Source organism: Balaenoptera physalus (genome assembly GCF_965194825.1).
Source record: "Balaenoptera physalus genome assembly, chromosome: Y".
Lineage (NCBI taxonomy): Eukaryota > Metazoa > Chordata > Mammalia > Artiodactyla > Balaenopteridae > Balaenoptera > Balaenoptera physalus.
Genome location: NC_138904.1, coordinates 24,209,516 through 24,353,229, shown reverse-complemented (window position 1 = coordinate 24,353,229; position 143,714 = coordinate 24,209,516).

The following is a 143,714-nucleotide window of genomic DNA, read 5'->3' as shown; positions in this document are numbered from 1 at the left end:
ATGGCCGATACATTATATGCATGCTCTTAAATATCTAGCTTTTAGGTTTACCGATCTTTGCTCTTGTTTTCTCCATTCTTTTTCATTTATTTCTGATCTGAACTTTCTTATTTCTTTCCTTCTGCTAATCCATTTTTGTTTGTTGGGTGTTTGTCCATTTTTCTCTAATGGCTTTAGGTGTAAGGCTAGGTTGTTTATATGGGGGATTTCTTGTTCCTTAATGGAGGATTTTATTGCTATCAACTTCCCTGTTAGAACTGCTTTTGCTGCATACCATAGGTTGGGGTGGTCGTATTTTCATTGTCATTTTTTTCCAGGTATTTTGCGATTTCATCTTTGTTTTCTTCAGTGATTGCTTGATTATTTAACAGCGTTTTGTTTAGCTTCCATGTGTTTCTATTGTTTACAGTTCTTTTTTTCCTTTCATTGATATCTAGTTTCATGGCACTGTGGTAGGAAATTATACCTCATACTATTTCAGTTTTCTTAAATTGACTAAGGCTCTATGTGTGACCCAAGATATGACATATCCTGGAGAATGTTCCATGAGCACTTGAGAAGAAACTGTTTTCTGGTGTTTTGCAAAGGAAAGTCATATACATATCAGTTAAGTCCCTCTTGTTCAAAGTGTCATTTAAAGCCCACGTTTCCTTGTTTATTTTCATTTTGGGTGATCAGTCCATTGGTGAAAGAGGGGTGTTAATGTCCCCTACTATTTTTGTGTTACTCTCAGTTTCCCCTTTTAGGGCTGTTAGGATATATCTTATGTATTGAAGTGCTACTACGTTGGCTTCATAAGGATTTGCATTTGCTGTGTCATCTTCTTTGTTTGATTCCTTGATCAGTATGTAGTGTTCTTCTTGGTTTCCAGTAATAGTCTTTATCTTGAAGTCTATTTCGTCTGATATGAGAATTGGCACTCCAGGTTTCCTTTGATTTCCATGTTCTTGGAATGTCTTTTTCCATCCCCTCACTTTCAGTTTGCATGTGTCCCCGGGTCTAAAGTGGGTCGCTCCTAGACATCATATTTAACGGTCTTGTTTTTGTATCCCTTCATCCACTCTATGTGTGTTGGTTGGAGCCTTGAATCCATTAACATTTAAGGTAATTATTCGTGTGTATGTTCCTGTTAGCATTTACTTAATTGTTTTTGGTTTGGTATTGGAGGTCTTTTATTTCCTTTGTGTTTCCTGCTTAGAGAAGTTCCTTTATCATTGGTGATATAGACGGTTTGGTGGTGCTGAATTCTCCTACCTTTGGTTTCTCTGTGAAGTTTTTACTTCCTCCCTCCAATCTGAATGAGAGTCTTGCTGAGTACAGTCACATTGGTGGTAGGTTTTATTCCTTTAATCACTTGAAATATGTCCTGCCACTCCCTACTGTCTTGCAGAATTTCTGCTGAAAGATCAGCTGCTAACTTGATGGGGATTCCCAAATATGGAATTTCTTGCTTTTCCCTTGCTGCTTTTAATACCTTTTCTTTGTATTTCATTCTTGAGAGTTTGATGAATATGTGTCTTGGAGTGTTTCTCCTTGGATTTCTCCTGTTTGGGACTCTCTGAGCTTCCTGGACTTGATTAACTCTTTCCTTTCCCATATGAGAGAAGTTTTCAACTATAATCTTTCTGAATATTTTCTCAGTCCCTTTCTTTTTCTCTTCTTCTTCTGGGACCCGTCTGATTCGAATGTTGTTACATTTAATGTTGTTCCAGAGGTCTCTGAGACTGTCCTCAATCTTTTCATTCTTATTTCTTCATACTGCTCTGCAGTAGTGAGTTAAACTATGTTATCTTCCAGGTCACTTATCCGTTCTTCTGCCAGAGTGTTTCTGCTATTGATCTCTTCTAGAGAATTTTTAATTTCATTTATTGTTTTCTTCATTATTGTTCGTTTGCCCTTCAGTTCTTCTAGGTCCTTGTGAAAAGTTTCTTGTATTTTCTCCATCCTATTTCCAAGATTTTGGATCATCTTTACTCTCATTATTCTGAATAATTGTTCAGGTAGACTGCCTATTTCCTCTTCATTTGTTAGGTCTGGTGGGGTTTAAGTTGCTCCTTCATCTGCTCTGTGTTTTTCAGTCTCCTCTTTTTGCTTAATTCACTGCTTGGGGGCTCCTTTTCACAGGCTGCAGCTTCATAGTTATCTTTGTTTTTGGTGTGTGTCCCAGGTGGCTAAGTTTGTTCAGTGGGTTGTGTAGGCTTCTTGGTGGAGGGGAGTTGTGCCTGTGTTCTGGTGGATGAAGCTGGATCTTGTCTTTCTGCTGGGCAGTTCCACGTCTGGTGGTGTTTGGTTGGGTGTCTGTGGCCTTACTGCGATTTTGGGCATCCTCTGTGATAATGGATGGGGCTGTGTTCCTGTCTTACTCGTTGTTTGGCATACGGTTTCCAGCACTGTAGCTTGCTGGTCATTGAGTGAAGGTGGATCTTGGCATTGAGATGGAAATCTCTGGGAGATTTTCTCCGTTTGATATTACATGGAGCTCTAAGGTCTCCTGTGGACCAGTGTCCTGAGGTTGGCTCTGCCACCTGAGAGGCGCAGCACTGACTCCTGTTTGGAGCACCAAGAGACTTTCATCCACATGGCTCAGAATAAAAGGGACCAAAAAGAGAAAGAAACAAAGACAGAGGATAAACGAAGACACAATTATGTCAAATAAAATAAAATAAAGTTATTAAAATAAAAAATAATTTTTAAGAAAATATTTTAAACGTAAAAATAAGAAAACAGACGGACAGAACCCTAGCACAAATGGTTAAAGCTAAGCTTTCCAGACAAAATCACAAACAGAAGCATACACATAGACACTCAAAAAAAGAGAAAAAGTGGGAATAAAATATAGCTTTGCTCCCAAAGGCCACTACCTCAATTTTCGGATGATTCATTGTGTACTCAGGTAATCCACAGATGCAGGTTACTTCAGGTTGAAAGTAGGGATTTCACCCGCTCTTCCTGAGGCTGCTGAGACACATTTCCGTTTCTCTTCTTTGTTCGCACAGCTCCCGGGCTTCAGCTTTGGATTTGGATTCGCCTCTTTGTGTAGGTCGCTTGAGGGCCTCTGTTCTTTCCTCAGACAGGACAGGGTTAAAGGAGAAGCTCATTGGCGGCTGTGTCTCACTCAGGCCGGGGGAGTGAGGAGTACGGAATAGGAGTCAGCCTGTAGCGGTATAGCGCATCGTGACTTTGCAGCAGCCTGAGGCGCACGGTGCATCCTCTCAGGGAAGTTGTCCCTGCATCACGGGACACTATCAGTGGCGGGCTGCAGAAGCCCCCTGGAGGGGCACTGTGGATAGTGGCCTGTCTTTGCTAACAGGCTTCTTGGTGGCGGCAGCAGCCGCCTTACGTCTCATGCCAGTCTCTGGGGTCCACGCTGATAGCCGCACCTCACGCCGATTTCTGCAGCTCCATTACGCGGCGCTCTTAATACCCTCTCCTCACGCACCAGGAAAGAAATTGGGAAGAAAAATTCTCTTGTCTCTTACGCAGTTGCAGGACTTTTCCAGGACTCCCTCTGAGCTAGACATGTTGCACTAGCACACTTCAGGCTGTTTATGCCGCCAGCCCCAGTCCTCACCGTGGGATCCGGCTGAAACCGCAGCCTCAGCCTCCAACCCCTGCCTTCCGCGGCAGGTGAACAGTCAAGCCTCTCAGGCTGGTGAGTTCTGGTCGGCATCGCTCCTCTGTGCGGGAATCTGTCCACTTTGCCGTCCGCACCTCAGTTGCTGGGCTGTCCTCCGTGGCTCCGAAGCTTCCCCACTCCCTTGCACACACTGTCCACCTGCGAAGGGGCTTTCTAGTGTGTGGAAACCTTTCCTCTTTCACAGCTGCTTCCCACTGTTGCAAGTCCCATCCCTAGTCTCTTGTCTCCGTTATTTCGTTCCTCTTTTCCCCTACCCAGGTACGTGGGGAGTTTCTTGCCCTTTGGGAGGTGTGAGGATTCGGCCAGTGTTCGGTGGCTGTTCTATAGGAGCGGTTCTTCCTGCAGATTTATTTCTGATCAATCTGTGGGGAGGAAAGTGATCTCCGCATCTTACTCTTCCGTCATCTTCAAGTTCCTCCCCCGTTGTTGTTTTGATCTGCATTTCTCTAATGATTAGTGATGTTGAGCATGGTTTCATGTGTTTTTTGGCAAATAGTATATATGCTTTGGAGAAATATCTTTTTCAGTCTTCGGGCCTATTTTGGATTGGGTTGTTTGTTTTTCTGATGTTGAGTTGCATGAGCTCAATGGAGATTAATCCTTTGTCAGTTGCTTCGTTTACAAATATTTTCTCCCATTCTGAGGGTTGTCTTTTTATCGTGATTTTCATTTCTTTTGCTTTGCAAAAGCTTTTCAGATTCACTAGGTCCCATTTGTTTCTTTCTGTTTTTATTTCCAGTTCTCTATGAGGGGGGTCCCAAAACGTCATTGTGTGATTTATGTCACAGAGTGTTCTGCCTTTATTTTCCTCTAAGAGTTTTAACGTGTCTGGCCTTACATTTAGGTCTGTAATCGATTTGCAGTTTATTTTTGTGTATGGAGTTAAGAAGTGTTGTAATTTCATTGTTTTACATGTAGCTGTGCAGTTTCCCCAGAACCATTATTGAAGAGGCTATCTTTTCTCCATTGTATACTCTTGCCTCCTTTATCAAATAGAAAGGAGTGTGGGTTTATCCGTGGCTTACTGTCCTGTTTCATTGATGTACACTTCTGTTTGTGTGCCAGTAGCATACCATCTTTATTATTATAGATGTTTTTTATAGTCTGAAGTCAGGGAACCTGATTCCTCCAGCTCTGTTTTTCTTTCTCAAGATACCTTTGGCTCTTCAGGCTCTTTTGTGTTTCCACACAAATGGTGAAATATTTTGTTCTAGTTCTGTGACAAATGCCATTGGTAGTTCGATAGGGATTCCAATGAACTGTAGATTGCTTTGTGTAGCATAGTCATTTTTGCAATGTTGTTTCTACCAGTCCAAAAACATGGTATATGTCTCCATCTCTTTGTGTCACCTTTAATTTCTTTCCTCAGTGTGTCATGGTTTTCCTCACACATGTATTTTGTCTCTTTGGTAAGTTTACACTCAAGTATGTTATTCTTTTTGTAGCAATAGTAAATGAGAGTGTTTCCTTAATTTCTCTTTCGGATTTTTCATCATTAGTGCATAGTAATGCAAGAGATTTTTGTGCATTAACTTTGTATCCTGTCACTGTCGCAAATTCATTGATTCGTTCTGGTAGTTTTCTGGTAGCGTCTTTAGAATTCTCTATGTATACTATCTAGTCATCTGAAAAAAGTGACAGTTTGACTTCTTCTCTTCCAACTTGGATGCTTTTAATTTCTTTTTCTTCTCTGAATGCTGTGGGTAAAACTTCCAAAACCTGCTTAAGTAATATTAGTAACAGTTTGCAAACTTGTCTTTTTCCTGATCTTAAAGGAAATGGTTTCAGTATTTCACCTTTGAGAACAAAGTTGGCTGTGGGTCTGTCATATATGGCCTTTATTATGTTGAGGTACATTCAGTCTATGTGTACTTTCTGGAGAGTGTTATCCTAAACTCTTTTTGAATGTTTCCAGAAGATTTTTCTCCATTTATTGAGATAATCGTAGGATTTTTCTCCTTCACTTTGTTAGTATGGTTTATCATCTGGATTGATTTGCATATATCGAAAAATCCTGCCTTCCTTGGATAAAGCCCACTTGATCATGGTGTATTATCCCTTTAATGTGCTGTTGGATTCTACTTTCTAGTATTTTCTTTGAGATTCTGACATTTAAGGTCATCAGTGATATTGGCCTGTAGTGTTCAATTTTAGGTGACAACCTGTCTGATTTTGGTATCAGAGTGATTGTGGCCTCGTTTAATGATTTTGGGAGTGTCCCTCCCTCTGTTATATTTTGGAAGAGTCTGAGAACGATAGGTGTTAGCTCTTGTCAAAAGTTTGGATAGAAATCGCCTGTGAAGCCATCTGATATTGGGCTTTTGCTTGTTGGAAAATTTTAATCACAATTTCAATTTCAGTGCTTACGATTAGTCTGTTTATACTTTCTGTTTATCTTGGTTCAGTCTCAGAAGGTTGTGCTTTTCGAAGAATTTGTCCATTTCTTCCAGGTTGTCCATTTAATTGGCAAAAGAGGTTTGTAGTAATCTCTCATGATCCTTTGTATTTCTGCAGGGTCAGTTGTTACTTCTCCTTTTTCTTTTCTAATTCTGTTGGTTTGGATCTTCTCCACTTCTTTTCTTAATAAATCTGGCTAATGGCCGATACATTATATGCATGCTCTTAAATATCTAGCTTTTAGGTTTACCGATCTTTGCTCTTGTTTTCTCCATTCTTTTTCATTTATTTCCGATCTGAACTTTCTTATTTCTTTCCTTCTGCTAATCCATTTTTGTTTGTTGGGTGTTTGTCCATTTTTCTCTAATGGCTTTAGGTGTAAGGCTAGGTTGTTTATATGGGGGATTTCTTGTTCCTTAATGGAGGATTTTATTGCTATCAATTTCCCTGTTAGAACTGCTTTTGCTGCATACCATAGGTTGGGGTGGTCGTATTTTCATTGTCATTTTTTTCCAGGTATTTTGCGATTTCATCTTTGTTTTCTTCAGTGATTGCTTGATTATTTAACAGCGTTTTGTTTAGCTTCCATGTGTTTCTATTGTTTACAGTTCTTTTTTTCCTTTCATTGATATCTAGTTTCATGGCACTGTGGTAGGAAATTATACCTCATACTATTTCAGTTTTCTTAAATTGACTAAGGCTCTATGTGTGACCCAAGATATGACATATCCTGGAGAATGTTCCATGAGCACTTGAGAAGAAACTGTTTTCTGGTGTTTTGCAAAGGAAAGTCATATACATATCAGTTAAGTCCCTCTTGTTCAAAGTGTCATTTAAAGCCCACGTTTCCTTGTTTATTTTCATTTTGGGTGATCAGTCCATTGGTGAAAGAGGGGTGTTAATGTCCCCTACTATTTTTGTGTTACTCTCAGTTTCCCCTTTTAGGGCTGTTAGGATATATCTTATGTATTGAAGTGCTACTACGTTGGCTTCATAAGGATTTGCATTTGCTGTGTCATCTTCTTTGTTTGATTCCTTGATCAGTATGTAGTGTTCTTCTTGGTTTCCAGTAATAGTCTTTATCTTGAAGTCTATTTCGTCTGATATGAGAATTGGCACTCCAGGTTTCCTTTGATTTCCATGTTCTTGGAATGTCTTTTTCCATCCCCTCACTTTCAGTTTGCATGTGTCCCCGGGTCTAAAGTGGGTCGCTCCTAGACATCATATTTAACGGTCTTGTTTTTGTATCCCTTCATCCACTCTATGTGTGTTGGTTGGAGCCTTGAATCCATTAACATTTAAGGTAATTATTCGTGTGTATGTTCCTGTTAGCATTTACTTAATTGTTTTTGGTTTGGTATTGGAGGTCTTTTATTTCCTTTGTGTTTCCTGCTTAGAGAAGTTCCTTTATCATTGGTGATATAGACGGTTTGGTGGTGCTGAATTCTCCTACCTTTGGTTTGTCTGTGAAGTTTTTACTTCCTCCCTCCAATCTGAATGAGAGTCTTGCTGAGTACAGTCACATTGGTGGTAGGTTTTTTTCCTTTAATCACTTGAAATATGTCCTGCCACTCCCTACTGTCTTGCAGAATTTCTGCTGAAAGATCAGCTGCTAACTTGATGGGGATTCCCAAATATGGAATTTCTTGCTTTTCCCTTGCTGCTTTTAATACCTTTTCTTTGTATTTCATTCTTGAGAGTTTGATGAATATGTGTCTTGGAGTGTTTCTCCTTGGATTTCTCCTGTTTGGGACTCTCTGAGCTTCCTGGACTTGATTAACTCTTTCCTTTCCCATATGAGAGAAGTTTTCAACTATAATCTTTCTGAATATTTTCTCAGTCCCTTTCTTTTTCTCTTCTTCTTCTGGGACCCGTCTGATTCGAATGTTGTTACATTTAATGTTGTTCCAGAGGTCTCTGAGACTGTCCTCAATCTTTTCATTCTTATTTCTTCATACTGCTCTGCAGTAGTGAGTTAAACTATGTTATCATCCAGGTCACTTATCCGTTCTTCTGCCAGAGTGTTTCTGCTATTGATCTCTTCTAGAGAATTTTTAATTTCATTTATTGTTTTCTTCATTATTGTTCGTTTGCCCTTCAGTTCTTCTAGGTCCTTGTGAAAAGTTTCTTGTATTTTCTCCATCCTATTTCCAAGATTTTGGATCATCTTTACTCTCATTATTCTGAATAATTGTTCAGGTAGACTGCCTATTTCCTCTTCATTTGTTAGGTCTGGTGGGGTTTAAGTTGCTCCTTCATCTGCTCTGTGTGTTTCAGTCTCCTCTTTTTGCTTAATTCACTGCTTGGGGGCTCCTTTTCACAGGCTGCAGCTTCATAGTTATCTTTGTTTTTGGTGTGTGTCCCAGGTGGCTAAGTTTGTTCAGTGGGTTGTGTAGGCTTCTTGGTGGAGGGGAGTTGTGCCTGTGTTCTGGTGGATGAAGCTGGATCTTGTCTTTCTGCTGGGCAGTTCCACGTCTGGTGGTGTGTGGTTGGGTGTCTGTGGCCTTACTGCGATTTTGGGCATCCTCTGTGATAATGGATGGGGCTGTGTTCCTGTCTTACTCGTTGTTTGGCATACGGTTTCCAGCACTGTAGCTTGCTGGTCATTGAGTGAAGGTGGATCTTGGCGTTGAGATGGAAATGTCTGGGAGATTTTCTCCGTTTGATATTACATGGAGCTCTAAGGTCTCCTGTGGACCAGTGTCCTGAGGTTGGCTCTGCCACCTGAGAGGCGCAGCACTGACTCCTGTTTGGAGCACCAAGAGACTTTCATCCACATGTCTCAGAATAAAAGGGACCAAAAAGAGAAAGAAACAAAGACAGAGGATAAACGAAGACACAATTATGTCAAATAAAATAAAATAAAGTTATTAAAATAAAAAATAATTTTTAAGAAAATATTTTAAACGTAAAAATAAGAAAACAGACGGACAGAACCCTAGCACAAATGGTTAAAGCTAAGCTTTCCAGACAAAATCACAAACAGAAGCATACACATAGACACTCAAAAAAAGAGAAAAAGTGGGAATAAAATATAGCTTTGCTCCCAAAGGCCACTACCTCAATTTTCGGATGATTCATTGTGTACTCAGGTAATCCACAGATGCAGGTTACTTCAGGTTGAAAGTAGGGATTTCACCCGCTCTTCCTGAGGCTGCTGAGACACATTTCCGTTTCTCTTCTTTGTTCGCACAGCTCCCGGGCTTCAGCTTTGGATTTGGATTCGCCTCTTTGTGTAGGTCGCTTGAGGGCCTCTGTTCTTTCCTCAGACAGGACAGGGTTAAAGGAGAAGCTCATTGGCGGCTGTGTCTCACTCAGGCCGGGGGAGTGAGGAGTACGGAATAGGAGTCAGCCTGTAGCGGTATAGCGCATCGTGACTTTGCAGCAGCCTGAGGCGCACGGTGCATCCTCTCAGGGAAGTTGTCCCTGCATCACGGGACACTATCAGTGGCGGGCTGCAGAAGCCCCCTGGAGGGGCACTGTGGATAGTGGCCTGTCTTTGCTAACAGGCTTCTTGGTGGCGGCAGCAGCCGCCTTACGTCTCATGCCAGTCTCTGGGGTCCACGCTGATAGCCGCACCTCACGCCGATTTCTGCAGCTCCATTACGCGGCGCTCTTAATACCCTCTCCTCACGCACCAGGAAAGAAATTGGGAAGAAAAATTCTCTTGTCTCTTACGCAGTTGCAGGACTTTTCCAGGACTCCCTCTGAGCTAGACATGTTGCACTAGCACACTTCAGGCTGTTTATGCCGCCAGCCCCAGTCCTCACCGTGGGATCCGGCTGAAACCGCAGCCTCAGCCTCCAACCCCTGCCTTCCGCGGCAGGTGAACAGTCAAGCCTCTCAGGCTGGTGAGTTCTGGTCGGCATCGCTCCTCTGTGCGGGAATCTGTCCACTTTGCCGTCCGCACCTCAGTTGCTGGGCTCTCCTCCGTGGCTCCGAAGCTTCCCCGCTCCCTTGCACACACTGTCCACCTGCGAAGGGGCTTTCTAGTGTGTGGAAACCTTTCCTCCTTCACAGCTGCTTCCCACTGTTGCAAGTCCCATCCCTAGTCTCTTGTCTCCGTTATTTCATTCCTCATTTCCCCTACCCAGGTACGTGGGGAGTTTCTTGCCCTTTGGGAGGTGTGAGGTCTTCGGCCAGCATTCAGTGGCTGTTCTATAGGAGCGGTTTTTCCTGCAGATTTATTTCTGATGAATCTGTGGGGAGGAAAGTGATCTCCGCATCTTACTCTTCCGTCATCTTCAAGTTCCTCCCCCGTTGTTGTTTTGATCTGCATTTCTCTAATGATTAGTGATGTTGAGCATTGTTTCATGTGTTTGTTGGCAAATAGTATATATGCTTTGGAGAAATATCTTTTTCGGTCTTCTGGCCTATTTTGGATTGGGTTGTTTGTTTTTCTGATGTTGAGTCGCATGAGCTCAATGGAGATTAATCCTTTGTCAGTTGCTTCATTTACAAATATTTTCTCCCATTCTGAGGGTTGTCTTTTCATCCTGATTTTCATTGCCTTTGCTGTGCAAAAGCTTTTCAGTTTCACTAGGTCCCATTTGTTTCTTTCTGTTTTTATTTCCAGTTCTCTATGAGGGGGGGGGTCCCAAAACGTCTTTGTGTGTTTTATGTCACAGAATGTTCTGCCTTTGTTTTCTTCTAAGAGTTTTAACGTGTCTGTCCTTACATTTAGGTCTGTAATCGATTTGCAGTTTATTTTTGTGTATGGAGTTAAGAAGTGTTGTAATTTCATTCTTTTACATGTAGCTGTGCAGTTTCCCCAGAACCATTATTGAAGAGGCTATCTTTTTTCCATTGTATACTCTTGCCTCCTTTATCAAATAGAAAGGAGTGTGGGTTTATCCGTGGCTTATTGTCCTGTTTCATTGATGTACACTTCTGTTTGTGTGCCAGTAGCATACCATCTTTATTATTATAAATTTTTTTTATAGTCTGAAGTCAGGGAACCTGATTCCTCCAGCTCTGTTTTTCTTTCTCAAGATAACTTTGGCTCTTCAGGCTCTTTTGTGTTTCCACACAAATGGTGAAATATTTTGTTCTAGTTCTGTGACAAATGCCATTGGTAGTTCGATAGGGATTGCAATGAACTGTAGATTGCTTTGTGTAGCATAGTCATTTTTGCAATGTTGGTTTTACCAGTCCAAAAACATGGTATATGTCAACATCTCTTTGAGTCACCTTTAATTTCTTTCCTCAGTGTTTTATGGTTTTCCTCACACATGCATTTTGTCTCTTTGGTAAGTTTACACTCAAGTATGTTATTCTTTTTGTAGCAATGGTAAATGAGAGTGTTTCCTTAATTTCTCTTTCTGACTTTTCATCATTATTGCATAGTAATGCAAGAAATTTTTGTGCATTAACTTTGTATCCTGTCACTGTACCAAATTCATTGATTCGTTCTGGTAGTTTTCTGGTAGCGTCTTTAGAATTCTCTATGTATACTATCTAGTCATCCGAAAACTATGATAGATTGACGTCTTCTCTTCCAACTTGGATGCTTTTAATTTCTTTTTCTTCTCTGTATGCTGTGGGTAAAACTTCCAAAACCTGGTTAAGTAATATTAGTAACAGTTCGCAAACTTGTCTTCTTCCTGATCTTAAAGGAAATGGTTTCAGTATTTCACCTTTGAGAACAAAGTTGGCTGTGGGTCTGTCATATATGGCCTTTATTATGTTGAGGTACATTCACTCTATGTGTACTTTCTGGAGAGTGTTATCCTAAACTCTTTTTGAATGTTTCCAGAAGATTTTTCTCCATTTATTGAGATAATCATAGGATTTTTCTCCTTCAATTTGTTAGTATGGTTTATCATCTGGATTCATTTGCATATATCGAAAAATCCTGCCTTCCTTGGATAAAGCCCACTTTATCATGGTGTATTATCCCTTTAATGTGCTGTTGGATTCTACTTTCTAGTATTTTCTTTGAGATTCTGACATTTAAGGTCATCAGTGATATTGGCCTGTAGTGTTCAATTTTAGGTGACAACTTGTCTGCTTTTGGTATCAGAGTGATTGTGGCCTCGTTTAATGATTTTGGGAGTGTCCCTCACTCTGTTATATTTTGGAAGAGTCTGAGAAGGATAGGTGTTAGCTCTTGTCAAAAGTTTGGATAGAAATCGCCTGTGAAGCCATCTGATCTTGGGCTTTTGCTTGTTGGAAAATTTTAATCACAAATTCAATTTCAGTGCTTACGATTAGTCTGTTTATAGCTTCTGTTTATCTTGGTTCAGTCTCAGAAGGTTGTGCTTTTCGAAGAATTTGTCCATTTCTTCCAGGTTGTCCATTTAATTGGCAAAAGATATTTGTAGTAATCTCTCATGAACCTTTGTATTTCTGCAGGGTCAGTTGTTACTTCTCCTTTTTCATTTCTAATTCTGTTGGTTTGGATCTTCTCCATTTCTTTTCTTAATAAATCTGGCTAATGGTGGATACATTATATGCATGCTCTTAAATATCTAGCTTTTAGGTTTACCAATCTTTGCTCTTGTTTTCTGTATTCTTTTTCATTTATTTCTGATCTGAACTTTTTAATTTATTTCCTTCTGCTAATCCTTTTTTGTGTGTGTTTGGTGTTTGTCCTTTTTTCTGTAATGGCTTTAGGTGTAAGGCTAGGTTGTTTATATGCGGGATTTCTTGTTTCTTGATGGAGGATTTTATTGCTATCAACTTACCTGTTAGAACTGCTTTTGCTGCATCCCATAGGTTGGGTGGTCGTATTTTCATTGTCATTTTTTTCCAGGTACTTTGTGATTTCATCTTTGTTTTCTTCAGTGATTGCTTGATTATTTAACAGCGTTTTGTTTAGCTTCCATGTGTTTCTATTGTTTACAGTTCTTTTTTTCCTTTCATTGATATCTAGTTTCATGGTACTGTGGTGGGAAATTATACCTCATACTATTTCCGTTTTCTTAAATTGACTAAGGCTCTATGTGTGACCCAAGATATGACATATCCTGGAGAATGTTCCATGAGCACTTGAGAAGAAACTGTTTTCTGGTGTTTTGCAAAGGAAAGTCATATACATATCAGTTAAGTCCCTCTTGTTCAATGTGTCATTTAAAGCCCATGTTTCCTTGTTTATTTTCATTTTGGGTGATCAGTGCATTGGTGAAAGAGGGGTGTTAATGTTCCCTACTATTTTTGTGTTACTCTCAGTTTCCCCTTTTAGGGCTGTTAGGATATATCTTATGTATTGAAGTGCTACTACGTTGGCTTCATAAGGATTTGCATTTGCTGTGTCATCTTCTTTGTTTGATTCCTTCATCAGTATGTAGTGTTCTTCTTGGTTTCCTGCAATAGTCTTAATCTTAAAGTCTATTTCGTCTGATATGAGAATTGGCACTCCAGGTTTCCTTTGATTTCCATGTGCTTGGAATGTCTTTTTCCATCCCCTCACTTTCAGTTTGTATGTGTCCCTAGGTCTAAAGTGGGTCTCTCCTAGACAACATATTTAACGGTCTTGTTTTTGTATCCCTTCATCCACTCTATGTGTGTTGGTTGGAGCCTTGAATCCATTTACATTTAAGGTAATTATCCGTGTGTATGTTCCTGTTAGCATTTACTTACTTGTTTTGTTTTGGTATTGGAGGTCTTTTATTTCCTTTGTGTTTCCTGCTTAGAGAAGTTCCTTTATCATTGGTGATATAGACGGTTTGGTGGTGCTGAATTCTCCTACCTTTGGTTTGTCTCTGAAGTTTTTACTTCCTCCGTCCAATCTGAATGAGATTGTTGCTGAGTACAGTCACATTGGTGGTAGGATTTTTTCCTTTAATCACTTGAAATATGTCCTGCCACTCCCTACTGTCTTGCAGAATTTCTGCTGAAAGATCAGCTGTTAACTTGATGGGGATTCCCAAATATGGAATTTCTTGCTTTTCCCTGGCTGCTTTTAATACCTTTTCTTTGTATTTCATTCTTGAGAGTTTGATGAATATGTGTCTTGGAGTGTTTCTCCTTGGATTTCTCCTGTTTGGACTCTCTGAGCTTCCTGGACGTGATTAACTCTTTCCTTTCCCATATTAGAGAAGTTTTCAACTATAATATTTCTGAATATTTTCTCAGTCCCTTTCTTTTTCTCTTCTTCTTCTGGGACCCGTCTGATTCGAATGTTGGTGCATTTAATGTTGTTCCAGAGGTCTCTGAGACTGTCCTCAATCTTTTCATTCTTATTTCTTCATACTGCTCTGCAGTAGTGAGTTAAACTATGTTATCTTCCAGGTCACTGATCCGTTCTTCTGCCAGAGTGTTTCTGCTATTGATCACTTCTAGAGAATTTTTAATTTCATTTATAGTTTTCTTCATTATTGTTCGTTTGCCCTTCAGTTCTTCTACGTCCTTGTGAAAAGTTTCTTGTATTTTCTCTATCCTATTTCCAAGATTTTGGATCATCTTTACTCTCATTATTCCGAATAATTGTTCAGGTAGACTGCCTATTTCGTCTTCATTTGTTAGGTCTGGTGGGGTTTAAGTTGCTCCTTCATCTGCTGTGTGTTTTTCAGTCTCGTCTTTTTGCTTAATTCACTGCTTGGGGGCTCCTTTTCACAGGCTGCAGCTTCATAGTTATCTTTGTTTTTGGTGTCTGTCCCAGGTGGCTAAGTTTGTTCAGTGGGTTGTGTAGGCTTCTTGGTGGAGGGGAGTTGTGCCTGTGTTCTGGTGGATGAAGCTGGATCTTGTCTTTCTGCTGGGCAGTTCCACGTCTGTTGGTGTGTGGTTGGGTGTCTGTGGCTTTACTGTGATTTTAGGCATCCTCTGTGATAATGGATGGGGCTGTGTTCCTGTCTTACTCGTTGTTTGGAATACGGTTTCCAGCACTGTAGCTTGCTGGTCACTGAGTGAAGGTGGATCTTGGCGTTGAGATGGAAATCTCTGGGAGATTTTCTCCGTTTGATATTACATGAAGCTGTAAGGTCTCCTGTGGACCAGTATCCTTAGGTTGGCTCTGCCATCTGAGAAGCACAGCACTGACTCCTGGTTGGAGCACCAAGAGACTTTCATCCACATGGTTCAGAATAAAAGGGACTAAAAAGAGAAAGAAACATAGACAGTGGATAAACAAAGACACAATTATGTCAAATAAAATAAAATAAAGTTATTAAAATAAAAAATAATTTTTAAGAAAATATTTTAAACGTAAAAATAAGAAAACAGACGGACAGAACCCTAGCACAAATGGTTAAAGCTAAGCTTTCCAGACAAAATCACAAACAGAAGCATACACATAGACACTCAAAAAAAGAGACAATGTGGGAATAAAATATAGCTTTACTACCAAAAGCCACCACCTCAATTTTCAGGTGATTCATTGTGTACACAGGTAATCCACAGATGCAGGTTACTTCAGGTTGAAAGTAGGGATTTCACCTGCTCTTCCTGAGGCTGCTGAGACACATTTCCCTTTCTCTTCTTTGTTCACACAGCTCCCGGGCTTCAGCTTTGGATTTGGGTCCGCCTCTTTGTGTAGGTCGCTTGAGGGCCTCTGTTCTTTCCTCAGACAGGACAGGGTTAAAGGAGAAGCTCATTGGTGGCTGTGTGTCACTCAGGCCGGGGGAGTGAGGAGTACGGAATAGGAGTCAGCCTGTAGTGGTATAGCGCATCGTGACGTTGCAGCAGACTGAGGCGCACATTGCATCCTCCCAGGGAAGTTGTCCCTGCATCACGGGACACTATCATTGGCGGGCTGCAGAAGCCCCCTGGAGGGGCACTGTGGATAGTGGCCTGTCTTTGCTAACAGGCTTCTTGGTGGCGGCAGCAGCCGCCTTACGTCTCATGCCAGTCTCTGGGGTCCACGCTGATAGCCGCACCTCACGCCGATTTCTGCAGCTCCAATACGCGGCACTCTTAATACCCTCTCCTCACGCACCAGGAAAGAAATTGGGAAGAAAAATTCTCTTGTCTCTTACGCAGTTGCAGGACTTTTCCAGGACTCCCTCTGAGCTAGACATGTTGCACTAGCACACCTCAGGCTATGTTCATGCCGCCAGCCCCAGTCCTCACCGTGGGATCCGGCTGAAACCGCAGAATCAGCCTCCAACCCCTGCGTTCCGCGGCAGGTGAACAGTCAAGCCTCTCAGGCTGGTGAGTTCTGGTCGGCATCGCTCCTCTGTGCAGGAATCTTTCCACTTTGCCTTCCGCACCTCAGTTGCTGGGCTCTCCTCCATGGCTCCGAAGCTTCCCCGCTCCCTTGCACACACTGTCCACCTGCGAAGGGGCTTTCTAGTGTGTGGAAAACTTTCCTCCTTCACAGCTGCTTCCCAGTGTTGCAAGTCCCATCCCTAGTCTCTTGTCTCCGTTATTTCATTCCTCTTTTCCCCTACCCAGGTACGTGGGGAGTTTCTTGCCCTTTGGGAGGTGTGAGGTCTTCGGCCAGCGTTCAGTGGCTGTTCTATAGGAGCGGTTTTTCCTGCAGATTTATTTCTGATGAATCTGTGGGGAGGAAAGTGATCTCCGCATCTTACTCTTCCGTCATCTTCAAGTTCCTCCCCCGTTGTTGTTTTGATCTGCATTTCTCTAATGATTAGTGATGTTGAGCATTGTTTCATGTGTTTGTTGGCAAATAGTATATATGCTTTGGAGAAATATCTTTTTCGGTCTTCTGGCCTATTTTGGATTGGGTTGTTTGTTTTTCTGATGTTGAGTCGCATGAGCTCAATGGAGATTAATCCTTTGTCAGTTGCTTCGTTTACAAATATTTTCTCCCATTCTGAGGGTTGTCTTTTCATTCTGATTTTCATTGCCTTTGCTGTGCAAAAGCTTTTCAGTTTCACTAGGTCCCATTTGTTTCTTTCTGTTTTTATTTCCAGTTCTCTATGAGGGGGGGGGTCCCAAAACGTCTTTGTGTGTTTTATGTCACAGAGTGTTCTGCCTTTGTTTTCTTCTAAGAGTTTTAACGTGTCTGTCCTTACATTTAGGTCTGTAATCGATTTGCAGTTTATTTTTGTGTATGGAGTTAAGAAGTGTTGTAATTTCATTCTTTTACATGTAGCTGTGCAGTTTCCCCAGAACCATTATTGAAGAGGCTATCTTTTTTCCATTGTATACTCTTGCCTCCTTTATCAAATAGAAAGGAGTGTGGGTTTATCCGTGGCTTATTGTCCTGTTTCATTGATGTACACTTCTGTTTGTGTGCCAGTAGCATACCATCTTTATTATTATAAATTTTTTTTATAGTCTGAAGTCAGGGAACCTGATTCCTCCAGCTCTGTTTTTCTTTCTCAAGATAACTTTGGCTCTTCAGGCTCTTTTGTGTTTCCACACAAATGGTGAAATATTTTGTTCTAGTTCTGTGACAAATGCCATTGGTAGTTCGATAGGGATTGCAATGAACTGTAGATTGCTTTGTGTAGCATAGTCATTTTTGCAATGTTGGTTTTACCAGTCCAAAAACATGGTATATGTCAACATCTCTTTGAGTCACCTTTAATTTCTTTCCTCAGTGTTTTATGGTTTTCCTCACACATGCATTTTGTCTCTTTGGTAAGTTTACACTCAAGTATGTTATTCTTTTTGTAGCAATGGTAAATGAGAGTGTTTCCTTAATTTCTCTTTCTGACTTTTCATCATTATTGCATAGTAATGCAAGAAATTTTTGTGCATTAACTTTGTATCCTGTCACTGTACCAAATTCATTGATTCGTTCTGGTAGTTTTCTGGTAGCGTCTTTAGAATTCTCTATGTATACTATCTAGTCATCCGAAAACTATGATAGATTGACGTCTTCTCTTCCAACTTGGATGCTTTTAATTTCTTTTTCTTCTCTGTATGCTGTGGGTAAAACTTCCAAAACCTGGTTAAGTAATATTAGTAACAGTTCGCAAACTTGTCTTCTTCCTGATCTTAAAGGAAATGGTTTCAGTATTTCACCTTTGAGAACAAAGTTGGCTGTGGGTCTGTCATATATGGCCTTTATTATGTTGAGGTACATTCACTCTATGTGTACTTTCTGGAGAGTGTTATCCTAAACTCTTTTTGAATGTTTCCAGAAGATTTTTCTCCATTTATTGAGATAATCATAGGATTTTTCTCCTTCAATTTGTTAGTATGGTTTATCATCTGGATTCATTTGCATATATCGAAAAATCCTGCCTTCCTTGGATAAAGCCCACTTTATCATGGTGTATTATCCCTTTAATGTGCTGTTGGATTCTACTTTCTAGTATTTTCTTTGAGATTCTGACATTTAAGGTCATCAGTGATATTGGCCTGTAGTGTTCAATTTTAGGTGACAACTTGTCTGCTTTTGGTATCAGAGTGATTGTGGCCTCGTTTAATGATTTTGGGAGTGTCCCTCACTCTGTTATATTTTGGAAGAGTCTGAGAAGGATAGGTGTTAGCTCTTGTCAAAAGTTTGGATAGAAATCGCCTGTGAAGCCATCTGATCTTGGGCTTTTGCTTGTTGGAAAATTTTAATCACAAATTCAATTTCAGTGCTTACGATTAGTCTGTTTATAGCTTCTGTTTATCTTGGTTCAGTCTCAGAAGGTTGTGCTTTTCGAAGAATTTGTCCATTTCTTCCAGGTTGTCCATTTAATTGGCAAAAGATATTTGTAGTAATCTCTCATGAACCTTTGTATTTCTGCAGGGTCAGTTGTTACTTCTCCTTTTTCATTTCTAATTCTGTTGGTTTGGATCTTCTCCATTTCTTTTCTTAATAAATCTGGCTAATGGTGGATACATTATATGCATGCTCTTAAATATCTAGCTTTTAGGTTTACCAATCTTTGCTCTTGTTTTCTGTATTCTTTTTCATTTATTTCTGATCTGAACTTTCTAATTTATTTCCTTCTGCTAATCCTTTTTTGTGTGTGTTTGGTGTTTGTCCTTTTTTCTGTAATGGCTTTAGGTGTAAGGCTAGGTTGTTTATATGCGGGATTTCTTGTTTCTTGATGGAGGATTTTATTGCTATCAACTTACCTGTTAGAACTGCTTTTGCTGCATCCCATAGGTTGGGTGGTCGTATTTTCATTGTCATTTTTTTCCAGGTACTTTGTGATTTCATCTTTGTTTTCTTCAGTGATTGCTTGATTATTTAACAGCGTTTTGTTTAGCTTCCATGTGTTTCTATTGTTTACAGTTCTTTTTTTCCTTTCATTGATATCTAGTTTCATGGTACTGTGGTGGGAAATTATACCTCATACTATTTCCGTTTTCTTAAATTGACTAAGGCTCTATGTGTGACCCAAGATATGACATATCCTGGAGAATGTTCCATGAGCACTTGAGAAGAAACTGTTTTCTGGTGTTTTGCAAAGGAAAGTCATATACATATCAGTTAAGTCCCTCTTGTTCAATGTGTCATTTAAAGCCCATGTTTCCTTGTTTATTTTCATTTTGGGTGATCAGTCCATTGGTGAAAGAGGGGTGTTAATGTTCCCTACTATTTTTGTGTTACTCTCAGTTTCCCCTTTTAGGGCTGTTAGGATATATCTTATGTATTGAAGTGCTACTACGTTGGCTTCATAAGGATTTGCATTTGCTGTGTCATCTTCTTTGTTTGATTCCTTCATCAGTATGTAGTGTTCTTCTTGGTTTCCTGCAATAGTCTTAATCTTAAAGTCTATTTCGTCTGATATGAGAATTGGCACTCCAGGTTTCCTTTGATTTCCATGTGCTTGGAATGTCTTTTTCCATCCCCTCACTTTCAGTTTGTATGTGTCCCTAGGGCTAAAGTGGGTCGCTCGTAGACATCATATTTAATGGTCTTGTTTTTGTATCCCTTCATCCACTCTATGTGTGTTGGTTGGAGCTTTGAATCCATTTACATTTAAGGTAATTATCCGTGTGTATGTTCCTGTTAGCATTTACTTACTTGTTTTGTTTTGGTATTGGAGGTCTTTTATTTCCTTTGTGTTTCCTGCTTAGAGAAGTTCCTTTATCATTGGTGATATAGACGGTTTGGTGGTGCTGAATTCTCCTACCTTTGGTTTGTCTCTGAAGTTTTTACTTCCTCCGTCCAATCTGAATGAGATTGTTGCTGAGTACAGTCACATTGGTGGTAGGATTTTTTCCTTTAATCACTTGAAATATGTCCTGCCACTCCCTACTGTCTTGCAGAATTTCTGCTGAAAGATCAGCTGTTAACTTGATGGGGATTCCCAAATATGGAATTTCTTGCTTTTCCCTGGCTGCTTTTAATACCTTTTCTTTGTATTTCATTCTTGAGAGTTTGATGAATATGTGTCTTGGAGTGTTTCTCCTTGGATTTCTCCTGTTTGGACTCTCTGAGCTTCCTGGACGTGATTAACTCTTTCCTTTCCCATATTAGAGAAGTTTTCAACTATAATATTTCTGAATATTTTCTCAGTCCCTTTCTTTTTCTCTTCTTCTTCTGGGACCCGTCTGATTCGAATGTTGGTGCATTTAATGTTGTTCCAGAGGTCTCTGAGACTGTCCTCAATCTTTTCATTCTTATTTCTTCATACTGCTCTGCAGTAGTGAGTTAAACTATGTTATCTTCCAGGTCACTGATCCGTTCTTCTGCCAGAGTGTTTCTGCTATTGATCACTTCTAGAGAATTTTTAATTTCATTTATAGTTTTCTTCATTATTGTTCGTTTGCCCTTCAGTTCTTCTACGTCCTTGTGAAAAGTTTCTTGTATTTTCTCTATCCTATTTCCAAGATTTTGGATCATCTTTACTCTCATTATTCCGAATAATTGTTCAGGTAGACTGCCTATTTCCTCTTCATTTGTTAGGTCTGGTGGGGTTTAAGTTGCTCCTTCATCTGCTGTGTGTTTTTCAGTCTCGTCTTTTTGCTTAATTCACTGCTTGGGGGCTCCTTTTCACAGGCTGCAGCTTCATAGTTATCTTTGTTTTTGGTGTCTGTCCCAGGTGGCTAAGTTTGTTCAGTGGGTTGTGTAGGCTTCTTGGTGGAGGGGAGTTGTGCCTGTGTTCTGGTGGATGAAGCTGGATCTTGTCTTTCTGCTGGGCAGTTCCACGTCTGTTGGTGTGTGGTTGGGTGTCTGTGGCTTTACTGTGATTTTAGGCATCCTCTGTGATAATGGATGGGGCTGTGTTCCTGTCTTACTCGTTGTTTGGAATACGGTTTCCAGCACTGTAGCTTGCTGGTCACTGAGTGAAGGTGGATCTTGGCGTTGAGATGGAAATCTCTGGGAGATTTTCTCCGTTTGATATTACATGAAGCTGTAAGGTCTCCTGTGGACCAGTATCCTTAGGTTGGCTCTGCCACCTGAGAAGCACAGCACTGACTCCTGGTTGGAGCACCAAGAGACTTTCATCCACATGGTTCCGAATAAAAGGGACTAAAAAGAGAAAGAAACATAGACAGTGGATAAACAAAGACACAATTATGTCAAATAAAATAAAATAAAGTTATTAAAATAAAAAATAATTTTTAAGAAAATATTTTAAACGTAAAAATAAGAAAACAGACGGACAGAACCCTAGCACAAATGGTTAAAGCTAAGCTTTCCAGACAAAATCACAAACAGAAGCATACACATAGACACTCAAAAAAAGAGACAATGTGGGAATAAAATATAGCTTTACTACCAAAAGCCACCACCTCAATTTTCAGGTGATTCATTGTGTACACAGGTAATCCACAGATGCAGGTTACTTCAGGTTGAAAGTAGGGATTTCACCTGCTCTTCCTGAGGCTGCTGAGACACATTTCCCTTTCTCTTCTTTGTTCACACAGCTCCCGGGCTTCAGCTTTGGATTTGGGTCCGCCTCTTTGTGTAGGTCGCTTGAGGGCCTCTGTTCTTTCCTCAGACAGGACAGGGTTAAAGGAGAAGCTCATTGGTGGCTGTGTGTCACTCAGGCCGGGGGAGTGAGGAGTACGGAATAGGAGTCAGCCTGTAGTGGTATAGCGCATCGTGACGTTGCAGCAGACTGAGGCGCACATTGCATCCTCCCAGGGAAGTTGTCCCTGCATCACGGGACACTATCATTGGCGGGCTGCAGAAGCCCCCTGGAGGGGCACTGTGGATAGTGGCCTGTCTTTGCTAACAGGCTTCTTGGTGGCGGCAGCAGCCGCCTTACGTCTCATGCCAGTCTCTGGGGTCCACGCTGATAGCCGCACCTCACGCCGATTTCTGCAGCTCCAATACGCGGCACTCTTAATACCCTCTCCTCACGCACCAGGAAAGAAATTGGGAAGAAAAATTCTCTTGTCTCTTACGCAGTTGCAGGATTTTCCAGGACTCCCTCTGAGCTAGACATGTTGCACTAGCACACCTCAGGCTATGTTCATGCCGCCAGCCCCAGTCCTCACTGTGGGATCCGGCTGAAACCGCAGAATCAGCCTCCAACCCCTGCGTTCCGCGGCAGGTGAACAGTCAAGCCTCTCAGGCTGGTGAGTTCTGGTCGGCATCGCTCCTCTGTGCAGGAATCTTTCCACTTTGCCTTCCGCACCTCAGTTGCTGGGCTCTCCTCCATGGCTCCGAAGCTTCCCCGCTCCCTTGCACACACTGTCCACCTGCGAAGGGGCTTTCTAGTGTGTGGAAAACTTTCCTCCTTCACAGCTGCTTCCCAGTGTTGCAAGTCCCATCCCTAGTCTCTTGTCTCCGTTATTTCATTCCTCTTTTCCCCTACCCAGGTACGTGGGGAGTTTCTTGCCCTTTGGGAGGTGTGAGGTCTTCGGCCAGCGTTCAGTGGCTGTTCTATAGGAGCGGTTTTTCCTGCAGATTTATTTCTGATGAATCTGTGGGGAGGAAAGTGATCTCCGCATCTTACTCTTCCGTCATCTTCAAGTTCCTCCCCCGTTGTTGTTTTGATCTGCATTTCTCTAATGATTAGTGATGTTGAGCATTGTTTCATGTGTTTGTTGGCAAATAGTATATATGCTTTGGAGAAATATCTTTTTCGGTCTTCTGGCCTATTTTGGATTGGGTTGTTTGTTTTTCTGATGTTGAGTCGCATGAGCTCAATGGAGATTAATCCTTTGTCAGTTGCTTCGTTTACAAATATTTTCTCCCATTCTGAGGGTTGTCTTTTCATTCTGATTTTCATTGCCTTTGCTGTGCAAAAGCTTTTCAGTTTCACTAGGTCCCATTTGTTTCTTTCTGTTTTTATTTCCAGTTCTCTATGAGGGGGGGGGTCCCAAAACGTCTTTGTGTGTTTTATGTCACAGAGTGTTCTGCCTTTGTTTTCTTCTAAGAGTTTTAACGTGTCTGTCCTTACATTTAGGTCTGTAATCGATTTGCAGTTTATTTTTGTGTATGGAGTTAAGAAGTGTTGTAATTTCATTCTTTTACATGTAGCTGTGCAGTTTCCCCAGAAGCATTATTGAAGAGGTTATCTTTTTTCCATTGTATACTCTTGCCTCCTTTATCAAATAGAAAGGAGTGTGGGTTTATCCGTGGCTTATTGTCCTGTTTCATTGATGTACACTTCTGTTTGTGTGCCAGTAGCATACCATCTTTATTATTATAAATATTTTTTTATAGTCTGAAGTCAGGGAACCTGATTCCTCCAGCTCTGTTTTTCTTTCTCAAGATAACTTTGGCTCTTCAGGCTCTTTTGTGTTTCCACACAAATGGTGAAATATTTTGTTCTAGTTCTGTGACAAATGCCATTGGTAGTTCGATAGGGATTGCAATGAACTGTAGATTGCTTTGTGTAGCATAGTCATTTTTGCAATGTTGGTTTTACCAGTCCAAAAACATGGTATATGTCTCCATCTCTTTGAGTCACCTTTAATTTCTTTCCTCAGTGTTTTATGGTTTTCCTCACACATGCATTTTGTCTCTTTGGTAAGTTTACACTCAAGTATGTTATTCTTTTTGTAGCAATGGTAAATGAGAGTGTTTCCTTAATTTCTCTTTCTGATTTTTCATCATTATTGCATAGTAATGCAAGAAATTTTTGTGCATTAACTTTGTATCCTGTCACTGTACCAAATTCATTGATTCGTTCTGGTAGTTTTCTGGTAGCGTCTTTAGAATTCTCTTGTATACTATCTAGTCATCCGAAAACTATGATAGATTGACTTCTTCTCTTCCAACTTGGATGCTTTTAATTTCTTTTTCTTCTCTGTATGCTGTGGGTAAAACTTCCAAAACCTGGTTAAGTAATATTAGTAACAGTTCGCAAACTTGTCTTTTTCCTGATCTTAAAGGAAATGGTTTCAGTATTTCACCTTTGAGAACAAAGTTGGCTGTGGGTCTGTCATATATGGCCTTTATTATGTTGAGGTACATTCACTCTATGTGTACTTTCTGGAGAGTGTTATCCTAAACTCTTTTTGAATGTTTCCAGAAGATTTTTCTCCATTTATTGAGATAATCATAGGATTTTTCTCCTTCAATTTGTTAGTATGGTTTATCATCTGGATTCATTTGCATATATCGAAAAATCCTGCCTTCCTTGGATAAAGCCCACTTTATCATGGTGTATTATCCCTTTAATGTGCTGTTGGATTCTACTTTCTAGTATTTTCTTTGAGATTCTGACATTTAAGGTCATCAGTGATATTGGCCTGTAGTGTTCAATTTTAGGTGACAACTTGTCTGCTTTTGGTATCAGAGTGATTGTGGCCTCGTTTAATGATTTTGGGAGTGTCCCTCACTCTGTTATATTTTGGAAGAGTCTGAGAAGGATAGGTGTTAGCTCTTGTCAAAAGTTTGGATAGAAATCGCCTGTGAAGCCATCTGATCTTGGGCTTTTGCTTGTTGGAAAATTTTAATCACAAATTCAATTTCAGTGCTTACGATTAGTCTGTTTATAGCTTCTGTTTATCTTGGTTCAGTCTCAGAAGGTTGTGCTTTTCGAAGAATTTGTCCATTTCTTCCAGGTTGTCCATTTAATTGGCAAAAGATATTTGTAGTAATCTCTCATGAACCTTTGTATTTCTGCAGGGTCAGTTGTTACTTCTCCTTTTTCATTTCTAATTCTGTTGGTTTGGATCTTCTCCATTTATTTTCTTAATAAATCTGGCTAATGGTGGATACATTATATGCATGCTCTTAAATATCTAGCTTTTAGGTTTACCAATCTTTGCTCTTGTTTTCTGTATTCTTTTGCATTTATTTCTGATCTGAACTTTCTAATTTATTTCCTTCTGCTAATCCTTTTTTGTGTGTGTTTGGTGTTTGTCCTTTTTTCTGTAATGGCTTTAGGTGTAAGGCTAGGTTGTTTATATGCGGGATTTCTTGTTTCTTGATGGAGGATTTTATTGCTATCAACTTACCTGTTAGAACTGCTTTTGCTGCATCCCATAGGTTGGGTGGTCGTATTTTCATTGTCATTTTTTTCCAGGTACTTTATGATTTCATCTTTGTTTTCTTGAGTGATTGCTTGATTATTTAACAGCGTTTTGTTTAGCTTCCATGTGTTTCTATTGTTTACAGTTCTTTTTTTCCTTTCATTGATATCTAGTTTCATGGTACTGTGGTGGGAAATTATACCTCATACTATTTCCGTTTTCTTAAATTGACTAAGGCTCTATGTGTGACCCAAGATATGACATATCCTGGAGAATGTTCCATGAGCACTGGAGAAGAAACTGTTTTCTGGTGTTTTGCAAAGGAAAGTCATATACATATCAGTTAAGTCCCTCTTGTTCAATGTGTCATTTAAAGCCCATGTTTCCTTGTTTATTTTCATTTTGGGTGATCAGTGCATTGGTGAAAGAGGGGTGTTAATGTTCCCTACTATTTTTGTGTTACTCTCAGTTTCCCCTTTTAGGACTGTTAGGATATATCTTATGTATTGAAGTGCTACTACGTTGGCTTCATAAGGATTTGCATTTGCTGTGTCATCTTCTTTGTTTGATTCCTTCATCAGTATGTAGTGTTCTTCTTGGTTTCCTGCAATAGTCTTAATCTTAAAGTCTATTTCGTCTGATATGAGAATTGGCACTCCAGGTTTCCTTTGATTTCCATGTGCTTGGAATGTCTTTTTCCATCCCCTCACTTTCAGTTTGTATGTGTCCCTAGGGCTAAAGTGGGTCGCTCGTAGACATCATATTTAATGGTCTTGTTTTTGTATCCCTTCATCCACTCTATGTGTGTTGGTTGGAGCTTTGAATCCATTTACATTTAAGGTAATTATCCGTGTGTATGCTCCTGTTAGCATTTACTTACTTGTTTTGTTTTGGTATTGGAGGTCTTTTATTTCCTTTGTGTTTCCTGCTTAGAGAAGTTCCTTTATCATTGGTGATATAGACGGTTTGGTGGTGCTGAATTCTCCTACCTTTGGTTTGTCTCTGAAGTTTTTACTTCCTCCGTCCAATCTGAATGAGATTGTTGCTGAGTACAGTCACATTGGTGGTAGGATTTTTTCCTTTAATCACTTGAAATATGTCCTGCCACTCCCTACTGTCTTGCAGAATTTCTGCTGAAAGATCAGCTGTTAACTTGATGGGGATTCCCAAATATGGAATTTCTTGCTTTTCCCTGGCTGCTTTTAATACCTTTTCTTTGTATTTCATTCTTGAGAGTTTGATGAATATGTGTCTTGGAGTGTTTCTCCTTGGATTTCTCCTGTTTGGGACTCTCTGAGCTTCCTGGACGTGATTAACTCTTTCCTTTCCCATATTAGAGAAGTTTTCAACTATAATATTTCTGAATATTTTCTCAGTCCCTTTCTTTTTCTCTTCTTCTTCTGGGACCCGTCTGATTCGAATGTTGGTGCATTTAATGTTGTTCCAGAGGTCTCTGAGACTGTCCTCAATCTTTTCATTCTTATTTCTTCATACTGCTCTGCAGTAGTGAGTTAAACTATGTTATCTTCCAGGTCACTGATCCGTTCTTCTGCCAGAGTGTTTCTGCTATTGATCACTTCTAGAGAATTTTTAATTTCATTTATAGTTTTCTTCATTATTGTTCGTTTGCCCTTCAGTTCTTCTAGGTCCTTGTGAAAAGTTTCTTGTATTTTCTCTATCCTATTTCCAAGATTTTGGATCATCTTTACTCTCATTATTCCGAATAATTGTTCAGGTAGACTGCCTATTTCGTCTTCATTTGTTAGGTCTGGTGGGGTTTAAGTTGCTCCTTCATCTGCTGTGTGTTTTTCAGTCTCGTCTTTTTGTTTAATTCACTGCTTGGGGGCTCCTTTTCACAGGCTGCAGCTTCATAGTTATCTTTGTTTTTGGTGTCTGTCCCAGGTGGCTAAGTTTGTTCAGTGGGTTGTGTAGGCTTCTTGGTGGAGGGGAGTTGTGCCTGTGTTCTGGTGGATGAAGCTGGATCTTGTCTTTCTGCTGGGCAGTTCCACGTCTGTTGGTGTGTGGTTGGGTGTCTGTGGCTTTACTGTGATTTTAGGCATCCTCTATGATAATGGATGGGGCTGTGTTCCTGTCTTACTCGTTGTTTGGAATACGGTTTCCAGCACTGTAGCTTGCTGGTCACTGAGTGAAGGTGGATCTTGGCGTTGAGATGGAAATCTCTGGGAGATTTTCTCCTTTGATATTACATGAAGCTGTAAGGTCTCCTGTGGACCAGTATCCTTAGGTTGGCTCTGCCACCTGAGAAGCACAGCACTGACTCCTGGTTGGAGCACCAAGAGACTTTCATCCACATGGTTCAGAATAAAAGGGACTAAAAAGAGAAAGAAACATAGACAGTGGATAAACAAAGACACAATTATGTCAAATAAAATAAAATAAAGTTATTAAAATAAAAAATAATTTTTAAGAAAATATTTTAAACGTAAAAATAAGAAAACAGACGGACAGAACCCTAGCACAAATGGTTAAAGCTAAGCTTTCCAGACAAAATCACAAACAGAAGCATACACATAGACACTCAAAAAAAGAGACAATGTGGGAATAAAATATAGCTTTACTACCAAAAGCCACCACCTCAATTTTCAGGTGATTCATTGTGTACTCAGGTAATCCACAGATGCAGGTTACTTCAGGTTGAAAGTAGGGATTTCACCTGCTCTTCCTGAGGCTGCTGAGACACATTTCCCTTTCTCTTCTTTGTTCACACAGCTCCCGGGCTTCAGCTTTGGATTTGGGTCCGCCTCTTTGTGTAGGTCGCTTGAGGGCCTCTGTTCTTTCCTCAGACAGGACAGGGTTAAAGGAGAAGCTCATTGGTGGCTGTGTGTCACTCAGGCCGGGGGAGTGAGGAGTACGGAATAGGAGTCAGCCTGTAGTGGTATAGCGCATCGTGACGTTGCAGCAGACTGAGGCGCACATTGCATCCTCCCAGGGAAGTTGTCCCTGCATCACGGGACACTATCATTGGCGGGCTGCAGAAGCCCCCTGGAGGGGCACTGTGGATAGTGGCCTGTCTTTGCTAACAGGCTTCTTGGTGGCGGCAGCAGCCGCCTTACGTCTCATGCCAGTCTCTGGGGTCCACGCTGATAGCCGCACCTCACGCCGATTTCTGCAGCTCCAATACGCGGCACTCTTAATACCCTCTCCTCACGCACCAGGAAAGAAATTGGGAAGAAAAATTCTCTTGTCTCTTACGCAGTTGCAGGACTTTTCCAGGACTCCCTCTGAGCTAGACATGTTGCACTAGCACACTGCAGGCTATGTTCATGCCGCCAGCCCCAGTCCTCACCGTGGGATCCGGCTGAAACCGCAGCCTCAGCCTCCAACCCCTGCGTTCCGCGGCAGGTGAACAGTCAAGCCTCTCAGGCTGGTGAGTTCTGGTCGGCATCGCTCCTCTGTGCAGGAATCTTTCCACTTTGCGTTCCGCACCTCAGTTGCTGGGCTCTCCTCCATGGCTCCGAAGCTTCCCCGCTCCCTTGCACACACTGTCCACCTGCGAAGGGGCTTTCTAGTGTGTGGAAAACTTTCCTCCTTCACAGCTGCTTCCCAGTGTTGCAAGTCCCATCCCTAGTCTCTTGTCTCCGTTATTTCATTCCTCTTTTCCCCTACCCAGGTACGTGGGGAGTTTCTTGCCCTTTGGGAGGTGTGAGGTCTTCGGCCAGCGTTCAGTGGCTGTTCTATAGGAGCGGTTTTTCCTGCAGATTTATTTCTGATGAATCTGTGGGGAGGAAAGTGATCTCCGCATCTTACTCTTCCGTCATCTTCAAGTTCCTCCCCCGTTGTTGTTTTGATCTGCATTTCTCTAATGATTAGTGATGTTGAGCATTGTTTCATGTGTTTGTTGGCAAATAGTATATATGCTTTGGAGAAATATCTTTTTCGGTCTTCTGGCCTTTTTTGGATTGGGTTGTTTGTTTTTCTGATGTTGAGTCGCATGAGCTCAATGGAGATTAATCCTTTGTCAGTTGCTTCGTTTACAAATATTTTCTCCCATTCTGAGGGTTGTCTTTTCATCCTGATTTTCATTGCCTTTGCTGTGCAAAAGCTTTTCAGTTTAACTAGGTCCCATTTGTTTCTTTCTGTTTTTATTTCCAGTTCTCTATGAGGGGGGGGGTCCCAAAACGTCTTTGTGTGTTTTATGTCACAGAGTGTTCTGCCTTTGTTTTCTTCTAAGAGTTTTAACGTGTCTGTCCTTACATTTATGTCTGTAATCGATTTGCAGTTTATTTTTGTGTATGGAGTTAAGAAGTGTTGTAATTTCATTCTTTTACATGTAGCTGTGCAATTTCCCCAGAACATTTATTGAAGAGGCTATCTTTTCTCCATTGTATACTCTTGCCTCCTTTATCAAATAGAAAGGAGTGTGGGTTTATCCGTGGCTTACTGTCCTGTTTCATTGATGTACACTTCTGTTTGTGTGCCAGTAGCATACCATCTTTATTATTATAGATGTTTTTTATAGTCTGAAGTCAGGGAACCTGATTCCTCCAGCTCTGTTTTTCTTTCTCAAGATACCTTTGGCTCTTCAGGCTCTTTTGTGTTTCCAAACAAATGGTGAAATATTTTGTTCTAGTTCTGTGACAAATGCCATTGGTAGTTCGATAGGGATTGCAATGAACTGTAGATTGCTTTGTGTAGCACAGTCATTTTTGCAATGTTGTTTCTACCAGTCCAAAAACATGGTATATGTCTCCATCTCTTTGTGTCACCTTTAATTTCTTTCCTCAGTGTGTCATGGTTTTCCTCACACATGTATTTTGTCTCTTTGGTAAGTTTACACTCAAGTATGTTATTCTTTTTGTAGCAATGGTAAATGAGAGTGTTTCCTTAATTTCTCTTTCTGATTTTTCATCATTAGTGCATAGTAATGCAAGAGATTTTTGTGCATTAACTTTGTATCCTGTCACTGTACCAAATTCATTGATTCGTTCTGGTAGTTTTCTGGTAGCGTCTTTAGAATTCTCTATGTATACTATCTAGTCATCTGAAAACTGTGACAGATTGACTTCTTCTCTTCCAACTTGGATGCTTTTAATTTCTTTTTCTTCTCTGTATGCTGTGGGAAAAACTTCCAAAACCTGGTTGAGTAATATTAGTAACAGTTCGCAAACTTGTCTTTCTCCTGATCTTAAAGGAAATGGTTTCAGTATTTCACCTTTGAGAACAAAGTTGGCTGTGGGTCTGTCATATATGGCCTTTATTATGTTGAGGTAGATTCACTCTATGTGTACTTTCTGGAGAGTGTTATCCTAAACTCTTTTTGAATGTTTCCAGAAGATTTTTCTCCATTTATTGGGATAATCATAGGATTTTTCTCCTTCAATTTGTTAGTATGGTTTATCATCTGGATTCATTTGCATATATCGAAAAATCCTGCCTTCCTTGGATAAAGCCCACTTGATCATGGTGTATTATCCCTTTAATGTGCTGTTGGATTCTACTTTCTAGTATTTTCTTTGAGATTCTGACATTTAAGGTCATCAGTGATATTGGCCTGTAGTGTTCAATTTTAGGTGACAACTTGTCTGCTTTTGGTATCAGAGTGATTGTGGCCTCGTTTAATGATTTTGGGAGTGTCCCTCACTCTGTTATATTTTGGAAGAGTCTGAGAAGGATAGGTGTTAGCTCTTGTCAAAAGTTTGGATAGAAATCGCCTGTGAAGCCATCTGACCTTGGGCTTTTGCTTGTTGGAAAATTTTAATCACAAATTCAATTTCAGTGCTTACGATTAGGCTGTTTATAGCTTCTGTTTATCTTGGTTCAGTCTCAGAAGGTTGTGCTTTTCGAAGAATTTGTCCATTTCTTCCAGGTTGTCCATTTAATTGGCAAAAGATGTTTGTAGTAATCTCTTATGAACCTTTGTATTTCTGCAGGGTCAGTTGTTACTTCTCCTTTTTCATTTCTAATTCTGTTGGTTTGGATCTTCTCCATTTCTTTTCTTAATAAATCTGCCTAATGGTGGATACATTATATGCATGCTCTTAAATATCTAGCTTTTAGCTTTACCGATCTTTGCTCTTGTTTTCTCCATTCTTTTTCATTTATTTCTGATCTGAACTTTCTTATTTCTTTCCTTCTGCTAATCCTTTTTTGTTTGTTTGGTGTTTGTCCTTTTTTCTGTAATGGCTTTAGGTGTAAGGCTAGGTTGTTTATATGGGGGATTTTTTGTTTCTTGATGGAGGATTTTATTGCTATCAACTTCCCTGTTAGAACTGCTTTTGCTGCATCCCATAGGTTGGGGTGGTCGTATTTTCATTGTCATTTTTTTCCAGGTATTTTGTGATTTCATCTTTGTTATCTTCAGTGATTGCTTGAGTATTTAACAGCGTTTTGTTTAGCTTCCAAGTGTTTCTATAGTTTACAGTTCTTTTTTTCCTTTCATTGATATCTAGTTTCATGGCACTGTGGTAGGAAATTATACCTCATACTATTTCAGTTTTCTTAAATTGACTAAGGCTCTATGTGTGACTCAAGATATGACATATCCTGGAGAATGTTCCATGAGCACTTGAGAAGAAACTGTTTTCTGGTGTTTTGCAAAGGAAAGTCATATACATATCAGTTAAGTCCCTCTTGTTCAATGTGTCATTTAAAGCCCATGTTTCCTTGTTTATTTTCATTTTGGGTGATCAGTCCATTGGTGAAAGAGGGGTGTTAATGTTCCCTACTATTTTGGTGTTACTCTCAGTTTCCCCTTTTAGGGCTGTTAGGATATATCTTATGTATTGAAGTGCTACTACGTTGGCTTCATAAGGATTTGCATTTGCTGTGTCATCTTCTTTGTTGGATTCCTTCATCAGTATGTAGTGTTCTTCTTGGTTTCCTGCAATAGTCTTAATCTTAAAGTCTATTTCGTCTGATATGAGAATTGGCACTCCAGGTTTCCTTTGATTTCCATGTGCTTGGAATGTCTTTTTCCATCCCCTCACTTTCAGTTTGTATGTGTCCCTAGGTCTAAAGTGGGTCTCTCCTAGACAACATATTTAAAGGTCTTGTTTTTGTATCCCTTCATCCACTCTATGTGTGTTGGTTGGAGCCTTGAATCCATTTACATTTAAGGTAATTATCCGTGTGTATGTTCCTGTTAGCATTTACTTAATTGTTATTGGTTTGTTATTGGAGGTCTTTTATTTCCTTTGTGTTTCCTGCTTAGAGAAGTTCCTTTATCATTGGTGATATAGACGGTGTGGTGGTGCTGAATTCTCCTACCTTTGGTTTGTCTGTGAAGTTTTTACTTCCTCCGTCCAATCTGAATGAGATTCTTGCTGAGTACAGTCACATTGGTGGTAGGTTTTTTTCCTTTAATCACTTGAAATATGTCCTGCCACTCCCTACTGTCTTGCAGAATTTCTGCTGAAAGATCAGCTGTTAACTTGATGGGGATTCCCAAATATGGAATTTCTTGCTTTTCCCTTGCTGCTTTTAATACCTTTTCTTTCTTGAGAGTTTGATGAATATGTGTCTTGGAGTGTTTCTCCTTGGATTTCTCCTGTTTGGGACTCTCTGAGCTTCCTGGACTTGATTAACTCTTTCCTTTCCCATATTAGAGAAGTTTTCAACTATAATCTTTCTGAATATTTTCTCAGTCCCTTTCTTTTTCTCTTCTTCTTCTGGGACCCGTCTGATTCGAACGTTGGTACATTTAATGTTGTTCCAGAGGTCTCTGAGACTGTCCTCAATCTTTTCATTCTTATTTCTTGATACTGCTCTGCAGTAGTGAGCTAAACTATGTTATCTTCCAGGTAACTTATGCGTTCTTCTGCCAGAGTGTTTCTGCTATTGATCACTTCTAGAGAATTTTTAATTTCATTTATTGTTTTCTTCATTATTGTTCGTTTGCCCTTCAGTTCTTCTAGGTCCTTGTGAAAAGTTTCTTGTATTTTCTCTATCCTATTTCCAAGATTTTGGATCACCTTTACTCTCATTATTCTGAATAATTGTTCAGGTAGACTGCCTATTTCCTCTTCATTTGTTAGGTCTGGTGGGGTTTAAGTTGCTCCTTCATCTGCTGTGTGTTTTTCAGTCTCCTCTTTTTGCTTAATTCACTGCTTGGGGGCTCCTTTTCACAGGCTGCAGCTTCATAGTTACCTTTGTTTTAGGTGTCTGTCCCAGGTGGCTAAGTTTGTTCAGTGGGTTGTGTAGGCTTCTTGGTGGAGGGGAGTTGTGCCTGTGTTCTGGTGAATGAAGCTGGATCTTGTCTTTCTGCTGGGCAGTTCCACGTCTGGTGGAGTGTGGTTGGGTGTCTGTGGCCTTACTGTGATTTTAGGCTTCCTCTGTGATAATGGATGGGGCTGTGTTCCTGTCTTACTCGTTGTTTGGCATACGGTTTCCAGCACTGTAGCTTGCTGGTCATTGAGTGAAGGTGGATCTTGGTGTTGAGATGGAAATCTCTGGGAGATTTTCTCCGTTTGATATTACATGGAGCTGTAAGGTCTCATGTGGACCAGTGTCCTGAGGTTGGCTCTGCCACCTGAGAAGCGCAGCACTGACTCCTGGTTGGAGCACCAAGACACTTTCATCCACATGGCTCAGAATAAAAGGGACCAAAAAGAGTAAGAAACAAAGACAGAGGATAAACGAAGACACAATTATGTCAAATAAAATAAAATAAAGTTATTAAAATAAAAAATAATTTTTAAGAAAATATTTTAAACGTAAAAATAAGAAAACAGACGGACAGAACCCTAGCACAAATGGTTAAAGCTAACCTTTCCAGACAAAATTACAAACAGAAGCATACACATAGACACTCCAAAAAAGAGAAAAAGTGGGAATAAAATATAGCTTTGCTCCCAAAGGCCACCACCTCAATTTTCGGATGATTCATTGTGTACTCAGGTAATCCACAGATGCAGGTTACTTCAGGTTGAAAGTAGGGATTTCACCAGCTCTTCCTGAGGCTGCTGAGACACATTTCCCTTTTTCTTCTTTGTTCACACAGCTCCCGGGCTTCAGCTTTGTATTTGGATCCGCCTCTTTGTGTAGGTCGCTTGAGGGCCTCTGTTCTTTCCTCAGACAGGACAGGGTTAAAGGAGAAGCTCATTGGGGGCTGTGTCTCACTCAGGCCGGGGGAGTGAGGAGTACGGAATAGGAGTCAGCCTGTAGCGGTATAGCACATCGTGACTTTGCAGCAGCCTGAGGCGCACCGTGCATCCTTCCAGGGAAGTTGTCCCTGCATCACGGGACACTATCAGTGGCGGGCTGCAGAAGCCCCGTGGAGGGGCACTGTGGATAGTGGCCTGTCTTTGCTAACAGGCTTCTTGGTGGCGGCAGCAGCCGCCTTACGTCTCATGCCAGTCTCTGGGGTCCACGCTGATAGCCGCACCTCACGCCGATTTCTGCAGCTCCATTACGCGGCGCTCTTAATACCCTCTCCTCACGTACCAGGAAGGAAATTGGGAAAAAAAATTCTCTTGTCTCTTACGCAGTTGCAGGACTTTTCCAGGACTCCCTCTGAGCTAGACATGTTGCACTATCACACTTCAGGCTGTGTTCATGCCGCCAGACCCAGTCTTCACCGTGGGATCCGGCTGAAACCGCAGCCTCAGCCTCCAACCCCTGCCTTCCGCGGCAGGTGAACAGACAATCCTCTCAGTTTGGTGAGTTCTGGTCGGCATCGCTCCTCTGTTCGGGAATCTGTCCAGTTTGCCTTCCGCACCTCAGTTGCTGGGCTCTCCTCCGTGGCTCCGAAGCTTCCCCACTCCCTTGCACACACTGTCCACCTGCGAAGGGGCTTTCTAGTGTGTGGAAACCTTTCCTCTTTCACAGCTGCTTCCCACTGTTGCAAGTCCCATCCCTAGTCTCTTGTCTCCTTTATTTCGTTCCTCTTTTCCCCTACCCAGGTACGTGGGGAGTTTCTTGCCCTTTGGGAGGTGTGAGGATTCGGCCAGTGTTCAGTGGCTGTTCTATAGGGGCGGTTCTTCCTGCAGATTTATTTCTGATCAATCTGTGGGGAGGAAAGTGATCTCCGCATCTTACTCTTCCGTCATCTTCAAGTTCCTCCCCCGTTGTTGTTTTGATCTGCATTTCTCTAATGATTAGTGATGTTGAGCATGGTTTCATGTGTTTTTTGGCAAATAGTATATATGCTTTGGAGAAATATCTTTTTCGGTCTTCTGGCCTATTTTGGATTGGGTTGTTTGTTTTTCTGATGTTGAGTTGCATGAGCTCAATGGAGATTAATCCTTTGTCAGTTGCTTCGTTTACAAATATTTTCTCCCATTCTGAGGGTTGTCTTTTCATCCTGATTTTCATTTCTTTTGCTTTGCAAAAGCTTTTCAGATTCACTAGGTCCCATTTGTTTGTTTCTGTTTTTATTTCCAGTTCTCTATGAGGGGGGTCCCAAAACGTCATTGTGTGATTTATGTCACAGAGTGTTCTGCCTTTATTTTCCTCTAAGAGTTTTAACGTGTCTGGCCTTACATTTAGGTCTGTAATCGATTTGCAGTTTATTTTTGTGTATGGAGTTAAGAAGTGTTGTAATTTCATTGTTTTACATGTAGCTGTGCAGTTTCCCCAGAACCATTATTGAAGAGGCCATCTTTTCTCCATTGTATACTCTTGCCTCCTTTATCAAATAGAAAGGAGTGTGGGTTTATCCGTGGCTTACTGTCCTGTTTCATTGATGTACACTTCTGTTTGTGTGCCAGTAGCATACCATCTTTATTATTATAGATTTTTTTTATAGTCTGAAGTCAGGGAACCTGATTCCTCCAGCTCTGTTTTTCTTTCTCAAGATACCTTTGGCTCTTCAGGCTCTTTTGTGTTTCCACACAAATGGTGAAATATTTTGTTCTAGTTCTGTGACAAATGCCATTGGTAGTTCGATAGGGATTGCAATGAACTGTAGATTGCTTTGTGTAGCACAGTCATTTTTGCAATGTTGTTTCTACCAGTCCAAAAACATGGTATATGTCTCCATCTCTTTGTGTCACCTTTAATTTCTTTCCTCAGTGTGTCATGGTTTTCCTCACACATGTATTTTGTCTCTTTGGTAAGTTTACACTCAAGTATGTTATTCTTTTTGTAGCAATGGTAAATGAGAGTGTTTCCTTAATTTCTCTTTCTGATTTTTCATCATTAGTGCATAGTAATGCAAGAGATTTTTGTGCATTAACTTTGTATCCTGTCACTGTACCAAATTCATTGATTCGTTCTGGTAGTTTTCTGGTAGCGTCTTTAGAATTCTCTATGTATACTATCTAGTCATCTGAAAACTGTGACAGATTGAATTCTTCTCTTCCAACTTGGATGCTTTTAATTTCTTTTTCTTCTCTGTATGCTGTGGGAAAAACTTCCAAAACCTGGTTGAGTAATATTAGTAACAGTTCGCAAACTTGTCTTTCTCCTGATCTTAAAGGAAATGGTTTCAGTATTTCACCTTTGAGAACAAAGTTGGCTGTGGGTCTGTCATATATGGCCTTTATTATGTTGAGGTAGATTCACTCTATGTGTACTTTCTGGAGAGTGTTATCCTAAACTCTTTTTGAATGTTTCCAGAAGATTTTTCTCCATTTTTTGGGATAATCATAGGATTTTTCTCCTTCAATTTGTTAGTATGGTTTATCATCTGGATTCATTTGCATATATCGAAAAATCCTGCCTTCCTTGGATAAAGCCCACTTGATCATGGTGTATTATCCCTTTAATGTGCTGTTGGATTCTACTTTCTAGTATTTTCTTTGAGATTCTGACATTTAAGGTCATCAGTGATATTGGCCTGTAGTGTTCAATTTTAGGTGACAACTTGTCTGCTTTTGGTATCAGAGTGATTGTGGCCTCGTTTAATGATTTTGGGAGTGTCGCTCACTCTGTTATATTTTGGAAGAGTCTGAGAAGGATAGGTGTTAGCTCTTGTCAAAAGTTTGGATAGAAATCGCCTGTGAAGCCATCTGACCTTGGGCTTTTGCTTGTTGGAAAATTTTAATCACAAATTCAATTTCAGTGCTTACGATTAGGCTGTTTATAGCTTCTGTTTATCTTGGTTCAGTCTCAGAAGGTTGTGCTTTTCGAAGAATTTGTCCATTTCTTCCAGGTTGTCCATTTAATTGGCAAAAGATGTTTGTAGTAATCTCTTATGAACCTTTGTATTTCTGCAGGGTCAGTTGTTACTTCTCCTTTTTCATTTCTAATTCTGTTGGTTTGGATCTTCTCCATTTCTTTTCTTAATAAATCTGCCTAATGGTGGATACATTATATGCATGCTCTTAAATATCTAGCTTTTAGCTTTACCGATCTTTGCTCTTGTTTTCTCCATTCTTTTTCATTTATTTCTGATCTGAACTTTCTTATTTCTTTCCTTCTGCTAATCCTTTTTTGTTTGTTTGGTGTTTGTCCTTTTTTCTGTAATGGCTTTAGGTGTAAGGCTAGGTTGTTTATATGGGGGATTTTTTGTTTCTTGATGGAGGATTTTATTGCTATCAACTTCCCTGTTAGAACTGCTTTTGCTGCATCCCATAGGTTGGGGTGGTCGTATTTTCATTGTCATTTTTTTCCAGGTATTTTGTGATTTCATCTTTGTTATCTTCAGTGATTGCTTGAGTATTTAACAGCGTTTTGTTTAGCTTCCAAGTGTTTCTATAGTTTACAGTTCTTTTTTTCCTTTCATTGATATCTAGTTTCATGGCACTGTGGTAGGAAATTATACCTCATACTATTTCAGTTTTCTTAAATTGACTAAGGCTCTATGTGTGACCCAAGATATGACATATCCTGGAGAATGTTCCATGAGCACTTGAGAAGAAACTGTTTTCTGGTGTTTTGCAAAGGAAAGTCATATACATATCAGTTAAGTCCCTCTTGTTCAATGTGTCATTTAAAGCCCATGTTTCCTTGTTTATTTTCATTTTGGGTGATCAGTCCATTGGTGAAAGAGGGGTGTTAATGTTCCCTACTATTTTGGTGTTACTCTCAGTTTCCCCTTTTAGGGCTGTTAGGATATATCTTATGTATTGAAGTGCTACTACGTTGGCTTCATAAGGATTTGCATTTGCTGTGTCATCTTCTTTGTTGGATTCCTTCATCAGTATGTAGTGTTCTTCTTGGTTTCCTGCAATAGTCTTAATCTTAAAGTCTATTTCGTCTGATATGAGAATTGGCACTCCAGGTTTCCTTTGATTTCCATGTGCTTGGAATGTCTTTTTCCATCCCCTCACTTTCAGTTTGTATGTGTCCCTAGGTCTAAAGTGGGTCTCTCCTAGACAACATATTTAAAGGTCTTGTTTTTGTATCCCTTCATCCACTCTATGTGTGTTGGTTGGAGCCTTGACTCCATTTACATTTAAGGTAATTATCCGTGTGTATGTTCCTGTTAGCATTTACTTAATTGTTATTGGTTTGTTATTGGAGGTCTTTTATTTCCTTTGTGTTTCCTGCTTAGAGAAGTTCCTTTATCATTGGTGATATAGACGGTGTGGTGGTGCTGAATTCTCCTACCTTTGGTTTGTCTGTGAAGTTTTTACTTCCTCCGTCCAATCTGAATGAGATTCTTGCTGAGTACAGTCACATTGGTGGTAGGTTTTTTTCCTTTAATCACTTGAAATATGTCCTGCCACTCCCTACTGTCTTGCAGAATTTCTGCTGAAAGATCAGCTGTTAACTTGATGGGGATTCCCAAATATGGAATTTCTTGCTTTTCCCTTGCTGCTTTTAATACCTTTTCTTTCTTGAGAGTTTGATGAATATGTGTCTTGGAGTGTTTCTCCTTGGATTTCTCCTGTTTGGGACTCTCTGAGCTTCCTGGACTTGATTAACTCTTTCCTTTCCCATATTAGAGAAGTTTTCAACTATAATCTTTCTGAATATTTTCTCAGTCCCTTTCTTTTTCTCTTCTTCTTCTGGGACCCGTCTGATTCGAACGTTGGTACATTTAATGTTGTTCCAGAGGTCTCTGAGACTGTCCTCAATCTTTTCATTCTTATTTCTTGATACTGCTCTGCAGTAGTGAGCTAAACTATGTTATCTTCCAGGTAACTTATGCGTTCTTCTGCCAGAGTGTTTCTGCTATTGATCACTTCTAGAGAATTTTTAATTTCATTTATTGTTTTCTTCATTATTGTTCGTTTGCCCTTCAGTTCTTCTAGGTCCTTGTGAAAAGTTTCTTGTATTTTCTCTATCCTATTTCCAAGATTTTGGATCACCTTTACTCTCATTATTCTGAATAATTGTTCAGGTAGACTGCCTATTTCCTCTTCATTTGTTAGGTCTGGTGGGGTTTAAGTTGCTCCTTCATCTGCTGTGTGTTTTTCAGTCTCCTCTTTTTGCTTAATTCACTGCTTGGGGGCTCCTTTTCACAGGCTGCAGCTTCATAGTTACCTTTGTTTTAGGTGTCTGTCCCAGGTGGCTAAGTTTGTTCAGTGGGTTGTGTAGGCTTCTTGGTGGAGGGGAGTTGTGCCTGTGTTCTGGTGAATGAAGCTGGATCTTGTCTTTCTGCTGGGCAGTTCCACGTCTGGTGGAGTGTGGTTGGGTGTCTGTGGCCTTACTGTGATTTTAGGCTTCCTCTGTGATAATGGATGGGGCTGTGTTCCTGTCTTACTCGTTGTTTGGCATACGGTTTCCAGCACTGTAGCTTGCTGGTCATTGAGTGAAGGTGGATCTTGGCGTTGAGATGGAAATCTCTGGGAGATTTTCTCCGTTTGATATTACATGGAGCTGTAAGGTCTCATGTGGACCAGTGTCCTGAGGTTGGCTCTGCCACCTGAGAAGCGCAGCACTGACTCCTGGTTGGAGCACCAAGACACTTTCATCCACATGGCTCAGAATAAAAGGGACCAAAAAGAGTAAGAAACAAAGACAGAGGATAAACGAAGACACAATTATGTCAAATAAAATAAAATAAAGTTATTAAAATAAAAAATAATTTTTAAGAAAATATTTTAAACGTAAAAATAAGAAAACAGACGGACAGAACCCTAGCACAAATGGTTAAAGCTAACCTTTCCAGACAAAATTACAAACAGAAGCATACACATAGACACTCCAAAAAAGAGAAAAAGTGGGAATAAAATATAGCTTTGCTCCCAAAGGCCACCACCTCAATTTTCGGATGATTCATTGTGTACTCAGGTAATCCACAGATGCAGGTTACTTCAGGTTGAAAGTAGGGATTTCACCAGCTCTTCCTGAGGCTGCTGAGACACATTTCCCTTTTTCTTCTTTGTTCACACAGCTCCCGGGCTTCAGCTTTGTATTTGGATCCGCCTCTTTGTGTAGGTCGCTTGAGGGCCTCTGTTCTTTCCTCAGACAGGACAGGGTTAAAGGAGAAGCTCATTGGGGGCTGTGTCTCACTCAGGCCGGGGGAGTGAGGAGTACGGAATAGGAGTCAGCCTGTAGCGGTATAGCACATCGTGACTTTGCAGCAGCCTGAGGCGCACCGTGCATCCTTCCAGGGAAGTTGTCCCTGCATCACGGGACACTATCAGTGGCGGGCTGCAGAAGCCCCGTGGAGGGGCACTGTGGATAGTGGCCTGTCTTTGCTAACAGGCTTCTTGGTGGCGGCAGCAGCCGCCTTACGTCTCATGCCAGTCTCTGGGGTCCACGCTGATAGCCGCACCTCACGCCGATTTCTGCAGCTCCATTACGCGGCGCTCTTAATACCCTCTCCTCACGTACCAGGAAGGAAATTGGGAAAAAAAATTCTCTTGTCTCTTACGCAGTTGCAGGACTTTTCCAGGACTCCCTCTGAGCTAGACATGTTGCACTATCACACTTCAGGCTGTGTTCATGCCGCCAGACCCAGTCTTCACCGTGGGATCCGGCTGAAACCGCAGCCTCAGCCTCCAACCCCTGCCTTCCGCGGCAGGTGAACAGACAATCCTCTCAGTTTGGTGAGTTCTGGTCGGCATCGCTCCTCTGTTCGGGAATCTGTCCAGTTTGCCTTCCGCACCTCAGTTGCTGGGCTCTCCTCCGTGGCTCCGAAGCTTCCCCACTCCCTTGCACACACTGTCCACCTGCGAAGGGGCTTTCTAGTGTGTGGAAACCTTTCCTCTTTCACAGCTGCTTCCCACTGTTGCAAGTCCCATCCCTAGTCTCTTGTCTCCGTTATTTCGTTCCTCTTTTCCCCTACCCAGGTACGTGGGGAGTTTCTTGCCCTTTGGGAGGTGTGAGGATTCGGCCAGTGTTCGGTGGCTGTTCTATAGGGGCGGTTCTTCCTGCAGATTTATTTCTGATCAATCTGTGGGGAGGAAAGTGATCTCCGCATCTTACTCTTCCGTCATCTTCAAGTTCCTCCCCCGTTGTTGTTTTGATCTGCATTTCTCTAATGATTAGTGATGTTGAGCATGGTTTCATGTGTTTTTTGGCAAATAGTATATATGCTTTGGAGAAATATCTTTTTCGGTCTTCTGGCCTATTTTGGATTGGGTTGTTTGTTTTTCTGATGTTGAGTTGCATGAGCTCAATGGAGATTAATCCTTTGTCAGTTGCTTCGTTTACAAATATTTTCTCCCATTCTGAGGGTTGTCTTTTCATCCTGATTTTCATTTCTTTTGCTTTGCAAAAGCTTTTCAGATTCACTAGGTCCCATTTGTTTCTTTCTGTTTTTATTTCCAGTTCTCTATGAGGGGGGTCCCAAAACGTCATTGTGTGATTTATGTCACAGAGTGTTCTGCCTTTATTTTCCTCTAAGAGTTTTAACGTGTCTGGCCTTACATTTAGGTCTGTAATCGATTTGCAGTTTATTTTTGTGTATGGAGTTAAGAAGTGTTGTAATTTCATTGTTTTACATGTAGCTGTGCAGTTTCCCCAGAACCATTATTGAAGAGGCCATCTTTTCTCCATTGTATACTCTTGCCTCCTTTATCAAATAGAAAGGAGTGTGGGTTTATCCGTGGCTTACTGTCCTGTTTCATTGATGTACACTTCTGTTTGTGTGCCAGTAGCATACCATCTTTATTATTATAGATTTTTTTTATAGTCTGAAGTCAGGGAACCTGATTCCTCCAGCTCTGTTTTTCTTTCTCAAGATACCTTTGGCTCTTCAGGCTCTTTTGTGTTTCCACACAAATGGTGAAATATTTTGTTCTAGTTCTGTGACAAATGCCATTGGTAGTTCGATAGGGATTGCAATGAACTGTAGATTGCTTTGTGTAGCACAGTCATTTTTGCAATGTTGTTTCTACCAGTCCAAAAACATGGTATATGTCTCCATCTCTTTGTGTCACCTTTAATTTCTTTCCTCAGTGTGTCATGGTTTTCCTCACACATGTATTTTGTCTCTTTGGTAAGTTTACACTCAAGTATGTTATTCTTTTTGTAGCAATGGTAAATGAGAGTGTTTCCTTAATTTCTCTTTCGGATTTTTCATCATTAGTGCATAGTAATGCAAGAGATTTTTGTGCATTAACTTTGTATCCTGTCACTGTACCAAATTCATTGATTCGTTCTGGTAGTTTTCTGGTAGCGTCTTTAGAATTCTCTATGTATACTATCTAGTCATCTGAAAACTGTGACAGATTGACTTCTTCTCTTCCAACTTGGATGCTTTTAATTTCTTTTTCTTCTCTGTATGCCCTGGGAAAAACTTCCAAAACCTGGTTGAGTAATATTAGTAACAGTTCGCAAACTTGTCTTTCTCCTGATCTTAAAGGAAATGGTTTCAGTATTTCACCTTTGAGAACAAAGTTGGCTGTGGGTCTGTCATATATGGCCTTTATTATGTTGAGGTAGATTCACTCTATGTGTACTTTCTGGAGAGTGTTATCCTAAACTCTTTTTGAATGTTTCCAGAAGATTTTTCTCCATTTTTTGGGATAATCATAGGATTTTTCTCCTTCAATTTGTTAGTATGGTTTATCATCTGGATTCATTTGCATATATCGAAAAATCCTGCCTTCCTTGGATAAAGCCCACTTGATCATGGTGTATTATCCCTTTAATGTGCTGTTGGATTCTACTTTCTAGTATTTTCTTTGAGATTCTGACATTTAAGGTCATCAGTGATATTGGCCTGTAGTGTTCAATTTTAGGTGACAACTTGTCTGCTTTTGGTATCAGAGTGATTGTGGCCTCGTTTAATGATTTTGGGAGTGTCCCTCACTCTGTTATATTTTGGAAGAGTCTGAGAAGGATAGGTGTTAGCTCTTGTCAAAAGTTTGGATAGAAATCGCCTGTGAAGCCATCTGACCTTGGGCTTTTGCTTGTTGGAAAATTTTAATCACAAATTCAATTTCAGTGCTTACAATTAGGCTGTTTATAGCTTCTGTTTATCTTGGTTCAGTCTCAGAAGGTTGTGCTTTTCGAAGAATTTGTCCATTTCTTCCAGGTTGTCCATTTAATTGGCAAAAGATGTTTGTAGTAATCTCTAATGAACCTTTGTATTTCTGCAGGGTCAGTTGTTACTTCTCCTTTTTCATTTCTAATTCTGTTGGTTTGGATCTTCTCCATTTATTTTCTTAATAAATCTGCCTAATGGTGGATACATTATATGCATGCTCTTAAATATCTAGCTTTTAGCTTTACCGATCTTTGCTCTTGTTTTCTCCATTCTTTTTCATTTATTTCTGATCTGAACTTTCTTATTTCTTTCCTTCTGCTAATCCTTTTTTGTTTGTTTGGTGTTTGTCCTTTTTTCTGTAATGGCTTTAGGTGTAAGGCTAGGTTGTTTATATGGGGGATTTTTTGTTTCTTGATGGAGGATTTTATTGCTATCAACTTCCCTGTTAGAACTGCTTTTGCTGCATCCCATAGGTTGGGGTGGTCGTATTTTCATTGTCATTTTTTTCCAGGTATTTTGTGATTTCATCTTTGTTATCTTCAGTGATTGCTTGAGTATTTAACAGCGTTTTGTTTAGCTTCCAAGTGTTTCTATAGTTTACAGTTCTTTTTTTCCTTTCATTGATATCTAGTTTCATGGCACTGTGGTAGGAAATTATACCTCATACTATTTCAGTTTTCTTAAATTGACTAAGGCTCTATGTGTGACCCAAGATATGACATATCCTGGAGAATGTTCCATGAGCACTTGAGAAGAAACTGTTTTCTGGTGTTTTGCAAAGGAAAGTCATATACATATCAGTTAAGTCCCTCTTGTTCAATGTGTCATTTAAAGCCCATGTTTCCTTGTTTATTTTCATTTTGGGTGATCAGTCCATTGGTGAAAGAGGGGTGTTAATGTTCCCTACTATTTTGGTGTTACTCTCAGTTTCCCCTTTTAGGGCTGTTAGGATATATCTTATGTATTGAAGTGCTACTACGTTGGCTTCATAAGGATTTGCATTTGCTGTGTCATCTTCTTTGTTGGATTCCTTCATCAGTATGTAGTGTTCTTCTTGGTTTCCTGCAATAGTCTTAATCTTAAAGTCTATTTCGTCTGATATGAGAATTGGCACTCCAGGTTTCCTTTGATTTCCATGTGCTTGGAATGTCTTTTTCCATCCCCTCACTTTCAGTTTGTATGTGTCCCTAGGTCTAAAGTGGGTCTCTCCTAGACAACATATTTAAAGGTCTTGTTTTTGTATCCCTTCATCCACTCTATGTGTGTTGGTTGGAGCCTTGAATCCATTTACATTTAAGGTAATTATCCGTGTGTATGTTCCTGTTAGCATTTACTTAATTGTTATTGGTTTGTTATTGGAGGTCTTTTATTTCCTTTGTGTTTCCTGCTTAGAGAAGTTCCTTTATCATTGGTGATATAGACGGTGTGGTGGTGCTGAATTCTCCTACCTTTGGTTTGTCTGTGAAGTTTTTACTTCCTCCGTCCAATCTGAATGAGATTCTTGCTGAGTACAGTCACATTGGTGGTAGGTTTTTTTCCTTTAATCACTTGAAATATGTCCTGCCACTCCCTACTGTCTTGCAGAATTTCTGCTGAAAGATCAGCTGTTAACTTGATGGGGATTCCCAAATATGGAATTTCTTGCTTTTCCCTTGCTGCTTTTAATACCTTTTCTTTCTTGAGAGTTTGATGAATATGTGTCTTGGAGTGTTTCTCCTTGGATTTCTCCTGTTTGGGACTCTCTGAGCTTCCTGGACTTGATTAACTCTTTCCTTTCCCATATTAGAGAAGTTTTCAACTATAATCTTTCTGAATATTTTCTCAGTCCCTTTCTTTTTCTCTTCTTCTTCTGGGACCCGTCTGATTCGAACGTTGGTACATTTAATGTTGTTCCAGAGGTCTCTGAGACTGTCCTCAATCTTTTCATTCTTATTTCTTGATACTGCTCTGCAGTAGTGAGCTAAACTATGTTATCTTCCAGGTAACTTATGCGTTCTTCTGCCAGAGTGTTTCTGCTATTGATCACTTCTAGAGAATTTTTAATTTCATTTATTGTTTTCTTCATTATTGTTCGTTTGCCCTTCAGTTCTTCTAGGTCCTTGTGAAAAGTTTCTTGTATTTTCTCTATCCTATTTCCAAGATTTTGGATCACCTTTACTCTCATTATTCTGAATAATTGTTCAGGTAGACTGCCTATTTCCTCTTCATTTGTTAGGTCTGGTGGGGTTTAAGTTGCTCCTTCATCTGCTGTGTGTTTTTCAGTCTCCTCTTTTTGCTTAATTCACTGCTTGGGGGCTCCTTTTCACAGGCTGCAGCTTCATAGTTACCTTTGTTTTAGGTGTCTGTCCCAGGTGGCTAAGTTTGTTCAGTGGGTTGTGTAGGCTTCTTGGTGGAGGGGAGTTGTGCCTGTGTTCTGGTGAATGAAGCTGGATCTTGTCTTTCGGCTGGGCAGTTCCACGTCTGGTGGAGTGTGGTTGGGTGTCTGTGGCCTTACTGTGATTTTAGGCTTCCTCTGTGATAATGGATGGGGCTGTGTTCCTGTCTTACTCGTTGTTTGGCATACGGTTTCCAGCACTGTAGCTTGCTGGTCATTGAGTGAAGGTGGATCTTGGCGTTGAGATGGAAATCTCTGGGAGATTTTCTCCGTTTGATATTACATGGACCTGTAAGGTCTCATGTGGACCAGTGTCCTGAGGTTGGCTCTGCCACCTGAGAAGCGCAGCACTGACTCCTGGTTGGAGCACCAAGACACTTTCATCCACATGGCTCAGAATAAAAGGGACCAAAAAGAGTAAGAAACAAAGACAGAGGATAAACGAAGACACAATTATGTCAAATAAAATAAAATAAAGTTATTAAAATAAAAAATAATTTTTAAGAAAATATTTTAAACGTAAAAATAAGAAAACAGACGGACAGAACCCTAGCACAAATGGTTAAAGCTAACCTTTCCAGACAAAATTACAAACAGAAGCATACACATAGACACTCCAAAAAAGAGAAAAAGTGGGAATAAAATATAGCTTTGCTCCCAAAGGCCACCACCTCAATTTTCGGATGATTCATTGTGTACTCAGGTAATCCACAGATGCAGGTTACTTCAGGTTGAAAGTAGGGATTTCACCAGCTCTTCCTGAGGCTGCTGAGACACATTTCCCTTTTTCTTCTTTGTTCACACAGCTCCCGGGCTTCAGCTTTGTATTTGGATCCGCCTCTTTGTGTAGGTCGCTTGAGGGCCTCTGTTCTTTCCTCAGACAGGACAGGGTTAAAGGAGAAGCTCATTGGGGGCTGTGTCTCACTCAGGCCGGGGGAGTGAGGAGTACGGAATAGGAGTCAGCCTGTAGCGGTATAGCACATCGTGACTTTGCAGCAGCCTGAGGCGCACCGTGCATCCTTCCAGGGAAGTTGTCCCTGCATCACGGGACACTATCAGTGGCGGGCTGCAGAAGCCCCGTGGAGGGGCACTGTGGATAGTGGCCTGTCTTTGCTAACAGGCTTCTTGGTGGCGGCAGCAGCCGCCTTACGTCTCATGCCAGTCTCTGGGGTCCACGCTGATAGCCGCACCTCACGCCGATTTCTGCAGCTCCATTACGCGGCGCTCTTAATACCCTCTCCTCACGCACCAGGAAAGAAATTGGGAAGAAAAATTCTCTTGTCTCTTACGCAGTTGCAGGACTTTTCCAGGACTCCCTCTGAGCTAGACATGTTGCACTAGCACACTTCAGGCTGTTTATGCCGCCAGCCCCAGTCTTCACCGTGGGATCCGGCTGAAACCGCAGCCTCAGCCTCCAACCCCTGCCTTCCGCGGCAGGTGAACAGTCAAGCCTCTCAGGCTGGTGAGTTCTGGTCGGCATCGCTCCTCTGTGCGGGAATCTGTCCACTTTGCCGTCCGCACCTCAGTTGCTGGGCTGTCCTCCGTGGCTCCGAAGCTTCCCCACTCCCTTGCACACACTGTCCACCTGCGAAGGGGCTTTCTAGTGTGTGGAAACCTTTCCTCTTTCACAGCTGCTTCCCACTGTTGCAAGTCCCATCCCTAGTCTCTTGTCTCCGTTATTTCGTTCCTCTTTTCCCCTACCCAGGTACGTGGGGAGTTTCTTGCCCTTTGGGAGGTGTGAGGATTCGGCCAGTGTTCGGTGGCTGTTCTATAGGAGCGGTTCTTCCTGCAGATTTATTTCTGATCAATCTGTGGGGAGGAAAGTGATCTCCGCATCTTACTCTTCCGTCATCTTCAAGTTCCTCCCCCGTTGTTGTTTTGATCTGCATTTCTCTAATGATTAGTGATGTTGAGCATGGTTTCATGTGTTTTTTGGCAAATAGTATATATGCTTTGGAGAAATATCTTTTTCGGTCTTCGGGCCTATTTTGGATTGGGTTGTTTGTTTTTCTGATGTTGAGTTGCATGAGCTCAATGGAGATTAATCCTTTGTCAGTTGCTTCGTTTACAAATATTTTCTCCCATTCTGAGGGTTGTCTTTTCATCCTGATTTTCATTTCTTTTGCTTTGCAAAAGCTTTTCAGATTCACTAGGTCCCATTTGTTTCTTTCTGTTTTTATTTCCAGTTCTCTATGAGGGGGGTCCCAAAACGTCATTGTGTGATTTATGTCACAGAGTGTTCTGCCTTTATTTTCCTCTAAGAGTTTTAACGTGTCTGGCCTTACATTTAGGTCTGTAATCGATTTGCAGTTTATTTTTGTGTATGGAGTTAAGAAGTGTTGTAATTTCATTGTTTTACATGTAGCTGTGCAGTTTCCCCAGAACCATTATTGAAGAGGCTATCTTTTCTCCATTGTATACTCTTGCCTCCTTTATCAAATAGAAAGGAGTGTGGGTTTATCCGTGGCTTACTGTCCTGTTTCATTGATGTACACTTCTGTTTGTGTGCCAGTAGCATACCATCTTTATTATTATAGATGTTTTTTATAGTCTGAAGTCAGGGAACCTGATTCCTCCAGCTCTGTTTTTCTTTCTCAAGATACCTTTGGCTCTTCAGGCTCTTTTGTGTTTCCACACAAATGGTGAAATATTTTGTTCTAGTTCTGTGACAAATGCCATTGGTAGTTCGATAGGGATTCCAATGAACTGTAGATTGCTTTGTGTAGCATAGTCATTTTTGCAATGTTGTTTCTACCAGTCCAAAAACATGGTATATGTCTCCATCTCTTTGTGTCACCTTTAATTTCTTTCCTCAGTGTGTCATGGTTTTCCTCACACATGTATTTTGTCTCTTTGGTAAGTTTACACTCAAGTATGTTATTCTTTTTGTAGCAATGGTAAATGAGAGTGTTTCCTTAATTTCTCTTTCGGATTTTTCATCATTAGTGCATAGTAATGCAAGAGATTTTTGTGCATTAACTTTGTATCCTGTCACTGTCCCAAATTCATTGATTCGTTCTGGTAGTTTTCTGGTAGCGTCTTTAGAATTCTCTATGTATACTATCTAGTCATCTGAAAAAAGTGACAGTTTGACTTCTTCTCTTCCAACTTGGATGCTTTTAATTTCTTTTTCTTCTCTGAATGCTGTGGGTAAAACTTCCAAAACCTGCTTAAGTAATATTAGTAACAGTTTGCAAACTTGTCTTTTTCCTGATCTTAAAGGAAATGGTTTCAGTATTTCACCTTTGAGAACAAAGTTGGCTGTGGGTCTGTCATATATGGCCTTTATTATGTTGAGGTACATTCACTCTATGTGTACTTTCTGGAGAGTGTTATCCTAAACTCTTTTTGAATGTTTCCAGAAGATTTTTCTCCATTTATTGAGATAATCGTAGGATTTTTCTCCTTCACTTTGTTAGTATGGTTTATCATCTGGATTGATTTGCATATATCGAAAAATCCTACCTTCCTTGGATAAAGCCCCCTTGATCATGGTGTATTATCCCTTTAATGTGCTGTTGGATTCTACTTTCTAGTATTTTCTTTGAGATTCTGACATTTAAGGTCATCAGTGATATTGGCCTGTAGTGTTCAATTTTAGGTGACAACCTGTCTGATTTTGGTATCAGAGTGATTGTGGCCTCGTTTAATGATTTTGGGAGTGTCCCTCCCTCTGTTATATTTTGGAAGAGTCTGAGAACGATAGGTGTTAGCTCTTGTCAAAAGTTTGGATAGAAATCGCCTGTGAAGCCATCTGATATTGGGCTTTTGCTTGTTGGAAAATTTTAATCACAATTTCAATTTCAGTGCTTACGATTAGTCTGTTTATACTTTCTGTTTATCTTGGTTCAGTCTCAGAAGGTTGTGCTTTTCGAAGAATTTGTCCATTTCTTCCAGGTTGTCCATTTAATTGGCAAAAGAGGTTTGTAGTAATCTCTCATGATCCTTTGTATTTCTGCAGGGTCAGTTGTTACTTCTCCTTTTTCTTTTCTAATTCTGTTGGTTTGGATCTTCTCCACTTCTTTTCTTAATAAATCTGGCTAATGGCCGATACATTATATGCATGCTCTTAAATATCTAGCTTTTAGGTTTACCGATCTTTGCTCTTGTTTTCTACATTCTTTTTCATTTATTTCTGATCTGAACTTTCTTATTTCTTTCCTTCTGCTAATCCATTTTTGTTTGTTGGGTGTTTGTCCATTTTTCTCTAATGGCTTTAGGTGTAAGGCTAGGTTGTTTATATGGGGGATTTCTTGTTCCTTAATGGAGGATTTTATTGCTATCAACTTCCCTGTTAGAACTGCTTTTGCTGCATACCATAGGTTGGGGTGGTCGTATTTTCATTGTCATTTTTTTCCAGGTATTTTGCGATTTCATCTTTGTTTTCTTCAGTGATTGCTTGATTATTTAACAGCGTTTTGTTTAGCTTCCATGTGTTTCTATTGTTTACAGTTCTTTTTTTCCTTTCATTGATATCTAGTTTCATGGCACTCTGGTAGGAAATTATACCTCATACTATTTCAGTTTTCTTAAATTGACTAAGGCTCTATGTGTGACCCAAGATATGACATATCCTGGAGAATGTTCCATGAGCACTTGAGAAGAAACTGTTTTCTGGTGTTTTGCAAAGGAAAGTCATATACATATCAGTTAAGTCCCTCTTGTTCAAAGTGTCATTTAAAGCCCACGTTTCCTTGTTTATTTTCATTTTGGGTGATCAGTCCATTGGTGAAAGAGGGGTGTTAATGTCCCCTACTATTTTTGTGTTACTCTCAGTTTCCCCTTTTAGGGCTGTTAGGATATATCTTATGTATTGAAGTGCTACTACGTTGGCTTCATAAGGATTTGCATTTGCTGTGTCATCTTCTTTGTTTGATTCCTTGATCAGTATGTAGTGTTCTTCTTGGTTTCCAGTAATAGTCTTTATCTTGAAGTCTATTTCGTCTGATATGAGAATTGGCACTCCAGGTTTCCTTTGATTTCCATGTTCTTGGAATGTCTTTTTCCATCCCCTCACTTTCAGTTTGCATGTGTCCCCGGGTCTAAAGTGGGTCGCTCCTAGACATCATATTTAACGGTCTTGTTTTTGTATCCCTTCATCCACTCTATGTGTGTTGGTTGGAGCCTTGAATCCATTAACATTTAAGGTAATTATTCGTGTGTATGTTCCTGTTAGCATTTACTTAATTGTTTTTGGTTTGGTATTGGAGGTCTTTTATTTCCTTTGTGTTTCCTGCTTAGAGAAGTTCCTTTATCATTGGTGATATAGACGGTTTGGTGGTGCTGAATTCTCCTACCTTTGGTTTGTCTGTGAAGTTTTTACTTCCTCCCTCCAATCTGAATGAGAGTCTTGCTGAGTACAGTCACATTGGTGGTAGGTTTTTTTCCTTTAATCACTTGAAATATGTCCTGCCACTCCCTACTGTCTTGCAGAATTTCTGCTGAAAGATCAGCTGCTAACTTGATGGGGATTCCCAAATATGGAATTTCTTGCTTTTCCCTTGCTGCTTTTAATACCTTTTCTTTGTATTTCATTCTTGAGAGTTTGATGAATATGTGTCTTGGAGTGTTTCTCCTTGGATTTCTCCTGTTTGGGACTCTCTGAGCTTCCTGGACTTGATTAACTCTTTCCTTTCCCATATGAGAGAAGTTTTCAACTATAATCTTTCTGAATATTTTCTCAGTCCCTTTCTTTTTCTCTTCTTCTTCTGGGACCCGTCTGATTCGAATGTTGTTACATTTAATGTTGTTCCAGAGGTCTCTGAGACTGTCCTCAATCTTTTCATTCTTATTTCTTCATACTGCTCTGCAGTAGTGAGTTAAACTATGTTATCATCCAGGTCACTTATCCGTTCTTCTGCCAGAGTGTTTCTGCTATTGATCTCTTCTAGAGAATTTTTAATTTCATTTATTGTTTTCTTCATTATTGTTCGTTTGCCCTTCAGTTCTTCTAGGTCCTTGTGAAAAGTTTCTTGTATTTTCTCCATCCTATTTCCAAGATTTTGGATCATCTTTACTCTCATTATTCTGAATAATTGTTCAGGTAGACTGCCTATTTCCTCTTCATTTGTTAGGTCTGGTGGGGTTTAAGTTGCTCTTTCATCTGCTCTGTGTTTTTCAGTCTCCTCTTTTTGCTTAATTCACTGCTTGGGGGCTCCTTTTCACAGGCTGCAGCTTCATAGTTATCTTTGTTTTTGGTGTGTGTCCCAGGTGGCTAAGTTTGTTCAGTGGGTTGTGTAGGCTTCTTGGTGGAGGGGAGTTGTGCCTGTGTTCTGGTGGATGAAGCTGGATCTTGTCTTTCTGCTGGGCAGTTCCACGTCTGGTGGTGTGTGGTTGGGTGTCTGTGGCCTTACTGCGATTTTGGGCATCCTCTGTGATAATGGATGGGGCTGTGTTCCTGTCTTACTCGTTGTTTGGCATACGGTTTCCAGCACTGTAGCTTGCTGGTCATTGAGTGAAGGTGGATCTTGGCGTTGAGATGGAAATCTCTGGGAGATTTTCTCCGTTTGATATTACATGGAGCTCTAAGGTCTCCTGTGGACCAGTGTCCTGAGGTTGGCTCTGCCACCTGAGAGGCGCAGCACTGACTCCTGTTTGGAGCACCAAGAGACTTTCATCCACATGGCTCAGAATAAAAGGGACCAAAAAGAGAAAGAAACAAAGACAGAGGATAAACGAAGACACAATTATGTCAAATAAAATAAAATAAAGTTATTAAAATAAAAAATAATTTTTAAGAAAATATTTTAAACGTAAAAATAAGAAAACAGACGGACAGAACCCTAGCACAAATGGTTAAAGCTAAGCTTTCCAGACAAAATCACAAACAGAAGCATACACATAGACACTCAAAAAAAGAGAAAAAGTGGGAATAAAATATAGCTTTGCTCCCAAAGGCCACTACCTCAATTTTCGGATGATTCATTGTGTACTCAGGTAATCCACAGATGCAGGTTACTTCAGGTTGAAAGTAGGGATTTCACCCGCTCTTCCTGAGGCTGCTGAGACACATTTCCGTTTCTCTTCTTTGTTCGCACAGCTCCCGGGTTTCAGCTTTGGATTTGGATTCGCCTCTTTGTGTAGGTCGCTTGAGGGCCTCTGTTCTTTCCTCAGACAGGACAGGGTTAAAGGAGAAGCTCATTGGCGGCTGTGTCTCACTCAGGCCGGGGGAGTGAGGAGTACGGAATAGGAGTCAGCCTGTAGCGGTATAGCGCATCGTGACTTTGCAGCAGCCTGAGGCGCACGGTGCATCCTCTCAGGGAAGTTGTCCCTGCATCACGGGACACTATCAGTGGCGGGCTGCAGAAGCCCCCTGGAGGGGCACTGTGGATAGTGGCCTGTCTTTGCTAACAGGCTTCTTGGTGGCGGCAGCAGCCGCCTTACGTCTCATGCCAGTCTCTGGGGTCCACGCTGATAGCCGCACCTCACGCCGATTTCTGCAGCTCCATTACGCGGCGCTCTTAATACCCTCTCCTCACGCACCAGGAAAGAAATTGGGAAGAAAAATTCTCTTGTCTCTTACGCAGTTGCAGGACTTTTCCAGGACTCCCTCTGAGCTAGACATGTTGCACTAGCACACTTCAGGCTGTTTATGCCGCCAGCCCCAGTCCTCACCGTGGGATCCGGCTGAAACCGCAGCCTCAGCCTCCAACCCCTGCCTTCCGCGGCAGGTGAACAGTCAAGCCTCTCAGGCTGGTGAGTTCTGGTCGGCATCGCTCCTCTGTGCGGGAATCTGTCCACTTTGCCGTCCGCACCTCAGTTGCTGGGCTGTCCTCCGTGGCTCCGAAGCTTCCCCACTCCCTTGCACACACTGTCCACCTGCGAAGGGGCTTTCTAGTGTGTGGAAACCTTTCCTCTTTCACAGCTGCTTCCCACTGTTGCAAGTCCCATCCCTAGTCTCTTGTCTCCGTTATTTCGTTCCTCTTTTCCCCTACCCAGGTACGTGGGGAGTTTCTTGCCCTTTGGGAGGTGTGAGGATTCGGCCAGTGTTCGGTGGCTGTTCTATAGGAGCGGTTCTTCCTGCAGATTTATTTCTGATCAATCTGTGGGGAGGAAAGTGATCTCCGCATCTTACTCTTCCGTCATCTTCAAGTTCCTCCCCCGTTGTTGTTTTGATCTGCATTTCTCTAATGATTAGTGATGTTGAGCATGGTTTCATGTGTTTTTTGGCAAATAGTATATATGCTTTGGAGAAATATCTTTTTCAGTCTTCGGGCCTATTTTGGATTGGGTTGTTTGTTTTTCTGATGTTGAGTTGCATGAGCTCAATGGAGATTAATCCTTTGTCAGTTGCTTCGTTTACAAATATTTTCTCCCATTCTGAGGGTTGTCTTTTCATCCTGATTTTCATTTCTTTTGCTTTGCAAAAGCTTTTCAGATTCACTAGGTCCCATTTGTTTCTTTCTGTTTTTATTTCCAGTTCTCTATGAGGGGGGTCCCAAAACGTCATTGTGTGATTTATGTCACAGAGTGTTCTGCCTTTATCTTCCTCTAAGAGTTTTAACGTGTCTGGCCTTACATTTAGGTCTGTAATCGATTTGCAGTTTATTTTTGTGTATGGAGTTAAGAAGTGTTGTAATTTCATTGTTTTACATGTAGCTGTGCAGTTTCCCCAGAACCATTATTGAAGAGGCTATCTTTTCTCCATTGTATACTCTTGCCTCCTTTATCAAATAGAAAGGAGTGTGGGTTTATCCGTGGCTTACTGTCCTGTTTCATTGATGTACACTTCTGTTTGTGTGCCAGTAGCATACCATCTTTATTATTATAGATGTTTTTTATAGTCTGAAGTCAGGGAACCTGATTCCTCCAGCTCTGTTTTTCTTTCTCAAGATACCTTTGGCTCTTCAGGCTCTTTTGTGTTTCCACACAAATGGTGAAATATTTTGTTCTAGTTCTGTGACAAATGCCATTGGTAGTTCGATAGGGATTCCAATGAACTGTAGATTGCTTTGTGTAGCATAGTCATTTTTGCAATGTTGTTTCTACCAGTCCAAAAACATGGTATATGTCTCCATCTCTTTGTGTCACCTTTAATTTCTTTCCTCAGTGTGTCATGGTTTTCCTCACACATGTATTTTGTCTCTTTGGTAAGTTTACACTCAAGTATGTTATTCTTTTTGTAGCAATGGTAAATGAGAGTGTTTCCTTAATTTCTCTTTCGGATTTTTCATCATTAGTGCATAGTAATGCAAGAGATTTTTGTGCATTAACTTTGTATCCTGTCACTGTCCCAAATTCATTGATTCGTTCTGGTAGTTTTCTGGTAGCGTCTTTAGAATTCTCTATGTATACTATCTAGTCATCTGAAAAAAGTGACAGTTTGACTTCTTCTCTTCCAACTTGGATGCTTTTAATTTCTTTTTCTTCTCTGAATGCTGTGGGTAAAACTTCCAAAACCTGCTTAAGTAATATTAGTAACAGTTTGCAAACTTGTCTTTTTCCTGATCTTAAAGGAAATGGTTTCAGTATTTCACCTTTGAGAACAAAGTTGGCTGTGGGTCTGTCATATATGGCCTTTATTATGTTGAGGTACATTCACTCTATGTGTACTTTCTGGAGAGTGTTATCCTAAACTCTTTTTGAATGTTTCCAGAAGATTTTTCTCCATTTATTGAGATAATCGTAGGATTTTTCTCCTTCACTTTGTTAGTATGGTTTATCATCTGGATTGATTTGCATATATCGAAAAATCCTACCTTCCTTGGATAAAGCCCACTTGATCATGGTGTATTATCCCTTTAATGTGCTGTTGGATTCTACTTTCTAGTATTTTCTTTGAGATTCTGACATTTAAGGTCATCAGTGATATTGGCCTGTAGTGTTCAATTTTAGGTGACAACCTGTCTGATTTTGGTATCAGAGTGATTGTGGCCTCGTTTAATGATTTTGGGAGTGTCCCTCCCTCTGTTATATTTTGGCAGAGTCTGAGAACGATAGGTGTTAGCTCTTGTCAAAAGTTTGGATAGAAATCGCCTGTGAAGCCATCTGATATTGGGCTTTTGCTTGTTGGAAAATTTTAATCACAATTTCAATTTCAGTGCTTACGATTAGTCTGTTTATACTTTCTGTTTATCTTGGTTCAGTCTCAGAAGGTTGTGCTTTTCGAAGAATTTGTCCATTTCTTCCAGGTTGTCCATTTAATTGGCAAAAGATGTTTGTAGTAATCTCTCATGATCCTTTGTATTTCTGCAGGGTCAGTTGTTACTTCTCCTTTTTCTTTTCTAATTCTGTTGGTTTGGATCTTCTCCACTTCTTTTCTTAATAAATCTGGCTAATGGCCGATACATTATATGCATGCTCTTAAATATCTAGCTTTTAGGTTTACCGATCTTTGCTCTTGTTTTCTCCATTCTGTTTCATTTATTTCTGATCTGAACTTTCTTATTTCTTTCCTTCTGCTAATCCATTTTTGTTTGTTGGGTGTTTGTCCATTTTTCTCTAATGGCTTTAGGTGTAAGGCTAGGTTGTTTATATGGGGGATTTCTTGTTCCTTAATGGAGGATTTTATTGCTATCAACTTCCCTGTTAGAACTGCTTTTGCTGCATACCATAGGTTGGGGTGGTCGTATTTTCATTGTCATTTTTTTCCAGGTATTTTGCGATTTCATCTTTGTTTTCTTCAGTGATTGCTTGATTATTTAACAGCGTTTTGTTTAGCTTCCATGTGTTTCTATTGTTTACAGTTCTTTTTTTCCTTTCATTGATATCTAGTTTCATGGCACTGTGGTAGGAAATTATACCTCATACTATTTCAGTTTTCTTAAATTGACTAAGGCTCTATGTGTGACCCAAGATATGACATATCCTGGAGAATGTTCCATGAGCACTTGAGAAGAAACTGTTTTCTGGTGTTTTGCAAAGGAAAGTCATATACATATCAGTTAAGTCCCTCTTGTTCAAAGTGTCATTTAAAGCCCACGTTTCCTTGTTTATTTTCATTTTGGGTGATCAGTCCATTGGTGAAAGAGGGGTGTTAATGTCCCCTACTATTTTTGTGTTACTCTCAGTTTCCCCTTTTAGGGCTGTTAGGATATATCTTATGTATTGAAGTGCTACTACGTTGGCTTCATAAGGATTTGCATTTGCTGTGTCATCTTCTTTGTTTGATTCCTTGATCAGTATGTAGTGTTCTTCTTGGTTTCCAGCAATAGTCTTTATCTTGAAGTCTATTTCGTCTGATATGAGAATTGGCACTCCAGGTTTCCTTTGATTTCCATGTTCTTGGAATGTCTTTTTCCATCCCCTCACTTTCAGTTTGCATGTGTCCCCGGGTCTAAAGTGGGTCGCTCCTAGACATCATATTTAACGGTCTTGTTTTTGTATCCCTTCATCCACTCTATGTGTGTTGGTTGGAGCCTTGAATCCATTAACATTTAAGGTAATTATTCGTGTGTATGTTCCTGTTAGCATTTACTTAATTGTTTTTGGTTTGGTATTGGAGGTCTTTTATTTCCTTTGTGTTTCCTGCTTAGAGAAGTCCCTTTATCATTGGTGATATAGACGGTTTGGTGGTGCTGAATTCTCCTACCTTTGGTTTGTCTGTGAAGTTTTTACTTCCTCCCTCCAATCTGAATGAGAGTCTTGCTGAGTACAGTCACATTGGTGGTAGGTTTTTTTCCTTTAATCACTTGAAATATGTCCTGCCACTCCCTACTGTCTTGCAGAATTTCTGCTGAAAGATCAGCTGCTAACTTGATGGGGATTCCCAAATATGGAATTTCTTGCTTTTCCCTTGCTGCTTTTAATACCTTTTCTTTGTATTTCATTCTTGAGAGTTTGATGAATATGTGTCTTGGAGTGTTTCTCCTTGGATTTCTCCTGTTTGGGACTCTCTGAGCTTCCTGGACTTGATTAACTCTTTCCTTTCCCATATGAGAGAAGTTTTCAACTATAATCTTTCTGAATATTTTCTCAGTCCCTTTCTTTTTCTCTTCTTCTTCTGGGACCCGTCTGATTCGAATGTTGTTACATTTAATGTTGTTCCAGAGGTCTCTGAGACTGTCCTCAATCTTTTCATTCTTATTTCTTCATACTGCTCTGCAGTAGTGAGTTAAACTATGTTATCTTCCAGGTCACTTATCCGTTCTTCTGCCAGAGTGTTTCTGCTATTGATCTCTTCTAGAGAATTTTTAATTTCATTTATTGTTTTCTTCATTATTGTTCGTTTGCCCTTCAGTTCTTCTAGGTCCTTGTGAAAAGTTTCTTGTATTTTCTCCATCCTATTTCCAAGATTTTGGATCATCTTTACTCTCATTATTCTGAATAATTGTTCAGGTAGACTGCCTATTTCCTCTTCATTTGTTAGGTCTGGTGGGGTTTAAGTTGCTCCTTCATCTGGTCTGTGTTTTTCAGTCTCCTCTTTTTGCTTAATTCACTGCTTGGGGGCTCCTTTTCACAGGCTGCAGCTTCATAGTTATCTTTGTTTTTGGTGTGTGTCCCAGGTGGCTAAGTTTGTTCAGTGGGTTGTGTAGGCTTCTTGGTGGAGGGGAGTTGTGCCTGTGTTCTGGTGGATGAAGCTGGATCTTGTCTTTCTGCTGGGCAGTTCCACGTCTGGTGGTGTGTGGTTGGGTGTCTGTGGCCTTACTGCGATTTTGGGCATCCTCTGTGATAATGGATGGGGCTGTGTTCCTGTCTTACTCGTTGTTTGGCATACGGTTTCCAGCACTGTAGCTTGCTGGTCATTGAGTGAAGGTGGATCTTGGCGTTGAGATGGAAATCTCTGGGAGATTTTCTCCGTTTGATATTACATGGAGCTCTAAGGTCTCCTGTGGACAAGTGTCCTGAGGTTGGCTCTGCCACCTGAGAGGCGCAGCACTGACTCCTGTTTGGAGCACCAAGAGACTTTCATCCACATGGCTCAGAATAAAAGGGACCAAAAAGAGAAAGAAACAAAGACAGAGGATAAACGAAGACACAATTATGTCAAATAAAATAAAACAAAGTTATTAAAATAAAAAATAATTTTTAAGAAAATATTTTAAACGTAAAAATAAGAAAACAGACGGACAGAACCCTAGCACAAATGGTTAAAGCTAAGCTTTCCAGACAAAATCACAAACAGAAGCATACACATAGACACTCAAAAAAAGAGAAAAAGTGGGAATAAAATATAGCTTTGCTCCCAAAGGCCACTACCTCAATTTTCGGATGATTCATTGTGTACTCAGGTAATCCACAGATGCAGGTTACTTCAGGTTGAAAGTAGGGATTTCACCCGCTCTTCCTGAGGCTGCTGAGACACATTTCCGTTTCTCTTCTTTGTTCGCACAGCTCCCGGGCTTCAGCTTTGGATTTGGATTCGCCTCTTTGTGTAGGTCGCTTGAGGGCCTCTGTTCTTTCCTCAGACAGGACAGGGTTAAAGGAGAAGCTCATTGGCGGCTGTGTCTCACTCAGGCCGGGGGAGTGAGGAGTACGGAATAGGAGTCAGCCTGTAGCGGTATAGCGCATCGTGACTTTGCAGCAGCCTGAGGCGCACGGTGCATCCTCTCAGGGAAGTTGTCCCTGCATCACGGGACACTATCAGTGGCGGGCTGCAGAAGCCCCCTGGAGGGGCACTGTGGATAGTGGCCTGTCTTTGCTAACAGGCTTCTTGGTGGCGGCAGCAGCCGCCTTACGTCTCATGCCAGTCTCTGGGGTCCACGCTGATAGCCGCACCTCACGCCGATTTCTGCAGCTCCATTACGCGGCGCTCTTAATACCCTCTCCTCACGCACCAGGAAAGAAATTGGGAAGAAAAATTCTCTTGTCTCTTACGCAGTTGCAGGACTTTTCCAGGACTCCCTCTGAGCTAGACATGTTGCACTAGCACACTTCAGGCTATGTTTATGCCGCCAGCCCCAGTCCTCACCGTGGGATCCGGCTGAAACCGCAGCCTCAGCCTCCAACCCCTGCCTTCCGCGGCAGGTGAACAGTCAAGCCTCTCAGGCTGTTGAGTTCTGGTCGGCATCGCTCCTCTGTGCGGGAATCTGTCCACTTTGCCTTCCGCACCTCAGTTGTTGGGCTCTCCTCCGTGGCTCCGAAGCTTCCCCAGTCCCTTGCACACACTGTCCACCTGCGAAGGGGCTTTCTAGTGTGTGGAAACCTTTCCTCTTTCACAGCTGCTTCCCACTGTTGCAAGTCCCATCCCTAGTCTCTTGTCTCCGTTATTTCGTTCCTCTTTTCCCCTACCCAGGTACGTGAGGAGTTTCTTGCCCTTTGGGAGGTGTGAGGATTCGGCCAGTGTTCGGTGGCTGTTCTATAGGAGCGGTTCTTCCTGCAGATTTATTTCTGATCAATCTGTGGGGAGGAAAGTGATCTCCGCATCTTACTCTTCCGTCATCTTCAAGTTCCTCCCCCGTTGTTGTTTTGATCTGCATTTCTCTAATGATTAGTGATGTTGAGCATGGTTTCATGTGTTTTTTGGCAAATAGTATATATGCTTTGGAGAAATATCTTTTTCAGTCTTCGGGCCTATTTTGGATTGGGTTGTTTGTTTTTCTGATGTTGAGTTGCATGAGCTCAATGGAGATTAATCCTTTGTCAGTTGCTTCGTTTACAAATATTTTCTCCCATTCTGAGGGTTGTCTTTTCATCCTGATTTTCATTTCTTTTGCTTTGCAAAAGCTTTTCAGATTCACTAGGTCCCATTTGTTTCTTTCTGTTTTTATTTCCAGTTCTCTATGAGGGGGGTCCCAAAACGTCATTGTGTGATTTATGTCACAGAGTGTTCTGCCTTTATTTTCCTCTAAGAGTTTTAACGTGTCTGGCCTTACATTTAGGTCTGTAATCGATTTGCAGTTTATTTTTGTGTATGGAGTTAAGAAGTGTTGTAATTTCATTGTTTTACATGTAGCTGTGCAGTTTCCCCAGAACCATTATTGAAGAGGCTATCTTTTCTCCATTGTATACTCTTGCCTCCTTTATCAAATAGAAAGGAGTGTGGGTTTATCCGTGGCTTACTGTCCTGTTTCATTGATGTACACTTCTGTTTGTGTGCCAGTAGCATACCATCTTTATTATTATAGATGTTTTTTATAGTCTGAAGTCAGGGAACCTGATTCCTCCAGCTCTGTTTTTCTTTCTCAAGATACCTTTGGCTCTTCAGGCTCTTTTGTGTTTCCACACAAATGGTGAAATATTTTGTTCTAGTTCTGTGACAAATGCCATTGGTAGTTCGATAGGGATTCCAATGAACTGTAGATTGCTTTGTGTAGCATAGTCATTTTTGCAATGTTGTTTCTACCAGTCCAAAAACATGGTATATGTCTCCATCTCTTTGTGTCACCTTTAATTTCTTTCCTCAGTGTGTCATGGTTTTCCTCACACATGTATTTTGTCTCTTTGGTAAGTTTACACTCAAGTATGTTATTCTTTTTGTAGCAATGGTAAATGAGAGTGTTTCCTTAATTTCTCTTTCGGATTTTTCATCATTAGTGCATAGTAATGCAAGAGATTTTTGTGCATTAACTTTGTATCCTGTCACTGTCCCAAATTCATTGATTCGTTCTGGTAGTTTTCTGGTAGCGTCTTTAGAATTCTCTATGTATACTATCTAGTCATCTGAAAAAAGTGACAGTTTGACTTCTTCTCTTCCAACTTGGATGCTTTTAATTTCTTTTTCTTCTCTGAATGCTGTGGGTAAAACTTCCAAAACCTGCTTAAGTAATATTAGTAACAGTTTGCAAACTTGTCTTTTTCCTGATCTTAAAGGAAATGGTTTCAGTATTTCACCTTTGAGAACAAAGTTGGCTGTGGGTCTGTCATATATGGCCTTTATTATGTTGAGGTACATTCACTCTATGTGTACTTTCTGGAGAGTGTTATCCTAAACTCTTTTTGAATGTTTCCAGAAGATTTTTCTCCATTTATTGAGATAATCGTAGGATTTTTCTCCTTCACTTTGTTAGTATGGTTTATCATCTGGATTGATTTGCATATATCGAAAAATCCTACCTTCCTTGGATAAAGCCCACTTGATCATGGTGTATTATCCCTTTAATGTGCTGTTGGATTCTACTTTCTAGTATTTTCTTTGAGATTCTGACATTTAAGGTCATCAGTGATATTGGCCTGTAGTGTTCAATTTTAGGTGACAACCTGTCTGATTTTGGTATCAGAGTGATTGTGGCCTCGTTTAATGATTTTGGGAGTGTCCCTCCCTCTGTTATATTTTGGAAGAGTCTGAGAACGATAGGTGTTAGCTCTTGTCAAAAGTTTGGATAGAAATCGCCTGTGAAGCCATCTGATATTGGGCTTTTGCTTGTTGGAAAATTTTAATCACAATTTCAATTTCAGTGCTTACGATTAGTCTGTTTATACTTTCTGTTTATCTTGGTTCAGTCTCAGAAGGTTGTGCTTTTCGAAGAATTTGTCCATTTCTTCCAGGTTGTCCATTTAATTGGCAAAAGAGGTTTGTAGTAATCTCTCATGATCCTTTGTATTTCTGCAGGGTCAGTTGTTACTTCTCCTTTTTCTTTTCTAATTCTGTTGGTTTGGATCTTCTCCACTTCTTTTCTTAATAAATCTGGCTAATGGCCGATACATTATATGCATGCTCTTAAATATCTAGCTTTTAGGTTTACCGATCTTTGCTCTTGTTTTCTCCATTCTTTTTCATTTATTTCTGATCTGAACTTTCTTATTTCTTTCCTTCTGCTAATCCATTTTTGTTTGTTGGGTGTTTGTCCATTTTTCTCTAATGGCTTTAGGTGTAAGGCTAGGTTGTTTATATGGGGGATTTCTTGTTCCTTAATGGAGGATTTTATTGCTATCAACTTCCCTGTTAGAACTGCTTTTGCTGCATACCATAGGTTGGGGTGGTCGTATTTTCATTGTCATTTTTTTCCAGGTATTTTGCGATTTCATCTTTGTTTTCTTCAGTGATTGCTTGATTATTTAACAGCGTTTTGTTTAGCTTCCATGTGTTTCTATTGTTTACAGTTCTTTTTTTCCTTTCATTGATATCTAGTTTCATGGCACTGTGGTAGGAAATTATACCTCATACTATTTCAGTTTTCTTAAATTGACTAAGGCTCTATGTGTGACCCAAGATATGACATATCCTGGAGAATGTTCCATGAGCACTTGAGAAGAAACTGTTTTCTGGTGTTTTGCAAAGGAAAGTCATATACATATCAGTTAAGTCCCTCTTGTTCAAAGTGTCATTTAAAGCCCACGTTTCCTTGTTTATTTTCATTTTGGGTGATCAGTCCATTGGTGAAAGAAGGGTGTTAATGTCCCCTACTATTTTTGTGTTACTCTCAGTTTCCCCTTTTAGGGCTGTTAGGATATATCTTATGTATTGAAGTGCTACTACGTTGGCTTCATAAGGATTTGCATTTGCTGTGTCATCTTCTTTGTTTGATTCCTTGATCAGTATGTAGTGTTCTTCTTGGTTTCCAGTAATAGTCTTTATCTTGAAGTCTATTTCGTCTGATATGAGAATTGGCACTCCAGGTTTCCTTTGATTTCCATGTTCTTGGAATGTCTTTTTCCATCCCCTCACTTTCAGTTTGCATGTGTCCCCGGGTCTAAAGTGGGTCGCTCCTAGACATCATATTTAACGGTCTTGTTTTTGTATCCCTTCATCCACTCTATGTGTGTTGGTTGGAGCCTTGAATCCATTAACATTTAAGGTAATTATTCGTGTGTATGTTCCTGTTAGCATTTACTTAATTGTTTTTGGTTTGGTATTGGAGGTCTTTTATTTCCTTTGTGTTTCCTGCTTAGAGAAGTCCCTTTATCATTGGTGATATAGACGGTTTGGTGGTGCTGAATTCTCCTACCTTTGGTTTGTCTGTGAAGTTTTTACTTCCTCCCTCCAATCTGAATGAGAGTCTTGCTGAGTACAGTCACATTGGTGGTAGGTTTTTTTCCTTTAATCACTTGAAATATGTCCTGCCACTCCCTACTGTCTTGCAGAATTTCTGCTGAAAGATCAGCTGCTAACTTGATGGGGATTCCCAAATATGGAATTTCTTGCTTTTCCCTTGCTGCTTTTAATACCTTTTCTTTGTATTTCATTCTTGAGAGTTTGATGAATATGTGTCTTGGAGTGTTTCTCCTTGGATTTCTCCTGTTTGGGACTCTCTGAGCTTCCTGGACTTGATTAACTCTTTCCTTTCCCATATGAGAGAAGTTTTCAACTATAATCTTTCTGAATATTTTCTCAGTCCCTTTCTTTTTCTCTTCTTCTTCTGGGACCCGTCTGATTCGAATGTTGTTACATTTAATGTTGTTCCAGAGGTCTCTGAGACTGTCCTCAATCTTTTCATTCTTATTTCTTCATACTGCTCTGCAGTAGTGAGTTAAACTATGTTATCTTCCAGGTCACTTATCCGTTCTTCTGCCAGAGTGTTTCTGCTATTGATCTCTTCTAGAGAATTTTTAATTTCATTTATTGTTTTCTTCATTATTGTTCGTTTGCCCTTCAGTTCTTCTAGGTCCTTGTGAAAAGTTTCTTGTATTTTCTCCATCCTATTTCCAAGATTTTGGATCATCTTTACTCTCATTATTCTGAATAATTGTTCAGGTAGACTGGCTATTTCCTCTTCATTTGTTAGGTCTGGTGGGGTTTAAGTTGCTCCTTCATCTGGTCTGTGTTTTTCAGTCTCCTCTTTTTGCTTAATTCACTGCTTGGGGGCTCCTTTTCACAGGCTGCAGCTTCATAGTTATCTTTGTTTTTGGTGTGTGTCCCAGGTGGCTAAGTTTGTTCAGTGGGTTGTGTAGGCTTCTTGGTGGAGGGGAGTTGTGCCTGTGTTCTGGTGGATGAAGCTGGATCTTGTCTTTCTGCTGGGCAGTTCCACGTCTGGTGGTGTGTGGTTGGGTGTCTGTGGCCTTACTGCGATTTTGGGCATCCTCTGTGATAATGGATGGGGCTGTGTTCCTGTCTTACTCGTTGTATGGCATACGGTTTCCAGCACTGTAGCTTGCTGGTCATTGAGTGAAGGTGGATCTTGGCGTTGAGATGGAAATCTCTGGGAGATTTTCTCCGTTTGATATTACATGGAGCTCTAAGGTCTCCTGTGGACCAGTGTCCTGAGGTTGGCTCTGCCACCTGAGAGGCGCAGCACTGACTCCTGGTTGGAGCACCAAGAGACTTTCATCCACATGGCTCAGAATAAAAGGGACCAAAAAGAGAAAGAAACAAAGACAGAGGATAAACGAAGACACAATTATGTCAAATAAAATAAAATAAAGTTATTAAAATAAAAAATAATTTTTAAGAAAATATTTTAAACGTAAAAATAAGAAAACAGATGGACAGAACCCTAGCACAAATGGTTAAAGCTAAGCTTTCCAGACAAAATCACAAACAGAAGCATACACATAGACACTCAAAAAAAGAGAAAAAGTGGGAATAAAATATAGCTTTGCTCCCAAAGGCCACTACCTCAATTTTCGGATGATTCATTGTGTACTCAGGTAATCCACAGATGCAGGTTACTTCAGGTTGAAAGTAGGGATTTCACCCGCTCTTCCTGAGGCTGCTGAGACACATTTCCGTTTCTCTTCTTTGTTCGCACAGCTCCCGGGCTTCAGCTTTGGATTTGGATTCGCCTCTTTGTGTAGGTCGCTTGAGGGCCTCTGTTCTTTCCTCAGACAGGACAGGGTTAAAGGAGAAGCTCATTGGCGGCTGTGTCTCACTCAGGCCGGGGGAGTGAGGAGTACGGAATAGGAGTCAGCCTGTAGCGGTATAGCGCATCGTGACTTTGCAGCAGCCTGAGGCGCACGGTGCATCCTCTCAGGGAAGTTGTCCCTGCATCACGGGACACTATCAGTGGCGGGCTGCAGAAGCCCCCTGGAGGGGCACTGTGGATAGTGGCCTGTCTTTGCTAACAGGCTTCTTGGTGGCGGCAGCAGCCGCCTTACGTCTCATGCCAGTCTCTGGGGTCCACGCTGATAGCCGCACCTCACGCCGATTTCTGCAGCTGCATTACGCGGCGCTCTTAATACCCTCTCCTCACGCACCAGGAAAGAAATTGGGAAGAAAAATTCTCTTGTCTCTTACGCAGTTGCAGGACTTTTCCAGGACTCCCTCTGAGCTAGACATGTTGCACTAGCACACATCAGGCTATGTTTATGCCGCCAGCCCCAGTCCTCACCGTGGGATCCTGCTGAAACCGCAGCCTCAGCCTCCAACCCCTGCCTTCCGCGGCAGGTGAACAGTCAAGCCTCTCAGGCTGTTGAGTTCTGGTCGGCATCGCTCCTCTGTGCGGGAATCTGTCCACTTTGCCTTCCGCACCTCAGTTGTTGGGCTCTCCTCCGTGGCTCCGAAGCTTCCCCAGTCCCTTGCACACACTGTCCACCTGCGAAGGGGCTTTCTAGTGTGTGGAAACCTTTCCTCTTTCACAGCTGCTTCCCACTGTTGCAAGTCCCATCCCTAGTCTCTTGTCTCCGTTATTTCGTTCCTCTTTTCCCCTACCCAGGTACGTGAGGAGTTTCTTGCCCTTTGGGAGGTGTGAGGATTCGGCCAGTGTTCGGTGGCTGTTCTATAGGAGCGGTTCTTCCTGCAGATTTATTTCTGATCAATCTGTGGGGAGGAAAGTGATCTCCGCATCTTACTCTTCCGTCATCTTCAAGTTCCTCCCCCGTTGTTGTTTTGATCTGCATTGCTCTAATGATTAGTGATGTTGAGCATGGTTTCATGTGTTTTTTGGCAAATAGTATATATGCTTTGGAGAAATATCTTTTTCGGTCTTCGGGCCTATTTTGGATTGGGTTGTTTGTTTTTCTGATGTTGAGTTGCATGAGCTCAATGGAGATTAATCCTTTGTCAGTTGCTTCGTTTACAAATATTTTCTCCCATTCTGAGGGTTGTCTTTTCATCCTGATTTTCATTTCTTTTGCTTTGCAAAAGCTTTTCAGATTCACTAGGTCCCATTTGTTTCTTTCTGTTTTTATTTCCAGTTCTCTATGAGGGGGGTCCCAAAACGTCATTGTGTGATTTATGTCACAGAGTGTTCTGCCTTTATTTTCCTCTAAGAGTTTTAACGTGTCTGGCCTTACATTTAGGTCTGTAATCGATTTGCAGTTTATTTTTGTGTATGGAGTTAAGAAGTGTTGTAATTTCATTGTTTTACATGTAGCTGTGCAGTTTCCCCAGAACCATTATTGAAGAGGCTATCTTTTCTCCATTGTATACTCTTGCCTCCTTTATCAAATAGAAAGGAGTGTGGGTTTATCCGTGGCTTACTGTCCTGTTTCATTGATGTACACTTCTGTTTGTGTGCCAGTAGCATACCATCTTTATTATTATAGATGTTTTTTATAGTCTGAAGTCAGGGAACCTGATTCCTCCAGCTCTGTTTTTCTTTCTCAAGATACCTTTGGCTCTTCAGGCTCTTTTGTGTTTCCACACAAATGGTGAAATATTTTGTTCTAGTTCTGTGACAAATGCCATTGGTAGTTCGATAGGGATTCCAATGAACTGTAGATTGCTTTGTGTAGCATAGTCATTTTTGCAATGTTGTTTCTACCAGTCCAAAAACATGGTATATGTCTCCATCTCTTTGTGTCACCTTTAATTTCTTTCCTCAGTGTGTCATGGTTTTCCTCACACATGTATTTTGTCTCTTTGGTAAGTTTACACTCAAGTATGTTATTCTTTTTGTAGCAATAGTAAATGAGAGTGTTTCCTTAATTTCTCTTTCGGATTTTTCATCATTAGTGCATAGTAATGCAAGAGATTTTTGTGCATTAACTTTGTATCCTGTCACTGTCCCAAATTCATTGATTCGTTCTGGTAGTTTTCTGGTAGCGTCTTTAGAATTCTCTATGTATACTATCTAGTCATCTGAAAAAAGTGACAGTTTGACTTCTTCTCTTCCAACTTGGATGCTTTTAATTTCTTTTTCTTCTCTGAATGCTGTGGGTAAAACTTCCAAAACCTGCTTAAGTAATATTAGTAACAGTTTGCAAACTTGTCTTTTTCCTGATCTTAAAGGAAATGGTTTCAGTATTTCACCTTTGAGAACAAAGTTGGCTGTGGGTCTGTCATATATGGCCTTTATTATGTTGAGGTACATTCAGTCTATGTGTACTTTCTGGAGAGTGTTATCCTAAACTCTTTTTGAATGTTTCCAGAAGATTTTTCTCCATTTATTGAGATAATCGTAGGATTTTTCTCCTTCACTTTGTTAGTATGGTTTATCATCTGGATTGATTTGCATATATCGAAAAATCCTACCTTCCTTGGATAAAGCCCACTTGATCATGGTGTATTATCCCTTTAATGTGCTGTTGGATTCTACTTTCTAGTATTTTCTTTGAGATTCTGACATTTAAGGTCATCAGTGATATTGGCCTGTAGTGTTCAATTTTAGGTGACAACCTGTCTGATTTTGGTATCAGAGTGATTGTGGCCTCGTTTAATGATTTTGGGAGTGTCCCTCCCTCTGTTATATTTTGGAAGAGTCTGAGAACGATAGGTGTTAGCTCTTGTCAAAAGTTTGGATAGAAATCGCCTGTGAAGCCATCTGATATTGGGCTTTTGCTTGTTGGAAAATTTTAATCACAATTTCAATTTCAGTGCTTACGATTAGTCTGTTTATACTTTCTGTTTATCTTGGTTCAGTCTCAGAAGGTTGTGCTTTTCGAAGAATTTGTCCATTTCTTCCAGGTTGTCCATTTAATTGGCAAAAGATGTTTGTAGTAATCTCTCATGATCCTTTGTATTTCTGCAGGGTCAGTTGTTACTTCTCCTTTTTCTTTTCTAATTCTGTTGGTTTGGATCTTCTCCACTTCTTTTCTTAATAAATCTGGCTAATGGCCGATACATTATATGCATGCTCTTAAATATCTAGCTTTTAGGTTTACCGATCTTTGCTCTTGTTTTCTCCATTCTTTTTCATTTATTTCTGATCTGAACTTTCTTATTTCTTTCCTTCTGCTAATCCATTTTTGTTTGTTGGGTGTTTGTCCATTTTTCTCTAATGGCTTTAGGTGTAAGGCTAGGTTGTTTATATGGGGGATTTCTTGTTCCTTAATGGAGGATTTTATTGCTATCAACTTCCCTGTTAGAACTGCTTTTGCTGCATACCATAGGTTGGGGTGGTCGTATTTTCATTGTCATTTTTTTCCAGGTATTTTGCGATTTCATCTTTGTTTTCTTCAGTGATTGCTTGATTATTTAACAGCGTTTTGTTTAGCTTCCATGTGTTTCTATTGTTTACAGTTCTTTTTTTCCTTTCATTGATATCTAGTTTCATGGCACTGTGGTAGGAAATTATACCTCATACTATTTCAGTTTTCTTAAATTGACTAAGGCTCTATGTGTGACCCAAGATATGACATATCCTGGAGAATGTTCCATGAGCACTTGAGAAGAAACTGTTTTCTGGTGTTTTGCAAAGGAAAGTCATATACATATCAGTTAAGTCCCTCTTGTTCAAAGTGTCATTTAAAGCCCACGTTTCCTTGTTTATTTTCATTTTGGGTGATCAGTCCATTGGTGAAAGAGGGGTGTTAATGTCCCCTACTATTTTTGTGTTACTCTCAGTTTCCCCTTTTAGGGCTGTTAGGATATATCTTATGTATTGAAGTGCTACTACGTTGGCTTCATAAAGATTTGCATTTGCTGTGTCATCTTCTTTGTTTGATTCCTTGATCAGTATGTAGTGTTCTTCTTGGTTTCCAGCAATAGTCTTTATCTTGAAGTCTATTTCGTCTGATATGAGAATTGGCACTCCAGGTTTCCTTTGATTTCCATGTTCTTGGAATGTCTTTTTCCATCCCCTCACTTTCAGTTTGCATGTGTCCCCGGGTCTAAAGTGGGTCGCTCCTAGACATCATATTTAACGGTCTTGTTTTTGTATCCCTTCATCCACTCTATGTGTGTTGGTTGGAGCCTTGAATCCATTAACATTTAAGGTAATTATTCGTGTGTATGTTCCTGTTAGCATTTACTTAATTGTTTTTGGTTTGGTATTGGAGGTCTTTTATTTCCTTTGTGTTTCCTGCTTAGAGAAGTTCCTTTATCATTGGTGATATAGACGGTTTGGTGGTGCTGAATTCTCCTACCTTTGGTTTGTCTGTGAAGTTTTTACTTCCTCCCTCCAATCTGAATGAGAGTCTTGCTGAGTACAGTCACATTGGTGGTAGGTTTTTTTCCTTTAATCACTTGAAATATGTCCTGCCACTCCCTACTGTCTTGCAGAATTTCTGCTGAAAGATCAGCTGCTAACTTGATGGGGATTCCCAAATATGGAATTTCTTGCTTTTCCCTTGCTGCTTTTAATACCTTTTCTTTGTATTTCATTCTTGAGAGTTTGATGAATATGTGTCTTGGAGTGTTTCTCCTTGGATTTCTCCTGTTTGGGACTCTCTGAGCTTCCTGGACTTGATTAACTCTTTCCTTTCCCATATGAGAGAAGTTTTCAACTATAATCTTTCTGAATATTTTCTCAGTCCCTTTCTTTTTCTCTTCTTCTTCTGGGACCCGTCTGATTCGAATGTTGTTACATTTAATGTTGTTCCAGAGGTCTCTGAGACTGTCCTCAATCTTTTCATTCTTATTTCTTCATACTGCTCTGCAGTAGTGAGTTAAACTATGTTATCTTCCAGGTCACTTATCCGTTCTTCTGCCAGAGTGTTTCTGCTATTGATCTCTTCTAGAGAATTTTTAATTTCATTTATTGTTTTCTTCATTATTGTTCGTTTGCCCTTCAGTTCTTCTAGGTCCTTGTGAAAAGTTTCTTGTATTTTCTCCATCCTATTTCCAAGATTTTGGATCATCTTTACTCTCATTATTCTGAATAATTGTTCAGGTAGACTGCCTATTTCCTCTTCATTTGTTAGGTCTGGTGGGGTTTAAGTTGCTCCTTCATCTGGTCTGTGTTTTTCAGTCTCCTCTTTTTGCTTAATTCACTGCTTGGGGGCTCCTTTTCACAGGCTGCAGCTTCATAGTTATCTTTGTTTTTGGTGTGTGTCCCAGGTGGCTAAGTTTGTTCAGTGGGTTGTGTAGGCTTCTTGGTGGAGGGGAGTTGTGCCTGTGTTCTGGTGGATGAAGCTGGATCTTGTCTTTCTGCTGGGCAGTTCCACGTCTGGTGGTGTGTGGTTGGGTGTCTGTGGCCTTACTGCGATTTTGGGCATCCTCTGTGATAATGGATGGGGCTGTGTTCCTGTCTTACTCGTTGTTTGGCATACGGTTTCCAGCACTGTAGCTTGCTGGTCATTGAGTGAAGGTGGATCTTGGCGTTGAGATGGAAATCTCTGGGAGATTTTCTCCGTTTGATATTACATGGAGCTCTAAGGTCTCCTGTGGACCAGTGTCCTGAGGTTGGCTCTGCCACCTGAGAGGCGCAGCACTGACTCCTGTTTGGAGCACCAAGAGACTTTCATCCACATGGCTCAGAATAAAAGGGACCAAAAAGAGACAGAAACAAAGACAGAGGATAAACGAAGACACAATTATGTCAAATAAAATAAAATAAAGTTATTAAAATAAAAAATAATTTTTAAGAAAATATTTTAAACGTAAAAATAAGAAAACAGACGGACAGAACCCTAGCACAAATGGTTAAAGCTAAGCTTTCCAGACAAAATCACAAACAGAAGCATACACATAGACACTCAAAAAAAGAGAAAAAGTGGGAATAAAATATAGCTTTGCTCCCAAAGGCCACTACCTCAATTTTCGGATGATTCATTGTGTATTCAGGTAATCCACAGATGCAGGTTACTTCAGGTTGAAAGTAGGGATTTCACCCGCTCTTCCTGAGGCTGCTGAGACACATTTCCGTTTCTCTTCTTTGTTCGCACAGCTCCCGGGCTTCAGCTTTGGATTTGGATTCGCCTCTTTGTGTAGGTCGCTTGAGGGCCTCTGTTCTTTCCTCAGACAGGACAGGGTTAAAGGAGAAGCTCATTGGCGGCTGTGTCTCACTCAGGCCGGGGGAGTGAGGAGTACGGAATAGGAGTCAGCCTGTAGCGGTATAGCGCATCGTGACTTTGCAGCAGCCTGAGGCGCACGGTGCATCCTCTCAGGGAAGTTGTCCCTGCATCACGGGACACTATCAGTGGCGGGCTGCAGAAGCCCCCTGGAGGGGCACTGTGGATAGTGGCCTGTCTTTGCTAACAGGCTTCTTGGTGGCGGCAGCAGCCGCCTTACGTCTCATGCCAGTCTCTGGGGTCCACGCTGATAGCCGCACCTCACGCCGATTTCTGCAGCTCCATTACGCGGCGCTCTTAATACCCTCTCCTCACGCACCAGGAAAGAAATTGGGAAGAAAAATTCTCTTGTCTCTTACGCAGTTGCAGGACTTTTCCAGGACTCCCTCTGAGCTAGACATGTTGCACTAGCACACTTCAGGCTATGTTTATGCCGCCAGCCCCAGTCCTCACCGTGGGATCCGGCTGAAACCGCAGCCTCAGCCTCCAACCCCTGCCTTCCGCGGCAGGTGAACAGTCAAGCCTCTCAGGCTGTTGAGTTCTGGTCGGCATCGCTCCTCTGTGCGGGAATCTGTCCACTTTGCCTTCCGCACCTCAGTTGTTGGGCTCTCCTCCGTGGCTCCGAAGCTTCCCCAGTCCCTTGCACACACTGTCCACCTGCGAAGGGGCTTTCTAGTGTGTGGAAACCTTTCCTCTTTCACAGCTGCTTCCCACTGTTGCAAGTCCCATCCCTAGTCTCTTGTCTCCGTTATTTCGTTCCTCTTTTCCCCTACCCAGGTACGTGAGGAGTTTCTTGCCCTTTGGGAGGTGTGAGGATTCGGCCAGTGTTCGGTGGCTGTTCTATAGGAGCGGTTCTTCCTGCAGATTTATTTCTGATCAATCTGTGGGGAGGAAAGTGATCTCCGCATCTTACTCTTCCGTCATCTTCAAGTTCCTCCCCCGTTGTTGTTTTGATCTGCATTGCTCTAATGATTAGTGATGTTGAGCATGGTTTCATGTGTTTTTTGGCAAATAGTATATATGCTTTGGAGAAATATCTTTTTCGGTCTTCGGGCCTATTTTGGATTGGGTTGTTTGTTTTTCTGATGTTGAGTTGCATGAGCTCAATGGAGATTAATCCTTTGTCAGTTGCTTCGTTTACAAATATTTTCTCCCATTCTGAGGGTTGTCTTTTCATCCTGATTTTCATTTCTTTTGCTTTGCAAAAGCTTTTCAGATTCACTAGGTCCCATTTGTTTCTTTCTGTTTTTATTTCCAGTTCTCTATGAGGGGGGTCCCAAAACGTCATTGTGTGATTTATGTCACAGAGTGTTCTGCCTTTATTTTCCTCTAAGAGTTTTAACGTGTCTGGCCTTACATTTAGGTCTGTAATCGATTTGCAGTTTATTTTTGTGTATGGAGTTAAGAAGTGTTGTAATTTCATTGTTTTACATGTAGCTGTGCAGTTTCCCCAGAACCATTATTGAAGAGGCTATCTTTTCTCCATTGTATACTCTTGCCTCCTTTATCAAATAGAAAGGAGTGTGGGTTTATCCGTGGCTTACTGTCCTGTTTCATTGATGTACACTTCTGTTTGTGTGCCAGTAGCATACCATCTTTATTATTATAGATGTTTTTTATAGTCTGAAGTCAGGGAACCTGATTCCTCCAGCTCTGTTTTTCTTTCTCAAGATACCTTTGGCTCTTCAGGCTCTTTTGTGTTTCCACACAAATGGTGAAATATTTTGTTCTAGTTCTGTGACAAATGCCATTGGTAGTTCGATAGGGATTCCAATGAACTGTAGATTGCTTTGTGTAGCATAGTCATTTTTGCAATGTTGTTTCTACCAGTCCAAAAACATGGTATATGTCTCCATCTCTTTGTGTCACCTTTAATTTCTTTCCTCAGTGTGTCATGGTTTTCCTCACACATGTATTTTGTCTCTTTGGTAAGTTTACACTCAAGTATGTTATTCTTTTTGTAGCAATGGTAAATGAGAGTGTTTCCTTAATTTCTCTTTCGGATTTTTCATCATTAGTGCATAGTAATGCAAGAGATTTTTGTGCATTAACTTTGTATCCTGTCACTGTCCCAAATTCATTGATTCGTTCTGGTAGTTTTCTGGTAGCGTCTTTAGAATTCTCTATGTATACTATCTAGTCATCTGAAAAAAGTGACAGTTTGACTTCTTCTCTTCCAACTTGGATGCTTTTAATTTCTTTTTCTTCTCTGAATGCTGTGGGTAAAACTTCCAAAACCTGCTTAAGTAATATTAGTAACAGTTTGCAAACTTGTCTTTTTCCTGATCTTAAAGGAAATGGTTTCAGTATTTCACCTTTGAGAACAAAGTTGGCTGTGGGTCTGTCATATATGGCCTTTATTATGTTGAGGTACATTCACTCTATGTGTACTTTCTGGAGAGTGTTATCCTAAACTCTTTTTGAATGTTTCCAGAAGATTTTTCTCCATTTATTGAGATAATCGTAGGATTTTTCTCCTTCACTTTGTTAGTATGGTTTATCATCTGGATTGATTTGCATATATCGAAAAATCCTACCTTCCTTGGATAAAGCCCACTTGATCATGGTGTATTATCCCTTTAATGTGCTGTTGGATTCTACTTTCTAGTATTTTCTTTGAGATTCTGACATTTAAGGTCATCAGTGATATTGGCCTGTAGTGTTCAATTTTAGGTGACAACCTGTCTGATTTTGGTATCAGAGTGATTGTGGCCTCGTTTAATGATTTTGGGAGTGTCCCTCCCTCTGTTATATTTTGGAAGAGTCTGAGAACGATAGGTGTTAGCTCTTGTCAAAAGTTTGGATAGAAATCGCCTGTGAAGCCATCTGATATTGGGCTTTTGCTTGTTGGAAAATTTTAATCACAATTTCAATTTCAGTGCTTACGATTAGTCTGTTTATACTTTCTGTTTATCTTGGTTCAGTCTCAGAAGGTTGTGCTTTTCGAAGAATTTGTCCATTTCTTCCAGGTTGTCCATTTAATTGGCAAAAGATGTTTGTAGTAATCTCTCATGATCCTTTGTATTTCTGCAGGGTCAGTTGTTACTTTTCCTTTTTCTTTTCTAATTCTGTTGGTTTGGATCTTCTCCACTTCTTTTCTTAATAAATCTGGCTAATGGCCGATACATTATATGCATGCTCTTAAATATCTAGCTTTTAGGTTTACCGATCTTTGCTCTTGTTTTCTCCATTCTTTTTCATTTATTTCTGATCTGAACTTTCTTATTTCTTTCCTTCTGCTAATCCATTTTTGTTTGTTGGGTGTTTGTCCATTTTTCTCTAATGGCTTTAGGTGTAAGGCTAGGTTGTTTATATGGGGGATTTCTTGTTCCTTAATGGAGGATTTTATTGCTATCAATTTCCCTGTTAGAACTGCTTTTGCTGCATACCATAGGTTGGGGTGGTCGTATTTTCATTGTCATTTTTTTCCAGGTATTTTGCGATTTCATCTTTGTTTTCTTCAGTGATTGCTTGATTATTTAACAGCGTTTTGTTTAGCTTCCATGTGTTTCTATTGTTTACAGTTCTTTTTTTCCTTTCATTGATATCTAGTTTCATGGCACTGTGGTAGGAAATTATACCTCATACTATTTCAGTTTTCTTAAATTGACTAAGGCTCTATGTGTGACCCAAGATATGACATATCCTGGAGAATGTTCCATGAGCACTTGAGAAGAAACTGTTTTCTGGTGTTTTGCAAAGGAAAGTCATATACATATCAGTTAAGTCCCTCTTGTTCAAAGTGTCATTTAAAGCCCACGTTTCCTTGTTTATTTTCATTTTGGGTGATCAGTCCATTGGTGAAAGAGGGGTGTTAATGTCCCCTACTATTTTTGTGTTACTCTCAGTTTCCCCTTTTAGGGCTGTTAGGATATATCTTATGTATTGAAGTGCTACTACGTTGGCTTCATAAGGATTTGCATTTGCTGTGTCATCTTCTTTGTTTGATTCCTTGATCAGTATGTAGTGTTCTTCTTGGTTTCCAGTAATAGTCTTTATCTTGAAGTCTATTTCGTCTGATATGAGAATTGGCACTCCAGGTTTCCTTTGATTTCCATGTTCTTGGAATGTCTTTTTCCATCCCCTCACTTTCAGTTTGCATGTGTCCCCGGGTCTAAAGTGGGTCGCTCCTAGACATCATATTTAACGGTCTTGTTTTTGTATCCCTTCATCCACTCTATGTGTGTTGGTTGGAGCCTTGAATCCATTAACATTTAAGGTAATTATTCGTGTGTATGTTCCTGTTAGCATTTACTTAATTGTTTTTGGTTTGGTATTGGAGGTCTTTTATTTCCTTTGTGTTTCCTGCTTAGAGAAGTCCCTTTATCATTGGTGATATAGACGGTTTGGTGGTGCTGAATTCTCCTACCTTTGGTTTGTCTGTGAAGTTTTTACTTCCTCCCTCCAATCTGAATGAGAGTCTTGCTGAGTACAGTCACATTGGTGGTAGGTTTTTTTCCTTTAATCACTTGAAATATGTCCTGCCACTCCCTACTGTCTTGCAGAATTTCTGCTGAAAGATCAGCTGCTAACTTGATGGGGATTCCCAAATATGGAATTTCTTGCTTTTCCCTTGCTGCTTTTAATACCTTTTCTTTGTATTTCATTCTTGAGAGTTTGATGAATATGTGTCTTGGAGTGTTTCTCCTTGGATTTCTCCTGTTTGGGACTCTCTGAGCTTCCTGGACTTGATTAACTCTTTCCTTTCCCATATGAGAGAAGTTTTCAACTATAATCTTTCTGAATATTTTCTCAGTCCCTTTCTTTTTCTCTTCTTCTTCTGGGACCCGTCTGATTCGAATGTTGTTACATTTAATGTTGTTCCAGAGGTCTCTGAGACTGTCCTCAATCTTTTCATTCTTATTTCTTCATACTGCTCTGCAGTAGTGAGTTAAACTATGTTATCTTCCAGGTCACTTATCCGTTCTTCTGCCAGAGTGTTTCTGCTATTGATCTCTTCTAGAGAATTTTTAATTTCATTTATTGTTTTCTTCATTATTGTTCGTTTGCCCTTCAGTTCTTCTAGGTCCTTGTGAAAAGTTTCTTGTATTTTCTCCATCCTATTTCCAAGATTTTGGATCATCTTTACTCTCATTATTCTGAATAATTGTTCAGGTAGACTGCCTATTTCCTCTTCATTTGTTAGGTCTGGTGGGGTTTAAGTTGCTCCTTCATCTGGTCTGTGTTTTTCAGTCTCCTCTTTTTGCTTAATTCACTGCTTGGGGGCTCCTTTTCACAGGCTGCAGCTTCATAGTTATCTTTGTTTTTGGTGTGTGTCCCAGGTGGCTAAGTTTGTTCAGTGGGTTGTGTAGGCTTCTTGGTGGAGGGGAGTTGTGCCTGTGTTCTGGTGGATGAAGCTGGATCTTGTCTTTCTGCTGGGCAGTTCCACGTCTGGTGGTGTGTGGTTGGGTGTCTGTGGCCTTACTGCGATTTTGGGCATCCTCTGTGATAATGGATGGGGCTGTGTTCCTGTCTTACTCGTTGTATGGCATACGGTTTCCAGCACTGTAGCTTGCTGGTCATTGAGTGAAGGTGGATCTTGGCGTTGAGATGGAAATCTCTGGGAGATTTTCTCCGTTTGATATTACATGGAGCTCTAAGGTCTCCTGTGGACCAGTGTCCTGAGGTTGGCTCTGCCACCTGAGAGGCGCAGCACTGACTCCTGGTTGGAGCACCAAGAGACTTTCATCCACATGGCTCAGAATAAAAGGGACCAAAAAGAGAAAGAAACAAAGACAGAGGATAAACGAAGACACAATTATGTCAAATAAAATAAAATAAAGTTATTAAAATAAAAAATAATTTTTAAGAAAATATTTTAAACGTAAAAATAAGAAAACAGACGGACAGAACCCTAGCACAAATGGTTAAAGCTAAGCTTTCCAGACAAAATCACAAACAGAAGCATACACATAGACACTCAAAAAAAGAGAAAAAGTGGGAATAAAATATAGCTTTGCTCCCAAAGGCCACTACCTCAATTTTCGGATGATTCATTGTGTACTCAGGTAATCCACAGATGCAGGTTACTTCAGGTTGAAAGTAGGGATTTCACCCGCTCTTCCTGAGGCTGCTGAGACACATTTCCGTTTCTCTTCTTTGTTCGCACAGCTCCCGGGCTTCAGCTTTGGATTTGGATTCGCCTCTTTGTGTAGGTCGCTTGAGGGCCTCTGTTCTTTCCTCAGACAGGACAGGGTTAAAGGAGAAGCTCATTGGCGGCTGTGTCTCACTCAGGCCGGGGGAGTGAGGAGTACGGAATAGGAGTCAGCCTGTAGCGGTATAGCGCATCGTGACTTTGCAGCAGCCTGAGGCGCACGGTGCATCCTCTCAGGGAAGTTGTCCCTGCATCACGGGACACTATCAGTGGCGGGCTGCAGAAGCCCCCTGGAGGGGCACTGTGGATAGTGGCCTGTCTTTGCTAACAGGCTTCTTGGTGGCGGCAGCAGCCGCCTTACGTCTCATGCCAGTCTCTGGGGTCCACGCTGATAGCCGCACCTCACGCCGATTTCTGCAGCTCCATTACGCGGCGCTCTTAATACCCTCTCCTCACGCACCAGGAAAGAAATTGGGAAGAAAAATTCTCTTGTCTCTTACGCAGTTGCAGGACTTTTCCAGGACTCCCTCTGAGCTAGACATGTTGCACTAGCACACTTCAGGCTATGTTTATGCCGCCAGCCCCAGTCCTCACCGTGGGATCCGGCTGAAACCGCAGCCTCAGCCTCCAACCCCTGCCTTCCGCGGCAGGTGAACAGTCAAGCCTCTCAGGCTGTTGAGTTCTGGTCGGCATCGCTCCTCTGTGCGGGAATCTGTCCACTTTGCCTTCCGCACCTCAGTTGTTGGGCTCTCCTCCGTGGCTCCGAAGCTTCCCCAGTCCCTTGCACACACTGTCCACCTGCAAAGGGGCTTTCTAGTGTGTGGAAACCTTTCCTCTTTCACAGCTGCTTCCCACTGTTGCAAGTCCCATCCCTAGTCTCTTGTCTCCGTTATTTCGTTCCTCTTTTCCCCTACCCAGGTACGTGAGGAGTTTCTTGCCCTTTGGGAGGTGTGAGGATTCGGCCAGTGTTCGGTGGCTGTTCTATAGGAGCGGTTCTTCCTGCAGATTTATTTCTGATCAATCTGTGGGGAGGAAAGTGATCTCCGCATCTTACTCTTCCGTCATCTTCAAGTTCCTCCCCCGTTGTTGTTTTGATCTGCATTGCTGTAATGATTAGTGATGTTGAGCATGGTTTCATGTGTTTTTTGGCAAATAGTATATATGCTTTGGAGAAATATCTTTTTCGGTCTTCGGGCCTATTTTGGATTGGGTTGTTTGTTTTTCTGATGTTGAGTTGCATGAGCTCAATGGAGATTAATCCTTTGTCAGTTGCTTCGTTTACAAATATTTTCTCCCATTCTGAGGGTTGTCTTTTCATCCTGATTTTCATTTCTTTTGCTTTGCAAAAGCTTTTCAGATTCACTAGGTCCCATTTGTTTCTTTCTGTTTTTATTTCCAGTTCTCTATGAGGGGGGTCCCAAAACGTCATTGTGTGATTTATGTCACAGAGTGTTCTGCCTTTATTTTCCTCTAAGAGTTTTAACGTGTCTGGCCTTACATTTAGGTCTGTAATCGATTTGCAGTTTATTTTTGTGTATGGAGTTAAGAAGTGTTGTAATTTCATTGTTTTACATGTAGCTGTGCAGTTTCCCCAGAACCATTATTGAAGAGGCTATCTTTTCTCCATTGTATACTCTTGCCTCCTTTATCAAATAGAAAGGAGTGTGGGTTTATCCGTGGCTTACTGTCCTGTTTCATTGATGTACACTTCTGTTTGTGTGCCAGTAGCATACCATCTTTATTATTATAGATGTTTTTTATAGTCTGAAGTCAGGGAACCTGATTCCTCCAGCTCTGTTTTTCTTTCTCAAGATACCTTTGGCTCTTCAGGCTCTTTTGTGTTTCCACACAAATGGTGAAATATTTTGTTCTAGTTCTGTGACAAATGCCATTGGTAGTTCGATAGGGATTCCAATGAACTGTAGATTGCTTTGTGTAGCATAGTCATTTTTGCAATGTTGTTTCTACCAGTCCAAAAACATGGTATATGTCTCCATCTCTTTGTGTCACCTTTAATTTCTTTCCTCAGTGTGTCATGGTTTTCCTCACACATGTATTTTGTCTCTTTGGTAAGTTTACACTCAAGTATGTTATTCTTTTTGTAGCAATAGTAAATGAGAGTGTTTCCTTAATTTCTCTTTCGGATTTTTCATCATTAGTGCATAGTAATGCAAGAGATTTTTGTGCATTAACTTTGTATCCTGTCACTGTCCCAAATTCATTGATTCGTTCTGGTAGTTTTCTGGTAGCGTCTTTAGAATTCTCTATGTATACTATCTAGTCATCTGAAAAAAGTGACAGTTTGACTTCTTCTCTTCCAACTTGGATGCTTTTAATTTCTTTTTCTTCTCTGAATGCTGTGGGTAAAACTTCCAAAACCTGCTTAAGTAATATTAGTAACAGTTTGCAAACTTGTCTTTTTCCTGATCTTAAAGGAAATGGTTTCAGTATTTCACCTTTGAGAACAAAGTTGGCTGTGGGTCTGTCATATATGGCCTTTATTATGTTGAGGTACATTCAGTCTATGTGTACTTTCTGGAGAGTGTTATCCTAAACTCTTTTTGAATGTTTCCAGAAGATTTTTCTCCATTTATTGAGATAATCGTAGGATTTTTCTCCTTCACTTTGTTAGTATGGTTTATCATCTGGATTGATTTGCATATATCGAAAAATCCTACCTTCCTTGGATAAAGCCCACTTGATCATGGTGTATTATCCCTTTAATGTGCTGTTGGATTCTACTTTCTAGTATTTTCTTTGAGATTCTGACATTTAAGGTCATCAGTGATATTGGCCTGTAGTGTTCAATTTTAGGTGACAACCTGTCTGATTTTGGTATCAGAGTGATTGTGGCCTCGTTTAATGATTTTGGGAGTGTCCCTCCCTCTGTTATATTTTGGAAGAGTCTGAGAACGATAGGTGTTAGCTCTTGTCAAAAGTTTGGATAGAAATCGCCTGTGAAGCCATCTGATATTGGGCTTTTGCTTGTTGGAAAATTTTAATCACAATTTCAATTTCAGTGCTTACGATTAGTCTGTTTATACTTTCTGTTTATCTTGGTTCAGTCTCAGAAGGTTGTGCTTTTCGAAGAATTTGTCCATTTCTTCCAGGTTGTCCATTTAATTGGCAAAAGATGTTTGTAGTAATCTCTCATGATCCTTTGTATTTCTGCAGGGTCAGTTGTTACTTCTCCTTTTTCTTTTCTAATTCTGTTGGTTTGGATCTTCTCCACTTCTTTTCTTAATAAATCTGGCTAATGGCCGATACATTATATGCATGCTCTTAAATATCTAGCTTTTAGGTTTACCGATCTTTGCTCTTGTTTTCTCCATTCTTTTTCATTTATTTCTGATCTGAACTTTCTTATTTCTTTCCTTCTGCTAATCCATTTTTGTTTGTTGGGTGTTTGTCCATTTTTCTCTAATGGCTTTAGGTGTAAGGCTAGGTTGTTTATATGGGGGATTTCTTGTTCCTTAATGGAGGATTTTATTGCTATCAACTTCCCTGTTAGAACTGCTTTTGCTGCATACCATAGGTTGGGGTGGTCGTATTTTCATTGTCATTTTTTTCCAGGTATTTTGCGATTTCATCTTTGTTTTCTTCAGTGATTGCTTGATTATTTAACAGCGTTTTGTTTAGCTTCCATGTGTTTCTATTGTTTACAGTTCTTTTTTTCCTTTCATTGATATCTAGTTTCATGGCACTGTGGTAGGAAATTATACCTCATACTATTTCAGTTTTCTTAAATTGACTAAGGCTCTATGTGTGACCCAAGATATGACATATCCTGGAGAATGTTCCATGAGCACTTGAGAAGAAACTGTTTTCTGGTGTTTTGCAAAGGAAAGTCATATACATATCAGTTAAGTCCCTCTTGTTCAAAGTGTCATTTAAAGCCCACGTTTCCTTGTTTATTTTCATTTTGGGTGATCAGTCCATTGGTGAAAGAGGGGTGTTAATGTCCCCTACTATTTTTGTGTTACTCTCAGTTTCCCCTTTTAGGGCTGTTAGGATATATCTTATGTATTGAAGTGCTACTACGTTGGCTTCATAAAGATTTGCATTTGCTGTGTCATCTTCTTTGTTTGATTCCTTGATCAGTATGTAGTGTTCTTCTTGGTTTCCAGCAATAGTCTTTATCTTGAAGTCTATTTCGTCTGATATGAGAATTGGCACTCCAGGTTTCCTTTGATTTCCATGTTCTTGGAATGTCTTTTTCCATCCCCTCACTTTCAGTTTGCATGTGTCCCCGGGTCTAAAGTGGGTCGCTCCTAGACATCATATTTAACGGTCTTGTTTTTGTATCCCTTCATCCACTCTATGTGTGTTGGTTGGAGCCTTGAATCCATTAACATTTAAGGTAATTATTCGTGTGTATGTTCCTGTTAGCATTTACTTAATTGTTTTTGGTTTGGTATTGGAGGTCTTTTATTTCCTTTGTGTTTCCTGCTTAGAGAAGTTCCTTTATCATTGGTGATATAGACGGTTTGGTGGTGCTGAATTCTCCTACCTTTGGTTTGTCTGTGAAGTTTTTACTTCCTCCCTCCAATCTGAATGAGAGTCTTGCTGAGTACAGTCACATTGGTGGTAGGTTTTTTTCCTTTAATCACTTGAAATATGTCCTGCCACTCCCTACTGTCTTGCAGAATTTCTGCTGAAAGATCAGCTGCTAACTTGATGGGGATTCCCAAATATGGAATTTCTTGCTTTTCCCTTGCTGCTTTTAATACCTTTTCTTTGTATTTCATTCTTGAGAGTTTGATGAATATGTGTCTTGGAGTGTTTCTCCTTGGATTTCTCCTGTTTGGGACTCTCTGAGCTTCCTGGACTTGATTAACTCTTTCCTTTCCCATATGAGAGAAGTTTTCAACTATAATCTTTCTGAATATTTTCTCAGTCCCTTTCTTTTTCTCTTCTTCTTCTGGGACCCGTCTGATTCGAATGTTGTTACATTTAATGTTGTTCCAGAGGTCTCTGAGACTGTCCTCAATCTTTTCATTCTTATTTCTTCATACTGCTCTGCAGTAGTGAGTTAAACTATGTTATCTTCCAGGTCACTTATCCGTTCTTCTGCCAGAGTGTTTCTGCTATTGATCTCTTCTAGAGAATTTTTAATTTCATTTATTGTTTTCTTCATTATTGTTCGTTTGCCCTTCAGTTCTTCTAGGTCCTTGTGAAAAGTTTCTTGTATTTTCTCCATCCTATTTCCAAGATTTTGGATCATCTTTACTCTCATTATTCTGAATAATTGTTCAGGTAGACTGCCTATTTCCTCTTCATTTGTTAGGTCTGGTGGGGTTTAAGTTGCTCCTTCATCTGGTCTGTGTTTTTCAGTCTCCTCTTTTTGCTTAATTCACTGCTTGGGGGCTCCTTTTCACAGGCTGCAGCTTCATAGTTATCTTTGTTTTTGGTGTGTGTCCCAGGTGGCTAAGTTTGTTCAGTGGGTTGTGTAGGCTTCTTGGTGGAGGGGAGTTGTGCCTGTGTTCTGGTGGATGAAGCTGGATCTTGTCTTTCTGCTGGGCAGTTCCACGTCTGGTGGTGTGTGGTTGGGTGTCTGTGGCCTTACTGCGATTTTGGGCATCCTCTGTGATAATGGATGGGGCTGTGTTCCTGTCTTACTCGTTGTTTGGCATACGGTTTCCAGCACTGTAGCTTGCTGGTCATTGAGTGAAGGTGGATCTTGGCGTTGAGATGGAAATCTCTGGGAGATTTTCTCCGTTTGATATTACATGGAGCTCTAAGGTCTCCTGTGGACCAGTGTCCTGAGGTTGGCTCTGCCACCTGAGAGGCGCAGCACTGACTCCTGTTTGGAGCACCAAGAGACTTTCATCCACATGGCTCAGAATAAAAGGGACCAAAAAGAGACAGAAACAAAGACAGAGGATAAACGAAGACACAATTATGTCAAATAAAATAAAATAAAGTTATTAAAATAAAAAATAATTTTTAAGAAAATATTTTAAACGTAAAAATAAGAAAACAGACGGACAGAACCCTAGCACAAATGGTTAAAGCTAAGCTTTCCAGACAAAATCACAAACAGAAGCATACACATAGACACTCAAAAAAAGAGAAAAAGTGGGAATAAAATATAGCTTTGCTCCCAAAGGCCACTACCTCAATTTTCGGATGATTCATTGTGTACTCAGGTAATCCACAGATGCAGGTTACTTCAGGTTGAAAGTAGGGATTTCACCCGCTCTTCCTGAGGCTGCTGAGACACATTTCCGTTTCTCTTCTTTGTTCGCACAGCTCCCGGGCTTCAGCTTTGGATTTGGATTCGCCTCTTTGTGTAGGTCGCTTGAGGGCCTCTGTTCTTTCCTCAGACAGGACAGGGTTAAAGGAGAAGCTCATTGGCGGCTGTGTCTCACTCAGGCCGGGGGAGTGAGGAGTACGGAATAGGAGTCAGCCTGTAGCGGTATAGCACATCGTGACTTTGCAGCAGCCTGAGGCGCACGGTGCATCCTCTCAGGGAAGTTGTCCCTGCATCACGGGACACTATCAGTGGCGGGCTGCAGAAGCCCCCTGGAGGGGCACTGTGGATAGTGGCCTGTCTTTGCTAACAGGCTTCTTGGTGGCGGCAGCAGCCGCCTTACGTCTCATGCCAGTCTCTGGGGTCCACGCTGATAGCCGCACCTCACGCCGATTTCTGCAGCTCCATTACGCGGCGCTCTTAATACCCTCTCCTCACGCACCAGGAAAGAAATTGGGAAGAAAAATTCTCTTGTCTCTTACGCAGTTGCAGGACTTTTCCAGGACTCCCTCTGAGCTAGACATGTTGCACTAGCACACTTCAGGCTATGTTTATGCCGCCAGCCCCAGTCCTCACCGTGGGATCCGGCTGAAACCGCAGCCTCAGCCTCCAACCCCTGCCTTCCGCGGCAGGTGAACAGTCAAGCCTCTCAGGCTGTTGAGTTCTGGTCGGCATCGCTCCTCTGTGCGGGAATCTGTCCACTTTGCCTTCCGCACCTCAGTTGTTGGGCTCTCCTCCGTGGCTCCGAAGCTTCCCCAGTCCCTTGCACACACTGTCCACCTGCGAAGGGGCTTTCTAGTGTGTGGAAACCTTTCCTCTTTCACAGCTGCTTCCCACTGTTGCAAGTCCCATCCCTAGTCTCTTGTCTCCGTTATTTCGTTCCTCTTTTCCCCTACCCAGGTACGTGAGGAGTTTCTTGCCCTTTGGGAGGTGTGAGGATTCGGCCAGTGTTCGGTGGCTGTTCTATAGGAGCGGTTCTTCCTGCAGATTTATTTCTGATCAATCTGTGGGGAGGAAAGTGATCTCCGCATCTTACTCTTCCGTCATCTTCAAGTTCCTCCCCCGTTGTTGTTTTGATCTGCATTGCTCTAATGATTAGTGATGTTGAGCATGGTTTCATGTGTTTTTTGGCAAATAGTATATATGCTTTGGAGAAATATCTTTTTCGGTCTTCGGGCCTATTTTGGATTGGGTTGTTTGTTTTTCTGATGTTGAGTTGCATGAGCTCAATGGAGATTAATCCTTTGTCAGTTGCTTCGTTTACAAATATTTTCTCCCATTCTGAGGGTTGTCTTTTCATCCTGATTTTCATTTCTTTTGCTTTGCAAAAGCTTTTCAGATTCACTAGGTCCCATTTGTTTCTTTCTGTTTTTATTTCCAGTTCTCTATGAGGGGGGTCCCAAAACGTCATTGTGTGATTTATGTCACAGAGTGTTCTGCCTTTATTTTCCTCTAAGAGTTTTAACGTGTCTGGCCTTACATTTAGGTCTGTAATCGATTTGCAGTTTATTTTTGTGTATGGAGTTAAGAAGTGTTGTAATTTCATTGTTTTACATGTAGCTGTGCAGTTTCCCCAGAACCATTATTGAAGAGGCTATCTTTTCTCCATTGTATACTCTTGCCTCCTTTATCAAATAGAAAGGAGTGTGGGTTTATCCGTGGCTTACTGTCCTGTTTCATTGATGTACACTTCTGTTTGTGTGCCAGTAGCATACCATCTTTATTATTATAGATGTTTTTTATAGTCTGAAGTCAGGGAACCTGATTCCTCCAGCTCTGTTTTTCTTTCTCAAGATACCTTTGGCTCTTCAGGCTCTTTTGTGTTTCCACACAAATGGTGAAATATTTTGTTCTAGTTCTGTGACAAATGCCATTGGTAGTTCGATAGGGATTCCAATGAACTGTAGATTGCTTTGTGTAGCATAGTCATTTTTGCAATGTTGTTTCTACCAGTCCAAAAACATGGTATATGTCTCCATCTCTTTGTGTCACCTTTAATTTCTTTCCTCAGTGTGTCATGGTTTTCCTCACACATGTATTTTGTCTCTTTGGTAAGTTTACACTCAAGTATGTTATTCTTTTTGTAGCAATGGTAAATGAGAGTGTTTCCTTAATTTCTCTTTCGGATTTTTCATCATTAGTGCATAGTAATGCAAGAGATTTTTGTGCATTAACTTTGTATCCTGTCACTGTCCCAAATTCATTGATTCGTTCTGGTAGTTTTCTGGTAGCGTCTTTAGAATTCTCTATGTATACTATCTAGTCATCTGAAAAAAGTGACAGTTTGACTTCTTCTCTTCCAACTTGGATGCTTTTAATTTCTTTTTCTTCTCTGAATGCTGTGGGTAAAACTTCCAAAACCTGCTTAAGTAATATTAGTAACAGTTTGCAAACTTGTCTTTTTCCTGATCTTAAAGGAAATGGTTTCAGTATTTCACCTTTGAGAACAAAGTTGGCTGTGGGTCTGTCATATATGGCCTTTATTATGTTGAGGTACATTCACTCTATGTGTACTTTCTGGAGAGTGTTATCCTAAACTCTTTTTGAATGTTTCCAGAAGATTTTTCTCCATTTATTGAGATAATCGTAGGATTTTTCTCCTTCACTTTGTTAGTATGGTTTATCATCTGGATTGATTTGCATATATCGAAAAATCCTACCTTCCTTGGATAAAGCCCACTTGATCATGGTGTATTATCCCTTTAATGTGCTGTTGGATTCTACTTTCTAGTATTTTCTTTGAGATTCTGACATTTAAGGTCATCAGTGATATTGGCCTGTAGTGTTCAATTTTAGGTGACAACCTGTCTGATTTTGGTATCAGAGTGATTGTGGCCTCGTTTAATGATTTTGGGAGTGTCCCTCCCTCTGTTATATTTTGGAAGAGTCTGAGAACGATAGGTGTTAGCTCTTGTCAAAAGTTTGGATAGAAATCGCCTGTGAAGCCATCTGATATTGGGCTTTTGCTTGTTGGAAAATTTTAATCACAATTTCAATTTCAGTGCTTACGATTAGTCTGTTTATACTTTCTGTTTATCTTGGTTCAGTCTCAGAAGGTTGTGCTTTTCGAAGAATTTGTCCATTTCTTCCAGGTTGTCCATTTAATTGGCAAAAGATGTTTGTAGTAATCTCTCATGATCCTTTGTATTTCTGCAGGGTCAGTTGTTACTTCTCCTTTTTCTTTTCTAATTCTGTTGGTTTGGATCTTCTCCACTTCTTTTCTTAATAAATCTGGCTAATGGCCGATACATTATATGCATGCTCTTAAATATCTAGCTTTTAGGTTTACCGATCTTTGCTCTTGTTTTCTCCATTCTTTTTCATTTATTTCTGATCTGAACTTTCTTATTTCTTTCCTTCTGCTAATCCATTTTTGTTTGTTGGGTGTTTGTCCATTTTTCTCTAATGGCTTTAGGTGTAAGGCTAGGTTGTTTATATGGGGGATTTCTTGTTCCTTAATGGAGGATTTTATTGCTATCAACTTCCCTGTTAGAACTGCTTTTGCTGCATACCATAGGTTGGGGTGGTCGTATTTTCATTGTCATTTTTTTCCAGGTATTTTGCGATTTCATCTTTGTTTTCTTCAGTGATTGCTTGATTATTTAACAGCGTTTTGTTTAGCTTCCATGTGTTTCTATTGTTTACAGTTCTTTTTTTCCTTTCATTGATATCTAGTTTCATGGCACTGTGGTAGGAAATTATACCTCATACTATTTCAGTTTTCTTAAATTGACTAAGGCTCTATGTGTGACCCAAGATATGACATATCCTGGAGAATGTTCCATGAGCACTTGAGAAGAAACTGTTTTCTGGTGTTTTGCAAAGGAAAGTCATATACATATCAGTTAAGTCCCTCTTGTTCAAAGTGTCATTTAAAGCCCACGTTTCCTTGTTTATTTTCATTTTGGGTGATCAGTCCATTGGTGAAAGAGGGGTGTTAATGTCCCCTACTATTTTTGTGTTACTCTCAGTTTCCCCTTTTAGGGCTGTTAGGATATATCTTATGTATTGAAGTGCTACTACGTTGGCTTCATAAAGATTTGCATTTGCTGTGTCATCTTCTTTGTTTGATTCCTTGATCAGTATGTAGTGTTCTTCTTGGTTTCCAGCAATAGTCTTTATCTTGAAGTCTATTTCGTCTGATATGAGAATTGGCACTCCAGGTTTCCTTTGATTTCCATGTTCTTGGAATGTCTTTTTCCATCCCCTCACTTTCAGTTTGCATGTGTCCCCGGGTCTAAAGTGGGTCGCTCCTAGACATCATATTTAACGGTCTTGTTTTTGTATCCCTTCATCCACTCTATGTGTGTTGGTTGGAGCCTTGAATCCATTAACATTTAAGGTAATTATTCGTGTGTATGTTCCTGTTAGCATTTACTTAATTGTTTTTGGTTTGGTATTGGAGGTCTTTTATTTCCTTTGTGTTTCCTGCTTAGAGAAGTTCCTTTATCATTGGTGATATAGACGGTTTGGTGGTGCTGAATTCTCCTACCTTTGGTTTGTCTGTGAAGTTTTTACTTCCTCCCTCCAATCTGAATGAGAGTCTTGCTGAGTACAGTCACATTGGTGGTAGGTTTTTTTCCTTTAATCACTTGAAATATGTCCTGCCACTCCCTACTGTCTTGCAGAATTTCTGCTGAAAGATCAGCTGCTAACTTGATGGGGATTCCCAAATATGGAATTTCTTGCTTTTCCCTTGCTGCTTTTAATACCTTTTCTTTGTATTTCATTCTTGAGAGTTTGATGAATATGTGTCTTGGAGTGTTTCTCCTTGGATTTCTCCTGTTTGGGACTCTCTGAGCTTCCTGGACTTGATTAACTCTTTCCTTTCCCATATGAGAGAAGTTTTCAACTATAATCTTTCTGAATATTTTCTCAGTCCCTTTCTTTTTCTCTTCTTCTTCTGGGACCCGTCTGATTCGAATGTTGTTACATTTAATGTTGTTCCAGAGGTCTCTGAGACTGTCCTCAATCTTTTCATTCTTATTTCTTCATACTGCTCTGCAGTAGTGAGTTAAACTATGTTATCTTCCAGGTCACTTATCCGTTCTTCTGCCAGAGTGTTTCTGCTATTGATCTCTTCTAGAGAATTTTTAATTTCATTTATTGTTTTCTTCATTATTGTTCGTTTGCCCTTCAGTTCTTCTAGGTCCTTGTGAAAAGTTTCTTGTATTTTCTCCATCCTATTTCCAAGATTTTGGATCATCTTTACTCTCATTATTCTGAATAATTGTTCAGGTAGACTGCCTATTTCCTCTTCATTTGTTAGGTCTGGTGGGGTTTAAGTTGCTCCTTCATCTGGTCTGTGTTTTTCAGTCTCCTCTTTTTGCTTAATTCACTGCTTGGGGGCTCCTTTTCACAGGCTGCAGCTTCATAGTTATCTTTGTTTTTGGTGTGTGTCCCAGGTGGCTAAGTTTGTTCAGTGGGTTGTGTAGGCTTCTTGGTGGAGGGGAGTTGTGCCTGTGTTCTGGTGGATGAAGCTGGATCTTGTCTTTCTGCTGGGCAGTTCCACGTCTGGTGGTGTGTGGTTGGGTGTCTGTGGCCTTACTGCGATTTTGGGCATCCTCTGTGATAATGGATGGGGCTGTGTTCCTGTCTTACTCGTTGTTTGGCATACGGTTTCCAGCACTGTAGCTTGCTGGTCATTGAGTGAAGGTGGATCTTGGCGTTGAGATGGAAATCTCTGGGAGATTTTCTCCGTTTGATATTACATGGAGCTCTAAGGTCTCCTGTGGACCAGTGTCCTGAGGTTGGCTCTGCCACCTGAGAGGCGCAGCACTGACTCCTGTTTGGAGCACCAAGAGACTTTCATCCACATGGCTCAGAATAAAAGGGACCAAAAAGAGACAGAAACAAAGACAGAGGATAAACGAAGACACAATTATGTCAAATAAAATAAAATAAAGTTATTAAAATAAAAAATAATTTTTAAGAAAATATTTTAAACGTAAAAATAAGAAAACAGACGGACAGAACCCTAGCACAAATGGTTAAAGCTAAGCTTTCCAGACAAAATCACAAACAGAAGCATACACATAGACACTCAAAAAAAGAGAAAAAGTGGGAATAAAATATAGCTTTGCTCCCAAAGGCCACTACCTCAATTTTCGGATGATTCATTGTGTACTCAGGTAATCCACAGATGCAGGTTACTTCAGGTTGAAAGTAGGGATTTCACCCGCTCTTCCTGAGGCTGCTGAGACACATTTCCGTTTCTCTTCTTTGTTCGCACAGCTCCCGGGCTTCAGCTTTGGATTTGGATTCGCCTCTTTGTGTAGGTCGCTTGAGGGCCTCTGTTCTTTCCTCAGACAGGACAGGGTTAAAGGAGAAGCTCATTGGCGGCTGTGTCTCACTCAGGCCGGGGGAGTGAGGAGTACGGAATAGGAGTCAGCCTGTAGCGGTATAGCGCATCGTGACTTTGCAGCAGCCTGAGGCGCACGGTGCATCCTCTCAGGGAAGTTGTCCCTGCATCACGGGACACTATCAGTGGCGGGCTGCAGAAGCCCCCTGGAGGGGCACTGTGGATAGTGGCCTGTCTTTGCTAACAGGCTTCTTGGTGGCGGCAGCAGCCGCCTTACGTCTCATGCCAGTCTCTGGGGTCCACGCTGATAGCCGCACCTCACGCCGATTTCTGCAGCTCCATTACGCGGCGCTCTTAATACCCTCTCCTCACGCACCAGGAAAGAAATTGGGAAGAAAAATTCTCTTGTCTCTTACGCAGTTGCAGGACTTTTCCAGGACTCCCTCTGAGCTAGACATGTTGCACTAGCACACTTCAGGCTATGTTTATGCCGCCAGCCCCAGTCCTCACCGTGGGATCCGGCTGAAACCGCAGCCTCAGCCTCCAACCCCTGCCTTCCGCGGCAGGTGAACAGTCAAGCCTCTCAGGCTGTTGAGTTCTGGTCGGCATCGCTCCTCTGTGCGGGAATCTGTCCACTTTGCCTTCCGCACCTCAGTTGTTGGGCTCTCCTCCGTGGCTCCGAAGCTTCCCCAGTCCCTTGCACACACTGTCCACCTGCGAAGGGGCTTTCTAGTGTGTGGAAACCTTTCCTCTTTCACAGCTGCTTCCCACTGTTGCAAGTCCCATCCCTAGTCTCTTGTCTCCGTTATTTCGTTCCTCTTTTCCCCTACCCAGGTACGTGAGGAGTTTCTTGCCCTTTGGGAGGTGTGAGGATTCGGCCAGTGTTCGGTGGCTGTTCTATAGGAGCGGTTCTTCCTGCAGATTTATTTCTGATCAATCTGTGGGGAGGAAAGTGATCTCCGCATCTTACTCTTCCGTCATCTTCAAGTTCCTCCCCCGTTGTTGTTTTGATCTGCATTGCTCTAATGATTAGTGATGTTGAGCATGGTTTCATGTGTTTTTTGGCAAATAGTATATATGCTTTGGAGAAATATCTTTTTCGGTCTTCGGGCCTATTTTGGATTGGGTTGTTTGTTTTTCTGATGTTGAGTTGCATGAGCTCAATGGAGATTAATCCTTTGTCAGTTGCTTCGTTTACAAATATTTTCTCCCATTCTGAGGGTTGTCTTTTCATCCTGATTTTCATTTCTTTTGCTTTGCAAAAGCTTTTCAGATTCACTAGGTCCCATTTGTTTCTTTCTGTTTTTATTTCCAGTTCTCTATGAGGGGGGTCCCAAAACGTCATTGTGTGATTTATGTCACAGAGTGTTCTGCCTTTATTTTCCTCTAAGAGTTTTAACGTGTCTGGCCTTACATTTAGGTCTGTAATCGATTTGCAGTTTATTTTTGTGTATGGAGTTAAGAAGTGTTGTAATTTCATTGTTTTACATGTAGCTGTGCAGTTTCCCCAGAACCATTATTGAAGAGGCTATCTTTTCTCCATTGTATACTCTTGCCTCCTTTATCAAATAGAAAGGAGTGTGGGTTTATCCGTGGCTTACTGTCCTGTTTCATTGATGTACACTTCTGTTTGTGTGCCAGTAGCATACCATCTTTATTATTATAGATGTTTTTTATAGTCTGAAGTCAGGGAACCTGATTCCTCCAGCTCTGTTTTTCTTTCTCAAGATACCTTTGGCTCTTCAGGCTCTTTTGTGTTTCCACACAAATGGTGAAATATTTTGTTCTAGTTCTGTGACAAATGCCATTGGTAGTTCGATAGGGATTCCAATGAACTGTAGATTGCTTTGTGTAGCATAGTCATTTTTGCAATGTTGTTTCTACCAGTCCAAAAACATGGTATATGTCTCCATCTCTTTGTGTCACCTTTAATTTCTTTCCTCAGTGTGTCATGGTTTTCCTCACACATGTATTTTGTCTCTTTGGTAAGTTTACACTCAAGTATGTTATTCTTTTTGTAGCAATGGTAAATGAGAGTGTTTCCTTAATTTCTCTTTCGGATTTTTCATCATTAGTGCATAGTAATGCAAGAGATTTTTGTGCATTAACTTTGTATCCTGTCACTGTCCCAAATTCATTGATTCGTTCTGGTAGTTTTCTGGTAGCGTCTTTAGAATTCTCTATGTATACTATCTAGTCATCTGAAAAAAGTGACAGTTTGACTTCTTCTCTTCCAACTTGGATGCTTTTAATTTCTTTTTCTTCTCTGAATGCTGTGGGTAAAACTTCCAAAACCTGCTTAAGTAATATTAGTAACAGTTTGCAAACTTGTCTTTTTCCTGATCTTAAAGGAAATGGTTTCAGTATTTCACCTTTGAGAACAAAGTTGGCTGTGGGTCTGTCATATATGGCCTTTATTATGTTGAGGTACATTCACTCTATGTGTACTTTCTGGAGAGTGTTATCCTAAACTCTTTTTGAATGTTTCCAGAAGATTTTTCTCCATTTATTGAGATAATCGTAGGATTTTTCTCCTTCACTTTGTTAGTATGGTTTATCATCTGGATTGATTTGCATATATCGAAAAATCCTACCTTCCTTGGATAAAGCCCACTTGATCATGGTGTATTATCCCTTTAATGTGCTGTTGGATTCTACTTTCTAGTATTTTCTTTGAGATTCTGACATTTAAGGTCATCAGTGATATTGGCCTGTAGTGTTCAATTTTAGGTGACAACCTGTCTGATTTTGGTATCAGAGTGATTGTGGCCTCGTTTAATGATTTTGGGAGTGTCCCTCCCTCTGTTATATTTTGGAAGAGTCTGAGAACGATAGGTGTTAGCTCTTGTCAAAAGTTTGGATAGAAATCGCCTGTGAAGCCATCTGATATTGGGCTTTTGCTTGTTGGAAAATTTTAATCACAATTTCAATTTCAGTGCTTACGATTAGTCTGTTTATACTTTCTGTTTATCTTGGTTCAGTCTCAGAAGGTTGTGCTTTTCGAAGAATTTGTCCATTTCTTCCAGGTTGTCCATTTAATTGGCAAAAGATGTTTGTAGTAATCTCTCATGATCCTTTGTATTTCTGCAGGGTCAGTTGTTACTTCTCCTTTTTCTTTTCTAATTCTGTTGGTTTGGATCTTCTCCACTTCTTTTCTTAATAAATCTGGCTAATGGCCGATACATTATATGCATGCACTTAAATATCTAGCTTTTAGGTTTACCGATCTTTGCTCTTGTTTTCTCCATTCTTTTTCATTTATTTCTGATCTGAACTTTCTTATTTCTTTCCTTCTGCTAATCCATTTTTGTTTGTTGGGTGTTTGTCCATTTTTCTCTAATGGCTTTAGGTGTAAGGCTAGGTTGTTTATATGGGGGATTTCTTGTTCCTTAATGGAGGATTTTATTGCTATCAACTTCCCTGTTAGAACTGCTTTTGCTGCATACCATAGGTTGGGGTGGTCGTATTTTCATTGTCATTTTTTTCCAGGTATTTTGCGATTTCATCTTTGTTTTCTTCAGTGATTGCTTGATTATTTAACAGCGTTTTGTTTAGCTTCCATGTGTTTCTATTGTTTACAGTTCTTTTTTTCCTTTCATTGATATCTAGTTTCATGGCACTGTGGTAGGAAATTATACCTCATACTATTTCAGTTTTCTTAAATTGACTAAGGCTCTATGTGTGACCCAAGATATGACATATCCTGGAGAATGTTCCATGAGCACTTGAGAAGAAACTGTTTTCTGGTGTTTTGCAAAGGAAAGTCATATACATATCAGTTAAGTCCCTCTTGTTCAAAGTGTCATTTAAAGCCCACGTTTCCTTGTTTATTTTCATTTTGGGTGATCAGTCCATTGGTGAAAGAAGGGTGTTAATGTCCCCTACTATTTTTGTGTTACTCTCAGTTTCCCCTTTTAGGGCTGTTAGGATATATCTTATGTATTGAAGTGCTACTACGTTGGCTTCATAAGGATTTGCATTTGCTGTGTCATCTTCTTTGTTTGATTCCTTGATCAGTATGTAGTGTTCTTCTTGGTTTCCAGTAATAGTCTTTATCTTGAAGTCTATTTCGTCTGATATGAGAATTGGCACTCCAGGTTTCCTTTGATTTCCATGTTCTTGGAATGTCTTTTTCCATCCCCTCACTTTCAGTTTGCATGTGTCCCCGGGTCTAAAGTGGGTCGCTCCTAGACATCATATTTAACGGTCTTGTTTTTGTATCCCTTCATCCACTCTATGTGTGTTGGTTGGAGCCTTGAATCCATTAACATTTAAGGTAATTATTCGTGTGTATGTTCCTGTTAGCATTTACTTAATTGTTTTTGGTTTGGTATTGGAGGTCTTTTATTTCCTTTGTGTTTCCTGCTTAGAGAAGTTCCTTTATCATTGGTGATATAGACGGTTTGGTGGTGCTGAATTCTCCTACCTTTGGTTTGTCTGTGAAGTTTTTACTTCCTCCCTCCAATCTGAATGAGAGTCTTGCTGAGTACAGTCACATTGGTGGTAGGTTTTTTTCCTTTAATCACTTGAAATATGTCCTGCCACTCCCTACTGTCTTGCAGAATTTCTGCTGAAAGATCAGCTGCTAACTTGATGGGGATTCCCAAATATGGAATTTCTTGCTTTTCCCTTGCTGCTTTTAATACCTTTTCTTTGTATTTCATTCTTGAGAGTTTGATGAATATGTGTCTTGGAGTGTTTCTCCTTGGATTTCTCCTGTTTGGGACTCTCTGAGCTTCCTGGACTTGATTAACTCTTTCCTTTCCCATATGAGAGAAGTTTTCAACTATAATCTTTCTGAATATTTTCTCAGTCCCTTTCTTTTTCTCTTCTTCTTCTGGGACCCGTCTGATTCGAATGTTGTTACATTTAATGTTGTTCCAGAGGTCTCTGAGACTGTCCTCAATCTTTTCATTCTTATTTCTTCATACTGCTCTGCAGTAGTGAGTTAAACTATGTTATCTTCCAGGTCACTTATCCGTTCTTCTGCCAGAGTGTTTCTGCTATTGATCTCTTCTAGAGAATTTTTAATTTCATTTATTGTTTTCTTCATTATTGTTCGTTTGCCCTTCAGTTCTTCTAGGTCCTTGTGAAAAGGTTCTTGTATTTTCTCCATCCTATTTCCAAGATTTTGGATCATCTTTACTCTCATTATTCTGAATAATTGTTCAGGTAGACTGCCTATTTCCTCTTCATTTGTTAGGTCTGGTGGGGTTTAAGTTGCTCCTTCATCTGCTCTGTGTTTTTCAGTCTCCTCTTTTTGCTTAATTCACTGCTTGGGGGCTCCTTTTCACAGGCTGCAGCTTCATAGTTATCTTTGTTTTTGGTGTGTGTCCCAGGTGGCTAAGTTTGTTCAGTGGGTTGTGTAGGCTTCTTGGTGGAGGGGAGTTGTGCCTGTGTTCTGGTGGATGAAGCTGGATCTTGTCTTTCTGCTGGGCAGTTCCACGTCTGGTGGTGTGTGGTTGGGTGTCTGTGGCCTTACTGCGATTTTGGGCATCCTCTGTGATAATGGATGGGGCTGTGTTCCTGTCTTACTCGTTGTTTGGCATACGGTTTCCAGCACTGTAGCTTGCTGGTCATTGAGTGAAGGTGGATCTTGGCGTTGAGATGGAAATCTCTGGGAGATTTTCTCCGTTTGATATTACATGGAGCTCTAAGGTCTCCTGTGGACCAGTGTCCTGAGGTTGGCTCTGCCACCTGAGAGGCGCAGCACTGACTCCTGTTTGGAGCACCAAGAGACTTTCATCCACATGGCTCAGAATAAAAGGGACCAAAAAGAGAAAGAAACAAAGACAGAGGATAAACGAAGACACAATTATGTCAAATAAAATAAAACAAAGTTATTAAAATAAAAAATAATTTTTAAGAAAATATTTTAAACGTAAAAATAAGAAAACAGACGGACAGAACCCTAGCACAAATGGTTAAAGCTAAGCTTTCCAGACAAAATCACAAACAGAAGCATACACATAGACACTCAAAAAAAGAGAAAAAGTGGGAATAAAATATAGCTTTGCTCCCAAAGGCCACTACCTCAATTTTCGGATGATTCATTGTGTACTCAGGTAATCCACAGATGCAGGTTACTTCAGGTTGAAAGTAGGGATTTCACCCGCTCTTCCTGAGGCTGCTGAGACACATTTCCGTTTCTCTTCTTTGTTCGCACAGCTCCCGGGCTTCAGCTTTGGATTTGGATTCGCCTCTTTGTGTAGGTCGCTTGAGGGCCTCTGTTCTTTCCTCAGACAGGACAGGGTTAAAGGAGAAGCTCATTGGCGGCTGTGTCTCACTCAGGCCGGGGGAGTGAGGAGTACGGAATAGGAGTCAGCCTGTAGCGGTATAGCGCATCGTGACTTTGCAGCAGCCTGAGGCGCACGGTGCATCCTCTCAGGGAAGTTGTCCCTGCATCACGGGACACTATCAGTGGCGGGCTGCAGAAGCCCCCTGGAGGGGCACTGTGGATAGTGGCCTGTCTTTGCTAACAGGCTTCTTGGTGGCGGCAGCAGCCGCCTTACGTCTCATGCCAGTCTCTGGGGTCCACGCTGATAGCCGCACCTCACGCCGATTTCTGCAGCTCCATTACGCGGCGCTCTTAATACCCTCTCCTCACGCACCAGGAAAGAAATTGGGAAGAAAAATTCTCTTGTCTCTTACGCAGTTGCAGGACTTTTCCAGGACTCCCTCTGAGCTAGACATGTTGCACTAGCACACTTCAGGCTATGTTTATGCCGCCAGCCCCAGTCCTCACCGTGGGATCCGGCTGAAACCGCAGCCTCAGCCTCCAACCCCTGCCTTCCGCGGCAGGTGAACAGTCAAGCCTCTCAGGCTGGTGAGTTCTGGTCGGCATCGCTCCTCTGTGCGGGAATCTGTCCACTTTGCCTTCCGCACCTCAGTTACTGGGCTCTCCTCCGTGGCTCCGAAGCTTCCCCAGTCCCTTGCACACACTGTCCACCTGCGAAGGGGCTTTCTAGTGTGTGGAAACCTTTCCTCTTTCACAGCTGCTTCCCACTGTTGCAAGTCCCATCCCTAGTCTCTTGTCTCCGTTATTTCGTTCCTCTTTTCCCCTACCCAGGTACGTGAGGAGTTTCTTGCCCTTTGGGAGGTGTGAGGATTCGGCCAGTGTTCGGTGGCTGTTCTATAGGAGCGGTTCTTCCTGCAGATTTATTTCTGATCAATCTGTGGGGAGGAAAGTGATCTCCGCATCTTACTCTTCCGTCATCTTCAAGTTCCTCCCCCGTTGTTGTTTTGATCTGCATTTCTCTAATGATTAGTGATGTTGAGCATGGTTTCATGTGTTTTTTGGCAAATAGTATATATGCTTTGGAGAAATATCTTTTTCAGTCTTCGGGCCTATTTTGGATTGGGTTGTTTGTTTTTCTGATGTTGAGTTGCATGAGCTCAATGGAGATTAATCCTTTGTCAGTTGCTTCGTTTACAAATATTTTCTCCCATTCTGAGGGTTGTCTTTTCATCCTGATTTTCATTTCTTTTGCTTTGCAAAAGCTTTTCAGATTCACTAGGTCCCATTTGTTTCTTTCTGTTTTTATTTCCAGTTCTCTATGAGGGGGGTCCCAAAACGTCATTGTGTGATTTATGTCACAGAGTGTTCTGCCTTTATTTTCCTCTAAGAGTTTTAACGTGTCTGGCCTTACATTTAGGTCTGTAATCGATTTGCAGTTTATTTTTGTGTATGGAGTTAAGAAGTGTTGTAATTTCATTGTTTTACATGTAGCTGTGCAGTTTCCCCAGAACCATTATTGAAGAGGCTATCTTTTCTCCATTGTATACTCTTGCCTCCTTTATCAAATAGAAAGGAGTGTGGGTTTATCCGTGGCTTACTGTCCTGTTTCATTGATGTACACTTCTGTTTGTGTGCCAGTAGCATACCATCTTTATTATTATAGATGTTTTTTATAGTCTGAAGTCAGGGAACCTGATTCCTCCAGCTCTGTTTTTCTTTCTCAAGATACCTTTGGCTCTTCAGGCTCTTTTGTGTTTCCACACAAATGGTGAAATATTTTGTTCTAGTTCTGTGACAAATGCCATTGGTAGTTCGATAGGGATTCCAATGAACTGTAGATTGCTTTGTGTAGCATAGTCATTTTTGCAATGTTGTTTCTACCAGTCCAAAAACATGGTATATGTCTCCATCTCTTTGTGTCACCTTTAATTTCTTTCCTCAGTGTGTCATGGTTTTCCTCACACATGTATTTTGTCTCTTTGGTAAGTTTACACTCAAGTATGTTATTCTTTTTGTAGCAATGGTAAATGAGAGTGTTTCCTTAATTTCTCTTTCGGATTTTTCATCATTAGTGCATAGTAATGCAAGAGATTTTTGTGCATTAACTTTGTATCCTGTCACTGTCCCAAATTCATTGATTCATTCTGGTAGTTTTCTGGTAGCGTCTTTAGAATTCTCTATGTATACTATCTAGTCATCTGAAAAAAGTGACAGTTTGACTTCTTCTCTTCCAACTTGGATGCTTTTAATTTCTTTTTCTTCTCTGAATGCTGTGGGTAAAACTTCCAAAACCTGCTTAAGTAATATTAGTAACAGTTTGCAAACTTGTCTTTTTCCTGATCTTAAAGGAAATGGTTTCAGTATTTCACCTTTGAGAACAAAGTTGGCTGTGGGTCTGTCATATATGGCCTTTATTATGTTGAGGTACATTCACTCTATGTGTACTTTCTGGAGAGTGTTATCCTAAACTCTTTTTGAATGTTTCCAGAAGATTTTTCTCCATTTATTGAGATAATCGTAGGATTTTTCTCCTTCACTTTGTTAGTATGGTTTATCATCTGGATTGATTTGCATATATCGAAAAATCCTACCTTCCTTGGATAAAGCCCACTTGATCATGGTGTATTATCCCTTTAATGTGCTGTTGGATTCTACTTTCTAGTATTTTCTTTGAGATTCTGACATTTAAGGTCATCAGTGATATTGGCCTGTAGTGTTCAATTTTAGGTGACAACCTGTCTGATTTTGGTATCAGAGTGATTGTGGCCTCGTTTAATGATTTTGGGAGTGTCCCTCCCTCTGTTATATTTTGGAAGAGTCTGAGAACGATAGGTGTTAGCTCTTGTCAAAAGTTTGGATAGAAATCGCCTGTGAAGCCATCTGATATTGGGCTTTTGCTTGTTGGAAAATTTTAATCACAATTTCAATTTCAGTGCTTACGATTAGTCTGTTTATACTTTCTGTTTATCTTGGTTCAGTCTCAGAAGGTTGTGCTTTTCGAAGAATTTGTCCATTTCTTCCAGGTTGTCCATTTAATTGGCAAAAGATGTTTGTAGTAATCTCTCATGATCCTTTGTATTTCTGCAGGGTCAGTTGTTACTTTTCCTTTTTCTTTTCTAATTCTGTTGGTTTGGATCTTCTCCACTTCTTTTCTTAATAAATCTGGCTAATGGCCGATACATTATATGCATGCTCTTAAATATCTAGCTTTTAGGTTTACCGATCTTTGCTCTTGTTTTCTCCATTCTTTTTCATTTATTTCTGATCTGAACTTTCTTATTTCTTTCCTTCTGCTAATCCATTTTTGTTTGTTGGGTGTTTGTCCATTTTTCTCTAATGGCTTTAGGTGTAAGGCTAGGTTGTTTATATGGGGGATTTCTTGTTCCTTAATGGAGGATTTTATTGCTATCAATTTCCCTGTTAGAACTGCTTTTGCTGCATACCATAGGTTGGGGTGGTCGTATTTTCATTGTCATTTTTTTCCAGGTATTTTGCGATTTCATCTTTGTTTTCTTCAGTGATTGCTTGATTATTTAACAGCGTTTTGTTTAGCTTCCATGTGTTTCTATTGTTTACAGTTCTTTTTTTCCTTTCATTGATATCTAGTTTCATGGCACTGTGGTAGGAAATTATACCTCATACTATTTCAGTTTTCTTAAATTGACTAAGGCTCTATGTGTGACCCAAGATATGACATATCCTGGAGAATGTTCCATGAGCACTTGAGAAGAAACTGTTTTCTGGTGTTTTGCAAAGGAAAGTCATATACATATCAGTTAAGTCCCTCTTGTTCAAAGTGTCATTTAAAGCCCACGTTTCCTTGTTTATTTTCATTTTGGGTGATCAGTCCATTGGTGAAAGAGGGGTGTTAATGTCCCCTACTATTTTTGTGTTACTCTCAGTTTCCCCTTTTAGGGCTGTTAGGATATATCTTATGTATTGAAGTGCTACTACGTTGGCTTCATAAGGATTTGCATTTGCTGTGTCATCTTCTTTGTTTGATTCCTTGATCAGTATGTAGTGTTCTTCTTGGTTTCCAGTAATAGTCTTTATCTTGAAGTCTATTTCGTCTGACATGAGAATTGGCACTCCAGGTTTCCTTTGATTTCCATGTTCTTGGAATGTCTTTTTCCATCCCCTCACTTTCAGTTTGCATGTGTCCCCGGGTCTAAAGTGGGTCGCTCCTAGACATCATATTTAACGGTCTTGTTTTTGTATCCCTTCATCCACTCTATGTGTGTTGGTTGGAGCCTTGAATCCATTAACATTTAAGGTAATTATTCGTGTGTATGTTCCTGTTAGCATTTACTTAATTGTTTTTCGTTTGGTATTGGAGGTCTTTTATTTCCTTTGTGTTTCCTGCTTAGAGAAGTCCCTTTATCATTGGTGATATAGACGGTTTGGTGGTGCTGAATTCTCCTACCTTTGGTTTGTCTGTGAAGTTTTTACTTCCTCCCTCCAATCTGAATGAGAGTCTTGCTGAGTACAGTCACATTGGTGGTAGGTTTTTTTCCTTTAATCACTTGAAATATGTCCTGCCACTCCCTACTGTCTTGCAGAATTTCTGCTGAAAGATCAGCTGCTAACTTGATGGGGATTCCCAAATATGGAATTTCTTGCTTTTCCCTTGCTGCTTTTAATACCTTTTCTTTGTATTTCATTCTTGAGAGTTTGATGAATATGTGTCTTGGAGTGTTTCTCCTTGGATTTCTCCTGTTTGGGACTCTCTGAGCTTCCTGGACTTGATTAACTCTTTCCTTTCCCATATGAGAGAAGTTTTCAACTATAATCTTTCTGAATATTTTCTCAGTCCCTTTCTTTTTCTCTTCTTCTTCTGGGACCCGTCTGATTCGAATGTTGTTACATTTAATGTTGTTCCAGAGGTCTCTGAGACTGTCCTCAATCTTTTCATTCTTATTTCTTCATACTGCTCTGCAGTAGTGAGTTAAACTATGTTATCTTCCAGGTCACTTATCCGTTCTTCTGCCAGAGTGTTTCTGCTATTGATCTCTTCTAGAGAATTTTTAATTTCATTTATTGTTTTCTTCATTATTGTTCGTTTGCCCTTCAGTTCTTCTAGGTCCTTGTGAAAAGTTTCTTGTATTTTCTCCATCCTATTTCCAAGATTTTGGATCATCTTTACTCTCATTATTCTGAATAATTGTTCAGGTAGACTGCCTATTTCCTCTTCATTTGTTAGGTCTGGTGGGGTTTAAGTTGCTCCTTCATCTGGTCTGTGTTTTTCAGTCTCCTCTTTTTGCTTAATTCACTGCTTGGGGGCTCCTTTTCACAGGCTGCAGCTTCATAGTTATCTTTGTTTTTGGTGTGTGTCCCAGGTGGCTAAGTTTGTTCAGTGGGTTGTGTAGGCTTCTTGGTGGAGGCGAGTTGTGCCTGTGTTCTGGTGGATGAAGCTGGATCTTGTCTTTCTGCTGGGCAGTTCCACGTCTGGTGGTGTGTGGTTGGGTGTCTGTGGCCTTACTGCGATTTTGGGCATCCTCTGTGATAATGGATGGGGCTGTGTTCCTGTCTTACTCGTTGTTTGGCATACGGTTTCCAGCACTGTAGCTTGCTGGTCATTGAGTGAAGGTGGATCTTGGCGTTGAGATGGAAATCTCTGGGAGATTTTCTCCGTTTGATATTACATGGAGCTCTAAGGTCTCCTGTGGACCAGTGTCCTGAGGTTGGCTCTGCCACCTGAGAGGCGCAGCACTGACTCCTGTTTGGAGCACCAAGAGACTTTCATCCACATGGCTCAGAATAAAAGGGACCAAAAAGAGAAAGAAACAAAGACAGAGGATAAACGAAGACACAATTATGTCAAATAAAATAAAATAAAGTTATTAAAATAAAAAATAATTTTTAAGAAAATATTTTAAACGTAAAAATAAGAAAACAGACGGACAGAACCCTAGCACAAATGGTTAAAGCTAAGCTTTCCAGACAAAATCACAAACAGAAGCATACACATAGACACTCAAAAAAAGAGAAAAAGTGGGAATAAAATATAGCTTTGCTCCCAAAGGCCACTACCTCAATTTTCGGATGATTCATTGTGTACTCAGGTAATCCACAGATGCAGGTTACTTCAGGTTGAAAGTAGGGATTTCACCCGCTCTTCCTGAGGCTGCTGAGACACATTTCCGTTTCTCTTCTTTGTTCGCACAGCTCCCGGGCTTCAGCTTTGGATTTGGATTCGCCTCTTTGTGTAGGTCGCTTGAGGGCCTCTGTTCTTTCCTCAGACAGGACAGGGTTAAAGGAGAAGCTCATTGGCGGCTGTGTCTCACTCAGGCCGGGGGAGTGAGGAGTACGGAATAGGAGTCAGCCTGTAGCGGTATAGCGCATCGTGACTTTGCAGCAGCCTGAGGCGCACGGTGCATCCTCTCAGGGAAGTTGTCCCTGCATCACGGGACACTATCAGTGGCGGGCTGCAGAAGCCCCCTGGAGGGGCACTGTGGATAGTGGCCTGTCTTTGCTAACAGGCTTCTTGGTGGCGGCAGCAGCCGCCTTACGTCTCATGCCAGTCTCTGGGGTCCACGCTGATAGCCGCACCTCACGCCGATTTCTGCAGCTCCATTACGCGGCGCTCTTAATACCCTCTCCTCACGCACCAGGAAAGAAATTGGGAAGAAAAATTCTCTTGTCTCTTACGCAGTTGCAGGACTTTTCCAGGACTCCCTCTGAGCTAGACATGTTGCACTAGCACACTTCAGGCTATGTTTATGCCGCCAGCCCCAGTCCTCACCGTGGGATCCGGCTGAAACCGCAGCCTCAGCCTCCAACCCCTGCCTTCCGTGGCAGGTGAACAGTCAAGCCTCTCAGGCTGGTGAGTTCTGGTCGGCATCGCTCCTCTGTGCGGGAATCTGTCCACTTTGCCTTCCGCACCTCAGTTACTGGGCTCTCCTCCGTGGCTCCGAAGCTTCCCCAGTCCCTTGCACACACTGTCCACCTGCGAAGGGGCTTTCTAGTGTGTGGAAACCTTTCCTCTTTCACAGCTGCTTCCCACTGTTGCAAGTCCCATCCCTAGTCTCTTGTCTCCGTTATTTCGTTCCTCTTTTCCCCTACCCAGGTACGTGAGGAGTTTCTTGCCCTTTGGGAGGTGTGAGGATTCGGCCAGTGTTCGGTGGCTGTTCTATAGGAGCGGTTCTTCCTGCAGATTTATTTCTGATCAATCTGTGGGGAGGAAAGTGATCTCCGCATCTTACTCTTCCGTCATCTTCAAGTTCCTCCCCCGTTGTTGTTTTGATCTGCATTGCTCTAATGATTAGTGATGTTGAGCATGGTTTCATGTGTTTTTTGGCAAATAGTATATATGCTTTGGAGAAATATCTTTTTCGGTCTTCTGGCCTATTTTGGATTGGGTTGTTTGTTTTTCTGATGTTGAGTTGCATGAGGTCAATGGAGATTAATCCTTTGTCAGTTGCTTCGTTTACAAATATTTTCTCCCATTCTGAGGGTTGTCTTTTCATCCTGATTTTCATTTCTTTTGCTTTGCAAAAGCTTTTCAGATTCACTAGGTCCCATTTGTTTCTTTCTGTTTTTATTTCCAGTTCTCTATGAGGGGGGTCCCAAAACGTCATTGTGTGATTTATGTCACAGAGTGTTCTGCCTTTATTTTCCTCTAAGAGTTTTAACGTGTCTGGCCTTACATTTAGGTCTGTAATCGATTGGCAGTTTATTTTTGTGTATGGAGTTAAGAAGTGTTGTAATTTCATTGTTTTACATGTAGCTGTGCAGTTTCCCCAGAACCATTATTGAAGAGGCTATCTTTTCTCCATTGTATACTCTTGCCTCCTTTATCAAATAGAAAGGAGTGTGGGTTTATCCGTGGCTTACTGTCCTGTTTCATTGATGTACACTTCTGTTTGTGTGCCAGTAGCATACCATCTTTATTATTATAGATGTTTTTTATAGTCTGAAGTCAGGGAACCTGATTCCTCCAGCTCTGTTTTTCTTTCTCAAGACACCTTTGGCTCTTCAGGCTCTTTTGTGTTTCCACAAAAATGGTGAAATATTTTGTTCTAGTTCTGTGACAAATGCCATTGGTAGTTCGATAGGGATTCCAATGAACTGTAGATTGCTTTGTGTAGCATAGTCATTTTTGCAATGTTGTTTCTACCAGTCCAAAAACATGGTATATGTCTCCATCTCTTTGTGTCACCTTTAATTTCTTTCCTCAGTGTGTCATGGTTTTCCTCACACATGTATTTTGTCTCTTTGGTAAGTTTACACTCAAGTATGTTATTCTTTTTGTAGCAATAGTAAATGAGAGTGTTTCCTTAATTTCTCTTTCGGATTTTTCATCATTAGTGCATAGTAATGCAAGAGATTTTTGTGCATTAACTTTGTATCCTGTCACTGTCCCAAATTCATTGATTCGTTCTGGTAGTTTTCTGGTAGCGTCTTTAGAATTCTCTATGTATACTATCTAGTCATCTGAAAAAAGTGACAGTTTTACTTCTTCTCTTCCAACTTGGATGCTTTTAATTTCTTTTTCTTCTCTGAATGCTGTGGGTAAAACTTCCAAAACCTGCTTAAGTAATATTAGTAACAGTTTGCAAACTTGTCTTTTTCCTGATCTTAAAGGAAATGGTTTCAGTATTTCACCTTTGAGAACAAAGTTGGCTGTGGGTCTGTCATATATGGCCTTTATTATGTTGAGGTACATTCACTCTATGTGTACTTTCTGGAGAGTGTTATCCTAAACTCTTTTTGAATGTTTCCAGAAGATTTTTCTCCATTTATTGAGATAATCGTAGGATTTTTCTCCTTCACTTTGTTAGTATGGTTTATCATCTTGATTGATTTGCATATATCGAAAAATCCTACCTTCCTTGGATAAAGCCCACTTGATCATGGTGTATTATCCCTTTAATGTGCTGTTGGATTCTACTTTCTAGTATTTTCTTTGAGATTCTGACATTTAAGGTCATCAGTGATATTGGCCTGTAGTGTTCAATTTTAGGTGACAACCTGTCTGATTTTGGTATCAGAGTGATTGTGGCCTCGTTTAATGATTTTGGGAGTGTCCCTCCCTCTGTTATATTTTGGAAGAGTCTGAGAACGATAGGTGTTAGCTCTTGTCAAAAGTTTGGATAGAAATCGCCTGTGAAGCCATCTGATATTGGGCTTTTGCTTGTTGGAAAATTTTAATCACAATTTCAATTTCAGTGCTTACGATTAGTCTGTTTATACTTTGTGTTTATCTTGGTTCAGTCTCAGAAGGTTGTGCTTTTCGAAGAATTTGTCCATTTCTTCCAGGTTGTCCATTTAATTGGCAAAAGATGTTTGTAGTAATCTCTCATGATCCTTTGTATTTCTGCAGGGTCAGTTGTTACTTCTCCTTTTTCTTTTCTAATTCTGTTGGTTTGGATCTTCTCCAGTTCTTTTCTTAATAAATCTGGCTAATGATGGATACATTATATGCATGCTCTTAAATATCTAGCTTTTAGGTTTACCGATCTTTGCTCTTGTTTTCTCCATTCTTTTTCATTTATTTCTGATCTGAACTTTCTTATTTCTTTCCTTCTGCTAATCCATTTTTGTTTGTTGGGTGTTTGTCCATTTTTCTCTAATGGCTTTAGGTGTAAGGCTAGGTTGTTTATATGGGGGATTTCTTGTTCCTTAATGGAGGATTTTATTGCTATCAACTTCCCTGTTAGAACTGCTTTTGCTGCATCCCATAGGTTGGGGTGGTCGTATTTTCATTGTCATTTTTTTCCAGGTATTTTGCGATTTCATCTTTGTTTTCTTCAGTGATTGCTTGATTATTTAACAGCGTTTTGTTTAGCTTCCATGTGTTTCTATTGTTTACAGTTCTTTTTTTCCTTTCATTGATATCTAGTTTCATGGCACTGTGGTAGGAAATTATACCTCATACTATCTCAGTTTTCTTAAATTGACTAAGGCTCTATGTGTGACCAAAGATATGACATATCCTGGAGAATGTTCCATGAGCACTTGAGAAGAAACTCTTTTCTGGTGTTTTGCAAAGGAAAGTCATATACATATCAGTTAAGTCCCTCTTGTTCAAAGTGTCATTTAAAGCCCACGTTTCCTTGTTTATTTTCATTTTGGGTGATCAGTCCATTGGTGAAAGAGGGGTGTTAATGTCCCCTACTATTTTTGTGTTACTCTCAGTTTCCCCTTTTAGGGCTGTTAGGATATATCTTATGTATTGAAGTGCTACTACGTTGGCTTCATAAGGATTTGCATTTGCTGTGTCATCTTCTTTGTTTGATTCCTTGATCAGTATGTAGTGTTCTTCTTGGTTTCCAGCAATAGTCTTTATCTTGAAGTCTATTTCGTCTGATATGAGAATTGGCACTCCAGGTTTCCTTTGATTTCCATGTTCTTGGAATGTCTTTTTCCATCCCCTCACTTTCAGTTTGCATGTGTCCCCGGGTCTAAAGTGGGTCGCTCCTAGACATCATATTTAACGGTCTTGTTTTTGTATCCCTTCATCCACTCTATGTGTGTTGGTTGGAGCCTTGAATCCATTAACATTTAAGGTAATTATTCGTGTGTATGTTCCTGTTAGCATTTACTTAATTGTTTTTGGTTTGGTATTGGAGGTCTTTTATTTCCTTTGTGTTTCCTGCTTAGAGAAGTTCCTTTATCATTGGTGATATAGACGGTTTGGTGGTGCTGAATTCTCCTACCTTTGGTTTGTCTGTGAAGTTTTTACTTCCTCCCTCCAATCTGAATGAGAGTCTTGCTGAGTACAGTCACATTGGTGGTAGGTTTTTTTCCTTTAATCACTTGAAATATGTCCTGCCACTCCCTACTGTCTTGCAGAATTTCTGCTGAAAGATCAGCTGCTAACTTGATGGGGATTCCCAAATATGGAATTTCTTGCTTTTCCCTTGCTGCTTTTAATACCTTTTCTTTGTATTTCATTCTTGAGAGTTTGATGAATATGTGTCTTGGAGTGTTTCTCCTTGGATTTCTCCTGTTTGGGACTCTCTGAGCTTCCTGGACTTGATTAACTCTTTCCTTTCCCATATGAGAGAAGTTTTCAACTATAATCTTTCTGAATATTTTCTCAGTCCCTTTCTTTTTCTCTTCTTCTTCTGGGACCCGTCTGATTCGAATGTTGTTACATTTAATGTTGTTCCAGAGGTCTCTGAGACTGTCCTCAATCTTTTCATTCTTATTCCTTCATACTGCTCTGCAGTAGTGAGTTAAACTATGTTATCTTCCAGGTCACTTATCCGTTCTTCTGCCAGAGTGTTTCTGCTATTGATCTCTTCTAGAGAATTTTTAATTTCATTTATTGTTTTCTTCATTATTGTTCGTTTGCCCTTCAGTTCTTCTAGGTCCTTGTGAAAAGTTTCTTGTATTTTCTCCATCCTATTTCCAAGATTTTGGATCATCTTTACTCTCATTATTCTGAATAATTGTTCAGGTAGACTGCCTATTTCCTCTTCATTTGTTAGGTCTGGTGGGGTTTAAGTTGCTCCTTCATCTGCTCTGTGTTTTTCAGTCTCCTCTTTTTGCTTAATTCACTGCTTGGGGGCTCCTTTTCACAGGCTGCAGCTTCATAGTTATCTTTGTTTTTGGTGTGTGTCCCAGGTGGCTAAGTTTGTTCAGTGGGTTGTGTAGGCTTCTTGGTGGAGGGGAGTTGTGCCTGTGTTCTGGTGGATGAAGCTGGATCTTGTCTTTCTGCTGGGCAGTTCCACGTCTGGTGGTGTGTGGTTGGGTGTCTGTGGCCTTACTGCGATTTTGGGCATCCTCTGTGATAATGGATGGGGCTGTGTTCCTGTCTTACTCGTTGTTTGGCATACGGTTTCCAGCACTGTAGCTTGCTGGTCATTGAGTGAAGGTGGATCTTGACGTTGAGATGGAAATCTCTGGGAGATTTTCTCCGTTTGATATTACATGGAGCTCTAAGGTCTCCTGTGGACCAGTGTCCTGAGGTTGGCTCTGCCACCTGAGAGGCGCAGCACTGACTCCTGGTTGGAGCACCAAGAGACTTTCATCCACATGGCTCAGAATAAAAGGGAGCAAAAAGAGAAAGAAACAAAGACAGAGGATAAACGAAGACACAATTATGTCAAATAAAATAAAATAAAGTTATTAAAATAAAAAATAATTTTTAAGAAAATATTTTAAACGTAAAAATAAGAAAACAGACGGACAGAACCCTAGCACAAATGGTTAAAGCTAAGCTTTCCAGACAAAATCACAAACAGAAGCATACACATAGACACTCAAAAAAAGAGAAAAAGTGGGAATAAAATATAGCTTTGCTCCCAAAGGCCACTACCTCAATTTTCGGATGATTCATTGTGTACTCAGGTAATCCACAGATGCAGGTTACTTCAGGTTGAAAGTAGGGATTTCACCCGCTCTTCCTGAGGCTGCTGAGACACATTTCCGTTTCTCTTCTTTGTGCGCACAGCTCCTGGGCTTCAGCTTTGGATTTGGATTCGCCTCTTTGTGTAGGTCGCTTGAGGGCCTCTGTTCTTTCCTCAGACAGGACAGGGTTAAAGGAGAAGCTCATTGGCGGCTGTGTCTCACTCAGGCCGGGGGAGTGAGGAGTACGGAATAGGAGTCAGCCTGTAGCGGTATAGCGCATCGTGACTTTGCAGCAGCCTGAGGCTCACGGTGCATCCTCTCAGGGAAGTTGTCCCTGCATCACGGGACACTATCAGTGGCGGGCTGCAGAAGCCCCCTGGAGGGGCACTGTGGATAGTGGCCTGTCTTTGCTAACAGGCTTCTTGGTGGCGGCAGCAGCCGCCTTACGTCTCATGCCAGTCTCTGGGGTCCACGCTGATAGCCGCACCTCACGCCGATTTCTGCAGCTGCATTACGCGGCGCTCTTAATACCCTCTCCTCACGCACCAGGAAAGAAATTGGGAAGAAAAATTCTCTTGTCTCTTACGCAGTTGCAGGACTTTTCCAGGACTCCCTCTGAGCTAGACATGTTGCACTAGCACACTTCAGGCTATGTTTATGCCGCCAGCCCCAGTCCTCACCGTGGGATCCGGCTGAAACCGCAGCCTCAGCCTCCAACCCCTGCCTTCCGCGGCAGGTGAACAGTCAAGCCTCTCAGGCTGGTGAGTTCTGGTCGGCATCGCTCCTCTGTGCGGGAATCTGTCCACTTTGCCTTCCGCACCTCAGTTGTTGGGCTCTCCTCCGTGGCTCCGAAGCTTCCCCAGTCCCTTTCACACACTGTCCACCTGCGAAGGGGCTTTCTAGTGTGTGGAAACCTGTCCTCTTTCACAGCTGCTTCCCACTGTTGCAAGTACCATCCCTAGTCTCTTGTCTCCGTTATGTCGTTCCTCTTTTCCCCTACCCAGGTACGTGGGGAGTTTCTTGTCCTTTGGGAGGTGTGAGGATTCGGCCAGTGTTCGGTGGCTATTCTATAGGAGCGGTTCTTCCTGCAGATTTATTTCTGATCAATCTGTGGGGAGGAAAGTGATCTCCGCATCTTACTCTTCCGTCATCTTCAAGTTCCTCCCCCGTTGTTGTTTTGATCTGCATTGCTCTAATGATTAGTGATGTTGAGCATGGTTTCATGTGTTTTTTGGCAAATAGTATATATGCTTTGGAGAAATATCTTTTTCGGTCTTCTGGCCTATTTTGGATTGGGTTGTTTGTTTTTCTGATGTTGAGTTGCATGAGCTCAATGGAGATTAATCCTTTGTCAGTTGCTTCGTTTACAAATATTTTCTCCCATTCTGAGGGTTGTCTTTTCATCCTGATTTTCATTTCTTTTGCTTTGCAAAAGCTTTTCAGATTCACTAGGTCCCATTTGTTTCTTTCTGTTTTTATTTCCAGTTCTCTATGAGGGGGGTCCCAAAACGTCATTGTGTGATTTATGTCACAGAGTGTTCTGCCTTTATTTTCCTCTAAGAGTTTTAACGTGTCTGGCCTTACATTTAGGTCTGTAATCGATTTGCAGTTTATTTTTGTGTATGGAGTTAAGAAGTGTTGTAATTTCATTGTTTTACATGTAGCTGTGCAGTTTCCCCAGAACCATTATTGAAGAGGCTATCTTTTCTCCATTGTATACTCTTGCCTCCTTTATCAAATAGAAAGGAGTGTGGGTTTATCCGTGGCTTACTGTCCTGTTTCATTGATGTACACTTCTGTTTGTGTGCCAGTAGCATACCATCTTTATTATTATAGATGTTTTTTATAGTCTGAAGTCAGGGAACCTGATTCCTCCAGCTCTATTTTTCTTTCTCAAGACACCTTTGGCTCTTCAGGCTCTTTTGTGTTTCCACACAAATGGTGAAATATTTTGTTCTAGTTCTGTGACAAATGCCATTGGTAGTTCGATAGGGATTCCAATGAACTGTAGATTGCTTTGTGTAGCATAGTCATTTTTGCAATGTTGTTTCTACCAGTCCAAAAACATGGTATATGTCTCCATCTCTTTGTGTCACCTTTAATTTCTTTCCACAGTGTGTCATGGTTTTCCTTACACATGTATTTTGTCTCTTTGGTAAGTTTACACTCAAGTATGTTATTCTTTTTGTAGCAATAGTAAATGAGAGTGTTTCCTTAATTTCTCTTTCGGATTTTTCATCATTAGTGCATAGTAATGCAAGAGATTTTTGTGCATTAACATTGTATCCTGTCACTGTCCCAAATTCATTGATTCGTTCTGGTAGTTTTCTGGTAGCGTCTTTAGAATTCTCTATGTATACTATCTAGTCATCTGAAAAAAGTGACAGTTTGACTTCTTCTCTTCCAACTTGGATGCTTTTAATTTCTTTTTCTTCTCTGAATGCTGTGGGTAAAACTTCCAAAACCTGCTTAAGTAATATTAGTAACAGTTTGCAAACTTGTCTTTTTCCTGATCTTAAAGGAAATGGTTTCAGTATTTCACCTTTGAGAACAAAGTTGGCTGTGGGTCTGTCATATATGGCCTTTATTATGTTGAGGTACATTCACTCTATGTGTACTTTCTGGAGAGTGTTATCCTAAACTCTTTTTGAATGTTTCCAGAAGATTTTTCTCCATTTATTGAGATAATCGTAGGATTTTTCTCCTTCACTTTGTTAATATGGTTTATCATCTGGATTGATTTGCATATATCGAAAAATCCTACCTTCCTTGGATAAAGCCCACTTGATCATGGTGTATTATCCCTTTAATGTGCTGTTGGATTCTACTTTCTAGTATTTTCTTTGAGATTCTGACATTTAAGGTCATCAGTGATATTGGCCTGTAGTGTTCAATTTTAGGTGACAACCTGTCTGATTTTGGTATCAGAGTGATTGTGGCCTCGTTTAATGATTTTGGGAGTGTCCCTCCCTCTGTTATATTTTGGAAGAGTCTGAGAACGATAGGTGTTAGCTCTTGTCAAAAGTTTGGATAGAAATCGCCTGTGAAGCCATCTGATATTGGGCTTTTGCTTGTTGGAAAATTTTAATCACAATTTCAATTTCAGTGCTTACGATTAGTCTGTTTATACTTTCTGTTTATCTTGGTTCAGTCTCAGAAGGTTGTGCTTTTCGAAGAATTTGTCCATTTCTTCCAGGTTGTCCATTTAATTGGCAAAAGATGTTTGTAGTAATCTCTCATGATCCTTTGTATTTCTGCAGGGTCACTTGTTACTTCTCCTTTTTCTTTTCTAATTCTGTTGGTTTGGATCTTCTCCACTTCTTTTCTTAATAAATCTGGCTAATGGTGGATACATTATATGCATGCTCTTAAATATCTAGCTTTTAGGTTTACCGATCTTTGCTCTTGTTTTCTCCATTCTTTTTCATTTATTTCTGATCTGAACTTTCTTATTTCTTTCCTTCTGCTAATCCATTTTTGTTTGTTGGGTGTTTGTCCATTTTTCTCTAATGGCTTTAGGTGTAAGGCTAGGTTGTTTATATGGGGGATTTCTTGTTCCTTAATGGAGGATTTTATTGCTATCAACTTCCCTGTTAGAACTGCTTTTGCTGCATCCCATAGGTTGGGGTGGTCGTATTTTCATTGTCATTTTTTTCCAGGTATTTTGCGATTTCATCTTTGTTTTCTTCAGTGATTGCTTGATTATTTAACAGCGTTTTGTTTAGCTTCCATGTGTTTCTATTGTTTACAGTTCTTTTTTTCCTTTCATTGATATCTAGTTTCATGGCACTGTGGTAGGAAATTATACCTCATACTATCTCAGTTTTCTTAAATTGACTAAGGCTCTATGTGTGACCAAAGATATGACATATCCTGGAGAATGTTCCATGAGCACTTGAGAAGAAACTGTTTTCTGGTGTTTTGCAAAGGAAAGTCATATACATATCAGTTAAGTCCCTCTTGTTCAAAGTGTCATTTAAAGCCCACGTTTCCTTGTTTATTTTCATTTTGGGTGATCAGTCCATTGGTGAAAGAGGGGTGTTAATGTCCCCTACTATTTTTGTGTTACTCTCAGTTTCCCCTTTTAGGGCTGTTAGGATATATCTTATGTATTGAAGTGCTACTACGTTGGCTTCATAAGGATTTGCATTTGCTGTGTCATCTTCTTTGTTTGATTCCTTGATCAGTATGTAGTGTTCTTCTTGGTTTCCAGCAATAGTCTTTATCTTGAAGTCTATTTCGTCTGATATGAGAATTGGCACTCCAGGTTTCCTTTGATTTCCATGTTCTTGGAATGTCTTTTTCCATCCCCTCACTTTCAGTTTGCATGTGTCCCCGGGTCTAAAGTGGGTCGCTCCTAGACATCATATTTAACGGTCTTGTTTTTGTATCCCTTCATCCACTCTATGTGTGTTGGTTGGAGCCTTGAATCCATTAACATTTAAGGTAATTATTCGTGTGTATGTTCCTGTTAGCATTTACTTAATTGTTTTTGGTTTGGTATTGGAGGTCTTTTATTTCCTTTGTGTTTCCTGCTTAGAGAAGTTCCTTTATCATTGGTGATATAGACGGTTTGGTGGTGCTGAATTCTCCTACCTTTGGTTTGTCTGTGAAGTTTTTACTTCCTCCCTCCAATCTGAATGAGAGTCTTGCTGAGTACAGTCACATTGGTGGTAGGTTTTTTTCCTTTAATCACTTGAAATATGTCCTGCCACTCCCTACTGTCTTGCAGAATTTCTGCTGAAAGATCAGCTGCTAACTTGATGGGGATTCCCAAATATGGAATTTCTTGCTTTTCCCTTGCTGCTTTTAATACCTTTTCTTTGTATTTCATTCTTGAGAGTTTGATGAATATGTGTCTTGGAGTGTTTCTCCTTGGATTTCTCCTGTTTGGGACTCTCTGAGCTTCCTGGACTTGATTAACTCTTTCCTTTCCCATATGAGAGAAGTTTTCAACTATAATCTTTCTGAATATTTTCTCAGTCCCTTTCTTTTTCTCTTCTTCTTCTGGGACCCGTCTGATTCGAATGTTGTTACATTTAATGTTGTTCCAGAGGTCTCTGAGACTGTCCTCAATCTTTTCATTCTTATTCCTTCATACTGCTCTGCAGTAGTGAGTTAAACTATGTTATCTTCCAGGTCACTTATCCGTTCTTCTGCCAGAGTGTTTCTGCTATTGATCTCTTCTAGAGAATTTTTAATTTCATTTATTGTTTTCTTCATTATTGTTCGTTTGCCCTTCAGTTCTTCTAGGTCCTTGTGAAAAGTTTCTTGTATTTTCTCCATCCTATTTCCAAGATTTTGGATCATCTTTACTCTCATTATTCTGAATAATTGTTCAGGTAGACTGCCTATTTCCTCTTCATTTGTTAGGTCTGGTGGGGTTTAAGTTGCTCCTTCATCTGGTCTCTGTTTTTCAGTCTCCTCTTTTTGCTTAATTCACTGCTTGGGGGCTCCTTTTCACAGGCTGCAGCTTCATAGTTATCTTTGTTTTTGGTGTGTGTCCCAGGTGGCTAAGTTTGTTCAGTGGGTTGTGTAGGCTTCTTGGTGGAGGGGAGTTGTGCCTGTGTTCTGGTGGATGAAGCTGGATCTTGTCTTTCTGCTGGGCAGTTCCACGTCTGGTGGTGTGTGGTTGGGTGTCTGTGGCCTTACTGCGATTTTGGGCATCCTCTGTGATAATGGATGGGGCTGTGTTCCTGTCTTACTCGTTGTATGGCATACGGTTTCCAGCACTGTAGCTTGCTGGTCATTGAGTGAAGGTGGATCTTGGCGTTGAGATGGAAATCTCTGGGAGATTTTCTCCGTTTGATATTACATGGAGCTCTAAGGTCTCCTGTGGACCAGTGTCCTGAGGTTGGCTCTGCCACCTGAGAGGCGCAGCACTGACTCCTGGTTGGAGCACCAAGAGACTTTCATCCACATGGCTCAGAATAAAAGGGAGCAAAAAGAGAAAGAAACAAAGACAGAGGATAAACGAAGACACAATTATGTCAAATAAAATAAAATAAAGTTATTAAAATAAAAAATAATTTTTAAGAAAATATTTTAAACGTAAAAATAAGAAAACAGACGGACAGAACCCTAGCACAAATGGTTAAAGCTAAGCTTTCCAGACAAAATCACAAACAGAAGCATACACATAGACACTCAAAAAAAGAGAAAAAGTGGGAATAAAATATAGCTTTGCTCCCAAAGGCCACTACCTCAATTTTCGGATGATTCATTGTGTACTCAGGTAATCCACAGATGCAGGTTACTTCAGGTTGAAAGTAGGGATTTCACCCGCTCTTCCTGAGGCTGCTGAGACACATTTCCGTTTCTCTTCTTTGTGCGCACAGCTCCCGGGCTTCAGCTTTGGATTTGGATTCGCCTCTTTGTGTAGGTCGCTTGAGGGCCTCTGTTCTTTCCTCAGACAGGACAGGGTTAAAGGAGAAGCTCATTGGCGGCTGTGTCTCACTCAGGCCGGGGGAGTGAGGAGTACGGAATAGGAGTCAGCCTGTAGCGGTATAGCGCATCGTGACTTTGCAGCAGCCTGAGGCGCACGGTGCATCCTCTCAGGGAAGTTGTCCCTTCATCACGGGACACTATCAGTGGCGGGCTGCAGAAGCCCCCTGGAGGGGCACTGTGGATAGTGGCCTGTCTTTGCTAACAGGCTTCTTGGTGGCGGCAGCAGCCGCCTTACGTCTCATGCCAGTCTCTGGGGTCCACGCTGATAGCCGCACCTCACGCCGATTTCTGCAGCTCCATTACGCGGCGCTCTTAATACCCTCTCCTCACGCACCAGGAAAGAAATTGGGAAGAAAAATTCTCTTGTCTCTTACGCAGTTGCAGGACTTTTCCAGGACTCCCTCTGAGCTAGACATGTTGCACTAGCACACTTCAGGCTATGTTTATGCCGCCAGCCCCAGTCCTCACCGTGGGATCCGGCTGAAACCGCAGCCTCAGCCTCCAACCCCTGCCTTCCGCGGCAGGTGAACAGTCAAGCCTCTCAGGCTGGTGAGTTCTGGTCGGCATCGCTCCTCTGTGCGGGAATCTGTCCACTTTGCCTTCCGCACCTCAGTTGTTGGGCTCTCCTCCGTGGCTCCGAAGCTTCCCCAGTCCCTTGCACACACTGTCCACCTGCGAAGGGGCTTTCTAGTGTGTGGAAACCTGTCCTCTTTCACAGCTGCTTCCCACTGTTGCAAGTACCATCCCTAGTCTCTTGTCTCCGTTATGTCGTTCCTCTTTTCCCCTACCCAGGTACGTGGGGAGTTTCTTGCCCTTTGGGAGGTGTGAGGATTCGGCCAGTGTTCGGTGGCTGTTCTATAGGAGCGGTTCTTCCTGCAGATTTATTTCTGATCAATCTGTGGGGAGGAAAGTGATCTCCGCATCTTACTCTTCCGTCATCTTCAAGTTCCTCCCCCGTTGCTGTTTTGATCTGCATTTCTCTAATGATTAGTGATGTTGAGCATGGTTTCATGTGTTTTTTGGCAAATAGTATATATGCTTTGGAGAAATATCTTTTTCGGTCTTCTGTCCTATTTTGGATTGGGTTGTTTGTTTTTCTGATGTTGAGTTGCATGAGCTCAATGGAGATTAATCCTTTGTCAGTTGCTTCGTTTACAAATATTTTCTCCCATTCTGAGGGTTGTCTTTTCATCCTGATTTTCATTTCTTTTGCTTTGCAAAAGCTTTTCAGATTCACTAGGTCCCATTTGTTTCTTTCTGTTTTTATTTCCAGTTCTCTATGAGGGGGGTCCCAAAACGTCATTGTGTGATTTATGTCACAGAGTGTTCTGCCTTTATTTTCCTCTAAGAGTTTTAACGTGTCTGGCCTTACATTTAGGTCTGTAATCGATTTGCAGTTTATTTTTGTGTATGGAGTTAAGAAGTGTTGTAATTTCATTGTTTTACATGTAGCTGTGCAGTTTCCCCAGAACCATTATTGAAGAGGCTATCTTTTCTCCATTGTATACTCTTGCCTCCTTTATCAAATAGAAAGGAGTGTGGGTTTATCCGTGGCTTACTGTCCTGTTTCATTGATGTACACTTCTGTTTGTGTGCCAGTAGCATACCATCTTTATTATTATAGATGTTTTTTATAGTCTGAAGTCAGGGAACCTGATTCCTCCAGCTCTGTTTTTCTTTCTCAAGATACCTTTGGCTCTTCAGGCTCTTTTGTGTTTCCACACAAATGGTGAAATATTTTGTTCTAGTTCTGTGACAAATGCCATTGGTAGTTCGATAGGGATTCCAATGAACTGTAGATTGCTTTGTGTAGCATAGTCATTTTTGCAATGTTGTTTCTACCAGTCCAAAAACATGGTATATGTCTCCATCTCTTTGTGTCACCTTTAATTTCTTTCCTCAGTGTGTCATGGTTTTCCTCACACATGTATTTTGTCTCTTTGGTAAGTTTACACTCAAGTATGTTATTCTTTTTGTAGCAATGGTAAATGAGAGTGTTTCCTTAATTTCTCTTTCGGATTTTTCATCATTAGTGCATAGTAATGCAAGAGATTTTTGTGCATTAACTTTGTATCCTGTCACTCTCCCAAATTCATTGATTCGTTCTGGTAGTTTTCTGGTAGCGTCTTTAGAATTCTCTATGTATACTATCTAGTCATCTGAAAAAAGTGACAGTTTGACTTCTTCTCTTCCAACTTGGATGCTTTTAATTTCTTTTTCTTCTCTGAATGCTGTGGGTAAAACTTCCAAAACCTGCTTAAGTAATATTAGTAACAGTTTGCAAACTTGTCTTTTTCCTGATCTTAAAGGAAATGGTTTCAGTATTTCACCTTTGAGAACAAAGTTGGCTGTGGGTCTGTCATATATGGCCTTTATTATGTTGAGGTACATTCACTCTATGTGTACTTTCTGGAGAGTGTTATCCTAAACTCTTTTTGAATGTTTCCAGAAGATTTTTCTCCATTTATTGAGATAATCGTAGGATTTTTCTCCTTCACTTTGTTAGTCTGGTTTATCATCTGGATTGATTTGCATATATCGAAAAATCCTACCTTCCTTGGATAAAGCCCACTTGATCATGGTGTATTATCCCTTTAATGTGCTGTTGGATTCTACTTTCTAGTATTTTCTTTGAGATTCTGACATTTAAGGTCATCAGTGATATTGGCCTGTAGTGTTCAATTTTAGGTGACAACCTGTCTGATTTTGGTATCAGAGTGATTGTGGCCTCGTTTAATGATTTTGGGAGTGTCCCTCCCTCTGTTATATTTTGGAAGAGTCTGAGAACGATAGGTGTTAGCTCTTGTCAAAAGTTTGGATAGAAATCGCCTGTGAAGCCATCTGATATTGGGCTTTTGCTTGTTGGAAAATTTTAATCACAATTTCAATTTCAGTGCTTACGATTAGTCTGTTTATACTTTCTGTTTATCTTGGTTCAGTCTCAGAAGGTTGTGCTTTTCGAAGAATTTGTCCATTTCTTCCAGGTTGTCCATTTAATTGGCAAAAGATGTTTGTAGTAATCTCTCATGATCCTTTGTATTTCTGCAGGGTCAGTTGTTACTTCTCCTTTTTCTTTTCTAATTCTGTTGGTTTGGATCTTCTCCACTTCTTTTCTTAATAAATCTGGCTAATGGTGGATACATTATATGCATGCTCTTAAATATCTAGCTTTTAGGTTTACCGATCTTTGCTCTTGTTTCCTCCATTCTTTTTCATTTATTTCTGATCTGAACTTTCTTATTTCTTTCCTTCTCCTAATCCATTTTTGTTTGTTGGGTGTTTGTCCTTTTTTCTCTAATGGCTTTAGGTGTAAGGCTAGGTTGTTTATATGGGGGATTTCTTGTTCCTTAATGGAGGATTTTATTGCTATCAACTTCCCTGTTAGAACTGCTTTTGCTGCATCCCATAGGTTGGGGTGGTCGTATTTTCATTGTCATTTTTTTCCAAGGTATTTTGCGATTTCATCTTTGTTTTCTTCAGTGATTGCTTGATTATTTAACAGCGTTTTGTTTAGCTTCCATGTGTTTCTATTGTTTACAGTTCTTTTTTTCCTTTCATTGATATCTAGTTTCATGGCACTGTGGTAGGAAATTATACCTCATACTATTTCAGTTTTCTTAAATTGACTAAGGCTCTATGTGTGACCCAAGATATGACATATCCTGGAGAATGTTCCATGAGCACTTGAGAAGAAACTGTTTTCTGGTGTTTTGCAAAGGAAAGTCATATACATATCAGTTAAGTCCCTCTTGTTCAAAGTGTCATTTAAAGCCCACGTTTCCTTGTTTATTTTCATTTTGGGTGATCAGTCCATTGGTGAAAGAGGGGTGTTAATGTCCCCTACTATTTTTGTGTTACTCTCAGTTTCCCCTTTTAGGGCTGTTAGGATATATCTTATGTATTGAAGTGCTACTACGTTGGCTTCATAAGGATTTGCATTTGCTGTGTCATCTTCTTTGTTTGATTCCTTGATCAGTATGTAGTGTTCTTCTTGGTTTCCAGCAATAGTCTTTATCTTGAAGTCTATTTCGTCTGATATGAGAATTGGCACTCCAGGTTTCCTTTGATTTCCATGTTCTTGGAATGTCTTTTTCCATCCCCTCACTTTCAGTTTGCATGTGTCCCCGGGTCTAAAGTGGGTCGCTCCTAGACATCATATTTAACGGTCTTGTTTTTGTATCCCTTCATCCACTCTATGTGTGTTGGTTGGAGCCTTGAATCCATTAACATTTAAGGTAATTATTCGTGTGTATGTTCCTGTTAGCATTTACTTAATTGTTTTTGGTTTGGTATTGGAGGTCTTTTATTTCCTTTGTGTTTCCTGCTTAGAGAAGTTCCTTTATCATTGGTGATATAGACGGTTTGGTGGTGCTGAATTCTCCTACCTTTGGTTTGTCTGTGAAGTTTTTACTTCCTCCCTCCAATCTGAATGAGAGTCTTGCTGAGTACAGTCACATTGGTGGTAGGTTTTTTTCCTTTAATCACTTGAAATATGTCCTGCCACTCCCTACTGTCTTGCAGAATTTCTGCTGAAAGATCAGCTGCTAACTTGATGGGGATTCCCAAATATGGAATTTCTTGCTTTTCCCTTGCTGCTTTTAATACCTTTTCTTTGTATTTCATTCTTGAGAGTTTGATGAATATGTGTCTTGGAGTGTTTCTCCTTGGATTTCTCCTGTTTGGGACTCTCTGAGCTTCCTGGACTTGATTAACTCTTTCCTTTCCCATATGAGAGAAGTTTTCAACTATAATCTTTCTGAATATTTTCTCAGTCCCTTTCTTTTTCTCTTCTTCTTCTGGGACCCGTCTGATTCGAATGTTGTTACATTTAATGTTGTTCCAGAGGTCTCTGAGACTGTCCTCAATCTTTTCATTCTTATTTCTTCATACTGCTCTGCAGTAGTGAGTTAAACTATGTTATCTTCCAGGTCACTTATCCGTTCTTCTGCCAGAGTCTTTCTGCTATTGATCTCTTCTAGAGAATTTTTAATTTCATTTATTGTTTTCTTCATTATTGTTCGTTTGCCCTTCAGTTCTTCTAGGTCCTTGTGAAAAGTTTCTTGTATTTTCTCTATCCTATTTCCAAGATTTTGGATCATCTTTACTCTCATTATTCTGAATAATTGTTCAGGTAGACTGCCTATTTCCTCTTCATTTGTTAGGTCTGGTGGGGTTTAAGTTGCTCCTTCATCTGGTCTGTGTTTTTCAGTCTCCTCTTTTTGCTTAATTCACTGCTTGGGGGCTCCTTTTCACAGGCTGCAGCTTCATAGTTATCTTTGTTTTTGGTGTGTGTCCCAGGTGGCTAAGTTTGTTCAGTGGGTTGTGTAGGCTTCTTGGTGGAGGGGAGTTGTGCCTGTGTTCTGGTGGATGAAGCTGGATCTTGTCTTTCTGCTGGGCAGTTCCACGTCTGGTGGTGTGTGGTTGGGTGTCTGTGGCCTTACTGCGATTTTGGGCATCCTCTGTGATAATGGATGGGGCTGTGTTCCTGTCTTACTCGTTGTTTGGCATACGGTTTCCAGCACTGTAGCTTGCTGGTCATTGAGTGAAGGTGGATCTTGGCGTTGAGATGGAAATCTCTGGGAGATTTTCTCCGTTTGATATTACATGGAGCTCTAAGGTCTCCTGTGGACCAGTGTCCTGAGGTTGGCTCTGCCACCTGAGAGGCGCAGCACTGACTCCTGGTTGGAGCACCAAGAGACTTTCATCCACATGGCTCAGAATAAAAGGGACCAAAAAGAGAAAGAAACAAAGACAGAGGATAAACGAAGACACAATTATGTCAAATAAAATAAAATAAAGTTATTAAAATAAAAAATAATTTTTAAGAAAATATTTTAAACGTAAAAATAAGAAAACAGACGGACAGAACCCTAGCACAAATGGTTAAAGCTAAGCTTTCCAGACAAAATCACAAACAGAAGCATACACATAGACACTCAAAAAAAGAGAAAAAGTGGGAATAAAATATAGCTTTGCTCCCAAAGGCCACTACCTCAATTTTCGGATGATTCATTGTGTACTCAGGTAATCCACAGATGCAGGTTACTTCAGGTTGAAAGTAGGGATTTCACCCGCTCTTCCTGAGGCTGCTGAGACACATTTCCGTTTCTCTTCTTTGTTCGCACAGCTCCCGGGCTTCAGCTTTGGATTTGGATTCGCCTCTTTGTGTAGGTCGCTTGAGGGCCTCTGTTCTTTCCTCAGACAGGACAGGGTTAAAGGAGAAGCTCATTGGCGGCTGTGTCTCACTCAGGCCGGGGGAGTGAGGAGTACGGAATAGGAGTCAGCCTGTAGCGGTATAGCGCATCGTGACTTTGCAGCAGCCTGAGGCGCACGGTGCATCCTCTCAGGGAAGTTGTCCCTGCATCACGGGACACTATCAGTGGCGGGCTGCAGAAGCCCCCTGGAGGGGCACTGTGGATAGTGGCCTGTCTTTGCTAACAGGCTTCTTGGTGGCGGCAGCAGCCGCCTTACGTCTCATGCCAGTCTCTGGGGTCCACGCTGATAGCCGCACCTCACGCCGATTTCTGCAGCTCCATTACGCGGCGCTCTTAATACCCTCTCCTCACGCACCAGGAAAGAAATTGGGAAGAAAAATTCTCTTGTCTCTTACGCAGTTGCAGGACTTTTCCAGGACTCCCTCTGAGCTAGACATGTTGCACTAGCACACTTCAGGCTGTTTATGCCGCCAGCCCCAGTCCTCACCGTGGGATCCGGCTGAAACCGCAGCCTCAGCCACCAACCCCTGCCTTCCGCGGCAGGTGAACAGTCAAGCCTCTCAGGCTGGTGAGTTCTGGTCGGCATCGCTCCTCTGTGCGGGAATCTGTCCACTTTGCCGTCCGCACCTCAGTTGCTGGGCTGTCCTCCGTGGCTCCGAAGCTTCCCCACTCCCTTGCACACACTGTCCACCTGCGAAGGGGCTTTCTAGTGTGTGGAAACCTTTCCTCTTTCACAGCTGCTTCCCACTGTTGCAAGTCCCATCCCTAGTCTCTTGTCTCCGTTATTTCGTTCCTCTTTTCCCCTACCCAGGTACGTGGGGAGTTTCTTGCCCTTTGGGAGGTGTGAGGATTCGGCCAGTGTTCGGTGGCTGTTCTATAGGAGCGGTTCTTCCTGCAGATTTATTTCTGATCAATCTGTGGGGAGGAAAATGATCTCCGCATCTTACTCTTCCGTCATCTTCAAGTTCCTCCCCCGTTGTTGTTTTGATCTGCATTTCTCTAATGATTAGTGATGTTGAGCATGGTTTCATGTGTTTTTTGGCAAATAGTATATATGCTTTGGAGAAATATCTTTTTCGGTCTTCGGGCCTATTTTGGATTGGGTTGTTTGTTTTTCTGATGTTGAGTTGCATGAGCTCAATGGAGATTAATCCTTTGTCAGTTGCTTCGTTTACAAATATTTTCTCCCATTCTGAGGGTTGTCTTTTCATCCTGATTTTCATTTCTTTTGCTTTGCAAAAGCTTTTCAGATTCACTAGGTCCCATTTGTTTCTTTCTGTTTTTATTTCCAGTTCTCTATGAGGGGGGTCCCAAAACGTCATTGTGTGATTTATGTCACAGAGTGTTCTGCCTTTATTTTCCTCTAAGAGTTTTAACGTGTCTGGCCTTACATTTAGGTCTGTAATCGATTTGCAGTTTATTTTTGTGTATGGAGTTAAGAAGTGTTGTAATTTCATTGTTTTACATGTAGCTGTGCAGTTTCCCCAGAACCATTATTGAAGAGGCTATCTTTTCTCCATTGTATACTCTTGCCTCCTTTATCAAATAGAAAGGAGTGTGGGTTTATCCGTGGCTTACTGTCCTGTTTCATTGATGTACACTTCTGTTTGTGTGCCAGTAGCATACCATCTTTATTATTATAGATGTTTTTTATAGTCTGAAGTCAGGGAACCGGATTCCTCCAGCTCTGTTTTTCTTTCTCAAGACACCTTTGGCTCTTCAGGCTCTTTTGTGTTTCCACACAAATGGTGAAATATTTTGTTCTAGTTCTGTGACAAATGCCATTGGTAGTTCGATAGGGATTCCAATGAACTGTAGATTGCTTTGTGTAGCATAGTCATTTTTGCAATGTTGTTTCTACCAGTCCAAAAACATGGTATATGTCTCCATCTCTTTGTGTCACCTTTAATTTCTTTCCTCAGTGTGTCATGGTTTTCCTCACACATGTATTTTGTCTCTTTGGTAAGTTTACACTCAAGTATGTTATTCTTTTTGTAGCAATGGTAAATGAGAGTGTTTCCTTAATTTCTCTTTCGGATTTTTCATCATTAGTGCATAGTAATGCAAGAGATTTTTGTGCATTAACTTTGTATCCTGTCACTGTCCCAAATTCATTGATTCGTTCTGGTAGTTTTCTGGTAGCGTCTTTAGAATTCTCTATGTATACTATCTAGTCATCTGAAAAAAGTGACAGTTTGACTTCTTCTCTTCCAACTTGGATGCTTTTAATTTCTTTTTCTTCTCTGAATGCTGTGGGTAAAACTTCCAAAACCTGCTTAAGTAATATTAGTAACAGTTTGCAAACTTGTCTTTTTCCTGATCTTAAAGGAAATGGTTTCAGTATTTCACCTTTGAGAACAAAGTTGGCTGTGGGTCTGTCATATATGGCCTTTATTATGTTGAGGTACATTCACTCTATGTGTACTTTCTGGAGAGTGTTATCCTAAACTCTTTTTGAATGTTTCCAGAAGATTTTTCTCCATTTATTGAGATAATCGTAGGATTTTTCTCCTTCACTTTGTTAGTATGGTTTATCATCTGGATTGATTTGCATATATCGAAAAATCCTACCTTCCTTGGATAAAGCCCACTTGATCATGGTGTATTATCCCTTTAATGTGCTGTTGGATTCTACTTTCTAGTATTTTCTTTGAGATTCTGACATTTAAGGTCATCAGTGATATTGGCCTGTAGTGTTCAATTTTAGGTGACAACCTGTCTGATTTTGGTATCAGAGTGATTGTGGCCTCGTTTAATGATTTTGGGAGTGTCCCTCCCTCTGTTATATTTTGGAAGAGTCTGAGAACGATAGGTGTTAGCTCTTGTCAAAAGTTTGGATAGAAATCGCCTGTGAAGCCATCTGATATTGGGCTTTTGCTTGTTGGAAAATTTTAATCACAATTTCAATTTCAGTGCTTACGATTAGTCTGTTTATACTTTCTGTTTATCTTGGTTCAGTCTCAGAAGGTTGTGCTTTTCGAAGAATTTGTCCATTTCTTCCAGGTTGTCCATTTAATTGGCAAAAGAGGTTTGTAGTAATCTCTCATGATCCTTTGTATTTCTGCAGGGTCAGTTGTTACTTTTCCTTTTTCTTTTCTAATTCTGTTGGTTTGGATCTTCTCCACTTCTTTTCTTAATAAATCTGGCTAATGGCCGATACATTATATGCATGCTCTTAAATATCTAGCTTTTAGGTTTACCGATCTTTGCTCTTGTTTTCTCCATTCTTCTTCATTTATTTCTGATCTGAACTTTCTTATTTCTTTCCTTCTGCTAATCCATTTTTGTTTGTTGGGTGTTTGTCCTTTTTTCTCTAATGGCTTTAGGTGTAAGGCTAGGTTGTTTATATGGGGGATTTCTTGTTCCTTAATGGAGGATTTTATTGCTATCAACTTCCCTGTTAGAACTGCTTTTGCTGCATACCATAGGTTGGGTTGGTCGTATTTTCATTGTCATTTTTTTCCAGGTATTTTGCGATTTCATCTTTGTTTTCTTCAGTGATTGCTTGATTATTTAACAGCGTTTTGTTTAGCTTCCATGTGTTTCCATTGTTTACAATTCTTTTTTTCCTTTCATTGATATCTAGTTTCATGGCACTGTGGTAGGAAATTATACCTCATACTATTTCAGTTTTCTTAAATTGACTAAGGCTCTATGTGTGACCAAAGATATGACATATCCTGGAGAATGTTCCATGAGCACTTGAGAAGAAACTGTTTTCTGGTGTTTTGCAAAGGAAAGTCATATACATATCAGTTAAGTCCCTCTTGTTCAAAGTGTCATTTAAAGCCCACGTTTCCTTGTTTATTTTCATTTTGGGTGATCAGTCCATTGGTGAAAGAGGGGTGTTAATGTCCCCTACTATTTTTGTGTTACTCTCAGTTTCCCCTTTTAGGGCTGTTAGGATATATCTTATGTATTGAAGTGCTACTACGTTGGCTTCATAAGGATTTGCATTTGCTGTGTCATCTTCTTTGTTTGATTCCTTGATCAGTATGTAGTGTTCTTCTTGGTTTCCAGCAATAGTCTTTATCTTGAAGTCTATTTCGTCTGATATGAGAATTGGCACTCCAGGTTTCCTTTGATTTCCATATTCTTGGAATGTCTTTTTCCATCCCCTCACTTTCAGTTTGCATGTGTCCCCGGATCTAAAGTGGGTCGCTCCTAGACATCATATTTAACGGTCTTGTTTTTGTATCCCTTCATCCACTCTATGTGTGTTGGTTGGAGCCTTGAATCCATTAACATTTAAGGTAATTATTCGTGTGTATGTTCCTGTTAGCATTTACTTAATTGTTTTTGGTTTGGTATTGGAGGTCTTTTATTTCCTTTGTGTTTCCTGCTTAGAGAAGTTCCTTTATCATTGGTGATATAGACGGTTTGGTGGTGCTGAATTCTCCTACCTTTGGTTTGTCTGTGAAGTTTTTATTTCCTCCCTCCAATCTGAATGAGAGTCTTGCTGAGTACAGTCACATTGGTGGTAGGTTTTTTTCCTTTAATCACTTGAAATATGTCCTGCCACTCCCTACTGTCTTGCAGAATTTCTGCTGAAAGATCAGCTGCTAACTTGATGGGGATTCCCAAATATGGAATTTCTTGCTTTTCCCTTGCTGCTTTTAATACCTTTTCTTTGTATTTCATTCTTGAGAGTTTGAAGAATATGTGTCTTGGAGTGTTTCTCCTTGGATTTCTCCTGTTTGGGACTCTCTGAGCTTCCTGGACTTGATTAACTCTTTCCTTTCCCATATTAGAGAAGTTTTCAACTATAATCTTTCTGAATATTTTCTCAGTCCCTTTCTTTTTCTCTTCTTCTTCTGGGACCCGTCTGATTCGAATGTTGTTACATTTAATGTTGTTCCAGAGGTCTCTGAGACTGTCCTCAATCTTTTCATTCTTATTTCTTCATACTGCTCTGCAGTAGTGAGTTAAACTATGTTATCTTCCAGGTCACTTATCCGTTCTTCTGCCAGAGTCTTTCTGCTATTGATCTCTTCTAGAGAATTTTTAATTTCATTTATTGTTTTCTTCATTATTGTTCGTTTGCCCTTCAGTTCTTCTAGGTCCTTGTGAAAAGTTTCTTGTATTTTCTCCATCCTATTTCCAAGATTTTGGATCATCTTTACTCTCATTATTCTGAATAATTGTTCAGGTAGACTGGATATTTCCTCTTCATTTGTTAGGTCTGGTGGGGTTTAAGTTGCTCCTTCATCTGCTCTGTGTTTTTCAGTCTCCTCTTTTTGCTTAATTCACTGCTTGGGGGCTCCTTTTCACAGGCTGCAGCTTCATAGTTATCTTTGTTTTTGGTGTGTGTCCCAGGTGGCTAAGTTTGTTCAGTGGGTTGTGTAGGCTTCTTGGTGGAGGGGAGTTGTGCCTGTGTTCTGGTGGATGAAGCTGGATCTTGTCTTTCTGCTGGGCAGTTCCACGTCTGGTGGTGTGTGGTTGGGTGTCTGTGGCCTTACTGCGATTTTGGGCATCCTCTGTGATAATGGATGGGGCTGTGTTCCTGTCTTACTCGTTGTTTGGCATACGGTTTCCAGCACTGTAGCTTGCTGGTCATTGAGTGAAGGTGGATCTTGGCGTTGAGATGGAAATCTCTGGGAGATTTTCTCCGTTTGATATTACATGGAGCTCTAAGGTCTCCTGTGGACCAGTGTCCTGAGGTTGGCTCTGCCACCTGAGAGGCGCAGCACTGACTCCTGTTTGGAGCACCAAGAGACTTTCATCCACATGGCTCAGAATAAAAGGGACCAAAAAGAGAAAGAAACAAAGACAGAGGATAAACGAAGACACAATTATGTCAAATAAAATAAAATAAAGTTATTAAAATAAAAAATAATTTTTAAGAAAATATTTTAAACGTAAAAATAAGAAAACAGACGGACAGAACCCTAGCACAAATGGTTAAAGCTAAGCTTTCCAGACAAAATCACAAACAGAAGCATACACATAGACACTCAAAAAAAGAGAAAAAGTGGGAATAAAATATAGCTTTGCTCCCAAAGGCCACTACCTCAATTTTCGGATGATTCATTTTGTACTCAGGTAATCCACAGATGCAGGTTACTTCAGGTTGAAAGTAGGGATTTCACCCGCTCTTCCTGAGGCTGCTGAGACACATTTCCGTTTCTCTTCTTTGTGCGCACAGCTCCCGGGCTTCAGCTTTGGATTTGGATTTGCCTCTTTGTGTAGGTCGCTTGAGGGCCTCTGTTCTTTCCTCAGACAGGACAGGGTTAAAGGAGAAGCTCATTGGCGGCTGTGTCTCACTCAGGCCGGGGGAGTGAGGAGTACGGAATAGGAGTCAGCCTGTAGCGGTATAGCGCATCGTGACTTTGCAGCAGCCTGAGGCGCACGGTGCATCCTCTCAGGGAAGTTGTCCCTGCATCACGGGACACTATCAGTGGCTGGCTGCAGAAGCCCCCTGGAGGGGCACTGTGGATAGTGGCCTGTCTTTGCTAACAGGCTTCTTGGTGGCGGCAGCAGCAGCCTTACGTCTCATGCCAGTCTCTGGGGTCCACGCTGATAGCCGCACCTCACGCCGATTTCTGCAGCTCCATTACGCGGCGCTCTTAATACCCTCTCCTCACGCACCAGGAAAGAAATTGGGAAGAAAAATTCTCTTGTCACTTACGCAGTTGCAGGACTTTTCCAGGACTCCCTCTGAGCTAGACATGTTGCACTAGCACACTTCAGGCTATGTTTATGCCGCCAGCCCCAGTCCTCACCGTGGGATCCGGCTGAAACCGCAGCCTCAGCCTCCAACCCCTGCCTTCCGCGGCAGGTGAACAGTCAAGCCTCTCAGGCTGGTGAGTTCTGGTCGGCATCGCTCCTCTGTGCGGGAATCTGTCCACTTTGCCTTCCGCACCTCAGTTACTGGGCTCTCCTCCGTGGCTCCGAAGCTTCCCCAGTCCCTTGCAGACACTGTCCACCTGCGAAGGGGCTTTCTAGTGTGTGGAAACCTTTCCTCTTTCACAGCTGCTTCCCACTGTTGCAAGTCCCATCCCTAGTCTCTTGTCTCCGTTATTTCGTTCCTCTTTTCCCCTACCCAGGTACGTGGGGAGTTTCTTGCCCTTTGGGAGGTGTGAGGATTCGGCCAGTGTTCGGTGGCTGTTCTATAGGAGCGGTTCTTCCTGCAGATTTATTTCTGATCAATCTGTGGGGAGGAAAGTGATCTCCGCATCTTACTCTTCCGTCATCTTCAAGTTCCTCCCCCGTTCTTGTTTTGATCTGCATTTCTCTAATGATTAGTGATGTTGAGCATGGTTTCATGTGTTTTTTGGCAAATAGTATATATGCTTTGGAGAAATATCTTTTTCGGTCTTCTGGCCTATTTTGGATTGGGTTGTTTGTTTTTCTGATGTTGAGTTGCATGAGCTCAATGGAGATTAATCCTTTGTCAGTTGCTTCGTTTACAAATATTTTCTCCCATTCTGAGGGTTGTCTTTTCATCCTGATTTTCATTTCTTTTGCTTTGCAAAAGCTTTTCAGATTCACTAGGTCCCATTTGTTTCTTTCTGTTTTTATTTCCAGTTCTCTATGAGGGGGGTCCCAAAACGTCATTGTGTGATTTATGTCACAGAGTGTTCTGCCTTTATTTTCCTCTAAGAGTTTTAACGTGTCTGGCCTTACATTTAGGTCTGTAATCGATTTGCAGTTTATTTTTGTGTATGGAGTTAAGAAGTGTTGTAATTTCATTGTTTTACATGTAGCTGTGCAGTTTCCCCAGAACCATTATTGAAGAGGCTATCTTTTCTCCATTGTATACTCTTGCCTCCTTTATCAAATAGAAAGGAGTGTGGGTTTATCCGTGGCTTACTGTCCTGTTTCATTGATGTACACTTCTGTTTGTGTGCCAGTAGCATACCATCTTTATTATTATAGATGTTTTTTATAGTCTGAAGTCAGGGAACCTGATTCCTCCAGCTCTGTTTTTCTTTCTCAAGATACCTTTGGCTCTTCAGGCTCTTTTGTGTTTCCACACAAATGGTGAAATATTTTGTTCTAGTTCTGTGACAAATGCCATTGGTAGTTCGATAGGGATTCCAATGAACTGTAGATTGCTTTGTGTAGCATAGTCATTTTTGCAATGTTGTTTCTACCAGTCCAAAAACATGGTATATGTCTCCATCTCTTTGTGTCACCTTTAATTTCTTTCCTCAGTGTGTCATGGTTTTCCTCACACATGTATTTTGTCTCTTTGGTAAGTTTACACTCAAGTATGTTATTCTTTTTGTAGCAATAGTAAATGAGAGTGTTTCCTTAATTTCTCTTTCGGATTTTTCATCATTAGTGCATAGTAATGCAAGAGATTTTTGTGCATTAACTTTGTATCCTGTCACTGTCCCAAATTCATTGATTCGTTCTGGTAGTTTTCTGGTAGCGTCTTTAGATTTCTCTATGTATACTATCTAGTCATCTGAAAAAAGTGACAGTTTGACTTCTTCTCTTCCAACTTGGATGCTTTTAATTTCTTTTTCTTCTCTGAATGCTGTGGGTAAAACTTCCAAAACCTGCTTAAGTAATATTAGTAACAGTTTGCAAACTTGTCTTTTTCCTGATCTTAAAGGAAATGGTTTCAGTATTTCACCTTTGAGAACAAAGTTGGCTGTGGGTCTGTCATATATGGCCTTTATTATGTTGAGGTACATTCACTCTATGTGTACTTTCTGGAGAGTGTTATCCTAAACTCTTTTTGAATGTTTCCAGAAGATTTTTCTCCATTTATTGAGATAATCGTAGGATTTTTCTCCTTCACTTTGTTAGTATGGTTTATCATCTGGATTGATTTGCATATATCGAAAAATCCTACCTTCCTTGGATAAAGCCCACTTGATCATGGTGTATTATCCCTTTAATGTGCTGTTGAATTCTACTTTCTAGTATTTTCTTTGAGATTCTGACATTTAAGGTCATCAGTGATATTGGCCTGTAGTGTTCAATTTTAGGTGACAACCTGTCTGATTTTGGTATCAGAGTGATTGTGGCCTCGTTTAATGATTTTGGGAGTGTCCCTCCCTCTGTTATATTTTGGAAGAGTCTGAGAACGATAGGTGTTAGCTCTTGTCAAAAGTTTGGATAGAAATCGCCTGTGAAGCCATCTGATATTGGGCTTTTGCTTGTTGGAAAATTTTAATCACAATTTCAATTTCAGTGCTTACGATTAGTCTGTTTATACTTTCTGTTTATCTTGGTTCAGTCTCAGAAGGTTGTGCTTTTCGAAGAATTTGTCCATTTCTTCCAGGTTGTCCATTTAATTGGCAAAAGATGTTTGTAGTAATCTCTCATGATCCTTTGTATTTCTGCAGGGTAAGTTGTTACTTCTCCTTTTTCTTTTCTAATTCTGTTGGTTTGGATCTTCTCCACTTCTTTTCTTAATAAATCTGGCTAATGGTGGATACATTATATGCATGCTCTTAAATATCTAGCTTTTAGGTTTACCGATCTTTGCTCTTGTTTTCTCCATTCTTTTTCATTTATTTCTGATCTGAACTTTCTTATTTCTTTCCTTCTGCTAATCCATTTTTGTTTGTTGGGTGTTTGTTCATTTTTCTCTAATGGCTTTAGGTGTAAGGCTAGGTTGTTTATATGGGGGATTTCTTGTTCCTTAATGGAGGATTTTATTGCTATCAACTTCCCCGTTAGAACTGCTTTTGCTGCATCCCATAGGTTGGGGTGGTCGTATTTTCATTGTCATTTTTTTCCAGGTATTTTGCGATTTCATCTTTGTTTTCTTCAGTGATTGCTTGATTATTTAACAGCGTTTTGTTTAGCTTCCATGTGTTTCTATTGTTTACAGTTCTTTTTTTCCTTTCATTGATATTTAGTTTCATGGCACTGTGGTAGGAAATTATACCTCATACTATCTCAGTTTTCTTAAATTGACTAAGGCTCTATGTGTGACCAAAGATATGACATATCCTGGAGAATGTTCCATGAGCACTTGAGAAGAAACTGTTTTCTGGTGTTTTGCAAAGGAAAGTTATATACATATCAGTTAAGTCCCTCTTGTTCAAAGTGTCATTTAAAGCCCACGTTTCCTTGTTTATTTTCATTTTGGGTGATCAGTCCATTGGTGAAAGAGGGGTGTTAATGTCCCCTACTATTTTTGTGTTACTCTCAGTTTCCCCTTTTAGGGCTGTTAGGATATATCTTATGTATTGAAGTGCTACTACGTTGGCTTCATAAGGATTTGCATTTGCTGTGTCATCTTCTTTGTTTGATTCCTTGATCAGTATGTAGTGTTCTTCTTGGTTTCCAGCAATAGTCTTTATCTTGAAGTCTATTTCGTCTGATATGAGAATTGGCACTCCAGGTTTCCTTTGATTTCCATGTTCTTGGAATGTCTTTTTCCATCCCCTCACTTTCAGTTTGCATGTGTCCCCGGGTCTAAAGTGGGTCGCTCCTAGACATCATATTTAACGGTCTTGTTTTTGTATCCCTTCATCCACTCTATGTGTGTTGGTTGGAGCCTTGAATCCATTAACATTTAAGGTAATTATTCGTGTGTATGTTCCTGTTAGCATTTACTTAATTGTTTTTGGTTTGGTATTGGAGGTCTTTTATTTCCTTTGTGTTTCCTGCTTAGAGAAGTTCCTTTCTCATTGGTGATATAGACGGTTTGGTGGTGCTGAATTCTCCTACCTTTGGTTTGTCTGTGAAGTTTTTACTTCCTCCCTCCAATCTGAATGAGAGTCTTGCTGAGTACAGTCACATTGGTGGTAGGTTTTTTTCCTTTAATCACTTGAAATATGTCCTGCCACTCCCTACTGTCTTGCAGAATTTCTGCTGAAAGATCAGCTGCTAACTTGATGGGGATTCCCAAATATGGAATTTCTTGCTTTTCCCTTGCTGCTTTTAATACCTTTTCTTTGTATTTCATTCTTGAGAGTTTGAAGAATATGTGTCTTGGAGTGTTTCTCCTTGGATTTCTCCTGTTTGGGACTCTCTGAGCTTCCTGGACTTGATTAACTCTTTCCTTTCCCATATGAGAGAAGTTTTCAACTATAATCTTTCTGAATATTTTCTCAGTCCCTTTCTTTTTCTCTTCTTCTTCTGGGACCCGTCTGATTCGAATGTTGTTACATTTAATGTTGTTCCAGAGGTCTCTGAGACTGTCCTCAATCTTTTCATTCTTATTCCTTCATACTGCTCTGCAGTATTGAGTTAAACTATGTTATCTTCCAGGTCACTTATCCGTTCTTCTGCCAGAGTGTTTCTGCTATTGATCTCTTCTAGAGAATTTTTAATTTCATTTATTGTTTTCTTCATTATTGTTCGTTTGCCCTTCAGTTCTTCTAGGTCCTTGTGAAAAGTTTCTTGTATTTTCTCTATCCTATTTCCATGATTTTGGATCATCTTTACTCTCATTATTCTGAATAATTGTTCAGGTAGACTGGCTATTTCCTCTTCATTTGTTAGGTCTGGTGGGGTTTAAGTTGCTCCTTCATCTGCTCTGTATTTTTCAGTCTCTTCTTTTTGCTTAATTCACTGCTTGGGGGCTCCTTTTCACAGGCTGCAGCTTCATAGTTATCTTTGTTTTTGGTGTGTGTCCCAGGTGGCTAAGTTTGTTCAGTGGGTTGTGTAGGCTTCTTGGTGGAGGGGAGTTGTGCCTGTGTTCTGGTGGATGAAGCTGGATCTTGTCTTTCTGCTGGGCAGTTCCACGTCTGGTGGTGTGTGGTTGGGTGTCTGTGGCCTTACTGCGATTTTGGGCATCCTCTGTGATAATGGATGGGGCTGTGTTCCTGTCTTACTCGTTGTTTGGCATACGGTTTCCAGCACTGTAGCTTGCTGGTCATTGAGTGAAGGTGGATCTTGGCGTTGAGATGGAAATCTCTGGGAGATTTTCTCCGTTTGATATTACATGGAGCTGTAAGGTCTCCTGTGGACCAGTGTCCTGAGGTTGGCTCTGCCACCTGAGAGGCGCAGCACTGACTCCTGGTTGGAGCACCAAGAGACTTTCATCCACATGGCTCAGAATAAAAGGGACCAAAAAGAGAAAGAAACAAAGACAGAGGATAAACGAAGACACAATTATGTCAAATAAAATAAAATAAAGTTATTAAAATAAAAAATAATTTTTAAGAAAATATTTTAAACGTAAAAATAAGAAAACAGACGGACAGAACCCTAGCACAAATGGTTAAAGCTAAGCTCTCCAGACAAAATCACAAACAGAAGCATACACATAGACACTCAAAAAAAGAGAAAAAGTGGGAATAAAATATAGCTTTGCTCCCAAAGGCCACTACCTCAATTTTCGGATGATTCATTGTGTACTCAGGTAATCCACAGATGCAGGTTACTTCAGGTTGAAAGTAGGGATTTCACCCGCTCTTCCTGAGGCTGCTGAGACACATTTCCGTTTCTCTTCTTTGTGCGCACAGCTCCCGGGCTTCAGCTTTGGATTTGGATTCCCCTCTTTGTGTAGGTCGCTTGAGGGCCTCTGTTCTTTCCTCAGACAGGACAGGGTTAAAGGAGAAGCTCATTGGCGGCTGTGTCTCACTCAGGCCGGGGGAGTGAGGAGTACGGAATAGGAGTCAGCCTGTAGCGGTATAGCGCATCGTGTCTTTGCAGCAGCCTGAGGCGCACGGTGCATCCTCTCAGGGAAGTTGTCCCTGCATCACGGGACACTATCAGTGGCGGGCTGCAGAAGCCCCCTGGAGGGGCACTGTGGATAGTGGCCTGTCTTTGCTAACAGGCTTCTTGGTGGCGGCAGCAGCCGCCTTACGTCTCATGCCAGTCTCTGGGGTCCACGCTGATAGCCGCACCTCACGCCGATTTCTGCAGCTCCATTACGCGGCGCTCTTAATACCCTCTCCTCACGCACCAGGAAAGAAATTGGGAAGAAAAATTCTCTTGTCTCTTACGCAGTTGCAGGACTTTTCCAGGACTCCCTCTGAGCTAGACATGTTGCACTAGCACACTTCAGGCTATGTTTATGCCGCCAGCCCCAGTCCTCACCGTGGGATCCGGCTGAAACCGCAGCCTCAGCCTCCAACCCCTGCCTTCCGCGGCAGGTGAACAGTCAAGCCTCTCAGGCTGGTGAGTTCTGGTCGGCATCGCTCCTCTGTGCGGGAATCTGTCCACTTTGCCTTCCGCTCCTCAGTTGCTGGGCTCTCCTCCGTGGCTCTGAAGCTTCCCCAGTCCCTTGCACACACTGTCCACCTGCGAAGGGGCTTTCTAGTGTGTGGAAACCTTTCCTCTTTCACAGCTGCTTCCCACTGATGCAAGTCCCATCCCTAGTCTCTTGTCTCCGTTATTTCGTTCCTCTTTTCCCCTACCCAGGTACGTGGGGAGTTTCTTGCCCTTTGGGAGGTGTGAGGATTCGGCCAGTGTTCGGTGGCTGTTCTATAGGAGCGGTTCTTCCTGCAGATTTATTTCTGATCAATCTGTGGGGAGGAAAGTGATCTCCGCATCTTACTCTTCCGTCATCTTCAAGTTCCTCCCCCGTTCTTGTTTTGATCTGCATTTCTCTAATGATTAGTGATGTTGAGCATGGTTTCATGTGTTTTTTGGCAAATAGTATATATGCTTTGGAGAAATATCTTTTTCGGTCTTCTGGCCTATTTTGGATTGGGTTGTTTGTTTTTCTGATGTTGAGTTGCATGAGCTCAATGGAGATTAATCCTTTGTCAGTTGCTTCGTTTACAAATATTTTCTCCCATTCTGAGGGTTGTCTTTTCATCCTGATTTTCATTTCTTTTGCTTTGCAAAAGCTTTTCAGATTCACTAGGTCCCATTTGTTTCTTTCTGTTTTTATTTCCAGTTCTCTATGAGGGGGGTCCCAAAACGTCATTGTGTGATTTATGTCACAGAGTGTTCTGCCTTTATTTTCCTCTAAGAGTTTTAACGTGTCTGGCCTTACATTTAGGTCTGTAATCGATTTGCAGTTTATTTTTGTGTATGGAGTTAAGAAGTGTTGTAATTTCATTGTTTTACATGTAGCTGTGCAGTTTCCCCAGAACCATTATTGAAGAGGCTATCTTTTCTCCATTGTATACTCTTGCCTCCTTTATCAAATAGAAAGGAGTGTGGGTTTATCCGTGGCTTACTGTCCTGTTTCATTGATGTACACTTCTGTTTGTGTGCCAGTAGCATACCATCTTTATTATTATAGATGTTTTTTATAGTCTGAAGTCAGGGAACCTGATTCCTCCAGCTCTGTTTTTCTTTCTCAAGATACCTTTGGCTCTTCAGGCTCTTTTGTGTTTCCACACAAATGGTGAAATATTTTGTTCTAGTTCTGTGACAAATGCCATTGGTAGTTCGATAGGGATTCCAATGAACTGTAGATTGCTTTGTGTAGCATAGTCATTTTTGCAATGTTGTTTCTACCAGTCCAAAAACATGGTATATGTCTCCATCTCTTTGTGTCACCTTTAATTTCTTTCCTCAGTGTGTCATGGTTTTCCTCACACATGTATTTTGTCTCTTTGGTAAGTTTACACTCAAGTATGTTATTCTTTTTGTAGCAATGGTAAATGAGAGTGTTTCCTTAATTTCTCTTTCGGATTTTTCATCATTAGTGCATAGTAATGCAAGAGATTTTTGTGCATTAACTTTGTATCCTGTCACTGTCCCAAATTCATTGATTCGTTCTGGTAGTTTTCTGGTAGCGTCTTTAGAATTCTCTATGTATACTATCTAGTCATCTGAAAAAAGTGACAGTTTGACTTCTTCTCTTCCAACTTGGATGCTTTTAATTTCTTTTTCTTCTCTGAATGCTGTGGGTAAAACTTCCTAAACCTGCTTAAGTAATATTAGTAACAGTTTGCAAACTTGTCTTTTTCCTGATCTTAAAGGAAACGGTTTCAGTATTTCACCTTTGAGAACAAAGTTGGCTGTGGGTCTGTCATATATGGCCTTTATTATGTTGAGGTACATTCACTCTATGTGTACTTTCTGGAGAGTGTTATCCTAAACTCTTTTTGAATGTTTCCAGAAGATTTTTCTCCATTTATTGAGATAATCGTAGGATTTTTCTCCTTCACTTTGTTAGTATGGTTTATCATCTGGATTGATTTGCATATATTGAAAAATCCTACCTTCCTTGGATAAAGCCCACTTGATCATGGTGTATTATCCCTTTAATGTGCTGTTGGATTCTACTTTCTAGTATTTTCTTTGAGATTCTGACATTTAAGGTCATCAGTGATATTGGCCTGTAGTGTTCAATTTTAGGTGACAACCAGTCTGATTTTGGTATCAGAGTGATTGTGGCCTCGTTTAATGATTTTGGGAGTGTCCCTCCCTCTGTTATATTTTGGAAGAGTCTGAGAACGATAGGTGTTAGCTCTTGTCAAAAGTTTGGATAGAAATCGCCTGTGAAGCCATCTGATATTGGGCTTTTGCTTGTTGGAAAATTTTAATCACAATTTCAATTTCAGTGCTTACGATTAGTCTGTTTATACTTTCTGTTTATCTTGGTTCAGTCTCAGAAGGTTGTGCTTTTCGAAGAATTTGTCCATTTCTTCCAGGTTGTCCATTTAATTGGCAAAAGATGTTTGTAGTAATCTCTCATGATCCTTTGTATTTCTGCAGGGTCAGTTGTTACTTCTCCTTTTTCTTTTCTAATTCTGTTGGTTTGGATCTTCTCCACTTCTTTTCTTAATAAATCTGGCTAATGGTGGATACATTATATGCATGCTCTTAAATATCTAGCTTTTAGGTTTACCGATCTTTGCTCTTGTTTTCTCCATTCTTTTTCATTTATTTCTGATCTGAACTTTCTTATTTCTTTCCTTCTGCTAATCCATTTTTGTTTGTTGGGTGTTTGTCCATTTTTCTCTAATGGCTTTAGGTGTAAGGCTAGGTTGTTTATATGGGGGATTTCTTGTTCCTTAATGGAGGATTTTATTGCTATCAACTTCCCTGTTAGAACTGCTTTTGCTGCATCCCATAGGTTGGGGTGGTCGTATTTTCATTGTCATTTTTTTCCAGGTATTTTGCGATTTCATCTTTGTTTTCTTCAGTGATTGCTTGATTATTTAACAGCGTTTTGTTTAGCTTCCATGTGTTTCTATTGTTTACAGTTCTTTTTTTCCTTTCATTGATATCTAGTTTCATGGCACTGTGGTAGGAAATTATATCTCATACTATTTCAGTTTTCTTAAATTGACTAAGGCTCTATGTGTGACCAAAGATATGACATATCCTGGAGAATGTTCCATGAGCACTTGAGAAGAAACTGTTTTCTGGTGTTTTGCAAAGGAAAGTCATATACATATCAGTTAAGTCCCTCTTGTTCAATGTGTCATTTAAAGCCCACGTTTCCTTGTTTATTTTCATTTTGGGTGATCGGTCCATTGGTGAAAGAGGGGTGTTAATGTCCCCTACTATTTTTGTGTTACTCTCAGTTTCCCCTTTTAGGGCTGTTAGGATATATCTTATGTATTGAAGTGCTACTACGTTGGCTTCATAAGGATTTGCATTTGCTGTGTCATCTTCTTTGTTTGATTCCTTGATCAGTGTGTAGTGTTCTTCTTGGTTTCCTGCAATAGTCTTTATCTTGAAGTCTATTTCGTCTGATATGAGAATTGGCACTCCAGGTTTCCTTTGATTTCCATGCTCTTGGAATGTCTTTTTCCATCCCCTCACTTTCAGTTTGTATGTGTCCCCGGGTCTAAAGTGGGTCGCTCCTAGACATCATATTTAACGGTCTTGTTTTTGTATCCCTTCATCCACTCTATGTGTGTTGGTTGGAGCCTTGAATCCATTAACATTTAAGGTAATTATTCGTGTGTATGTTCCTGTTAGCATTTACTTAATTGTTTTTGGTTTGGTATTGGAGGTCTTTTATTTCCTTTGTGTTTCCTGCTTAGAGAAGTTCCTTTATCATTGGTGATATAGACGGTTTGGTGGTGCTGAATTCTCCTACCTTTGGTTTGTCTGTGAAGTTTTTACTTCCTCCCTCCAATCTGAATGAGAGTCTTGCTGAGTACAGTCACATTGGTGGTAGGTTTTTTTCCTTTAATCACTTGAAATATGTCCTGCCACTCCCTACTGTCTTGCAGAATTTCTGCTGAAAGATCAGCTGCTAACTTGATGGGGATTCCCAAATATGGAATTTCTTGCTTTTCCCTTGCTGCTTTTAATACCTTTTCTTTGTATTTCATTCTTGAGAGTTTGATGAATATGTGTCTTGGAGTGTTTCTCCTTGGATTTCTCCTGTTTGGGACTCTCTGAGCTTCCTGGACTTGATTAACTCTTTCCTTTCCCATATGAGAGAAGTTTTCAACTATAATCTTTCTGAATATTTTCTCAGTCCCTTTCTTTTTCTCTTCTTCTTCTGGGACCCGTCTGATTCGAATGTTGTTACATTTAATGTTGTTCCAGAGGTCTCTGAGACTGTCCTCAATCTTTTCATTCTTATTCCTTCATACTGCTCTGCAGTATTGAGTTAAACTATGTTATCTTCCAGGTCACTTATCCGTTCTTCTGCCAGAGTGTTTCTGCTATTGATCTCTTCTAGAGAATTTTTAATTTCATTTATTGTTTTCTTCATTATTGTTCGTTTGCCCTTCAGTTCTTCTAGGTCCTTGTGAAAAGTTTCTTGTATTTTCTCTATCCTATTTCCATGATTTTGGATCATCTTTACTCTCATTATTCTGAATAATTGTTCAGGTAGACTGGCTATTTCCTCTTCATTTGTTAGGTCTGGTGGGGTTTAAGTTGCTCCTTCATCTGCTCTGTATTTTTCAGTCTCTTCTTTTTGCTTAATTCACTGCTTGGGGGCTCCTTTTCACAGGCTGCAGCTTCATAGTTATCTTTGTTTTTGGTGTGTGTCCCAGGTGGCTAAGTTTGTTCAGTGGGTTGTGTAGGCTTCTTGGTGGAGGGGAGTTGTGCCTGTGTTCTGGTGGATGAAGCTGGATCTTGTCTTTCTGCTGGGCAGTTCCACGTCTGGTGGTGTGTGGTTGGGTGTCTGTGGCCTTACTGCGATTTTGGGCATCCTCTGTGATAATGGATGGGGCTGTGTTCCTGTCTTACTCGTTGTTTGGCATACGGTTTCCAGCACTGTAGCTTGCTGGTCATTGAGTGAAGGTGGATCTTGGCGTTGAGATGGAAATCTCTGGGAGATTTTCTCCGTTTGATATTACATGGAGCTGTAAGGTCTCCTGTGGACCAGTGTCCTGAGGTTGGCTCTGCCACCTGAGAGGCGCAGCACTGACTCCTGGTTGGAGCACCAAGAGACTTTCATCCACATGGCTCAGAATAAAAGGGACCAAAAAGAGAAAGAAACAAAGACAGAGGATAAACGAAGACACAATTATGTCAAATAAAATAAAATAAAGTTATTAAAATAAAAAATAATTTTTAAGAAAATATTTTAAACGTAAAAATAAGAAAACAGACGGACAGAACCCTAGCACAAATGGTTAAAGCTAAGCTCTCCAGACAAAATCACAAACAGAAGCATACACATAGACACTCAAAAAAAGAGAAAAAGTGGGAATAAAATATAGCTTTGCTCCCAAAGGCCACTACCTCAATTTTCGGATGATTCATTGTGTACTCAGGTAATCCACAGATGCAGGTTACTTCAGGTTGAAAGTAGGGATTTCACCCGCTCTTCCTGAGGCTGCTGAGACACATTTCCGTTTCTCTTCTTTGTGCGCACAGCTCCCGGGCTTCAGCTTTGGATTTGGATTCGCCTCTTTGTGTAGGTCGCTTGAGGGCCTCTGTTCTTTCCTCAGACAGGACAGGGTTAAAGGAGAAGCTCATTGGCGGCTGTGTCTCACTCAGGCCGGGGGAGTGAGGAGTACGGAATAGGAGTCAGCCTGTAGCGGTATAGCACATCGTGTCTTTGCAGCAGCCTGAGGCGCACGGTGCATCCTCTCAGGGAAGTTGTCCCTGCATCACGGGACACTATCAGTGGCGGGCTGCAGAAGCCCCCTGGAGGGGCACTGTGGATAGTGGCCTGTCTTTGCTAACAGGCTTCTTGGTGGCGGCAGCAGCCGCCTTACGTCTCATGCCAGTCTCTGGGGTCCACGCTGATAGCCGCACCTCACGCCGATTTCTGCAGCTCCATTACGCGGCGCTCTTAATACCCTCTCCTCACGCACCAGGAAAGAAATTGGGAAGAAAAATTCTCTTGTCTCTTACGCAGTTGCAGGACTTTTCCAGGACTCCCTCTGAGCTAGACATGTTGCACTAGCACACTTCAGGCTATGTTTATGCCGCCAGCCCCAGTCCTCACCGTGGGATCCGGCTGAAACCGCAGCCTCAGCCTCCAACCCCTGCCTTCCGCGGCAGGTGAACAGTCAAGCCTCTCAGGCTGGTGAGTTCTGGTCGGCATCGCTCCTCTGTGCGGGAATCTGTCCACTTTGCCTTCCGCTCCTCAGTTGCTGGGCTCTCCTCCGTGGCTCTGAAGCTTCCCCAGTCCCTTGCACACACTGTCCACCTGCGAAGGGGCTTTCTAGTGTGTGGAAACCTTTCCTCTTTCACAGCTGCTTCCCACTGATGCAAGTCCCATCCCTAGTCTCTTGTCTCCGTTATTTCGTTCCTCTTTTCCCCTACCCAGGTACGTGGGGAGTTTCTTGCCCTTTGGGAGGTGTGAGGATTCGGCCAGTGTTCGGTGGCTGTTCTATAGGAGCGGTTCTTCCTGCAGATTTATTTCTGATCAATCTGTGGGGAGGAAAGTGATCTCCGCATCTTACTCTTCCGTCATCTTCAAGTTCCTCCCCCGTTCTTGTTTTGATCTGCATTTCTCTAATGATTAGTGATGTTGAGCATGGTTTCATGTGTTTTTTGGCAAATAGTATATATGCTTTGGAGAAATATCTTTTTCGGTCTTCTGGCCTATTTTGGATTGGGTTGTTTGTTTTTCTGATGTTGAGTTGCATGAGCTCAATGGAGATTAATCCTTTGTCAGTTGCTTCGTTTACAAATATTTTCTCCCATTCTGAGGGTTGTCTTTTCATCCTGATTTTCATTTCTTTTGCTTTGCAAAAGCTTTTCAGATTCACTAGGTCCCATTTGTTTCTTTCTGTTTTTATTTCCAGTTCTCTATGAGGGGGGTCCCAAAACGTCATTGTGTGATTTATGTCACAGAGTGTTCTGCCTTTATTTTCCTCTAAGAGTTTTAACGTGTCTGGCCTTACATTTAGGTCTGTAATCGATTTGCAGTTTATTTTTGTGTATGGAGTTAAGAAGTGTTGTAATTTCATTGTTTTACATGTAGCTGTGCAGTTTCCCCAGAACCATTATTGAAGAGGCTATCTTTTCTCCATTGTATACTCTTGCCTCCTTTATCAAATAGAAAGGAGTGTGGGTTTATCCGTGGCTTACTGTCTTGTTTCATTGATGTACACTTCTGTTTGTGTGCCAGTAGCATACCATCTTTATTATTATAGATGTTTTTTATAGTCTGAAGTCAGGGAACCTGATTCCTCCAGCTCTGTTTTTCTTTCTCAAGATACCTTTGGCTCTTCAGGCTCTTTTGTGTTTCCACACAAATGGTGAAATATTTTGTTCTAGTTCTGTGACAAATGCCATTGGTAGTTCGATAGGGATTCCAAAGAACTGTAGATTGCTTTGTGTAGCATAGTCATTTTTGCAATGTTGTTTCTACCAGTCCAAAAACATGGTATATGTCTCCATCTCTTTGTGTCACCTTTAATTTCTTTCCTCAGTGTGTCATGGTTTTCCTCACACATGTATTTTGTCTCTTTGGTAAGTTTACACTCAAGTATGTTATTCTTTTTGTAGCAATAGTAAATGAGAGTGTTTCCTTAATTTCTCTTTCGGATTTTTCATCATTAGTGCATAGTAATGCAAGAGATTTTTGTGCATTAACTTTGTATCCTGTCACTGTCCCAAATTCATTGATTCGTTCTGGTAGTTTTCTGGTAGCGTCTTTAGAATTCTCTATGTATACTATCTAGTCATCTGAAAAAAGTGACAGTTTGACTTCTTCTCTTCCAACTTGGATGCTTTTAATTTCTTTTTCTTCTCTGAATGCTGTGGGTAAAACTTCCAAAACCTGCTTAAGTAATATTAGTAACAGTTTGCAAACTTGTCTTTTTCCTGATCTTAAAGGAAATGGTTTCAGTATTTCACCTTTGAGAACAAAGTTGGCTGTGGGTCTGTCATATATGGCCTTTATTATGTTGAGGTACATTCACTCTATGTGTACTTTCTGGAGAGTGTTATCCTAAACTCTTTTTGAATGTTTCCAGAAGATTTTTCTCCATTTATTGAGATAATCGTAGGATTTTTCTCCTTCACTTTGTTAGTATGGTTTATCATCTGGATTGATTTGCATATATCGAAAAATCCTACCTTCCTTGGATAAAGCCCACTTGATCATGGTGTATTATCCCTTTAATGTGCTGTTGGATTCTACTTTCTAGTATTTTCTTTGAGATTCTGACATTTAAGGTCATCAGTGATATTGGCCTGTAGTGTTCAATTTTAGGTGACAACCAGTCTGATTTTGGTATCAGAGTGATTGTGGCCTCGTTTAATGATTTTGGGAGTGTCCCTCACTCTGTTATATTTTGGAAGAATCTGAGAACGATAGGTGTTAGCTCTTGTCAAAAGTTTGGATAGAAATCGCCTGTGAAGCCATCTGATATTGGGCTTTTGCTTGTTGGAAAATTTTAATCACAATTTCAATTTCAGTGCTTACGATTAGTCTGTTTATACTTTCTGTTTATCTTGGTTCAGTCTCAGAAGGTTGTGCTTTTCGAAGAATTTGTCCATTTCTTCCAGGTTGTCCATTTAATTGGCAAAAGATGTTTGTAGTAATCTCTCATGATCCTTTGTATTTCTGCAGGGTCAGTTGTTACTTCTCCTTTTTCTTTTCTAATTCTGTTGGTTTGGATCTTCTCCACTTCTTTTCTTAATAAATCTGGCTAATGGTGGATACATTATATGCATGCTCTTAAATATCTAGCTATTAGGTTTACCGATCTTTGCTCTTGTTTTCTCCATTCTTTTTCATTTATTTCTGATCTGAACTTTCTTATTTCTTTCCTTCTGCTAATCCATTTTTGTTTGTTGGGTGTTTGTCCATTTTTCTCTAATGGCTTTAGGTGTAAGGCTAGGTTGTTTATATGGGGGATTTCTTGTTCCTTAATGGAGGATTTTATTGCTATCAACTTCCCTGTTAGAACTGCTTTTGCTGCATCCCATAGGTTGGGGTGGTCGTATTTTCATTGTCATTTTTTTCCAGGTATTTTGCGATTTCATCT